The 122,199-nt window shown below is 38.5% G+C and overlaps 16 protein-coding genes across 16 annotated transcripts; 7 read left to right on the forward strand and 9 right to left on the reverse strand.

Moving 5' to 3' along the window:
- Positions 1-7,445: 7,445 nt before the first annotated feature.
- Positions 7,446-23,454, forward strand: LOTGIDRAFT_171821 (hypothetical protein; the record flags this gene model as incomplete). Its single annotated transcript, XM_009048393.1, has 38 exons — positions 7,446-7,503; positions 7,724-7,932; positions 8,200-8,289; positions 8,488-8,614; positions 8,916-9,012; positions 9,210-9,372; positions 9,497-9,689; positions 9,907-10,012; positions 10,404-10,565; positions 10,872-11,004; positions 11,121-11,216; positions 11,465-11,498; positions 11,765-11,953; positions 12,189-12,329; positions 12,662-12,853; positions 13,045-13,170; positions 13,488-13,676; positions 13,840-13,968; positions 14,177-14,368; positions 14,611-14,733; positions 14,901-15,092; positions 15,324-15,446; positions 15,636-15,827; positions 16,222-16,344; positions 16,831-17,007; positions 17,281-17,406; positions 17,799-17,978; positions 18,312-18,434; positions 18,723-18,899; positions 19,211-19,342; positions 19,621-19,794; positions 20,061-20,266; positions 20,522-20,933; positions 21,266-21,459; positions 21,666-22,095; positions 22,290-22,480; positions 22,604-23,009; positions 23,318-23,454. The coding sequence occupies 38 exons, from the start codon at positions 7,446-7,448 to the stop codon at positions 23,452-23,454; spliced, it is 6,444 nt and encodes a 2,147-aa protein (XP_009046641.1).
- An 848-nt stretch (positions 23,455-24,302) lies between these two features.
- On the reverse strand, positions 24,303-37,153 carry LOTGIDRAFT_171822 (hypothetical protein; the record flags this gene model as incomplete). Its single annotated transcript, XM_009048394.1, has 28 exons — positions 24,303-24,351; positions 24,984-25,096; positions 25,378-25,535; positions 25,808-25,936; positions 26,190-26,619; positions 26,889-27,082; positions 27,332-27,541; positions 27,720-27,851; positions 28,063-28,492; positions 28,685-28,881; positions 29,033-29,465; positions 29,671-29,785; positions 29,844-29,998; positions 30,205-30,392; positions 30,735-30,914; positions 31,113-31,140; positions 31,442-31,555; positions 31,861-31,993; positions 32,321-32,476; positions 32,684-32,848; positions 33,189-33,337; positions 33,545-33,628; positions 34,555-34,633; positions 34,822-34,906; positions 35,193-35,298; positions 35,539-35,622; positions 35,943-36,007; positions 37,087-37,153. The coding sequence occupies 28 exons, from the start codon at positions 37,151-37,153 to the stop codon at positions 24,303-24,305; spliced, it is 4,428 nt and encodes a 1,475-aa protein (XP_009046642.1).
- An 11,745-nt stretch (positions 37,154-48,898) lies between these two features.
- LOTGIDRAFT_237867 (hypothetical protein) lies at positions 48,899-57,993 on the reverse strand (the record flags this gene model as incomplete). The annotated part of the gene is made up of 19 exons (XM_009048395.1): positions 48,899-48,912; positions 49,059-49,480; positions 49,689-49,882; positions 50,675-50,806; positions 51,075-51,513; positions 51,852-52,045; positions 52,221-52,653; positions 53,028-53,221; positions 53,432-53,870; positions 54,038-54,234; positions 54,466-54,642; positions 54,789-54,816; positions 55,067-55,195; positions 55,502-55,634; positions 55,916-56,071; positions 56,334-56,478; positions 56,856-56,893; positions 57,166-57,314; positions 57,961-57,993. Coding segments are annotated over 19 exons (3,645 nt in total), but the record flags the coding sequence as incomplete, so codon positions are not given.
- Positions 57,994-58,382: 389 nt separating this feature from the next.
- LOTGIDRAFT_171824 (hypothetical protein) lies at positions 58,383-61,043 on the reverse strand (the record flags this gene model as incomplete). Its single annotated transcript, XM_009048396.1, has 5 exons — positions 58,383-58,486; positions 58,729-58,831; positions 59,003-59,086; positions 59,210-59,424; positions 60,986-61,043. 5 exons carry the CDS (start codon positions 61,041-61,043, stop codon positions 58,383-58,385), a joined length of 564 nt encoding a protein of 187 aa, XP_009046644.1.
- A 3,163-nt stretch (positions 61,044-64,206) lies between these two features.
- Positions 64,207-69,915, reverse strand: LOTGIDRAFT_237868 (hypothetical protein). The gene is made up of 12 exons (XM_009048397.1): positions 69,759-69,915; positions 69,210-69,363; positions 68,657-68,833; positions 68,362-68,493; positions 68,006-68,125; positions 67,538-67,717; positions 67,052-67,245; positions 66,643-66,890; positions 66,219-66,445; positions 65,435-65,822; positions 64,828-65,186; positions 64,207-64,606 (listed from the first exon to the last, which is right to left on the reverse strand). The coding sequence occupies exons 1-12, from the start codon at positions 69,813-69,815 to the stop codon at positions 64,536-64,538; spliced, it is 2,307 nt and encodes a 768-aa protein (XP_009046645.1). The 5' UTR covers positions 69,816-69,915; the 3' UTR covers positions 64,207-64,535.
- Positions 69,916-71,373: 1,458 nt separating this feature from the next.
- LOTGIDRAFT_171826 (hypothetical protein) lies at positions 71,374-76,977 on the reverse strand (the record flags this gene model as incomplete). Its single annotated transcript, XM_009048398.1, has 11 exons — positions 71,374-71,629; positions 71,859-72,267; positions 72,682-72,905; positions 73,103-73,350; positions 73,673-73,866; positions 74,159-74,338; positions 74,691-74,810; positions 75,042-75,173; positions 75,333-75,509; positions 76,004-76,157; positions 76,924-76,977. The coding sequence occupies 11 exons, from the start codon at positions 76,975-76,977 to the stop codon at positions 71,374-71,376; spliced, it is 2,148 nt and encodes a 715-aa protein (XP_009046646.1).
- A 1,024-nt stretch (positions 76,978-78,001) lies between these two features.
- LOTGIDRAFT_237869 (hypothetical protein) lies at positions 78,002-84,464 on the reverse strand. The gene is made up of 13 exons (XM_009048399.1): positions 84,318-84,464; positions 83,584-83,785; positions 82,901-83,371; positions 82,013-82,147; positions 81,535-81,666; positions 81,258-81,428; positions 80,773-80,948; positions 80,265-80,479; positions 79,787-80,014; positions 79,391-79,497; positions 78,827-79,202; positions 78,493-78,557; positions 78,002-78,331 (listed from the first exon to the last, which is right to left on the reverse strand). The coding sequence occupies exons 1-13, from the start codon at positions 84,378-84,380 to the stop codon at positions 78,270-78,272; spliced, it is 2,403 nt and encodes an 800-aa protein (XP_009046647.1). The 5' UTR covers positions 84,381-84,464; the 3' UTR covers positions 78,002-78,269.
- Positions 84,465-85,290: 826 nt separating this feature from the next.
- Positions 85,291-89,366, forward strand: LOTGIDRAFT_171828 (hypothetical protein; the record flags this gene model as incomplete). The annotated part of the gene is made up of 9 exons (XM_009048400.1): positions 85,291-85,344; positions 85,463-85,646; positions 85,867-86,040; positions 86,773-86,901; positions 87,022-87,183; positions 87,502-87,595; positions 87,780-88,645; positions 88,882-88,994; positions 89,316-89,366. The coding sequence occupies 9 exons, from the start codon at positions 85,291-85,293 to the stop codon at positions 89,364-89,366; spliced, it is 1,827 nt and encodes a 608-aa protein (XP_009046648.1).
- Positions 89,367-89,512: 146 nt separating this feature from the next.
- On the reverse strand, positions 89,513-95,737 carry LOTGIDRAFT_237870 (hypothetical protein). Its single transcript, XM_009048401.1, has 13 exons — positions 95,714-95,737; positions 95,083-95,218; positions 94,716-94,917; positions 94,273-94,440; positions 93,883-94,017; positions 93,457-93,600; positions 93,060-93,215; positions 92,661-92,845; positions 92,238-92,402; positions 91,868-92,072; positions 90,996-91,554; positions 90,623-90,690; positions 89,513-90,100 (listed from the first exon to the last, which is right to left on the reverse strand). Exons 2-13 carry the CDS (start codon positions 95,158-95,160, stop codon positions 90,009-90,011), a joined length of 2,157 nt encoding a protein of 718 aa, XP_009046649.1. The 5' UTR covers positions 95,161-95,218; positions 95,714-95,737; the 3' UTR covers positions 89,513-90,008.
- A 617-nt stretch (positions 95,738-96,354) lies between these two features.
- LOTGIDRAFT_237871 (hypothetical protein) lies at positions 96,355-101,433 on the forward strand. Its single transcript, XM_009048402.1, has 11 exons — positions 96,355-96,491; positions 96,745-96,973; positions 97,109-97,285; positions 97,661-97,789; positions 98,276-98,410; positions 98,712-98,882; positions 99,002-99,183; positions 99,489-99,819; positions 99,947-100,532; positions 100,770-100,834; positions 101,134-101,433. Exons 1-11 carry the CDS (start codon positions 96,429-96,431, stop codon positions 101,223-101,225), a joined length of 2,160 nt encoding a protein of 719 aa, XP_009046650.1. The 5' UTR covers positions 96,355-96,428; the 3' UTR covers positions 101,226-101,433.
- Positions 101,434-101,982: 549 nt separating this feature from the next.
- LOTGIDRAFT_171831 (hypothetical protein) lies at positions 101,983-102,513 on the forward strand (the record flags this gene model as incomplete). The annotated part of the gene is made up of 1 exon (XM_009048403.1): positions 101,983-102,513. The coding sequence occupies one exon, from the start codon at positions 101,983-101,985 to the stop codon at positions 102,511-102,513; it is 531 nt and encodes a 176-aa protein (XP_009046651.1).
- Positions 102,514-103,931: 1,418 nt separating this feature from the next.
- LOTGIDRAFT_171832 (hypothetical protein) lies at positions 103,932-104,645 on the forward strand (the record flags this gene model as incomplete). The annotated part of the gene is made up of 1 exon (XM_009048404.1): positions 103,932-104,645. One exon carries the CDS (start codon positions 103,932-103,934, stop codon positions 104,643-104,645), a length of 714 nt encoding a protein of 237 aa, XP_009046652.1.
- Positions 104,646-104,953: 308 nt separating this feature from the next.
- LOTGIDRAFT_171833 (hypothetical protein) lies at positions 104,954-106,537 on the reverse strand (the record flags this gene model as incomplete). Its single annotated transcript, XM_009048405.1, has 1 exon — positions 104,954-106,537. One exon carries the CDS (start codon positions 106,535-106,537, stop codon positions 104,954-104,956), a length of 1,584 nt encoding a protein of 527 aa, XP_009046653.1.
- A 2,194-nt stretch (positions 106,538-108,731) lies between these two features.
- Positions 108,732-110,168, forward strand: LOTGIDRAFT_237872 (hypothetical protein). Its single transcript, XM_009048406.1, has 4 exons — positions 108,732-108,852; positions 109,457-109,564; positions 109,817-109,889; positions 109,917-110,168. The coding sequence occupies exons 1-4, from the start codon at positions 108,846-108,848 to the stop codon at positions 110,059-110,061; spliced, it is 333 nt and encodes a 110-aa protein (XP_009046654.1). The 5' UTR covers positions 108,732-108,845; the 3' UTR covers positions 110,062-110,168.
- A 448-nt stretch (positions 110,169-110,616) lies between these two features.
- Positions 110,617-111,662, forward strand: LOTGIDRAFT_171835 (hypothetical protein; the record flags this gene model as incomplete). The annotated part of the gene is made up of 3 exons (XM_009048407.1): positions 110,617-110,620; positions 110,852-110,971; positions 111,331-111,662. 3 exons carry the CDS (start codon positions 110,617-110,619, stop codon positions 111,660-111,662), a joined length of 456 nt encoding a protein of 151 aa, XP_009046655.1.
- A 206-nt stretch (positions 111,663-111,868) lies between these two features.
- LOTGIDRAFT_138047 (hypothetical protein) lies at positions 111,869-112,464 on the reverse strand (the record flags this gene model as incomplete). Its single annotated transcript, XM_009048408.1, has 2 exons — positions 111,869-112,039; positions 112,279-112,464. 2 exons carry the CDS (start codon positions 112,462-112,464, stop codon positions 111,869-111,871), a joined length of 357 nt encoding a protein of 118 aa, XP_009046656.1.
- Positions 112,465-122,199: the final 9,735 nt, after the last annotated feature.

Below are 122,199 nucleotides of genomic sequence, written 5' to 3' on the forward strand. Positions count from 1 at the left end.
ACTAACATTGGTGGTATTTATTTCTCACGATTGATCAACCGAATACAGACATTCTTGTCCGTGGCGTAGATAAAATTACCACTAATTGTGCAAGTGATGGTATGAATGAGTTATAGAGGAGGCTGAAGTCAGCAAGGGATGAATTGAACTAGTTCACAAGCAGTCATGGATGGTTCCACATCCAACCGCCTAAAAGAAGCATAGAAACATACAGACCACGGAGCTTATAATTGATAAATACAAATGGAGCTCAAAGCAGCTCCAACAAAGACACAAAGTACTTAAATAAGGTTTCATGTAGTTGGGGAACTAGGGGAGGGCCTGTGGAGCGGTCAACGCTGAACATGGTGTGGCTGCTGCAAATGTAGGCTACCCAAATCCAATGACAAATGAATCTTGCCCTTGGTCCTCATCAACTTGCATCTCTGAAGTCTTGCTCCTTAACCACAAAAACCCCATGACCTCCGGATGATGATTATTGAGAGGACGACTCTATGCAGTGTGGAAAGAAACTTGCCCTTAGTCAACTGTATCTCTTAAAGTGTAGTTCCTTAACCGCCAAAAGAAACGTATGACCTCGGAAATGATCATTAAGTATTTCCGCATCGAGATATCTTAACTGCGCACTTTAATCCCAGCTAATAATTGATATTCACAGATATAAATACTTCATTCGGAACTCTTCATTAGAGGGAAAGAAGGAAATGTCACCGGAAGTACAAGATCGATAATTTGCGTTTGTTAGCAGACTTCAAAAGACGTCATCACATACAGAAACTGCGTTGGTGGACGATTTCAAGTTAGATGAAATTGATTTGAAATACGCCCTACTATGTTCCATCTGATTTTGGCAAGAATGTCGGCATGCCATGCAGACATTAGCAAGGAAGAGCAGTAGCTCTTTTTTACTGATGACATTAATATTGTGAAATTTGGCAAGGAATGCCTGCATTTTGTCTAAACAGTGCTCTGTAGGATCATTGACGATGAGGCACGAGTATCGCTTCTACCTGAAAGCACCAAAGCGTTACCCTCTCGACTGTGGAAACCAAATTGCGTTTTTAATAACTACGCATTTATATACAAAACAAAGCAAAAGTCGTGTTGATTAGGAAGACAATTTGACAAAATGTAGATAAGTTTTCATGAACCTGATTTAACACATAGCCTAAGGGAAATCACACTACAAAATATGCAACCAAGAAAAATACGCGACGCAGTTATTTGATAGTCGGGGGCTTGTAGCGGTGGGGCCATTCAGTGTGTTTGGTGACGAGAAATGGGGGAGAGGTCGTCAAAACGTTTTCAAAAGAGCCAGAGTACCGATTGCCCACTCATTTCTGTAATTCTTGGCCCGTTACAACATCCCCACCCCTAGGCCCTTTCATTTCAAAAATATTTTTAAAACATTTCACCGCAGGCACCAACACCCCCCCCCCCCCCTAAAAAAGCCGTAAAGTTTTCTTTTTCTGATCCATTGGTGACACTTTCGGCATTTTCATATGAAAGCTAACCATGCTCTGGGAAGATCCACCCACATTTTCCACACACAGCTTCGTCTCTCGGCTGTCAACATCTACATGTTTTTGAAGGATCGATGGACTGTCTATCTATTAGTCTATATTCGATATACGCGGAAATTGTTGACCCAAAAATAACATATAAACCACTCCGGAAGATATAAAACTACAATAGACAAAATGGAATGTGCGCCCAGGGCCAAATTATGAACATGGAGAAGTCTATTTTTGACAACAAGCGTGACTGAGGAAGGTCGAAATGGTGCATATTATTTTTATATATGTATAAGGAATAAATGTGGTTTTCTAGTTTTTTTTGTGTGTATCTAGGGCACTTAGGGCTCCATTATAATCTCCCGTCCGCCACAGTGTGGTTCCTGGCATTATATGAACAACTCGACCAGTCTATGACGTCACTGTCGCAAATATCAAGAAGCTTAAAGTATCAGGAACCATAAACATCGCGGAAGCATAGTGATTGTAGTGTAGTATAGCCCCTTGAAGTACTTGTGAGTATCCCTTGGGGACAAGGTACACCACTTTTTACTATTAATCAACAAGTAAAGGGATGGGGGGGGGGGGGGGATATCCAAAGCAATCCGTTTATAACTTTGAATCTTAAAATGGAATCAAATGTAAAGAGTATGTTTTAAACCACAATGTATATCCCCAAGGAAAAAACAATACAGTAATAACACTAACTGTGTGGACCCCTCCTTAGTTACTACGTGCCGCTCAACAGTCAACTATCGTGACAAATCTCTTTATATATATTAGCACCACCCTTACACTGTTGTATCTTAGCAACTTGTATTAAAGGGAGAGACCTTGGACTAGCTACGGGCCTGACTATATAGGTAAAAATGTAAGTGCTTCGATCCTGCACTTTATGCAATTTTAAAGAGTTTTCAATGAAATAATGCATATTTGGACAAATATTCTGTAGACACCCCCCTCCCCCTCTTGGTGCCGCCACTGTGATCAGCCGACATGCTGACGACAGCTATATAATAAATTACAAGGTACCAGCTTGCCCTGCAATTAACTCTTGACTGATATGGAAGGATTACGCCAGCAATTAGTTTAACATGGAATCAAAACAAACTGACCTTGACTCACACGGGAACCTTTTATATAACTGATTATGGACTTGTAGAATAACAAAATAAAGGCAATACATTCAGGCCCGTAGCTAGCCCAGGGGGTGGGGGCACATTTTTTGAAGGGGGCTCAACTACAGTGACTCAACAAGTCATTTAAATCATCTAAATTTTTCAGTAGGGGTCAAATTTATTTAGTTCCCCCTCCCTCTAGCTACAGGCCTGAATACGCTTGGTCGGCTCTCCTTTTGTAAACTGTTGTTTAGGATACACAATCCTCATCAGTGCAGCTAGTTTTAGAAATGTGGGTTAAGCTATTTTCATTTTGAAATAAAACTACACAATAGGCAACAAAAATCTTTTATTAACAACATGTAATCATATTTGTCGTGGTGATTGAAGGGAGGTAACTCATTATAAATTTCAGACAACAATAAAATTATCAATTTCCTTCCCACCACAGTTCGGTATTATTTGCAGGGAATATGTATCTCCCAGAATGTACAGGCTTTCACCCACCCACTGCCAAATCTCAAGATGTTCAGAAATTGTTTGTTGGAATTTAGAGGAAACGGATAACATACGTTGGTCCCACTTTCAAAACTGTGGAAAAGGGAAGGCGGGAGATATTTGTCCCAAAATGTACAGAGATAAAACCCTTTTCAGTTTAAAAGATAGAGGAGGGGGGCCAAATTTATTTTGTGTAGAATACGAGGGAAAAGAATGACATACGTTGGTCCCACTTTAAAAAAAAGTGTGGATAGGAAATGCAGGGGATATTTATCCCAAAATGTACAGATATCCAATGTAGCTTCATAAATATATTTCGTGTAGATAAAAACACACGAAAATACGACACGGCACATATTGTGATAAAGGCAGTGGGTATTAAATTGAGGGTGGGGCAATCAGCTCCCAAAATGTACAGAATTACGACATTATATACCCAAATTAAAAGGGAACAGGGGTGGGGCGATTAGATGGATTGGGAGAGACGAAAGACAGAGGGTAGGAGTATGGGCTTGATTATATCAATTATAGGCTATATATCCCTCATGTGTCTCTCCGTGAAAATTAACACCACGTGCTACACTTTATTAACCAGACCGCAACAGACATTAAAAGTGAATGGATACAAAAAGACTTGATGACTAAATCTATATGAACACTTGTCAGTACAAGGTGTATGTTTTGAAAATGAAATATTGATTCAAATTAAGACATTGAGAGCCGAATCAAATTGATTTCACTGGTATTATACATCAAATATGAATATATTACTGTAAAGAAGCAATTGCTGAACTTTAATTGACAACAGTACTTTATGTGCGTAACATCAGGTAACTAAAAGCAAAGGCTGAGGAAATATATAGCGTCGGAAACATAAGAAATTGGCATGTTATTTTGATGTAAACGTGTACAGTATACATAAAATATATAAGGGAAAGGGTGTAGGGAATATGGGACAGAAAAGTGGAAAGAAGAGAGATAGAAGGGGGTGGGGCTAGAAGCTGGGTCAGAGAGAGGGGGGTAGGGGGAGGGGTTGTTAATTTTGAAGGATATACGTCCCGTCCCACACAGCAGCACAAAAAATAAAAATATAAACTTACGTGACCCATACACTTTGACCCTTGAACCCCAAACTGTCACTGTTTTTCTCTGTTATTTTCTGTAATATTCAAAGTTTTTCATAATTCAACTAAAATTCACAAATGTTTTTCACATAATTCCAGTGAATGGTTTCTATTTGGGCGAAATGTAGTCATTTATTATACACAGTATGAAGAGTTCAAAAGTTTAAAAAATCCAAAATTGTTAATGCACAGTGTCGTTTTTCCACAGTTTGAAATTCAAGACACAGTTTGAAACGTTCAGAAAACACACAGTTCTCGTTCACAGTGAATTTCCCACATTTTTCAATGGTTAATCACATTTTTAGCATAAATATCCATCACAATAAGTCAGAAGTTTCCAAAATTTTGTCCCATTCGTGAATTTGCAAGCACACATATACACATGTATTCCGTAAACAGATTTCCAAATAACAGGCCTAATATTTTCCCGCACTTGAGAATCTAACCGCCCTACTTCGCAGAAGCTTCTAGAATGATCCAAATTGGAGGGAAACCCCCAACTTCATCGAATGTTTTGATTAAATTGCATGAGATTCACGTGTCAACGTCAACTTCGAGTCAAAACAAACCGCTGTCTGTCGATCTGAGTAGCGATTTCATTCTTTTAAAATGGGGGAGAGGGGGTAAACTTCTGCTAAACTACCCCTTCCCGATGTAAAAAGAGCACAAAATACATGTCTTTCCCAAAAAACCTTCAAAAAATCTATAAATTTAAACCATTTTTCAAAGCAGGCAAAGATATTATAGGCCTTCGGTTTGTTATTGTATTTTTCTATTACACACTGCTTGATACGGTCTAAGGGAAGCAACTCTTGTTATTAAAAATTTACTGTCGGACCACAGTTAATTTCTGCATATGCCAAATAGCAGTCGGTTATTAGGTTGATTTGAAGTCATTTTAAACTGATTTTTCCGGTCTTTTGTGAGATTACGACGCCGTGGGGAGGCATGGGAAGGAAGAGGGAGGGAGGGGTTAAATTACCGAATTGTTTAACCCCCGTGATAACGATTTTAACGTATTTTAAAGAGGTTTTATAGCCGTTTCTATGGGTATCGGGAACACGCAAAACTTGTTAGATTTACCGTCTTACTTTTGCGGATACTGTTATTCCAGAAAAACCTTTTGGTACATTTTGTAGCCTGATTACAATTCGTTAACCTAACCTGACAGCCCGAGTTTTACGCCTTTTAAGCCCTATTTAAATTGTTTCGGCACAGTTTAGCAGTTTTCAAATGACCCTTTTGCTTTGAAAAAAAAAATTCAAAAAAATATTATCAACTATGTGAACTCCTCAAGATGGATAGCAAGTTGATAAATCCAGTCGTAGATGGGCACCAAGCGCCTTGGCGAACATTCAGAAAAATTCTTTTTGGAAGCTCTCGCGTTTTATCGATTTAACGACAGCTAAGGTACAAAATAAATTAGGTCACTATATCATTTTAACGTTTACTCTAATTAAAAACCGATCAAATTAATAAACGAGTGAGGCGACTAACTCGAGGTCAGAGTTCAAATCCAAAGTTATTCTCAAACATTTATAGAACTGTGCTCACGTTCTGTTTCATTCATGTAAACTCTAATCCTGATTAAAATTCCGTAGCTACTGATTGGACGTGCTGGTTAATCAACCAATCAGATTTAATATCGAATCGGACAAAGTTTGGAATCAAACAGTTCCTGATGAACCCATTATTGCAGAAAGGGGTATTAATTGACAACTTTTCTCCACATGTTACATATTTTTCATATAAATTGGGTATTTATTGGGTCACTGCCATTCGCCATTACTCTAAGTGATCCCTCTGCAAGCTATTGATTTAAACTGTAATTTAACAATTGTACTAAAGGAGATGACTCTTCAAAACATGGGAAGTCTTTAAGCAGTCGCACTCGAGATATTTATTCAGACCAAGTATTTGTCTTACAATCTACAGTTTAATATGGCTTGTTTATTTTACTCATATTAACCTTGAGTTAAATACCTCTTATGTACGTGTCCATTATATAACATGTCTCGCTGAGAATTTTCGAAGTTAGCAGTCGTGCTTTTGATGCTAAATTCTGGCAATGATTGTTTTAAAATGAACAAACTTGGCTTATTCTTGAGCATCTTCACAATGTCAAGCTATAACGAACTGAGTCTAATGTCATAAATGCAGCGATTTAATTTATCGAATACAGCCAATCAGAGTCGTCGACAGACGGTAAACAGTTTGACTGTGCGTCTAATCGGGGGTTATGATTGGCTGTATTCGCTAGCGTACAATCCAATCCCTGATCTGTAGATGTCGCAACGTCCTTATTTTACTGTATGAAGTGCAATGCAGTCCAAGTCGCAAAGCAGCGTTCAATGCTTTGGAGGGCTGAGCATGACGTGCTCCGTGCAACACCATCCAAATATAGTTGAAAAACCCGAGCCTTGCCTGGATAAAAGCGGAAAAATTTCCATTGCTGCTCCACGTCTTCGTTGATGCAGAGAAATAGGACGTTGAACTCTCCATCATTCTTTTTTCAATTGCATATTTTTCAAGTGTTATGTAACCAAAGCTGAACTAAAAAACAAACCTTTCAAGTTTAATTTATTTTGCTGTGAAAAGCCAACCACAAATCAGAAAAATCTTGAAAAATCTTGAAAAAGTGTTGAAAAATCTTCACAATTACCGTTTCCTTTACTTGAAGAGACTAATATTTGATTTTATTCTATCAATTATTCATAAGTTGGTCATTATTCTTAGTAAATATTGGATTTAGACTGTCATTTTTTTCTAGCGGACTTCCTTGTTTACTTTAGAATAGATCTCTATAACAAAAGGGCGCCATTTTGAATTTCTAAATAATGAATGCTTGTATATGTTCTTGACTTTGTTATTGATTTTCGCGGTAGATATTAGTTTGGACTGATCTTTGGATGTATTCTGCGAAGATATTATAAGTTTATTTCGCATTACAGAATTCATAAGAGAAATAAAAAAAAAATGTCGCCACTTTGCGTTCGATTTCTCCAGCATTAGAAGCGGTCTTATACCCTAAGATAAACGTCTATTAAAAAACAAAATGGGGTCTCTTTGTGTCAGTAACATTAACTTAACCCCGATGTATCTATGTCAAGAATTTCTGAAGAGAATTGCGTCATTATAAATAAAGATGATTTTGGACTTTAAATCAAAGCCCTTTTAACCATCTAACAAAGATGGGACTGTATTTTATATCGTTGTTACTTTTTGGATTAGCGGCCTCTTCAATTGCAGGTAAAGTTTCCACTGTGTATTTACTAGTGTAAAGGGTTAAATACCTTGCTGGTGCTGTTGATAAATTTGTCCGCGAAACTTGCCGATCGTAGCTTTTACAAAAATTTGATATTTCTGAACGAAGCGAGAGGGATCACAAACGAAATTGAATTTGACAATGTTTCAGTTAACTGTTGCTAAGTTATTCCCCTTGTCTAATCAAAATAGTCTTCCTTTCCAGAGAAAGTCACCCTCACTCAGATCAACCTAGAAAAGAGTCACTATGCTGCAAGGGAGAAGAGGTCCGCGCGTTTCATGCAAAATAATATCTTCTATCGAATGGAAGACGAAAATGGTCTATACGTTGTGCTGAATTTGACTAAAATAGACCTTCCCGCTACCACGATCATTAAAGACGGCAAAAGTGTTAAGTCTTTTACTTCGGGGGAGGTAAGACCAGATTTTCTCTTTTTGCCGTAGTGGATAAGATTGACTGGTATTTGGTTAACGTAAGAGAAAGATGTGGGAAAACAGTGGCCATGTCATCAGAATTGAGGTCGATCAAACTTTTTAAGTTACTTTACCTCTCCGATTATAGGCATGCAATTTCGTCACTGTTTCATTTTCCGAAATTAAAATCTGTACATTTCTGTACACAGCAGCCCCATGTTTCGAATATGCACGTGTATGGAGCACTGATTTGACCTATTTTTTCAGGATGTTGCAACGTACGTCGACTTCAATCGAGATGGTGTATTCATGTTGGGTTTAAGGAGGGATTCTAAAGGATTCTTTCGCTATGATTTGGTAAGTGTTCTTATACTCTGTGAAGGCGTCATAGTCACAAGTCTCTCATACAGCGTCTGAAGGAGTTCTCCCAAGAAATTGTCGAAAAATTCAACTGATTTGGTTCATTCTAACACATATTTTGGGCAAAAAGCGTATAAAAATCATATTTGGCTCCGCCACTGTTACGAGGGCTTTCTAAGTACTCATTTATTTCAGATTGGTACGTTCCGATTCGGTAAACGTCGTGTAGCTATCAATCCAGATCCTATTATTAAAACATTGTATAATATCGTGGATGATGATGGCATTGTGGATTACAGAGGAGATAGTATTTATCCTCCAGGTTGGTATTCCCTTCTTCTAGACCGAAACAGGCCACCCCCACTATTGAGAAGTCCCACCCATATACATAGGACCCGCCCACTGTTCTTAGGACACTCGTCACACGTCGTTTACATAGGACACCCCCCTCAATTAATTGGTCACAGTGTGGCAACCAGGAAAAGATAGTAGCAACAAGGTCCAGAGGTAGAACAGAATTATGGCGTGATAAACCTTTCTAAAAATAGAAAACGTTGTACACTCTGTTCTAAATACACACGAATCCGAAAAAATCCTACACCAAAATTTTTGTTCGATTTCAGGGTATGTTCCAGTAATAAAGCCTACACGCCAATCCAGAGCATTAACCAATTACATCATCGAAGTTTGTTTTTTGGCTGATTACGCCATTTACCAGAAGTAAGTGGACATAACTCTCGTTTTTACGATGATACTTCAAATCTCGATTCGGATCTTACCTCAAAACTATTTAGACCCTGCATGCCCCATTGCTTGAGTTAATGCCATAAATGCCTGAAATATTTTAAAAGAAAATACCATCTTCCAAATATGTGGTAGCAGTATTGCTCGCTTTTACACAAAATGTCTTTTTTCAGGTTTTTGACTAAGAATGCCAATGATGCTGCTGCAACCCAGACCGAGATGTCCACATACTACGCTTTCCACGCCGAGCAGCTAAGAGTCCGATACAAGACGGTGCAAGAAATCGATCCTACCTTCTCCATCAGTATTGTCAACTCTGGACTGGTTATATTTACTGTGAGTATTTTGGCTTTACACGTTAGAAATCGCTAAACACATCCTAAAATAGTAGACTAATGTCCTGGAACTTTGTATTTTCCTAATTTAGTAAGAAGTAATACCCCACTTTCATTTTTTGTAGGACCCGGCAGATATTCCATTTGTTGAGACCAACAAAGTCGCAGATACGATCAACTCCTCGCTGATTTTATCTGAATTCAGAAACTACATCAACAATATTCCAGCAGGCATTACCATTCCTGATAGTGATCATTACATGCTGTTCTCTGGCTATGATCTGTTCTCTGCTAGTACTGGGAGCCTGTCCAATGCCGGTAAGATCCAGAGTGGGCTGATCATATGTGGTCAAATTTGAACCTCCATGTAGTCCAAACAGTCAAATATTTGCTCTGAACAAACCAAATGCACGCACTATAAGGAAATCAACGATTTGCTGAAAGCTGCTACTAAGTACCGCTAATACACGCTTACCTAAGGAGCTACAATTGTTAACCCCATGTGAAGCCAAAGCCATTCTATTTTTCATTTCAGGTTTGGCTTATACTGGAGTTCTCTGTACGACATACGCAATGTCGCTTGTGGAAGATAGACGCCGAGAACGATCTGCGATTACTGCTGCCCATGAACTGGCCCACGGGTATGATTCCGTTTTGTGCATCTGTTTACTCCGAACTATTGAAACGCGTTTAGATATACCCAATGTCATAGCGCAAGTTACAAGATTGAAATAAAATTTCAAGAGAATAATTGATTCAGTGGTTGATTTGATGGTCTTAGTTGTTGAGTACACTGTGGAAAAGTGCTCTGATTGGAATGAATTGAGGACCTAGATGTCATTTGTTTTCTCTTTTGTTCTTAACTGTGACGCTACATGCAACAAAACCCAAAAGGGAAAATGTCATCAGCGGTATATAAATATATATTCTTCAGTCGTAAGACACATGATACGTAACTACCCATAAAAACCAATAGCACTAAACTTGGCATAGTGAAAAACAATTGAAATGCCTTGCTCCCCTTTCTTTCAGAGTCGGTGCGGGACATGACAGTAATGAAGGGTGCGATAATGCTGACCAATACATTATGACCGCCGTTTCTAACATTGGTGCCATCACCAGCACAGAGATCGCAAAACGAAGATGGACCTTCTCATCTTGCTCCGTAGCTGCTTTTAAGCTAGATCTTGAAAGGTGAGAATACGTGCGCTGTCTTCGGAAACGACATAATGGGCCACTCAGTGGTACTATAGGGCACAATCAAGGCAAAAATGTAAGATATCCTCTGCCCCCACTAAAAAGTTCGACGTTACAATCCCATACCAGTCACCGTCGTATTAGGGCAACTGGGGCCCTGCAGTTTCCGAATGAAGTTCCGGGTGTTCATTGTCCAAGGCTATTAAATGTTCCAAAATAAGAGAAGTACCTATCGTCAAACCACCGTCAAACTTGATCGGCTCTCAAAATGATGTAATTTGTTACCATCTGTATCTGTTTCAGTACCGACTGTTTGTTCGATAACAGATACGGTGATGGTGAGCTATCAGCTAGTCCAAAACTTGGCCAGATCTACTCCAAAGATGACCAGTGTCGATTTGCTGTAGCTGACAACTCCTCGTATTATGGAGAAGACGTAAGTACATACAACTATTTAGTATAGTATAGTATAGTATGGTATGGTACACAATGAGTGTTCAATAAGGGACATTTTGAGAGAAGCATTGACGCAACTTGTCTTCTGTTTTCCAGCCTGGTGAAGAATGCTATAAAATGAAGTGTCTTGCAACTACAACAACTCTGCGATATGTTATACCACTTGACTACTCCGATTGCGGTACTGACAAGGTAAGTACTGTCCTGTGGGCGTATAGGTATACTCCAATTCCGTAGCCAGAGTAAATGAATGTTTGGAGTACACTTTTCTTTAAGGAAAACATTGACTGTGACCAGTTGGCAAGTGCTCTTTCATATCCTCAGTGTTTCTTCGTACCTGTAGGTGGTAGAGTTGACCAACTGGAGGCATCCTCACTTCTTGTTCATTTGGACGTTCCACATTGTTCTTTAAAAATAACTGTGTGAACTATTCATTTTAGTGGTGTGTTCATGGAGAATGTGTTGCTAAACCAGGTAAGTTCCATGGATGAATATGGACCTGTTGGTTTAAAGGGACTGACAAGGAAAATAGCGAGCAGTCCTTCTGATGGGGGAAATAAACCAATGTGGCATGCACTACTGGCTGTTCACAGTTTCATAGTCAATTGGTAATCCTGTTAAACCTCGATGGTACTTAAAATCATTCTAGGGATACCCCTCAAAATATTTATCATTTGCTTAACTAGGAGTAGATTAACTAGACGTAAAACTTCACAATTGATATCATTTCATTCACATAGCTTCCGAGCCACCAGTAAACCAAGCACCAACTATAAACAATCTTCCAACTACCCATGATGTGGCCGAAAACGAAAATGGCGTCGTGTTCTCTATTAGCAGTTCCGATCCAGAAAGCGATCCTATAGCTTACAGTTACAGATGGAACAGTCCAAACAATGCTGATACTTACTTCGATTTCAATACACAGAGTAAGTTACTGCTCCATCAAGTTTTCTGCCAGTCTTTTCTTCTGTCAACAGTTGGCTACCGATGCAATCCAGTCGAGTTGATGAAGATATTTGACATCATGTAGGCCTTCTCCTACCAGCGAGAAGGAGAGGGTCACCTTTTGCTTGTTGTGTGGCATAAAGGTCCTCCTCACTTCACAAGGATCTGAAATGTGGGACTCAAAACTTCTATCTATTTGACTTCAATATATTTCAGCTGGTGAAGTGTCTATCAAAGCAGGAGTAACATTAAATTACGCAGCCCTACAGAATATTGTATTCAATGTAACTGTAACGGCCACTGATGACCAAGGTGGAGCTTCGTCTTCGGAGAATTTGATCCTCAGAATCACCCAGGGTAAGGAGGATTTTATATCCTGGAACCACTGATAATTAATTCCTCTTAATTTATCCGTGTTAGTTATATAGGTCGGAGGAACAGATAAACCAAGATCCAATATGCCATTGGTTGTACATGGTATAGATCCATCCATGGTCATCGATAAAGGAGTCAACTTGACTCACAATGTGTAGAAAATTAGGACGTAAAACTCATTCAGTAACAAGATGACAATCCAATCAGTCATATTTCTTCGCCATCATGAATGCTTCAAAGACCTAACTGTTAGAGCACTCTTGACTTTTTGGCAGTTGGCATGATAATATATCATTGATTCTTTCATTTTTCAGCGGCAGCACCAAACAACGCACCAGTAATCACCAACACAGTCAACAATGTTCAAATTGTACAGAGTGTTCCCCCAACACAAACTATATTGGATGTTGATGCTACCGATGCCGATCCTGGAGATTCTCCCACATTTACTGCCAACTGGGTAAACCCTGCTAACGGTGGCAGCTACTTTGACTTCAATCCTACAAGTAAGGTTGCATTTCTGACAAAATCACACAATGAAACACGTGCGCTGTTCATGGCAGCTCAAACTAAGTATGTTTCAATCCACAAGTTTTCAAATTGTAAAGGGAACAATGGCGCTCGGTAACTCATTTCCACAGCTGGCCCAAGTGTTATTGCCGTTCGGACCATTAATAATGACGACATTAAATTCCAGCTGGAGTAATAACCAAGAAACCAGGAGCCACCCTTACTGCTGGACAAATTTATACTGTAGAGGTGACTGCCAGTGATGGCAAAGATACGTCCGCGACCAAAACTTTTAATATACGAGTTAATGCTGGTAAGGATTTTGATCAACAATTCTTGTTTCCAAATTAAAAAAAAACTGTCAAACCAGGTTGCATCCTATGGTCGAAATACCCAGCTTAGCCTTATCTTTTGTAAGACCCTGCATAAGGCGATGCGACTGATTAAGTTGAGGTTAAATTTGATAAAAGCTTTTAATAGGCTGAAGATCGAACACAAAAGTTGGGTCAAGTTAAGTTGAAAATCAAAGAGATGGTCTTTGTAAGTGAATGAAGAAATGATTTTATATCATTCTCCCAAGCTGAGCAGTCCAATTCAGTTGTTCAGTTGTTCATCAACTTCTGATTTCAGACCCCAATACACCACCAACCATCATCAACCCGAACTCCGGATCAGCAACAGTCACATTGAACTCGCTCACTCAAACTGGCCAGATCTTCGACTTCAATGCCGTGGACGACGAAAGTGATCCTTTTAGCTTTCAAGTGGTCAACTGGTCTCCAGCCAATGGTGGAACTTATTTTGACCTCAATCCATCAGGTGAGCAGTATCTTATCGAGGATCAACACGTCTGAGTTGCATTAGATGTTCTTGTTTCTTTAGTAAACCGTAAAGCTTCCTTTTGAATCGTAAGTACTGTTATCCTGGACCTGAAAGATGGCCAAAATGGCAGTTAGTTTTAATGGTTATGTCTTCGTTTCAGATGGTACAGTCTCTATCAAGTCGGGTGTAACTATACCACCAAGTTCCACATTTGCTCTCCAAGTGACGGCCACTGACAGTAAAGCAGCTTCCTCCCAACCTACTACTCTGATCATCAACACACCAGCAGGTAAGAAAAAGAATTATCTTTCACCTTGGAAGAAGGACATGACTGGTCATCTCCACAATATCAAGGTATAACTCCGTAAGACGGAGTTTACCCCATGCGTTAGACGCCAACCATCTATCATCTTCACCAATCAATGCTACTCGGTCGCTGTAGGATGTAAAACTCCATTGAAGATCTTACTGTATTGTTCTATTCCACTTCGTTCCAGCTGTAAATCTACCACCAATTCTGACCAAACCACCAAACTCTGGATCTGAAACTGTACAACTATTCAGTCTGGAACCAGCTGACCCTATCTATGATTTTGATGGAGTAGATCCTGAAGGAGCTCCAGTTCAGTATACAATCGACAGTTACGATCCCAATGATGCTTTACAGTACTTTGCTGTCGTGGCTTCAAGTTAGTGATTTTGGTCTACAGTGTGCTTTCCTTTAACAAAGGTTTATCAAGAAATTGCTACGTTGCATGTCCGTTACCAATTCTTAGACAAGGTTCTCACTTCTCTTACGAAATTGGATGCTAGTTTTGTGGGCAATGTCTTTCCTTAAGAATGTCCAATGAGGTCCATTCAATATTAGCTTCCCCTTCTTCACCTTGGACGTCTTTTCAATATTTCTGTACTCTGTGATTTGTCTTTGCAGCTGGAGCAGTTATAAGAACGGATGTACCCCTTCCTCCCGGAACAACCTTCATTCTGAATGTCAAGGTGTCTGACGGGACTCTGGATTCTTCTCCTGGAACAGTGATCATTAAAACCCCCGTTGGTGAGTCCTTAAGAATTTTCAAGAATCAAATTTTCATAGTCCATCTGATCTGTAGGGCGTAAAACTCCATTTCATTGAGTATATCCCCAACCAACTATCATTTCAGCAATCAGTCCAGCTATGTACCCGAAAATCTCAATATATTGTTTTATTTCAACTCCTTCCAGCTGTAAATCAACCACCAATTCTGACCAAACCACCAAACTCGGGAACAGAAACTGTACAACTATTCAGTCTGGAACCAGCTGACCCTATTTATGATTTTGATGGAGTAGATCCTGAAGGAGCTCCAGTTCAGTATACAATCGACAGTTACGATCCCAATGATGCTTTACAGTACTTTGCTGTCGTGGCTTCAAGTTAGTGATTTTGGTCTACAGTGTGTTTTTCTTTAACAAAGGTTTATCAAGAAATTGCTACGTTGCATGTCCGTTACCAATTCTTAGACAAGGTTCTCACTTCTTTTACGAAGTTTTGTGGGCAATGTCTTTCCTAAAGAATGTCCAATGAGATCCATTCAATATTAGCTTCCCCTTCTTCACCTTGGACGTCTTTTCAATATTTCTTTATTCTGTGATTTGTCTTTGCAGCTGGAGCAGTTATAAGAACGGATGTACCCCTTCCTCCCGGAACAACCTTCATTCTGAATGTCAAGGTGTCTGACGGGACTCTGGATTCTTCTCCTGGAACAGTGATCATTAAAACCCCCGTTGGTGAGTCCTTAAGAATTTTCAAGAATCAAATTTTCATAGTCCATCAGATCTGTAGAGCGTAAAACTCCATTTCATTGGAGAATATATCGCCAACCAACTATAATATATCAATCAACACAACTCTGTACCTGTAGGAGGTAATACTTCATTGAAAATCTCAATATATTTTTTTATTTCAACTCCTTTCAGCTGTAAATCAACCACCAATTCTGACCAAACCACCAAACTCTGGAACAGAAACTGTACAACTAACGAGTCTGGCACCAACTGGAACCATCTTTGATTTTAACGGCGAAGATCCCGAAGGAGCTACGATTAGGTTTATCGTAGACAGTGTCATTCCCAGTGATGCCTCGACATACTTTTTCGTCAACCCCCAAAGTAGGTGACTTTCTGTATTCTTGAACCGAGACTGTGCACGGTAAAGATCCTTCGACAGTTGGAAATCGGAAAAAGAGCACGCTTATGCCACTGTCCTGGCAAAATGTCCCTCAACGCACCTTGCATGGCGTTGCTCGTCTTCATTGGCCCAAATGGTGCAGTAATGTAGTACGTAAAACTCGATTCATTTCATATCATTGTTTCTGTATTCTTGTATTGTTACCGAGAACTAGCATAGTGCCAACATTTCCTGAACACCTTATGTCACTCTTAATGGCTACGTCAAGCCAGTATCGTCATACCTTTCAACAGTAAAAGGATCAGCATCACCGCCATCTTCGTCATTTTCAACTGTTTTACTTTTGTAAATCAAATCTGAGATGTTTCCTTGCAGCTGGAGAAGTTTCAAGAACAGATCGACCTTTACCTCCCTCAACAACGTTCACCCTGAATGTCAAGGTGTCTGACGGGACTCTGAATTCTGTTCCTGGTACTGTGATCATTAAAACTCCAGATGGTAGGTTTCAAATGTAGTTGAGTTCTCTTGGCACAATGTATCCTCTTCAGTTGCCCAACCAGGTGAGTCTGGTGCCTGTGGAATTGGTAGCTGAGCCACTATTCCTCTGTATTCTATTAACTGGTCCTTGACCAAACTTCTTGACATAGATCCTACCGAGACTATCCGTACATTTTTAAAACTAAGCTGACTGGAAATATGAATGAAGATTATTCAAGGTCGTTGTACTTCACGCGCCGACAGAGATTAGAAGCCACAACCACCATTTATTCGACGTTACAAGCGAATGATGTCATGTAAAAAATAACGGCTTAGCCGATTATGCGACATAACCTTACAAAAGCTAAGAAGTAGGACGTAAAACTCAATTTAATTTCAATCAAAAATTTAGTTATGTTATACCAATCTTCATTCTTGAGTACCAAAATCAAGAAGTCAAAAAACAACAAAGTCTTTTCATCTCCATTTTGTTTTGCATCTTAACAGCACCAAGCGGAGTACCAGTCATCATCGATCCAACTCAGACCGCTTCCATTCTAACTACGACAACAGGACTGATCGGTGGATTCGTTGCAATTGATCCAAACGGCGACCCCTTAACATATGAAGTAGACAGCTGGATTCCGTTATCGGGCAGCCAGTTATTCTACTTAAATCCACAGAGTAAGTGAACTTACCTTATATATGTATGTATTATCTCGAACGTCCAGCGGAAAGCAACAGGTCCCCCCCTTTACCTTACCATGCTAGGAATCCTAATTCCACTTCTAGACTGACAGAAAGAACACAATCTGGTCTTTTACCAGAGAAACCCTGTAATTGTGAATTGAATTAAATTTGGTACTCGCTGAAAATTCTAAAATCCTTTAGAATCCCGAACTTTTGATTGCGTGAAAGGTCTCTGCCTGACGTTTAGAATGATCTGTTTTTTTTTAGCTGGAGATATTACGGTCAAGCCTGGTGCGATCCTACCACCCGGTAGTACGTATACAGTGAACGTTAAAGCCTCTGATGGAACGTTAACCTCTAACATTGGAACGCTGGTAATCAACGTACAGCAACGTAAGTATAATATTCTTCATATGGAAGAGATGTGGACAACAAAGACCAAACTCTTGCTTATTTTTGAACAGGGTATCTTCGGGGTTTTGTGGAAACCGTCTAGTCAATCGCAAGTGACAGTGAACCTAGACATAGTATCCAACATGCAGTTTAAAAAAGGTAATGCCAGTGCCGCTAATGTGGTGCAATGGTCTCCAATTCACATTATATTTGAATAAGAGTGCCTTCGGGTTTTCGTGAAATCTTACTTGGAAAACTGTGTAGTAGTTCTGTTGGATAAGGCAAGATAAGGCAAATACCGCTATTGTGATGCACTGGTCCTCAATTAACATTATGTAACGTTGTCTGTATTGGCAAGAGGGCATAAAATTCCATTTAATTTCTCCTTCCAGCACCAAACGACCCCCCTGTATTCAACGTTGGGAATTATGCTGTGACCATTCCAGCGAGCAAAGTCGGTGACGTGATCACAGTGATAGCGAACGATCCCAATCCGGGCGATACTGTCACGTACAGTGTTAACAGTTGGAACCCCATTGATGGCAACAATTATTTTGTTATTAATCCTGCAAGTAAGTATTTATTGTGACACTTGCTACTACTTTTCATTATGAAATACTTACTCAATTATGATTGATATATTTCCTCTTGCGAATGGGTCATTAGCTGCTACTATTGTTTCGCCATTATGTTGGTGTTAGATTGGATTTTAAGTTTCGTTTTGCGGTTCGGATCGTCATTTCTTGGTATATTTACTATGTATTACCAAATAAGGTACTGCCAATTACTAAAGAATATAACTCCAATAAATTATCACAAAAATTATAGCACCAATTAATGTACATTACAAAAGAATGCCCCATTTTCGTTCTGTATTACTAAAGATAACGTGTTGTCTCTTCCAGCCGGTGTGATATCTGTAAGGCCTGGAGTCTCCTTACCACCAAACAGAGTCTTTGTGGCTGATGTCTCAGCCTCTGATGGAAGTCTTTCTGGTACAGCCAGGGTTACGATCACAATAGCTCCAGGTATGTTTGTGAATGTGGAGTAGAAGTGTGGCCTGTGTCTATAGGAAAGGGGAGGAGAACAGTTCGCTAGCCCACTAACCTAAGGTCCCCGATTCGATGCCGCCAAATGTCGGGTCAACCGATACTGGTCATAATACCAATAAACCAAAGAAAAATGTGCCAAAGTCTATGCATGTTAAAAATTTGGAAATGTTGATATCTCAGTATAATGCCCCTTATTTCACACTGTTTGTATTTCTTCCTCTTCCTCATCCTCGGACGTAAAAATTAATTCCATTTCTGTTTCAGACCTGAACACTGCTCCAGTAATCACCAATCTAAACGATGTCAAAGTAGTCACGACGTCGGACCAAGCCGGAGTAATCTTCACCGTTACCTCCCGAGACGACCAGAACGACTTGGTGACATATACAGGAACTTGGGACAATCAAATCGCCGGCAACATCTTCACGTTTAACTCCCAAAGTAGGTTTCGGATGTAGTTTTGATACTTTAATGGTTTTTCCAACAATAATATAGGATGTAGAGATCCTTACATATGTCTCACTGGATCACGCAGCCAAAACCCTATCAGCAGGTGGTTGGTAGATGACAAGTTAACGTTAACGTTAGTCGTAGTACTTGGTAGTTGGATTAAAAAAGAACCAACCAGGAAAGCTCATTAAATTAAAAACAGATCCCAAGCACAATTGCAGTCACTCGGGGCCAGAAGAGCCAGAAATGGAAATATTCACTGTGACCTTCCTACCTCTATGGACCCTCTTATTTTTTTGCAGCTGGTGAAGTAAGCCTAAAGTCAACACCATTCCTTCAGTTATACTTGAACAATCAGTTTACGCTGACTGTTTCTGCTTCTGATGGTCAACTTTCGTCAGTTCCAAAGACTCTTACAGTGCGAATCTCTCAAAGTAAGTTTACTAATAGGCCGATTTTCTTCTGTCCGTCTTTTGGGCAGTTCTGAAAACCTATTAAGTTCAATTCTACCAGTACCATGAGTTGTACAATGAATGTCACTCATAAGACAGCACAAGATGGCACTTCCGGATAGCTGTATCCACTCTGCGACTGGCTTGTCACCTCGTTACTCCATGCAAAAGTCCACAGAGCTAGTAGTTGCAACCATCTTGAGTTTCATCTGGTTGTTATGCCATTGCCCATAAAAAAAACTGGATGTCTTATTTTACAGATAATTCGCCACCAAAGATAACCAACCTTCCGGAAACAGTTACGGTTATGGAGAATCCGGCCGGTATGAAGTTCTTCACTGTACAGGCTACTGATCCAGAAAACGATAACATCGTCTTCTCTGAAACTTGGGAACCATCCTGGGCTCAGTACTACTTCTCCTTCGATAAAAACAGTAAGTATATTCGACATTCGAGATTGCTATAGTACTCTCATTACCTTGATTGGGTGGTTTCAGTTAGTGTCTGGTGTATGTCCTCTTTAAATTCTTATTTGAATTGTCCTTGATTTCAACGACACCTTTTGAACTGTTTGGCAGGGAATATCGTATTGCCAATATATACCACAGAATGAACGGATTGGGAGATTCTTCAACATTGGGAAATTGAACAGAAATTGGCATTCCGTTTTTACCAAAAAGGTTTTGAAATCTTTTTTTAGCTGGTGAAGTGGCATCTAAACCAAGCCCTTACCTAACTTACACCAACTTCATGGGCCAAGTTTTCAAACTAAGTGTAACAGCGGCAGACTTGTATGGAACTTCAAGCACAGAGACCTTAACCATCAGTGTAGGGCCAGCCACAGGAGAAAATCATCCTCCAAAGTTCTCATCCGCAAACTATTTCGCTACAGTTATGAACCGACAGGTAAGATCCCCGACGTAAAGACCCTTAACTGTTTGTACTGTCTTCTTCATTACTTATTGCCCTACAAATGCAATAAGCTGATGATTATGTAGCAACGTTTGGGCCCTTTAAATTGGGTACTGTAAAGCGTCTTACTGGCGATGACAGGTCATGTGTACTTGCCATAACACTTAAAGCGACATCCCGACTAATGATTTCTTTTTTGGAGAGTTCATTTTTATTAAAGAGTTTTATGATAACTCATTGTTGTTTCAGCCCGGAGGCCCAGTCTACGAAAACTTAGACGGTAAAGTAACCGACCAGGATGCAGGCGATACAAAATCATTCTCGCTCCAGAATAACATGTGGTCAAGCTACTTTAATATAAATCAGCTCACGGGAGCTATTACCTTTGCTTCCAACAAGAATCTTGCCAATCTCCCGAATCAACTGGTCCTAACTGTAGATGTAACGGATAGAGTCGGAGATAAGGACACTGCTTCTTTGTTGATAAATATTCAAGATCAGCCGCCTACGTTACCACGTATCCCCAATCTACCGGCCTCCGTCAATATTCCTGAAGAATCCAATGGTCGTTTCATCGTCCAGAAGCCACCTGTGAGTCAACAAGTGACGTTCTCGATGACATCTTCCCCTGCTAATGCTCCTTTTCAGATCAACCCTCAAAGTAAGTTAGTCCTTGAATAGGCTTGTCGGTCTAATCCAGCAAAATGGGATTCAGGCCATGGACCTGATATAAGTATTACAGTGAATCTTGCGCATGCGACTACCTATATTAATCAATCACCTTCAGCATGCGACCAAAATTAAGAACTTTTCAATATAATTCACGACTGCAGACGACCACTTTCGCGACCATTTCGCGACCAGCAAAGTAGTTTGTCGTCTTCGCAACTCTTCTGTAATTTCTTTCTTTCTTTGTGTTAATGTCGAGTCGAAGGGGTGTGGTTTAAATCAATCTAAAAGTTCAATTTATCACCAAATCATATTCTATTTCAGCTGGTGAAATTACCCAAACTACCCCACTTGATTATGAATCTCTCAGTAACAAAGTGTTCACATTGACTATCAAGGGAACGGACAGCACCGGCACATCTACGCCAGAGGAGACGCTTACCTTTACTGTTATCAATGTGAACGAAAGTCCAGTTTTCACGCAGCAAGTGTACCAGGTTACAGCCAATGCGGGGCAGGTGAGTTCATAAGCGAGTGTGGAAGGTTGGGAGAGACGGCAATGAAAGCACGATGTTACCTCGACCCTATACCTCCAGTGATCCCATTCAGATATGATGCGATGGTAAAAAAGTTTTAAACGGAAAACTCCACTTTATTAGCCTTCGTTGGAAAATTTATTGTAAGGTTCCTGTCTGATTAGGTTTTATGCTTGTATTTTTTTTAGGCCGGACAAGTCGTAGTAACTTCCCTTCTGTCATCCGTGAACGATCCAGACGCAAATGACTACATCCGATTCCAGATCCTCCCCGGAGCATATTCCAACTACTTTTCAATAAACCCTAACACAGGGGCGATAACTTACGCTACAAGTACACTAGGAGCTTCCCTGCCGAATCCAACTCGTTTGACGGTCCAGGCTACAGATAGCCGAGGTCTCTCCTCAACGGCTCAAATAGACGTCACCATCAAGGACATCAACAATGATCCACCAACGTTCCTAAACTTACCAGCAACTAAACAAGTTTCGAAGTCCCAACAATCAGGTGTAACAATTTTTGATGTGAACGCCCAAGATCCCGAAGGACAACCCTTGACGTATTCTATCACCAATTCGAATTCATTCCCACAGTTCTTGTTTCAAATCGATCCTTCAAGTAAGTTCGGATGATAATCCACCACTTTTTTCAGATCTTGTCCATTGATCTCTTTCCCGAAATCTAACTGCTCTGATGAGGATTGCGTATTAGTATCAGCTCTAATAAGTTTAATTCAGCGAATGTTGATAAAAGCTGAAAGCTGGTGAAAGCATACATGCAATTTTAACTGATATATTTTTTTAACAATTCAGGTGGTGTTGTATCTCTAGGAAATGGATACACTATTCAGTCGTTTTCTCCGCAAAACGTCGAATTAATGATCAGCGTCTCCGATGGGTCAAAATCCACAGAGAAATCCCTTACTTTGTCCATTGGTTCAACAAGGAACCAGCCACCAGTTTTCAATCCTGCATTCTTTACAGCTGCAGTTGACGAAGGTCCGGTGAGTTTAGAATTCATTTAATTTCATCTCGTTTTATTTCGTTTCATTTCATTTCAGTTTATTTGTTTGTTTGTCACTAAACTTTCTTTATAATCTGTCTATTTTTGCCATTTGTATTGTCAGGTCGGTACAGTTGTGTTTGATGCTGGTTTAGCGACCGATCCCAACGGAGATCCAATCACCTACCAACTGGAATTTCCTCCAGCGAACGGCTTCTCTATCGACCAGTCTACAGGAGTCATTAGATACAGTCAAGACTATTACCTTAGCTATGGGCTTCCAAGCAGAGTAATTCTGTCCGTCTCAGCTTACGACCCAAGTGGATTGAAGGCCGATGCGTTGGTGTTAGTAACGGTCCGAGAGAAATCAACTCCGTTACCGTTGAAAATTACTAATTTACCTGGATTCAAAATCCTGAACAGATTGGGAAACTATCCGCTCATATATAAAGTGGAAACTTCTGGTGGAAGTGATCCGAAGAATTTCCAACTCGAGAATGATGGTGGTGTCTTCAACATCAATTCCAACAGTGAGTACTGCTTCCTTTCTTTAACACTTTACCAATTTTCTTGGTCTGATACCATGCGAAAACAAATTTTCCCTTCGCTTTGGGTTTGTATACCATGTGGGCGTTTTGTTCTATTACTATTTGGGATTTGAATTAACCTTGTAATGAAGACCTCCGCCTTCCCTCTCTGAAACAAAGAGACTACGGCTCTGAAAAAGACAAATGTTGCGTTTGGGCAAAGAAAATCATTTGGACGTCCCCTGAGAGCGTTTATCACGGTATGGTCATTTAATTCCTCGAGTAATGGCTGTCTTTGAATTTTTTTTCAGCTGGTGAGATCACTCTAAAGTCTGGTATAAGTCTGAACCAATTCAGCCAAACAAATCACCAAACTAACCTCAGAGTTATCGTTACTGATTCTTCCAACCGAAGGGAAGAAGGACGATTGACTGTCGTAATATTTTAAATGAGTTCTCGCTTCTATTTCTTGCCATTTGGTCTTGAAGTTTACAGGGGTATATAAAGTGCTTCTTCTCCGAAGTTGCGAATATTACTGCAAAATTGAAAATGCCAAAAGGATTTATAAAAGCACCAAAGAAAACTTCATTGCTGTTTCTAAATATATTCCCCTTTAAACGGAATCCCACTCAAGAATTTAAAGTCGTTCTGTCTCTTAAAATCTGCGATTAGAATATATTAAAATGGTTTTGATAGCTTGATTTGCTTGTCACCAATAAGGTTTGATCCTTGGTCAAACGTCTTGGCATTGATCTTTCCCGGATTATCCATACCAATTTACAGCTGGGCCGAGTGGAATTATGAGAATACTATATAAGAGCTAGTCCGCGGCTAAACTAGTCTACACGTTGACCGAGATTAGAGATCACGACCACCAATTGTAGGCTAGTAAATGACGTTCCACAACTCTTAGCGATACAGTTACACTCTGCCCTCTACAAGCAATTTTACAAAAACAAGCTTTCGGAATTAAAAATACAGGCTTAGTTAAAATAATTTACTGTAAAAATATCAAATTCAATACAAAACAAAGTTCAGCAATAAAAGAAACTGTGCAACGTCAATGCAAATTTCCTCGTATAAAATCCTTTGGCACTAAAATATGAGTATACTATACTCTATCATCGCATTGCACTTTTCTCCTAATCTAATCCAGTTTATGGCTATTATCTGGTTATCATCTCGTTATTATCTAGCTACCATTTCGCTATAATCTGGATACCAAGTCATTGTTATTTGGCTAACAATTCGTTATTATTTAGCTACGAATTCGTTACTACCCAAATACCAATCCACCTAATACTCGACATCTTTTTCATAAAGATAATCACTATTTGTAAAATATCTGAAAGAAATATAATAATTGGGTTAAACCAACCCGATTACCATCCGTTTGATACTTGCGATTCGTTTGATACAGGCGTACAGAAATATCTCCAGTAGAACTAATAATACCCATTTCAAGGACATTTATAACTTCATAGAAGCGTCATGATAAGAACTGTCGCAGACAGTGCTGTGGATGAGTTCCACAACTGAGGTAAGTGTGCATTATCAGCAAATCTTCTCTCATTACACACTGCATGATTCTAGTTGTCAGTTTCAGTAAACAGTGTTTAGAACAGAAGAGTAGAATGTAGGACTTAAAACTCCATTTCTTATCGCCCTCAACTCTAAATACTTACTCTGGATGGTTGCGGGGTCTGATGACCTGAGACCTCATTGAAGTGCTGTATAGATCACCTTCGGATGATAGAGACCTGGAATGAAAACTTGAGAAATCGGAGTACGTCAAGAGGATTAATTGCATGAGCTGGGTTCTCAAATGGAGGACAAAGAGTCGTGCACAGTCCATAACGTATTAGTGAATGTCACAAAACCAGCTATAGATTGAGCTGAAGGTACCAATAGGTGTTATTTAGCCAACGAGTGCCCATTGTCTACTCAGACTCAGCCCCAGATCCTGGCCATACTTACATATTATCGCCTTGTTTGCTTCGTCGGTACATGATACAGACCACTAAAATGATCAACGTCGGGATGAGGATCCCTACCACTGACAGAACCACTATTACCCATGGTCTGTTGAACTGGAAGAAATAAATGGGATTTTGATCATAGGAGGAATGCCAATCAAAACTGCAATCGATCAGTCACTGATCGAAGGTGACAAACTATGGGGAAACTTGAGCTTGATATTCACTGAAGAACAAGCAATTAAAACGGCAGTATTCCTGACGTCGATGACCTCTTGCAACATATATTGTTTATCTAAGTGTATATCTAAGATCCCAAGACGATGGTTGGATAATAATAGTGGGATAATTCCACTTGTGTCCCTCATAACAGATCCAAGGTGACACAATCTTACCAGTGGTTCAGCTGGAGAGGTTGTTGAAGGAGTTGTTGACAAGGTGCTCCCAGTGCCTTGTGGTGTTTGACCATTCGGAACACCAGAGTCCTTGGTAGTCACTGGTAACTCAGATGCAGTAGTGACTGGTTTCTCTGATGTTGGTGTGGACGTTGGCACTGAAAAGGTTTGATCAAAATCTGGTTTGTTATATCGAGCTAAATGCATTTGAAAAGGATCTTGGCATAGATCAGAGACAGAATAACATAAAGGTGTAGAGATGATTTGTCCTCTTCTTGGTAAGCACCAGACGTGTCCATGGTAAATCGATTGCCAGACAATACATGTTGCAATTACAGCCAAAAGCCAAAATGTAGATAAGAAACCAGCAATTATTTAGGAATCAAGGAGATTCGGCCCGGTGTCGGCGTTCACCCCTCTAATACCATACCTGTTTTAACGATGTTGATAATAAGACTGCTCTCTATGGTATAGATACCGTCAGTTGCAGTGAAGTAAATCGTTGCTTTCATCCGGCTAGCATCTTGTACAGCTGTACCTTGAACACTAACAGTGTTCCCTACAACGATAAAAACATTTTATCTGTTGACGTGTTGACTCCTTGTTCGTAGTCGTCCAGAGATCGATCGAGAACTATATCTATCTTGCCCATCTTCCGGTGTTTCATTACTATTGGATGGTGTCGGGTATGTAGTTAGAGTCATGAATTAGATTCGTAGAAGCAAAATATTGTGCAAAGTGATTCTTGACGAAAAAACAAAGGGATTACTCTTCGCTGTAGTGACAATATGAATTAAACTCAGAAAACGTACCCTTGGTTGCGTCAAATATAACATCAAAAGTTGTAAAACCAACTGACGTATGTCTGTCTTCGATCACAGCAACAACATCTCCGACATTCGGATCTGTAACGGAGACTGTAAAGACTTCCACACCCACGGATGTTACTTCTGGTACGTCTATCGTTGTCGGAAGATTGCTGAACCTCGGTGGTTTATTGAAGGTAAATCGAACTTCAGCTGGCACGAAGCTAGACGTGGCATCCTTAACTGCTACGGTTAAGCTTACGACCGTAGATACGGTGTCTATGTCAAACGTGTTCAGAAGAGAAATGGCACCAGTAGATTCGTCGATAATGAAGTGCTTGGAATCGTTTCCGCTCCTGAGCACAAAGGTGTATGTATCAGTGTTGTCTGCATCCATCAGAAACGGTAAAAGGCTTTCAATAAGTGTCTGTCCAGCCTACAAAATAATATAGAAGAAAATGCATATTGACATCGATGGTAGCGTAGGTTCAAAGGAATTTTCCTACCTTTTTGGTTCTTGGTATAACCTATTGACATCGATGGAAGCAAAAGTTCTCGAGAATCTCTCTGCAAATTGGTCCTTGGTAAACCCCCTTTTCATTGTTTTTTCCTTGATTATCCTAACCCATTTTCAGTTGACTTGATTGGAATAATGAGGAACTTTTGGAAAATTATTTTTGTGGTGGATTGTCTTTATTGCCTTACCTGTGCCTTTTTGATGGCAAATCTATACGTAGTTTGATTAAAGGACACTGGTTCGTTCACATTCGTTATAGATATATTGAGGTATTCAGAAGACGACTTCAAGGTGCCTTCGTATGCAGTGACAAGTAGATACACCGTCGGTGGAAGAGTTTCAAAATCTAAAGCTGCTACATTTTTCACGAACACAGCTCCACCTGGAAGGCCAAAATGTATTTACTTTGTTACTTATACCAAATCATGATTAGTGAAAAAAGGCGAAATTCACTGTTTGATGCCACTCACTTTGCGACTGCGTATCAACACTATCCTGAAACTGATATGTGAGTGTTGCTTGCGTCCAACCGTAACTACTGATCAGTAAAGTTGTTTGATTTACTCAAATGCTTAAAATGAAATCCTCTTTTCAAGTCAACCCAAAGTATCGAATCCCCAACGTCTCTCACCGTTGCTGATCATGAACAGTTCAGGTAGTCCCGCTGGAAACTGCTCAAAGGTAAAGTTCAGTTTGGAAACATCAAGCGCGTTGGTTGTAACCGTATAAAATGATTCATTTCCAAAATTCTCTGAAATGATCACGGCGGCAGGCAGATCCAAAATAAAGAGTTGACGAATTGTTGTTGTTGGTGGAAAGGCCGTTGTTGTTATGGTAGTAACTGAAATAGAAAATCAAGAGGGTATTCAGATAATTGAATATTTGGATAGTCAATATTATCTGGAAGCATCTATAACCTAACCCTGCAAATGGATTTCAATATCTGCAGTTATGCGAATTTCGGATATCAAATTTGAGTAAACTATTGACACTTATCGATACGTTGAAAAGCGTCTTACCCTCTGGAAGAATGGTATATCGGATGGTAAGGTTGGCGGTAGCAGAGAGCTGCCCATCACTGATTGTGAACTTTATGACAAAGGTGATGTTAGTGGTGATACCAGCACTGTTGGTCAGTATGAGTGTTTTCGCTGAAAAGAGAACGACATGATGGTCAGGTACATGTATTTAAGGGTGATCAAGGGTCCACTCATTCCGTTTTGTGCTGCACAAAAGACATCGCATACAACATCACAAGAGATTTGCAACAGCCACGGACATTTCCGTTTTCAAGTATATTATTATGATATCACCAATAAACGACAGTAAGAAAATGAGCTGGCGAAACAGATAGATATATACCTGTTGCATTAAATGTGAAAAAAGGAGCTGTTTGTTGGAGATCAGCCTCAAGAGTCAGAACATCTGTGGAATCTTTATCGACGAATTTTACTGTGAAGATATCGATGCCGTCGGCTATGGGTGTCTGTAGCTCGATCGTGCGTGGTAGATTGGAGAATCGTGGTGCTTGGTTGACGTTGGTGATGTTGAAAATGAAGTCGGCTCTGTGTGACTGCAGGCCGTCGTCTCGGACCGCAACGTACATGTCCACTGTATTGGGCAGACGTTTAGGATCGGCATCATAGTCTCCGTTGAATGTGATGGAGCCGTTGTTCTTGTCCACCATAAAATGAAGGGAGTATACTGATTGTATTATACTGAAGTGAAGCGTATCACCAGCGTCTGGGTCGGTCACGAATGGCACCAAACTGTCTATGAGGACTTGGCCTCCCTGAAAATCGTGAGAATGAATATAGTCTGACATTCTTATGTTTATACTTCCGTCATATACCACAAGAATTGCAAATATCTGCATAGGTCCAGCCACCCACGGGCATGGGAAGCGGATCTTTGGTAAAGCCGAAGCATTTTAATTTTTCTTGAGCACCAGATAGACTCTTCCGCTTGGAATTGAAACACTCACCTTTCCCTCTGTCACGATGAAATTGTATGCGGTTTGATTAAAGCGGGGTGCTTCATTGACATCTGTAAGAGAGACAGTCAGCGTCCTTGGATCAGACGCTGCTCCTTGGCTGTCTGTCACGGTCACCTGAACGTAAATCTTCACGGGTGAAGTTTCGAAATCCAAGATAGCTCCTGTATTTACCCTGATGATTCCATCTGAAGTGAAACGTAAAGATCTTTTTAATATTGATCAAATGTGATGAGATAACGACATAGGGCGCTGGATATTCACCAAGTTAACCACCATGGAGAGGTAATAAAATCTGCTTACATGACCATTCTGTTATAAGACATACTTAACACTTACTATTGTCGATGGTGAAGGCATTTGCCATTTCAGCTGGGGTTGATAAAAGACTGAAGGTGTGGTTGTCCTCCAAATTCACATCAGTGAATGAGACGATGAACACTTCCAGTCCATCGGCAGAGTTCTCCTCAACTGAAGCAGCTTCGGGTAAATTAGAGATGACAGGCTTCTGATTTTGCGTGGTGATGGTGATAAGTAGAACAGCCGAGTCTCTAAGACCTTCTTCATCTGTCACCGATACGGTTAAGTTTACCTTTCGAGGGTAGATGGTTTTGTCGTAGCCGTAGTCTTCTGCAAACGTTATCTGACCATTGGACGCGTTTATCGCGAAGTAGAATGAATAATCGCTTGTTTCAATACGATACATCAATACATCGCCAACGTCAGGATCGATGATTAAATTGTTAAGGCCTTGAACGACTATAGACCCTTTCTGAAATTCAAAAGTATAACAAAAGGTTAAAGACAGTTTCCGGACCGCTTTCTGTCCATGATGGCTACATGTTATGTGGCATAACGGATGTGCGTATTTAATTCCGTAAATACGTCCTAAGGACGAAAACGAATGGAACAGTTTAAATGGGCTAAGCTAAGATCTTGGATTCTAAGTTTCAGGTTTGAGTTTAAAAGTAACTCACCGGGCCATTCATAACTTGTATGTTGTAAGTATCTTCCCTAAAAAATGGCTTTTCGTTCGTATTCACCAAGTTGATGGTCAACGTTCCTGTGACAGTGCCATGATTGGTAGAAACACTGATGGTTATATAGTATGTCTTTGGATTAGTCGCCTCATAGTCGAACTGTTGATCACCTAGGGTTGTCGTAATCGCGAGCGTACGTAATAATTCCCGTATCGTTTATATTGAAGTATGTGCTTGGGAATTGAGGACGGACCAACGAGAAGGTGAAGGCGGTGCTATCTGTATCCACTACCTTTTTACTGAGGTCGTACACCAGTGTTCCAGCCTGTAATACAACAATACTCTCTTTGTGATCTAATTCTGAAATTTTCATGGTTTAGCTTCAAGATATGACGCCAAACCCCGACCCCAATCCCCCCCCCCCCCTCCCTCTCCTCTTATCGGTGCAGAATAGAAGAAGATACATAGCGGTTCAGAACAAAGCAAGACAGGTACAGTTAGTTGTTTACAAAATGTGAAGTTAATACCTACTTTGCCCTCAGAAACTTGTCCTATGTATATCGTTTGGGTGAATCTTGGTGGGCTGTTAGCTGACTGTGTCACCACAAAGTCCACATTGACCGGAAGTGTGATCAGTAAACCGTCATCAACTGACATGATCAAGCTGAAGTTTTTTACGGACGCTAAACTTTTTCCAGGCTGAACAGACGCTTCCTTTTCTGAAAACAAAATTGTGGGAGGTGTAAGGATCTTCACAGTTTCCTTCCTTACAATATTATATGACAATAATAAAACGCAGGCTGACTTATATAGGTCGGGGGTCTGAAGATCGCATAGCGTGAAACTCTGAGTATGCGACGAAGGCTGATATAGATCAGTTGTCTGAAGATCGCATAACGTGAAACTTTTAGCTGCTACCAAAGCTTTGCCAATATGATGTTTTGGATTTAGGGTTTCGTTTTGCGGTTTGGATTGTTTGTACTTGGTTTGTTTATCCATGTCAAGTCGTGGAGATCCACGAAGAGGTATCAAAAACACAACTGGTGCTCATATGTACTTACTGGTAGCGTCAAATGCCACAATGTCCGCTATAGAAGGTGGATCCCAAGTGGTATGGAAAACCATGACATCGCCTTCATCGGGATCAAACGTCTGGACCTTCAAGATGACACCTTGAGCGGTTGGTGCTAAATTGACACTTCCGGTTGGCAAGTTGACAAATTCTGGTGCTGTATTGTTTGCTGAAAAGTGAGTGATTCATATTATCAAAAATGAAATGAATAATTAGATAATAATTAACATTGCCAGTATTCACAGCTTTTCCCATTGGATCTATAAATTAAGCATGCAAATATTGTGAATTCCCAGTTGAGTGGGCTGATGAGAATAAGTGGTATGTATTTTTGAATGGTCATGGAGTCCATAAAGTAGATCCTTACCCTTGATGCATAGTCCTCTGTGACACCACTGAAAAAAGAAAACAATCCCTTCGATCATTCATATAATCCAACTAGCACTTTCAATTTAAGGATATAACAGAGTTGATATATATTCTTTAACATGGTCAGTCTGTATTACTTTCCAATGTCTCGCCTGTTAGATTCCCAACTGTCGAGAGATCTTTCACATGCATAGCTTTAGCCTCCTTTGTGTTTAATTTTCAAATTTGTGACCGTATCCGGATGAATCGAAACTTCAACAATTACGAGCTACATTGTGGACAGAGGAAAACCGTGATGTCGACCAAAGAATTTTCTAAATGACTTACTTTATTTACGTCACATGTCGTGTATTCCATGACTCTGGCACTCAAGCAATTAGATTTCCCATCGAAGCAGTATAATATATAGCACAATTGATCTTTATCCGATGTGTAAGGGAACTATACATAAAAAAACTGTATGTATTATATACGGTTATACCGCCAACTTAACCAAAGTTAGTTACTTTGATTTATTTTTGAAAAATACATTAAACAATTAGTATTATTACAATTACGACATGGACGATTTTGATTTCAGGGAGGGGAGGTTTTGATTCTCCCAAATGTACAGTTTTACACTCCAGACACATATAATCCTTATTTAGGATTTGAGCAAGAAGGACAATTTGTACTTGTAGAACTGGACCAAATTCTGTAATCTTCTTATTTTGGTCTTCACAGCAAATGTTATATACTACACTTACGGAGCAAAATGTGAAGGATTCATTATACTTCATAGCACATTGTTCGTCTAGGTTGAAATACTGCCCTGGTCGCTCCGAGGAGGTAACTACTCCAGTGCCATATCGATTATCACCAAAACATTTTCCACCATCACTGAAAGCAAAGAAAGAATCATTTTTACAAGGATGATAACTAATTACATCCGTCCACAAGGATCCTGTCTAAAGGCTAGTCCTTGAACAAACCTCTTGATCTTTCCTTGATTGTTTATTAGAGCTGGTTAGAGTGAATAGTGAGGAGGTTAATGTCACAAATTGGACTTTGAAAATACCGCTTGGTTTTGATATTTTCCAGTACGCGGTGGCAGCATGATCGGTCGGATAATGAAGATCCTATCAACTGATCTATGGCCAAACCTCTTGCTATTGATCATTCCTGTTGACCAATCCCCTTGTGGATAAAATGAAGAAAGGAACATACCCAAGAATAAAGGTTTTCATATCTCTGACAGAACAGGTCGAGAACTGCCATGGTCTCTGGGCTTTACTGGAATCTAGAATCAGCACTGCCGTTCCTGCCATGATGTAGGAGTCCGAATCTTTACAACCAACGGCAGTGTCATGACTCATGTTCAAACTATAAGTAATACAGAAATGAAAATAGGCTTGTCCTATGATCTTTCATAGATAGATTATCAGTATCCATAGGTGGAATGATGACATGGATCTTTTCCAAATGTCTTTTGTGTTCTTCAATGATAGAATTATGTATGGATATAGACTTTGTTAGGCAAAGTTTGACAAACATCCTAGCATGTAACTTACAACATCAATGTGTACTTACGCATGACCAAGTTCATGAGAAGCTGTTACTCCAGTTTCGCCATCGCGATGATCTTCTACAACTGAGGTGCTCTTCACCAGATTGGAGTATTGACTCTCCACACAAGTGGCTGCTTTGTATGCCAGGCCAGCATTTCCCAGATTTTCAGCGTGGACAAGGTTGTATCTAAAAATATCTGGGGGGTCATTCAGGTCATTGCATGCTTATGAAGCTCACCAGCAATCACACAAAAGTGTGGTACTGAAAATATCCGAAAGGGTGGGTGGGGGGTTGGGTCGTAGATAATTGTACTGCTGCATAAGTTAATTCCAGAGGGGGTCCATAATTGTACTGCTGATAAAAACACCTAACTCTTAGCTTTATTTCATACTGCGGTGTAGTGCTGATAAATACACAATTCGAAACGAACCTCTTAGTTTTCAAACGGTTTACTACGCTTTAATTGGTCATTGCCTTTGATAGATGTGGCCTACCACCAAGTCCCACCTTTCGGTTATGTACCTACCCGGTAAAGAACATGTAGTGGTCTGCAGGTGGTAGTATTGTTCCATTGGGAGGGTTCAGAAACCAGTACTGCGAAGCGTTCAACATAGTCCTGGCCTCCACTGTTCTACTAACAACGTAGTTCTCGCTGAACGTACTTAGCTCACGTTCCTGCAAATAGGAAGCTTTATCAGTTATCAATTCAACCTGTACTCAATAACCGTCATCTATGTATCGTAGGACGATAGAGGATCAATCTTTTATTTTCTAGATTATTTTTCAAAAGACATTTGAATTTCATTTACTGGCAAGAAGCCTGTCTCAAATCATTCCTTAGTTGAAAAAAGAAAATCTCCAAAGGGATTTCATGGACATTACCTCGACTATTGTCAGACCGGCAGTAACGACATCTACGGCTATGGTGCCATCTACTTCGTTGATATGGTGGTATCGAACCTTCAGCTACAAAGGATCAAGTGCAATACATGAATAACGTGCTGGGTAATGTAGCCAGCGGGAGTATATGACAAACTAAAAACACCCGATTCCACTTTGCGATTTGGTGTCCAGGTCGATATGGATCATTATAGCATTAGGTCGCCTAATGCCGATTAATAATGTAGGGCCCCCATAAAGAGTGACTTGGTATATATTCACTCGTTCTTTGCCTTCGGTGTGACATTTTAACATGTTAAGTTTGTATCAACTGGACTCCATCAACAAAGATTAAAATATTGAAGGACGTGACATAGCTCTCTGATTTTGTTATCAACTTTTCTTTACATTTTACATGTTTATGCTTATACTTCCATTCAATGCACAAGTGTCATGTGTATAAGTAGTTCCCAATAATCTAACGCCATTCACAAAATATAAAAGATCTCATTATTTTCCCATTTGTACGTCTCGAAATTTCTCCATTGTGTTGTGCATTTATGATTTGTGAATGGAAATATGACATTTTTTGTTTACTATTATGTAGAGCTAAATATAGTGAGCAAGTTGGTGAGAAAATACACTGAACTTTTTGTAAAGGCCGGGGCAATGATCTCATTTCATAAATCCTTCACGTCTTATGCGTTCCTCGGCGCATATTTTAAGCTTGTGTCTGTTCTTTCAAAGTATGGGAACGGGCCAGCTTCCAAATGGTGAGGTAATTCTCGGTGCCACAACTTAAGAAAGGTCATAGGAACTATAAGCATTTACAACTGAATCAAAAACGTTTTACAAAGTGGCTCAACTAGATGATTGGGAACTCTTTCCCTGGGAATTAATTTTTAAAAACATATGCTTTTATTTCTGGGTTGGGCCACCCTAAGGGGTAGGAAGCGTGGGCTTGGTTCCAGTCCATTTGGTAGTTGAGCCACGGGTATTATATTCCTACATACCTTCTCAGCAATGAAAGCGAAATAATGCTTCATCTCCGTCTCGGCTATCTCTACATCCTCATTGCTCCGATTAAGAAAACTACAATCGAAGATACGTAAATGATTATATGTCGAAAACACACCCATGTACACACTAAAGATCTTTCTGTAGTTGGTAAGACTTATGCTTGAGCTATCTCTTTAAAGTTGGTAACCCCAAAATTAGGTCTGTGTTCTGGCAAACGTTGCCTCACACTGCATGACATTGCTAGTCTTCAAAATGCCCACCTTAGGTAGTTTTGGTAGTCTGCAACGAAACCTACTTCAATGGTAAAAACTCTCAACGATCTCTTTTGTCTGTGCCCAGTATAGTCTGAAATAAAGTATCTTCATTAGCATCGTAATCCGTAAAGGGATGTCAGTCAGTCACTAAGTCTCTTACACCTGAGCCTGAAGTCTTTTATTCATCTGGGAGTATTTTTGAAAACAATTAAATACGTCAAGACACAATTGCGCGAATGTGATTCAGAACACATTATCCAAACTTTATAATATATAATGATATATATGTAGCTAATTGGTCGAGTTCATTAGTGACGTAGTTAGAAACTTAAAGTCTAAAAGCGAGCTCACTAAATCAGAACATCATACCAACTTACCCTGAGGTTTGTAACGCAGTGTTTCCTGTCTGACTATGACGTGTTGACTTCCGCCAGAGTTGGGTTCGATATGAACCAACCTCATTCCAATCTGTAGATGACCCTCCTGAAGATCAATTTAATCAACACTATGATCAGAATTAATTCACAACTTATGATCTTAAGACATCGTTACTAACGAACAGTTCAACATACGTTTAAATACTCAACCAATCGACTTAACAGCGACAGTGACCACAGTCTCACGGGTCGTTACAGTCCGTCATTATATTGGATTGTTCATGTGATTGCACTAACATCAACAGGCCCACAATATGCATGTGCCTACAAATATCAAGGTACTTACGAGATTATAAAAGTTTTGGGAGTCCGGTCTCTTCGTGATGAAAATGACTGCTTTGGTGCTGTAGTCGACATAAGTGGCCATATCCTACAAATATGAACAATGATAAATATAATGAATGCTTAAATTACACTAATACGCAAACGAATTGCGTTAATGTAAAGGTCTGGTGGAGGGGGGCATAGCTCTCCAAATTGGCAGATGTCTAAATCTACATAAATCATGACAATTTATTCATTGTCCAAAATTGTCCAATGTTACCATACCTCTCTCGAACGGCGAAGAAAATGCTGTCCGTCAGCTCTCACAGCAGACGTTGGCAGAGGCGGTACTTTAGTTAACTGCAATATCGCCTTCTCTGTGTCCCTTGTCAATTTAAATACCAGCGATGGCGGCATTTGACCCACCTCTCTCTGCAATCGTGTACTGATCTCGCCTCCATTTTCTACGAGTAGTTCAACGTTGATGGTTTCTGAAAAAAAGCAAGCTGGACAAAGCTAAAAAAAAATTCAATCGAGTCTTTGGTTTTACTTCTTTCCTTGTCGATTAATTGGGTATGGATAATCCGGTAAAGGTCAATGCCAAGCCAAAGGCATCAAGCGTCTGCGGTCCCTGTAATTCAGAAGCCCTATAGTAAATACTGCTTGGCTTTAACGCTATTTGCCATATGAAGACGAAAGTGCAAAAAAGTAATTTCAAATCATCATTATTCCCATTTAGGATGGTGCTTTTCGGATTATTGTATTTTATTAAAAATTTTGGTTGTCTGAATCCTACACCCGTCAATCAAAACAAACTGCACGTGCTGTGTATCGTTTTTTTTTTTTACAGTGTAATTACTCTGTGTTATTTAGGCCATATTACGGTAAATTCCGACTTAAAAAGTGGGTTATGAGTACCTTGTAGTGTTGCAACTTATTGTGTGAAGTGCTACGGATATTGTTACTCGTTTTTGTGGTGGAAATAGAGAGGGATTTGACATTTATTTGGGATTTCCCCATGTTTTATAGTCAAGATTATTTTGTCGTTTGTTTCCCTTTATATAAATGATGAGGACTGGATGCCCGTGAACTTTGTGATAATAGAAATATTGTGTGTGTGTTTGCAGCCAGCATTTTTGGAAGAAAAACTGAAAATATGTAAGTTGTTATGATTTTAGTGTTTAAAAAAAGCTGCTGAAAAAAAAATCATGTCTGCCAGTCCTTGCCTTGGAAACTTTGTCTTCCCAACCACTGTTAAAAAATTGTAAATATGAATATAACTTTTAGAGAGGTCGTAGTCCTCCTCGTTGAATTTAAACCAGAGAAAAAGTTGAAAAAGGAATGTCTGTATATTTTGGGAGTATTCAAACCCTTCCTTGCTCAAAGAAGAAATTTGGATAAGTCTGTACATTCAGGGCTTCATGACCCCACATTATGTTCGCTCATCCACATGTAATATGGGCTTTTATCGCCCAAAATGCTTCATGACCCCACATTATGTTCGTCACTCTACATGGATGTCCGCTCATCCACATATAATATGGGATTTTATCGCCCAAAATTAACTTACCAATGTAACTACCATGTACCGTATAAAATACACATGCCAAGAGCAACAAACAGTTAGTAATCCACATTTTAAGTTTTATAATGGTTCTGAAACCAACGCAGACTTGTGAACATTTCCTTCGATTTTTCAAATTGATAACAGCCCAAAAGAGGTCTGCTGAATGTGCCTCTATATTCCTATGTTTTAAGGTCTCGATACTCCGATGACTGTTAGTTAGTACAGTTACTTGACAGTCCACAGGGAACTCCTTAAAATGCAACTAGATTTAATCTCCGATTTTAAAAATACCAATTACAAATTAAAGCTGCTAAAATTAGAAGTTCACAAGGGTCCACAATCCGAAAGGCGTCTCCTTAAGGTGAACCCAAATACCAGCCAGTTATTGCCCTACATTACTAACTTATTTGAAAATAACTATTACAAAGTATCGATTATATGGAGTCATATATTGTTAAAAAAATATTCGGTTGGTACACTTTGCCACATGCCATAATGAACTATTACAATCCTCCCCTGTGTTGTAAGCTTAGTCAATCATCACGGTTACATCCGGGTAACTTTGATACCAACATAAAAGAGGTCTTTCGTGTCCATAACGTAAATTCGATCATATGATTGTAGACAGTGTTCCTTAATCTTTAAAAAGTATATTCTCTACCAACTAAAATTAATGACGAGAATATGGGATAGTGGAAGCAACGGTTAGATGTGATAAACGTCGTACACCGTTACTGAAGGCACATATGTCCCCTGGATGCCTTGGTTCCTTTGATAAAGGCTTTGAGCATAATATGGTTGATAATTTCCCGATTTGTCTGAAGAGTTTCGGGCATGAAAGGTACAACATTCATACCGTGTTTATTGCTTTTCTATTGTCAAGTATATTGGAGAACATCCCCTGTTAAGTCATTGATATTTATATATTTTGGGTTTAGATTGTCCTGTGATAATACACATGTTTTGTGGACGAATATGTATTGAAAGTCTTTTTATCAGGCTTTTTATATCGACCTAATGACCCTAGATATGTTTTCGTATTGTAGAATATCCTTATTTTTGATTTGGCGACCCTTTTCAATGAAAAATTTTCCCTGATATTTCAAGTCAAATAATTAAGGAATTTATTTAAAATTTGTAAATTTATCATTTTTTCAAAATTCCCCTGATAGCACTTGTCAAATACTATAAGAATTTGTCAAAAGTTTGTGATTTTATTGAAAAATGGTCGCTAAACAATTCAAGATTAAATTATGGTAGAAACGTATAGCCAACGTATAATAACGGTTCGAGACTAAAAAATGTTTTTCATTTTTTCAAAATTCCCCTAATAGTACTTGTCAAATACTATAAGAATTCGTTAAAAGTTTGTGATTTTATTGAAAAATGGTCGCTAAACAATTCAAGATTAAATTATGGTAGAAACGTATAGCCAACGTATAATAACGGTTCGAGACTAAAATTTTTTTTTTTCATTTTTTCAAAATTCCCCTGATAGTGCTTTTCATATACTATAAGAATTCGTTAAAAGTTTGTGATTTTATTGAAAAATGGTCGCTAAACAATTCAGGATTAAATTATGGTAGAAACGTATAGCCAACCTATAATAACGGTTCGAGACTAAAAAATGTTTTTCATTTTTTCAAAATTCCCCTGATAGCACATGTCAAATACTATAAGAATTCGTTAAAAGTTTGTGATTTTATTGAAAAATGGTCGCTAAACAATTCAAGAATAAATTATGGTAGAAACGTATAGCCAACGTATAATAACGGTTCGAGACTAAAATTTTTTTTTTTCATTTTTTCAAAATTCCCCTGATAGTACTTGTCAAATACTATAAGAATTTGTTAAAAGTTTGTGATTTTATTGAAAAATGGTCGCTAAACAATTCAAGATTAAATCATGGTAGAAACGTATAGCCAACCTATAATAACGGTTCGAGACAAAAAAAATTTTTTTTCATTTTTTCAAAATTCCCCTAATAGTACTTGTCAAATACTATAAGAATTCGTTAAAAGTTTGTGATTTTATTGAAAAATGGTCGCTAAACAATTCAAGATTAAATTATGGTAGAAACGTATAGCCAACGTATAATAACGGTTCGAGACTAAAAAATGTTTTTCATTTTTTCAAAATTCCCCTGATAGCACATGTCAAATACTATAAGAATTCGTTAAAAGTTTGTGATTTTATTGAAAAATGGTCGCTAAACAATTCAAGATTAAATTATGGTAGAAACGTATAGCCAACGTATAATAACGGTTCGAGACTAAAAAATGTTTTTCATTTTTTCAAAATTCCCCTGATAGCACATGTCAAATACTATAAGAATTCGTTAAAAGTTTGTGATTTTATTGAAAAATGGTCGCTAAACAATTCAAGATTAAATTATGGTAGAAACGTATAGCCAACGTATAATAACGGTTCGAGACTAAAAATTTTTTTTTCATTTTTTCAAAATTCCCCTGATAGCACATGTCAAATACTATAAGAATTCGTTAAAAGTTTGTGATTTTATTGAAAAATGGTCGCTAAACAATTCAAGATTAAATTATGGTAGAAACGTATAGCCAACGTATAATAACGGTTCGAGACTAAATTTTTTTTTTCATTTTTTCTAAATTCCCCTGATAGCACATGTCAAATACTATAAGAATTCGTTAAAAGTTTGTGATTTTATTGAAAAATGGTCGCTAAACAATTCAAGAATAAATTATGGTAGAAACGTATAGCCAACGTATAATAACGGTTCGAGACTAAAATTTTTTTTTTTCATTTTTTCAAAATTCCCCTGATAGTGCTTTTCATATACTATAAGAATTCGTTAAAAGTTTGTGATTTTATTGAAAAATGGTCGCTAAACAATTCAGGATTAAATTATGGTAGAAACGTATAGCAAACGTATAATAACGGTTCGAGACGAAATTTTTTTTTTCATTTTTTCTAAATTCCCCTGATAGCACATGTCAAATACTATAAGAATTCGTTAAAAGTTTGTGATTTTATTGAAAAATGGTCGCTAAACAATTCAAGAATAAATTATGGTAGAAACGTATAGCCAACGTATAATAACGGTTCGAGACTAAAATTTTTTTTTTTCATTTTTTCAAAATTCCCCTGATAGTGCATGTCAAATACTATAAGAATTCGTTAAAAGTTTGTGATTTTATTGAAAAATGGTCGCTAAACAATTCAAGATTAAATTATGGTAGAAACGTATAGCCAACGTATAATAACGGTTCGAGATTAAATTTTTTTTTTTCATTTTTTCTAAATCCCGCTGATAGTACTTGTCAAATACTATAAGAATTTGTTAAAAGTTTGTGATTTTATTGAAAAATGGTCGCTAAACAATTCAAGATTAAATCATGGTAGAAACGTATAGCCAACGTATAATAACGGTTCGAGACAAAAAAATTTTTTTTTCATTTTTTCAAAATTCCCCTGATAGTACTTGTCAAATACTATAAGAATTCCCTAAAAGTTTGTGATTTTATTGCCAAATGGTCGCTAAACAATTCAAGATTAAATTATGGTAGAAACGTATAGCCAACCAAAATAAAGGTTCGAGACTAAATTTTTTTTTTCATTTTTTCAAAATTCCCCTGATAGTACTTGTCAAATACTATAAGAATTCGTTAAAAGTTTGTGATTTTATTGAAAAATGGTCGCTAAACAATTCAAGATTAAATTATGGTAGAAACGTAAAGCCAACGTATAATAACGGTTCGAGACTAAAATTTTTTTTTTTTCATTTTTTCAAAATTCCCCTGATAGTGCTTTTCAAATACTATAAGAATTCGTTAAAAGTTTGTGATTTTATTGAAAAATGGTCGCTAAACAATTCAAGATTAAATTATGGTAGAAACGTATAGCCAACCTATAATAACGGTTCGAGACTAAAATTTTTTTTTTTCATTTTTTCAAAATTCCCCTGATAGTGCTTTTCAAATACTATAAGAATTCGTTAAAAGTTTGTGATTTTATTGAAAAATGGTCGCTAAACAATTCAAGATTAAATTATGGTAGAAACGTATAGCCAACCTATAATAACGGTTCGAGACTAAAATTTTTTTTTTTCATTTTTTCAAAATTCCCCTGATAGTGCTTGTCAAATACTATAAGAATTCGTTAAAAGTTTGTGATTTTATTGAAAAATGGTCGCTAAACAATTCAAGATTAAATTATGGTAGAAACGTATAGCCAACGTATAATAACGGTTCGAGACTAAATTTTTTTTTTCATTTTTTCAAAATTCCCCTGATAGCACATGTCAAATACTATAAGAATTTGTTAAAAGTTTGTGATTTTATTGAAAAATGGTAGCTGAACAATTCAAGATTAAATTATGGTAGAAACGTATAGCCAACGTTTGACGAATAACGGTTTCTGTAGGCGTTATTGAAACATTTGTTTTCTTCGAGCAGATTGTAAATAGAGTTTTAACGATTTCATAGTCTTTGTTGATTTTTATTAGTCATTTTGGGTTAAATTATATTTTTTACATATGATTTGCTTCGTTGCACAAACGCCAAGGGAATTTTTTTTCAAGTCAATAATTGCTATTGTGGAGACTCCTTTCTCCACTGTTAGTGTTAGATTTTTTATTATACTTTCTTTTGGTTTATATTTTGATGAAATTAAAACACATAATTGACTTCCTTTGGAAAGGCATTTGCCTTATTTGCTTTAATTATCCTTCGACTGCGTCTTTTACTTTGCTGTTTTAAACTTGAAGCACCAGACAATGACGTTCTTTGCTTGGCGTCTTATCCATAAAATCTCGAAATATAGGTTATTGGTTTCATTGGATCATCTGGCCATAATCAAAGTCTCGTGCTTGATATATCATCCCTAAAACCATGTTTAGTATTTATTGTCCATAAATTCTCTCGCTTGGTGGCTCAGCCGTTAAAACCTCCCAAAATTTTGCTTGTATAAGCATAAACTGTCCATAAATCTTTTGCTTGGTGTTTCAGCCACAAAATCTCCCCAAATATCGCTTGTGGGAGGGTTATTTGTCCATAAACGCCTTTAACTGTATTGCACTAACTCGACTGTGTTGATTCCTTTGATCTTACACTAGACGACTGTTTAAAATAGTCAAAAGGGTAATGATGCGGTTTGACTCCAGACTCCCTCGGTCGCTCTGATTTGAAGCTATATCTGAAAAGACAGAATAAAGTGTACATTCTATGTCTACACCCCTCCCATTAGGTGAATTAGCAGGTGTTTTGTAATATCAAAATGTATATATGTAAAGTCTGTAACACACAGGACCTTAGTTCCTTAGATTTACTATTGCTATATCTGAAAAGCAAGTATACAGTTGAGTTTTACGTCCGTACCTGATTGGGTTGGTCAAGACGGGTAACTTCTGTACAATGACATGTAAATGACAGTTGTATTAACAATCTGTTTCAGTGTACAGTCTGCAAATTTGATTGGTCAAAATTGCTACTGAACTGACTTAACCCAGAAAGCTTAGTATTTTAATTTGTGATCTCCCAGGTAAAGTGTTTTTGACAACAGGTTCTCTGGACAACTTACTTGGGGTAATATGATATCGGAATGGATCTTGTACCAGTCGATCGAGTATCATAAATTTTTTCTGTTGATCTGAAACAAGAACCAGCAGTTTATCGAAATAGCAACTAGTCACACTTCGGGATTCTTGTCACATTGTGATGTTCATCACAGACAAAGATAGACGTACTGTTCGTCACATTTCGAAATTTATGTCACAGACGAACATGGGTTTCTTTTCTGGATGAATCTTGCGTCAAATCTCGAGACCTCTTCCTTGTCACAAATGTACTTTTGGCAATTTCTGTCACCGATGTTGATTTATCTTACGCATTCATTGCTTTTGCCCACAATGTGTTTTCAGTTGATACATCTTCTTCGAGGTATTATACGTACCCGTCTTTTGTTTTAGTCCTTCTACACACCAGTAATAATACTATTACAATAACCACTGGTACTAAAACAACCACTATGATGAGTGCTGATATAGCCCAAGGTTCGTTGAGCTGGAATTCAAGCAGCAGTTAATACATTAGATAGACGTGTGTTAGTTCTAATGTCAATGCTCAAAGTGTTGATATATGAAATCAAATCACCAAAAACTCGTTGTGACATTACTTGGGCCAGAGGGAATGTTCATGTAGTATGATTCTTCATGTGATTAACACTGGCCACTTTAAGATTGGGAACATCTAACTCACCAAGCTATCAGAGTCTGTGGATACACCTGGTGGCTTGGTAGATGGTTTCTCTGTAGCGGTAACTGGTGTGGTTAGCTCTGTAGAGTTAGTTAGTTCGGTTTTCTCCGTTGGCTGCTCTGTTGGTTTGGATGTCGGTTGTTCTGTTGGTTTGACTGTAGTTCCTGTAGAATACAGTCAAGTGTTCTTTAAGCGTAAGCCTTGGTTTGGCAGTCATGATTAATATTGTTCTATATCGATTGGAAGCCGTTTGGTCCCGAAGAGGAATGATAGAGTTACAGTTACAGCAAAATATGAGACTGAAAAACTGCATTACCTTCAGTAACGTTGACAAAAATGGTCAGTATTGCCGATGCCTGATCTTTTCCATCACTGACAGTGAATTCCAGAATGTACGTCTTTGAAGTCTTGAAAATAGCATTCGGCGTCACAGTAACTGCTTTAGCTAAAAGACAGAGGATTGAATCCTGAATCAAAATGTTCAAAACATGTGTTTTGACTTAAAATGACATGTTAAAGACAATTATTAAGGAGAAGAATTGACGCATAGGCGATGATATTATATTATCTAATATGATTTTGGTTGCAGTTTGGTCGAAAAGATCTCTTAGGATCCTTTTATGTAATATGAAATATGACCTAGCCGTTCTTATAGTAATAACGTACATGCAATTCAAACAAACTTACTTAATGGGTCATACGTAAACAGTGATTCTGATACTGATGAGATGTGTCGCATGCGGACTTCTAAGACATCATTGGTATCCTTGTCTGTGACCACGACGGTTAATACTCCCATTCCTGGACCTGAGCTTCCAGAAATTGTAACATTTCCTGGAAGGTTTTGGAACTCTGGTACATTGTTTTTTGGAACTATTATCAGATTGACAACAGCAGTTGTGAATTGAATGGAATTGGACGTGTCACTGACCAAGATGTTAAGATTAACGTTGCTAGGCAACTGAGTTAAATCGTAGTTCGATGCGAAGGTGATCTTCCCGGACGAGATGTCGATGTTGAATGCCTTGGAGTAAGCTGACGGGATGATAGAAAACTTGTAGTCTCTATTTTGGTTGGAATCCATCATAAATGGTCGAAAGCTTGGAATCACTACCTCTCCATTCTAAAATAACAATTTGTTATATATTAATGTGGAAGTTTTCTTGAATAACTTTTTAATAAATGAAATTAAGGTTTATTTCGTTAACGAACACATGTTATGGTTCTTGACGGACTTAAAAGCATTATCAACGAAAGAGAAACAGTTTGAGATGACCTAAACTATCAACCAATGATCGGCCCACAAGGATCCTTTCTACCAGCTTGTCCATGGCCAAACCGCCTTGCAAGGACCTTTTCCTGATTATCCGCACCCATTTACAGTTGGTTCGACTTTAATGGTTTTAAGGTGCTGGAAAGGAAATGTCGGAAGATTATGGGATAACCAATCTCCCAAACTTGAACGAGCTCGCCAATGGCAATAGATTGCAAAATAAAACATTATTCATACCTCGCCATCGGTTACATTGAAGCTATATCTACTTTGGTTAAAGGCTGGAGGTGATGGTTGCTCGGTTGTTGTTGCTTGCTCTGTTGTTGTTGCTTGCTCGGTAGTTGTTGCTTGCTCTGTTGTTGTTGCTTGCTCTGTTGTTGTTGCTTGCTCTGTAGTTGTTGCTTGCTCTGTTGTTGTTGCTTGCTCAGTAGTTGTTGCTGAAATTGAATGCGAATTATTGTTGTTAGCTTATCACATCACATACTGCATTTGATATTGAATCTCAATTTCCCAAATTCCAGAGGAATGCGAAGCATAATCCTACTCTTAGCCTTATTCCAGAGGACTGTCCCCTTGTTTCAAAGCAATATACATCAGTAATGGGAGTATTTCAGGACCTGTCTTCGTGCTACAAATAACTTACGGACTGGTATACCTAAGTTTTCGCCTCCGGAATCATTAAGTTGACCTACCTCGAGGCACGTAATTAACGGTGATGGTTAAGGTACTGTTAACAGTAAAACGTCTGTCAGTGGCAATGAACTGAATCCTAAACGAACTATCAGAGACTATATTTTCACCATTCTTAAATATAACACCGACTTCCTTTCCTAGAATATAAAAATGTAAATGAAGATTATTGTAGAAGGTATGATTTGGCAGTGGAATATACCGAAGTGATCACATTCTAATAAAGATCACAGATTTAGTGACTGGTCTGTTGACATTTAGTCACCGCCAGCATCCGGCAATTCTCGGTAGTTTCCGTAAGGGAAACGTTCACGATGACCCGTTTGTACTTCAGGCGCTATATAAAGTCTCAAGTCGTCATTGTTACTTACCCATTTTACTGAAGTTGAAAAACTGCGAAGCTGCAGGGGTCAGGACGTTTACGTCTACCGTTATGGTGTCCCACATATCTGTATCGGCTGCCTGTACTGTAAAGATCGTTTGGCCGTCGGTGGTCGTTGAAGGTATCGTTAGATTTTCGGGCAAATTCACAAATTTTGGAGCTTGGTTCACGAACTGTATTGTAAGTTGTATATAAGCCTCCGCGGACAACTTTCCGGAATCTGTCACTTTGACATTTAGACCTAAGCGGTCGTACATGCCGTTGAAAACGTCGTGTTCTTTGGCAAATACGAATCCACCGGTTGCCGGATCCATTGTAAAATCTTTATAAGTCCCAGTTGGCAGAAATTCAAATGTAAGTGTGTCACCTTTGTCTTCATCTCTAACAAATGGTAAAAGACTTGCCACGACAAGATCTCCAGCCTATAAAGAAATGAGATGAAATTGAGTTTTATGTTATACTTACGTATCGCTGACATGGGTGGAATTCTAAGTTACAATACACGTATGCCAAGATCAAAACTCTGATTTCCAGTTCGAGTCATTTTAATTCAAATTTGATTCTGAAGCTAGAGTTAACATTCTCACCTTGCCTTCATTGGTTGTAAAATAGAGATTAGTTTCGTTAAATCTTGGTGGTTCATTCACATTACGTAGCTGAATAGTCAAGGTTTCTTCGAGAGAAGATACCACGCCATTTGTGGCTGTAATCTTTAGCTGGTACACGCTTGGAGATTTCTCGAAATCCAGTATTACACCTGGCTTTACAGATACTGTTCCGTCTGAAACAATGAATATCAATGGGTTTAGAGATTCCCAGCTTTACATCAGACCCGTTGCATGAGCTTCGACAACTTGTGCGTCAATCAAATGGATGCTCGCAAATAAGCAACTGGTGGCAAAAATGAAGCTCTTGTTGCTTTTGGGATCCATAAAAGAACTAGTTACCTACCATCGCTGATGTTGAAGTAGGGAGAGCTCAGTGAAAACAAAAGGTTGGTGGAGGGTGGAGCGTCTGTTGTAACTACGAACACTCCATTCATAATATTTTCATCTACGTAAATTGAAGTTGGTAGGTTGGTAAGTCGTAACGGACGTGACGTAGTGGTTACTGGAAGAATCGTTGTTGTGTCTGGAAAACAATTATCTTGGGTAAAAGGTATAAAGATACAGTAGGCTTGTGGAGCAATGGCGTCGAGTACAAGACTCATAAACCAAAAGAACCCAACAGCAGTTGGATCTTAATGGAAAGGAGGCTACTTCCAATCAACTGGAACAGCTTTCGAATGTTAAGGCCCTGCAATTTCAGGGGAATATGTCGGGAAAAAAATCTAGAGTTTACCGGGTGAACTGTACACCAGAAAGGTCAAAGTTGATGACCTAGTTGTCTGTCCATCGTTGACAGTAAAGGTCAAAGTGTATGTTTGGTTGACTGATAAACCTCCATTCCTAGTGAATGATACATCTCCGCCTGAAACGAGTTCAGATAAATTTGGTATTATATAAACACTATTACCCTTATGGGCACTCCGAGGGTGGTATCGAGATGACAGTTATAGTCACATGGAGCATGGACATACCTAAACTATAAAAAGCCCCTAAAAGTTTAAAACCTAATCCCCAAATCTTCAACACAGGAGACACATCGCGCAACTTTAAAACTATAGGCGATAATCTATTCTCATAACTTACTGGCTTGGTTGAAGCTGAAGAAATCGGAATCTGTTGGATTGGCATAGCTAATCGTAACAACTATTGTATCGGAAGTATCTGGGTCTGTCGATTGAACTGAAAACACCACACCAGTTGCGACTGAGGCTTCTATTGTCCGAGTGGACGGTAAGTTTGTGAAAGATGGTGGCTGGTTGACATTGGTGAATCTAAATCGGATCCTTGATGTAGCCTCAATATTGCCTTTATCCAGAACTCGTACTGTTAACGTAACGTCAAACGGTAGTCTTTGCGGATCGGCGTCGTAGTCAGCGGCAAATGAAATACGGCCATTTGGTGGATCGATGAAAAAATACTGGGAATACGATGATGTCAGAAGGCTAAAAGTGAATCGTTCGTTGGCATCTTGGTCTGATACAGAAGTTGTTAAACTGGTGACCAGTATCTGTCCACGCTGCAAATAAAAAAAATGTGTTATCAACATAATCAATGGGAAGTTGTGGTTGGTCTTGAAGGAAATTGGGGACAACGTCGTGCGAGTGGCTCGTAAGTGCCCCACTCACTTCTTCTGGAGTACTATGCCACCAATAAACCCCACAATATCGAATAGTACCTACCTTCCCCTCAGATGCTGTAACGTTATACTGCTCTTGGGTAAACCGCGGAGGTTCATTCAAGTCCTGGACGAAAATGTTGAGAAAAGATGGATTTGACGTGACCTGTCCATCGGTACAAGTAATTTGTAAAGAAAAACCAGAAGTAAATCGCTCATAGTCTAAAATGACGCCTGAGAGAAGCGAAATTACCCCATCTGAAAAATACGGATATCCTTTATAGCCTTCACAAAGTTATTCTTGGAAAAATTAAAAGAAGACAATTAAGCACTGTTTTTTTTTTTATCCTAATCTCATCCATTGCATTCATGATTGTTCATAACGTTGAGTTGTGTCTTTATTCCCTTTCTCGTTCTTGGAAAGTATATTAGAACAGCAATGCTTTCCCTTGGAATACCCGAGAGCTAAATAAGTTGGTCAACTGGAAATCCCTTTGCGCAAAACCACTTAGGTTATTATGTCGACTAAACTGAAAATAGTACTTACTGTTATTAATCTGAAAGACACCAGCAGGCGACGATTGCATTTGGAATGTGAGTTTACTTATGTCCGGCTCGTTGGTGGTAACAGTAAACACTGGGTTGGTTGCTGTATTTTCTGGTACTGTTATAGTCTGTGGTAAATTGAGGAAGACCAACGGACGTATAGTTGTTGTTGGTACTGTCGATTAAGCAAAAATAGTAATTAAAATTATACACTTCGTTTAGTATGAGTTGGTCAATGATGGTGATGATGAAGAGTTCCAGCACGTAAGAGCATTGATTCATAAAAGATAAGATAATAAAAACGACGAAACAAACTGATATCTCTCTGATCTTGGATCAAAATGAAAATAGCAAACAAATACTAACCGTTTACTACCACAGTGACGGTTAAAATAGCTGAAGATGATAGTCGTCCATCAGTTACTCGGAATGTCAACTGGAAGCTTTGAGTTGATGATAAACTTTGGCGCCCAAGAAAACTTAGAGTATTAGCTGAAATTTTAAAAAGGAAGCACATATAAAAAGGAAACCGTGATGGCCAGCTGCGAAGGCTGTATACAAAACGCAAAAGGTAGCAATCAATGAACTTTTCAAATGAGGAAGTATATCAACTTATGAAATCAGGTGAAGCTACTTACCGCTTGGATCGAAAGAAAAATATGTTGAAGACTCCATAGAGACTGTTAAACCATCACCAGAATCCTTATCATTTGCTGATACAGTGAAAAATATTCCACTAGTAAAGGCAGCATTGATGGTACGGGACGTCGGTAGGTTGGTAAACACTGGTTGTTGGTTAATGTTTCTAATATTCAACCGTATGTTTCCTATATCTACTAATCCCGCAGCATCGGTTACTCGGATCGACAGCACAACTTGATTTGGTAACCTGCTTGGATCAGCGTCGTAATCTGCAGCATAAGCCAGTCTACCACTTGATGGGTCAATGTTGAAATAATTCGAATATTGAGACAGAACGATATTGAAGGTCAAAGAGTCGCCGGAGTCCTGGTCTGTAACGTATTGTAGAAGACTTGGGATCAACATGGCGTCTTTCTGAAAAAGGAAAGAATTAAGCTTTAGGTACATCAGTTTAGACTTGGACCACACGAAAGCTATCTATGTCATGGAGTTCTTAAGCCTTTGAGCTCCTGCTTCCACGGCTTTGTCTTATTGATAGAGTTCTACAAGACTTGTGATCTGTTGCTTGGGAGACCAACATTGCTAATAATGGTGTTAATATGAAATCAATATGTGTCCTCACCTGGCCTTCATCAACCGCAAAAGTATATTCTGATTGACCGAACTTTGGTGCTTCGTTCAAGTTTTGTATCACAATGTTCAAAGTCTTTGGACTGGTCTTGGTGGTACCCTCGGTGGCAGTTATGGACAAATCGATACTGTTTGGTAGAGTTTCAAAATCAATCGTGACACCTGCTCTAACAGACACTACACCGGCTGAAAGAGAAATAGAATGTGTCAGTACCAGTGGCGTATTAGGAAATGCCCCCAACCCCCTCAAGCCTGTGAAAGCTCTTATTTTGAAGTGAAAATTAAGCCCTCAAAATGTTCAAACTTCATCTCAGGCTATATGAAATCCGTTGACTTCTAAGGACCCCATACAGCCCCCATACACCTGGGATCAAGGCACTTAGCCTTAAATTTACAATTTCCCACCCTTACCATTATTGATTTGGAACAGCTGAGGAAGACTTGTGTCCATCTGAACTAGCTGGTACGTAATGAGTGTTCCCGCTGCCCTATTGATGTTCAGCATAAAGACAACTCCATTGATGTTCTCGTTGATAGAAATAAGTGTTGGTAGGTTGGTTATCTCTAGGGGCGGTTGAGACGTGGTAGGCGTATGTGTTGTTGCTGTAACGAAATGTATGAGCTTCGTAAATGATTCATAAACCTCACATGGAATATTAAAAATGGAATATGAGCTACGCCAATTGCTTTTAATGCTGCTGTAGGAGATTTATAACTTAGGTGGATTATCAGCGATGCCAAGCTTTAAGAACACGTGAACTATTAAATTGGACAGTGAATAGGAGTCATACCAATGACTATTAAAGATAACTCGACATAGTATAAACGAAACTGGCTGTTATCTACCCTACTATTTTGGACGATGTTAGTACGATGTAAGTAACTCAACATGAATGAGAATGGAACGAAATCGCGAAACATGTAGTTTGAATCAAATTTCAAGCTTTGTTCGCCGGTCTAAATCTGAAATGGACTTACTTGGTGTTGGTACAATAACGTCTATAGTGAGGACATCTGTGATGGTAGATTGACTGTCGGATACGACGAATTGGATGCTGAATGTTGAATTTGAGGTGAAGAAGGACCCATCTGTGAAAAGAACTGCTCGATCTAAAAAAAAAACGAACAGAATAGACTTGTCGCATCCTTATTAGTTCTGAAGACAAAGTCAAAACAATGAAAAAAGGGACCTTTACGCCATTTATAATGTTGTTTCCTTAATGTAGATAATTACAACATTTGGGTCTCTTGAACGATCGGGTCACAGCATTTGAAGACAAAGAACACCATGAAATGCGCAGTGAGGTTCATTTTCTTCATCATCATTACTAATCACATCCACAGCCTGTTCATTTCAGCACATTCTAGTCCCACTCACCGACTGATCTGTACGAGAAGAATCTGGAGGCGTCAGGAGTGAGGAATGTGGTTCCGATCGTAAGAGAATCCTGTGTGTCCGCATCAGTAGCTCCTACATTGAAAATAACGGAACCATCGGTAGTAGTTGCGGTATATACAGCAATCCGTTGTGGCAGATTGGTGAACAATGGCGACTGGTTAACGTTTCGAATTGTGAGAACAACGGTAGTACTGGCACTGTTTCCACCAGAGTCCGTTGCAGTTACGACAAGTTGAACCGTATTTGGTAGTCGCGCCGGATCAGTATCGTAGTTCAGCTGGTAAGATATCGCACCATTGATATCATTAATGAAGAAGTAACCGCCCAGATTGGTTTGTGTGATTGCGAAATTGAAGCTTTCGCTTCGGTCAGGATCTGTTATGTATGGAAGAAGGTTTGGGACTAGGAGCTGTCCTGCCTGAAGTAAAAGCAATGGCATCTCTTAGTTAATTGACAATTTAAGGGCTTAACAAAGTTCAGATATAGTGTGACCCTGTACATTTCCGAGAAGGAAATATTAGTCCATATTAGAAAGATAATTATAAACCAAAAAACGTTCACAGCAAAGGCATTTTTTTGATGGAAAAGCGGTCTCTGAGTCTTTGATTTTAAACAGTAGTCTACAGCCATTTGGTGGTATTCAAGAACAGAGTGAAGTCGGGTTCTCCAGAAAGGTGATCGATGCTTGCTAGTGACTTCCAGCATAGCAATGGTATATTGCCAACATACTGAATATCTAGAAAATATTAATTTTACCCGTCCTTCGTTGACACTAAAGCCAATTCTGGTTTGGGTAAAAGAAGGTGGTTCATTGACATTAGTGATCACCAAAGTCAGGTTTGCTGCTGGTGACGACGCTTTCCCATCAAATGCGGCAATGGTCAGGTACATCAGTTCTGGTAAACTTTCAAAATCAATTACCGCACCAGGTCGTACCGTGACTTCACCAGCTGCGTGAAAAGAAAAAAAGAAGTGTCGTGTACATTTACAAGTATTAGAAGTAGGGTACCTTTCATTCTATCAGCCTGATTGTTTTGTATATCATTCAAGTCATGCAAGGGGGTGGGGTGTCTCATACCACCTTTTGTTTGTGGTGCACCTTCGCTAATCTGATGAGTTTCTTACCCGAGGAAACGGTGAATTGATTTTGATTGACAGGAATTGATGTTTGTAGCAGGAAGGTGGTTGCGTCACCGTCAAGATCTTGGGCAAACACTTGGAAAATAGAAGTTCCTCCTGCTGTATTTTCCGAAACTGATTTGGTACTTGGTAGATTGGTTAATGTGGGCTTTCTGTTACCAATGTTGACCGTAATTGTATGAACTGCCGTTCCCTTTAAACCGGTCGTATCGGTAGCTGTAACGACCAACGCAACTTGACTTGGGTACACAGATCGGTCGACCCCATATTCCTGTGAGAACGTTATTCGACCATTTGTTGGATTAATATTAAAGAGGTAGACGTATTGACCGGGTTCAATACCAAACTGCGCGATCCTGTCTCCAAAATCCGGATCCGATACGACCCCAGTTAAGCTTTCTACTATCACTTGGTCTTTCTGAAATGAAATTATACCTTCTGTTGGAGCTGCCTTGGAACAAGTGTTAAGAGTTCTCCGAAAACACGTAATAAGGGAAATGCCGTAAGCTTGTTTAGGGTGGACAATCATGCTTGTAAACACATCCAAAGCGACGTGTCCATAAGAAATGCAATCCCTAGATCATTTAACTTTGGAAGGATCTTTGAATTTGTAGCTTGGATTTGCTTTGAAGAGATATTTCGATATAAAACAAAATATACTCAAAGAAACATTTTCTATGTGGATTCTCAGAGGGGCTTCGGCAGACCTAGTTGCAAACTAGAATTATATGCTCCGAAAGAGTGAGCATATCTTCCTTGCTAGCGAATCGTCATCATATCAGTGGAGCTTACCGGTCCTGTGGTCGTTGTAACTTCGTAGCTTGAGCGGGTAAATTTGGGAGGCTCGTTTTCATTGATAACAGCAATAGTCAGTATGGCATCCCGAGATGCTTGAGCGCTTAACACCCTGATTGGGATTTGAAAAGTGGTCATGGCGAGATTCTCGTAATTGAGGTTGGAACCAGCTTTAAATGTAATTGCCCCAGCTGAAAATATACGATGTATAATGAATATAAGAGAAAATCATCACCAGAATATGGGTTATTTTTGGAAGTCGTCTTGTTTTCCCTTAAGCATCGTGGACAATCTGGAATAAGTTCAAGGCTAATTTGGCGTTTCTCAAAACCTGGGTGCCAAGTTGTAGTCGGAACATGCAGATCTGTCAAAAAAGATTGAACCTATCTATATTGACTTACTATTGACGTTCAGATCTAAGTATGTGGAAATGAAAAAATTGCTGGTCGGGAAGAGGTACCGAATCGTGTCCGTCGAGTCGCTGTCGGTAGCCATTACGTCGTATATTAAAGTTCCTGGAGCAGTATTCTCTTGAAGGTTGATCGTAGTGGGCAAATTTTGAAAAACTGGTGGTTGATCGACGTTGAGGATTGTCAAAAATATTGTAGCCGTATCGGAGAATCCGGTTTGGTCTCGAACTTCAACAGATAGCTGCACATTGTTTGGTAAACGAATCGGATCGTAGTCGTAATCTTTGGCGTAGGTAATCCGACCTGATGAAGAATCGATCGTAAAATAGATTGAGTTGGTGGTAACCAGTTGAAGAATGAAGAAATATTGGGTATTCGCATCCGGATCCGTCACTCTATTGAGTAAAGTTGACACAACAACGTCCCCGGCCTGGAAAGAAAACGTACGAAACAATGCTTATGAAAATGGAATACACTTTAAAATGATAGTTTGTAGGCGATGCGCAACCGCAAAAAATTGAAACCGTGCTATAACAAATGGACAATAACCGCGATGGCTGAATTATCAAAAAATGTTTAAAATTAAAAGAAGCTTACTTTGCCTTCATTAACGGTGAAATTGTATGAAGACTGTGTGAAGGAGGGGGGTTGGTTGGTAATTGGGGCTGTGATCTGAAAATCCACGTTTACTGGTAGTGAAAGCAGTAGCCCGTCATCAACGGACATGATCAAACTGAAGTTGCTTATTTGAAGGTCAGCTAAATTGGATCCTGGACGAACTGAAAACCTCTTTGCTGAAAAGGAAATGTTGAAAACAATTATGATTCATTTGATATTTGAAATATTAACTTAATAGATTAATGGCGGGCATTCCTTCAGAGATTTCCATGGACCTTAAATACAGAGCAATAAATGAATAGCTGTAAATTTGTGTCCAACTTGGAAACTTTTCAAATCTTTCTAAACTGCTGGAGCAAAAATAGATAAATAACATCGTTCTGATGACTATGTAAATTGAAACTTACTATTGGTGTCGAAGGTGAGGTAGGACGAAACGCTTGACGGATCGTAGGTTATGTGTACAGTTAGCGTATCACCATCTGCGTCAAACGTTTGTACTGTATAGATAACACCTTGGGCATTAGATGCGACTTGTACCGGCGAAGTTGGTACGTTCACAAAGATCGGCGCTGCGTTGTTGGCTGAAAAAGTAGTTTGATATTCTATTAACTTCACTGTAATAAGCAGTGTGACTGGGAATCGTCTGGAGCACCTGCTACCGCCCCAGAATTCGTCATTATGAATGGAAGGATCTTGATTAAGAAGTATAAAGTGAAAGTAAACCTACCCTTGATACACAAGCCTTTATAACACCACTGAAATAAAAATGAATTGAATGGAGTTTTATTCCTATTTTCTGGACCTGATTGGGCTGATAAGGACGGGCAACGCCATGCCGTGTGAAATCCGGAAAATTTTATCAGGACATCGTCATTTTTGCATCCTAGTTCTTCGAAAAGCATCACTGAGAGAAATAGACGATCTAAAATCTATATCGTCGAATGCTCTTATCGCCCAGTTGAATGTTGGGATGTCCACAATAGATCAAGAAGTTCATCTACAGACCCTGTTAGTATCACATGTTGAATACTCCATTAAATTGGCTGTACCACAGCGAATTCCACCACTGGGTGTGGTTTCTGTCAAGCAATAGCCACGGTAACACATTTCGTCCTTGTTAACTGGAAAGAATTCCTGAAATGGTGAATGGAGAATTATGTGTTAAATATATTGTACACCTTGCTGATGAGATCATTCGAAAGGTCCCGACCTGTTGATAAGTGACTCTAGAGTTATACCATGCGAGATAAGGTACTCCTCAGAAACTCAGAAATACCATGCGGATAAGGCACTATACACTCACAACTTGCAGAGAATGCACATAATGTCGCGCCATGCCGTTAAGCTAGCCCAAAACACTCTAAAGTTGCACACACAGATGCTAAGATACCTAAATGATATTGGTTTTTAAATCCAAACATGTAGACCCTAATTACTTACGTTGCAAAATCTGGAATCTTCTCCTTCCAGCATTTTACATTGAGTGTCTTTATCGTAATACTGACCAGCTGTTTCAGTTGTTGTCACAACACCATCCCCATAGCGGTTATCATTTAGACAGTCTACATCGGTTCTGTAAGATTATGAATCAAGGGTTGGCTACAGTAGACTGCTGAAACCATCGATGTAAAAACATCCAGCAGGCAAGATGGCATGGAAATTACAAGTCAACCTTTTAATATTACGGATAACCTGACCTGGTTAGGTTGTGTACGATACCCCATTCGCTAGTCAATGAAAAATATCCACCTCATGCTGCCCATCCGTCCTTTGGAGACACATTCAGTAAAAGAACACCAAGCCTTTGTTGTGCGTGGTCCGTTTCGCTCTAGTACCTAACTAACTAATACCTACCTTTCCACAAAAGCCCTTATATCTCTAACAGAGCAGGTCGAAAATTGCCATGGATGCCTGGCTCTTGTTGCGTCATTAACCGGAAAACTCGATGTTGCCATGATGTACTGATCTGTATCATCGCATCCAACGTTACTGTCGTGTAAAGCTCTAAATCTACAAAATGAATTTCGAATAACAAAACTGACCGGACAAGACCAACAAGACATGGAATTGAGCTGCCAGGAGCTGGCAGAAAAGGACCTCGCTGGGGACCTACAGTCAGGAGAGCATCTGTGAGTATAAAATATAAAGTTATGAAATTTGACAATGTTAGCTAGCCATATTATTTTTTTCAAAATTTGAATGTAACATCATATTCCATGACAATCAAAAAGAGACAAAGAATAACGCTCCCACCAAAACCAAAAGCACTTACGCATGGCCCATTTCGTGGGCGGCTGTCGTGGCTGTCCCAGCTCCTTGCTTGTCTTCTACTATAGATGTACTTCCCTTAAGCCGAACACTAGTTCCCGAGATCACAAATGAATCGGCTATGCACATAACTCCTGTGTAAGCCTTCCCTGTAACAAATATATCACCATATAATATTTCGGGAAAGACTCGTTCCGGGATGAAGATGAAGGTGCCCAGACTCTTTCCTTTGTCTCTGATGAACAACTTTTGCAGAATGGAGGACACACTTAAACGGAACATGACTCATGGTCAATCATAATCATGGTCCTTTATATTCGCGAGCATGATTGTCCAATGCAACACTCATGGACAAAAGTCATTCGGATGGTACTAAATAACAGGCCCAGGCTCGCGTACTTCTGATACCACTGCCTTGGCACAATTGTACCCATTGCACTCTACGTGGCGTTTCATTTATTTAATTCCATACGACAGCACACACTAGGTGTATAAGAGCGTAACAGATGGAAATCTCAAACCCTACCTGCATTTCCATCGTTTCCATTGTTGACTAGGTTGTATCTGAAATTGAACACAATTATTATATTCTTGTTAACTTAAATAAGTTGGTGTAGATTGTCTCAAAGATGTGCAAGTTCATCTGCATGTTGCACTCTACGAAAGAGAAATTAGGCTGGCAAACTCAGTCGCAGAGTCCCCTTTGAAAAGAGATGGTCGGTGAGATTATGGACAGTTTGGTTAAACTTCAACACGGGACACCACAACTTGCCCGAAGAGTGTGCACTTCTGTCGCAATCTCTTTCCACAACGTTACAAACAGTACGATGACTTACCCAGTGAAGAACATGTAGTGGTCGCTTGGGGGAAGCACGATACCAGCTGGTGGTGATTCTAACCAAAATTGGGTTGCGTTGAGTGCTGAGTCAACCTCAACTTTATCACCCGTTTTAAAGGGTTCAGTGTACGAGGAGTCCGCTCTTGTCTGAAAAAGGACAATATATATCATTGCAGTTCCGGAGCACTTTTGGATTACAGGCTTTTATGTATTTGACCGATAATATTTTTGGGGTACTTGGATTTGTTGAGTCACCAAATAATAATAATTGAAAGCCTTTCATTGACTTTGTGGTGCTTTGCTCGTTGTCGTTGCTGTTGTGGCACAATTTACTCTATTGCATACTGCATGGTGTTGCATTGTCGGACGTTATGACATGTAGAATCTTAATTGTTACCTCTATAATGAAGAGACCGGAATAAACAATGTTAAAGGCAATGGTCCCTTCCACTTCATTGATATGGTGAAACCGAACTTTCATCTGCAGATAAACAAAAACGATAAGGGCAAAACTGGTAATTTGGACACAAGTGGTTATTGTGGACACAACTGGTAATTATGGATAACAATGCTAATTGTTGATGACGAAGATGGTGATTTAAATGATTAATCAGGAAAGAATGGTGAAGATTTTTTTGCAGCTAAACCAGATGACGATGATTCTGTTGATAAGAAGTTTCTGCTGCAGCAGATATTGATGATGATGCTGATGCTGATGATGATGATGATGATGATGATGATGGTGGTGCTATCGTCACGCTGTCGTCTTAAACAGCACGATGTATTCACGTACCTGCTCCGCAATGAAAGCATAGTAGTTCTTCATGTCGGCCTCAGCTTTAACCACATCGTTGTTATTCCTCCCCAAGAATCTAAAAAGCAATTAATTGGGTGACTGTGAACTAAGGCTCAGAGAAACCACGAAGCGAACCATCTTGATCTGCATTAGATTGTTCTGGCAATGGTGATGAAACGTTGGCTATTTGGCTGCTGGGATCCTTTTGGGCTAACCTTATGTATACTTTAATTAATGGATTGCTATTCAAAGCTATTTGCGGACTTTGAAGTCTGGAATGTTGATTTATGAATAGTGAATTTTATAGGCTTTGACTTATATATCGTCATAATGATTGGCTAATGGATTGTAATATGGACGGGTTTGCAGATTTAGCTTATAGATTGGATTGGATTTCTTCATGGGAAAATGAGTAATATTTACTTAGAAAAGGCCTGGTAATCCGCAATGAGACAAGTCTCCACAGTGTACGTCCTCAGTGATCTTTTGTACCTATGATGTGCGTTGTGTTCTTGTGACATATCTGGAAGAACAAAAACAATCGTATTTTTTAAGGATAACGTAAGTTATCAAGGATCCTGTCTATCATCTGCTCTCTGGCCATGACAGAAACAACCATACGTCCATTACTTTTTGGGTTCTCTGTCTTTCATCTGGTCATTGATCAAACCTCTGCAAAGATCTATCCCAGATGATATCCTCTCTGATCTTTAGGATGAATACAAAGGTTACTCTTACTCTTTTACTTATTGGGATTATTGTTACCTTGGAATCTTTGTACCAAAGTCTCTTGTCGAGTTATTTCATGGACTCCGTCAGAAGTAGGTTCTATGTGCACCAATCGCAAACCAATCTGAAAGTGCCCGTCCTGAAAAAGGGTCAGAAATGACTAATATTATAGATATAAAGGTCTATTTTGTGATCATTAAATTAAATGAAATTAAATGCTTGCGATATCGATGAAGAATATACCACGTTTCATCTTTCCTGGCGAAGCTTAGATAGACAAATAAAAAATGACAAGCGATGGTATACTCACCAAAGTGTATTTAGCGGACGAGGTTGGAGCTCTTGTAACTAAAAGAACAGCTTTGGTGCTGTAGTCAGCATAACTGGCTTTATCCTGAAAGGTAATGGATTTCGAATTTGAATTGTCTAGATGATCGCTAATAATCGGTTTTATACTTTGTGTGCGCATTATTTATAAGTGCGTGTTATAATCAGAATTATACGTTATATATCTTACCTCTCTGGTATGAGTTAAAGGGAAGCTTTCACCTTCTCTATAGGCTGTTGTTTTCAGAAGAGGTATCCTTCTTAAACGTAGAACTGCCACTTCATGGTCCCGTCGTACACGGAACACCAGATTACTCGGCATTTTGACCAGGTTAATCGACGAGGAATTTGTTGCTTCGGTGCCATCTTCGACGAGAAGTTTCAAAGTAACCTTTGGGGATGCCTCTGAAATGTAAATTGATAAACGTAAGATTCTACATAGATTTTTCAGTGACATTTACAAAGGTGATATTAAATTGAGAAGACTGGTTCAATAGATTCATTCATGTTCGTGTCCAATTTATTTAAATGTAGACCTTATTAAAATAGCTAATGACGAATGGTGACTCAGATCTTTTCGGAAAAAATCAAATTACTGTAAGAGGATTAAGTTGTCAAAACAAATTATTGATCCACATAGGTTACTCGAGTCCGTCGATATTCACCCCTTGCTTCATCAACAGAGTATTTTCGCCATCTTCGGCTAATAACGCCATACGTCATTATTCAATTCGACTCATTAGCCATCTTGCTTTATTAAGAGTATAAGCATAGCCATTAAAATCAGCGATCTGTTTGAAATGCACTGTAATGTGGGAAAATTTTGCAAGGGCACATACAGTAGCCTACATGTTAACCTTTGGGAGATCTTAAACATACCGACACTTAGATAATATTAGTATTTGGTCTGGTGTAATTTTACTTTAGCCCAATCTTTATAACATTATAATTTTGATAGAATTTTCATGACGAAAATGAAAACATAACATAATAGGGGGCTTTTAAGGATGAGTGCTTGACTTAGTTCGAGTAGACGTATTCTGTAAAGAACGAAATATTCTCAATAGTAAGCTATCTTCATCACGAGATTACAAAATCTGATATCCTGTTCGACCGGTTTACACGAAAACTGAACTGATATTGGCCAGCTACACATAGTTTGAATTTCAAAAACCTCGTTGGCTTCAAATAGGATTTGATTTGATTTGATTTGATTTGATTTGATTTGATTTGATTTGATTTGATTTGATTTGATTTGATTTTGATTTTGATTTTGATTTGATTTGATTTGATTTGATTTGGATTTTAATGATTTTAATTCTAATTTAATTCAATTTTAATATTTATTTAATTTAATTCAATTTAATTCAATTTTAATATTTATTTAATTTAATTCAATTTAATTCAATTTTAATATTTATTTAATTTAATTCAATTTAATTCAATTTTAATATTTATTTAGTTTGTTATTTATGTAAATATTCATTTAATATTAATATTATTAATAATATTATGTTATGTTATCTTTTACTTTTTTTTTAATTTTATGCACCATTTTAACACTTTAACTTGTATCTTTTATATGTTCATTTCTCTTCTCTGATATATAAACCTCTATTCAGTGTTAACCGCCGTTATTTCTTAAATGACATGCTTTCAATGAACCGTATCGCTAGGTTAATTGATCAGAATTATCTTGATCAAACATGATATGAATATATCTGTGTGAAATTGCTTATAATTATATATACACGAAGAAAATTGTGGATAATTTAACAACCGCTACGTGCTGTTATGCTTTTTATGCCCCCCCCCCCTCCAAAACGAGACTAGCCTAGCTCCCCTCCCCTCTCCTCTTTTAATTGTGTAATCCTCTTACACAGTGAAACAACTGCCTGTGCCCCTCCTCCCCCTTCTTGGTCTTGTGGTCTCACCCATCTTCATTTCATGTTCAACAAGGACTTACCTGCAGTCACCGTCAGAAATAAATATGCCAATAACATGCATCGTAATATCCAAACCATTTCTGAATTGTCCTTATCGATAAAGCGCTTAAAAACCACAGCAGAAGTAATTCCTCTGTATTTTTAAAAAAGAATTCTTATATTGTTCCTAAAATCGTCACAAAATTGAGCTCTAGTGGCTTGCACAATTTTGTAAATTAGACATTTCACTTTTTTTATCCATATAAAGTTATCGAATTTCGATATTCTTTATTTATTATTTATTTTCACATCTTCCCTGCAGAACACGCCTCTAGCCCTTTTAAAACAACTGGTTGATTTTCCCACGACTGTTTATTTCGTTATATTATTTTGAAAAATTTTTCAACACGTAATAGGGCAAGGGATCTGTGTTGTATATTGCGTCTCCGAGTTGGATGCTTTAGTGGATCGGTCTTCTTATAACTAAAGAACACCTGATGATGCCCCTTCTTAGTCTTGATGTTCTTTTATGTTCTTCTTTTTATGCAGTATGAAGTATACAATGTGAAAACATGATAATGCTCAGTAATGCTTTATGTTCATTATGTTTTATGCTCTGATGCCCTTCTTACACATAGATGAGTGTCGTACGTGCATCTAATATGGGCGTCACATGCTCTAAAGTTTTCGTACGTGCATCATATATGACAGTGATAGGTTCTCAAAAATACTCCGAGAAGTCGCGCAAAGAATATCCGATGTCCTTCATACAGTTGCTGGTCTCGTACGTGGAACAAACCAACGTAATGCTCCGAGCTCCGATTGTTTACTCTCAACGCTTTTTATAAAGATGATCCTGTCAAATTGTTTGAGTATTTTCTTGTGGTATTGCTACTATAAGGTAATCCAAACACATAAAGTATCTGTAGTAGGAGTTGTTCTATTCCAATTGGCAATCCTTACACTCAAGACGTACGTTCGTCTCCTCGTTCCTTGGTTTTGTTATATATACTTAAAGAAATGCGTCTGTTTACCAGCCATACTCCTTTATATAACACGAAAAACAAAAAAGTGACTCAAATTTATTTTAAGTCATCCATCGCAAATAGAATTTTTTTTAATGAGATTGTGAACGTGTAATCCCTGCCCCTTTTAAAAGGGGTTAAAAATTGTCCCAAATATAAAATTCCGTCACAGGTTAGAACCCAAGCGTGTCCATTTCTGACTATGGTAATAATAATACGGTACAGCAATAAACTACAGGATATATACATGTAGGTATATGTATATATGGACCGTTTGTGTTAATGGGGTTATTTCTTCAATGCACTATTATTGGGAATGCGGATTTTTTTTTTGTATAATGAGGGTGTGGCTATGCGTATATCGGTTTAATTTTCAAGAATAATATTGAGCAGAGAGATGAAAAACATATTAGACTGGCAAGGTCCAAGACTTTAGAACCTAAACACAAGTCGTAATAATAATTAGCTGGTGCAGAGCGGATGGATTGGTAAGGTTTAAAAAAAAGTGTGACGAACAACACACAATGATATTAATTAGGGGACGGAAAACCTTTATACCAGTAAGGTCCAAAACAATTGGACAACAAAACACATAATAATAATTAGGGGATGAGTAGTTTGACTTTAAAACCCATTAGAGTGGTAAGGTGCAAAATAAAGTAAGACAAAAAAAAATGTTATAATAAATAAGGTCAAGAGTGGTAGGACATAAAAAACACACCAGAGCAATAAAGTGCACGGATGTAGGACACCATTAAGGTGCAGAACAGGATTTGAAACCCATAAATTATATTTTTGGACGGGGAACTTCACTTAAATTCAATGATATACTTTCTCCGTTTTAGAGTATTTCAATTTATTTCAACCGTGATCAAGGTGAAATGAAAAGGTCTTTATTTTGTATGGGAAATAATGTCCCTTACCTAATGGATATAGTGTAGGTTTTTACCGTAGTCTATGTAATAAATCTGTATGTGTCGTGGGTGCGCTAGTAAGACGAGACAACCTTTGATACTATAACTCGATTTTTGTTGGTAGGACTTTATAACACCCATTGGTTATCATACTACGGGGGTAGCGTATCTTGCCTCTGTAATACTGATTTAAGAAATCTATCTGGTAGCATGGACTTATCAAAATCTGTGACAGGTCCTTCAAAGGTTTAATAACACAAACTCGCTCGTAGACATTTGTTAAATCAAGTCTATATCATTTGGTAATGGTAACATGTCCCCTGTACCGTGTAAACTGTTTACAATAGTGTACTGTAATTTGATCTTCGAGACATGAAAAGGCGGTAATGATATGGGCGCGGTCATCACGGACTGTGATCACCTATCACTAGTTTAAGATATGGTATATGACATAAAGGTCCTGACAAGTTGGTCGAAAGCTAGCGAGCATCAAAAGTATTCTGACCTAAGTTCCGTTATTGCACGGGCTATGTTTTTTGTTACTTCGTTCCAATGCGGTACGAGTTTAGGAGGTTTTATATTAAGTTACTAAAAAAAATAGTACCTAGAAAGCTAATTTAATTTTATTAGATCAAGTACAGTACGCACTATGGAGGCCAATATAGTACATGTATATGATAAAGACATTTAATAAAATATGTTTTCTACGGTGGAAAAATAAGAACGTGTACATAAAGGGCCTTTGAATGGGGTATACAAAACTCGTGCTTTGACAGCATTTACCCTTCATGACACTCGTGAACCCTCGTCGTTCATCCATGCGTTATTAGCCCACGTGACATGGATATAATCAACCGGATTATATTAGTGGACAATATGTTCTTACCATGTGATATACATGTATTGGAATTGACCAAAGTCAATCAATTCGACCCCTACTTTAATTATTGAGCTGAGTTCAGTTATTGATTAGAAAAGAGTTCATGTCTACTTTTAAAAGGTTGACGACGTATTACCTACTCAAAGCCGCGAAAAGACGATGTACGGTGCAGGATACTCGATACAAAAGAAAAAAAAGAGAAGTGAATACATGTGTTACGGGTTCGGACACGGTGCGAACACCATTCGCTTGACTATTTTCTACTGTACTTATAATCCCGTACCGTACCTCGTCTATTCGCAGCTTTAGTCCACACGATTGTCCATATCAAAGACGATCTTAACGTTGAACTGGGTTAGGTGAAATAATGAGGATAAAGTCTACTTGGCAATGATTTCTTCTTGAGTCATCCTTTTTATAGCTGGAATAATGACTGAGCTAATTTTGTACAATTTAATTGAATATTTATTTAAGTTGAATAATTATGAACATTAAAGAAAATTATATAATACATAGAAATATCACAGTTGGTTGGATAAAACAGGATTGGTATCAAAAGCTAATTATGGTAAAGGAAACATGGTGTGGACGTTCTCCATTTTTATCAAACACACAGGTTCGGTTGTTCGTCGAATGGAAAGCAATACTAAAAGAAATGACAATTTGGGCTCATGTCTTTACTTTTATTTAGATCGATTTGTGTTGTTGGTTGTTGGCTTTTAATATCGATGTTAATATATTGGTCTGTCTTCTGCGTCTTCAGCATCTTCATCTAGGATTTCCCTACTGTTGCAGGCAATGCGTTTCTACTTGGTAGGTCTTTAAGGCCTTTATCTTGATAATCTGAAAGTTAGGGACAATGGATAAGTGAGAATCACAAAGACAACATATTAATTGTTAACTGGGATTAGTGTCCTCAAATCTTTGACATGCAGGACAATTGAAAGACAATTCGAGAATCACCAAGACACATATTCCTGAATTTGGGACGATGTCTGTGATTTCTTCAAGGACTTTAATCAAAAATCCAGTAAAAATCGAAGAATAGTGTTACAATTACTTACGTTCTTTCCAATAACCGTCGTTTGTTTTTCCTCCTTCTGCATCTCCGACCACGACTCCTTCACCACCACCATAACCACTTTCCCCGTAGCCGTAGCCGCTTTCTCCGTAACCACCTCCCCCATAGCCTGAGGAATATCCACCACCACCACCTCCACCAGCTTCAGCATAAGAGTATCCATATTCATCCACGTATCCACCATAGCGGATGATCTTGCCACCGACCAAAGCTGATTTCTTGCTTGCCACGACCTCTCCTTCTTCGGCTTCTGACCTTCCTTCTTCCGGTTTTTTCTTTTCAGCTTTACCTTTACCGTCTCCACTAAGTTTATTGGGTTTGATCTTGTTGGTTTTCAAAGGTCTGGAATAAAAAAAAAGGGGGCATAAACACACTGAGTGGCCGGAGTACAGAATTAAAACATGACTTGTTGGAAATCACCTAATTAGATTGTCATGGCGATGATCACGGATTTCGCCAGATACATTTCAAGATTTAGACTGGGAAAAACCTAAAAAAATTGGTAATGTATACGAACTCTTGTAATGGGTAGATAATTCCTTAATAGACAAATTATTCGGGGATTGGAATATCTACTTTAAAATACTTACGGATTTCGGCAATTGTAGCAAGCATTGCTACACCACGGACCACAAAATCTGTAGCATAAGTACAGAAGTAGAGGCAGCAACAGCAGGCCCAGTAATCCAGCCAAGGCAATCAAAGCAATGTTCCATGGATTGTCGAAGAAGCCAGTTGCCACGGGTGCCACGGTAGCTACAATACTTGTTACTCCATTGTTATTGTTATTGTTATTCCCGTTGTTATTATTGTTATTATTATTATTGTTGTTATTATCGTTATTGTCATCTGGTTGGTTAACTACAGCTCGTGGTGTTGTTGGACACGGGAAGCCCCTGATCGAGATGGTCTCTGTTTCACTCAATAGTGGTGGTTCTCCTTTGTCTATTGCTTGGATGGTTAAAATGTCCACCTGACCTGCAATAATGGATTGGATTTGTGAATTTAAAGGCACATAGTCAAAAATTGAATCATCTGCTGATAGATTTAAATATTACGATTCTGCTGAATTGCAGGTGGTACCATGAATAGCTAGAAATAAGCTCCATCATTCTAGAGTAAATATTAAAACGGCTTTACCCCATTAAGAATCTTTGTGATAATGAGAGTTATGTCCCTTTGTATATATCAACAGTAAATTTGGTCATGAAAGCAATTTTAAGTATTTTCTGTGCTAGAACCATCAGTTATGACCACGGATTTTGTATCTGGAACTATGCAATGACGTTAAACCTTACAGCCATGTCACTAACATAAGCGAGTCACACTTTGTTATCGTTTTATGGTCAAGTCTCATAAGATTGCACCACGCACCTGCTATAGGAGGCTTGGTCAGTCGAACAATTCCATCTTTCGAGATTGAAAGACTTCCAGATGAAGCTTCTACGAATTCAACTGCTTTGTTTGTGGTTAACTCGCAGTCATCATCCGTTACGTCGTCCGACAAGTCAACTAGCGTGAACGGCTGAATACAATCTGCGTACACGGAAGGAGTTGGATCAAATCGTCGTGTGAACCGTGGTCTGTGATCATTGACGTCTCTGAAATGAAATACAAAACACTATAAGAGTTGCGTGTAACTCTCTTAAAAAGGTGCACAGTTGACAAAATCAATATATATGTTTCCTCTGACAGGTTTTGCAAGTTAAGGCATTCAGAAATAAGGTTTCACCACAAATGTTCATCAGGTTTTGGAACTTAAGCACCCCAATTCTCCAAAAGCTACATTTTTGCTTACGTTAGATTCAGCTTGACTTTAACAGGTGGTTCCGAGAAATTCCCATTTTGATCTGTGACCTGCACGTCAAATATAAACCCGTCTTTATCATCTTCACAATTCATCTCATAGTATTTTGGTGTGTATATTCGACCAGTGTCCGGGTCGATCTTAAAATTTGGATTCACGTTATCGGGGTCTACAAAGGAATAGACGTGCTTATCCGGGTTGTCGTCATCCTTGATCTCATACTCTGGTTCGATCTCAATCTAGAAAGAGAAGACAGTTGAGCAATGTAAACACAGAAAACACGAGTGTGATCAGCAGATGAAATGATAGAAAATTCACTGAAAGAACCTCTATGCTGGCTCAAGGGTCTAAGATCCAAATTGGCTTGCGACTCTTAATGTTATCAAATACTGGTACTTACAAATCCTTCTTTTGTTATGAAGTCCATTTTATCCAGAGTTAGTGTCGGGGGTTCGGGAACGTCAGTCCATTGTAAGTACAGCCATCTTGCATCTGACGGACAATTTCCATTGTCAAGTACCAAGGAAATGTTAACGGGTGGATGGACTTCGAAGTTAAATTTCTCGCCTCCAGCTGGTGTAATTATTCTGGAAGCTGTAATAGACGGTAAGAACCAAACACTTAGTACATGTGGTGTTCACCGAAAGCACCCATAGAATACGATATTATCGCCGAGCTAACAGATTGAGCTTGGTATACTGACAGTTTTATGTGAGCAATATAGACCAATATGATGATGATCGAGTGTCCGCTGGTGTCTTCTTGTGGTTGTTCATTTGCTGTATCTTATTTTTGAAGAGGATGTACGATATAGTAGTTTCCAAGAGTACTGCAACAGTCCTGTCTAGAAGAGGTACCAGAGATCCAAGATGAAAGTCCAACTTACCAGCACCTTGTGGACACCGCGACGTAGAATCGAAATAGGCGGAGTATTCTGGTGGATTGACAGTAAGAATACAACTACCATCAGTACCAAGATTGTCAGTTATGGGTAATTCCAGTTCTGTGTTTTCAGGAATGGTCATGACTCGATTCCAATCTTTTAAAGTTGGTTTGGTGTTTCCTCCTAAAATTATATTGTGTAGGTTCGGTATTAAGTGGCTTGTGTTGCTGCATCTCATGCAACTTATGTCATTGATGATGATGCCTTATGCCATTGATTATGATGACTTATGCCATTGATGATGATGCCTTATGCCATTGATGATAGTGACTTATGCCATTGATAATAATGCCTTATGCCATTGATGATGATGCCTTATGCCATTGATGATGATGCCTTATGCCTTTGATGATGATGGCTTATGCCATTGATGATGAGGATTTCCACTGACGATGATTATAATGAATTTACCTGGATCCATAGTAATTGTTTTGATTACTGGCGGATTCGACCCATCCTCCATTCTTATTGTTAAAGTCTCCTGGCTGCAGAAGGTGTTCAGGCTCTTCTTGGCACGAACTACTCCATTCGCTGAAAGACATATTTGAAATCAAAATATTAAATTCTGAGATATTGCTGCTTTTGTGTGGAGATGCTCGTAGTACCACAATCCGCTGCTTTTTTTTTTTGTAATCTCTACAGTATGCTCTCTCTTTCCCACTTTCGCTTTCTTGCTTTCTTCTCATATTTGTTTGTTTTGTTTTTTGTTGTTGTTTTTTTTTTGGGGGGGGGGGGGGCTGTATACAAAGATAAGCATTCATGTTTACCGTCAATTTGGAAAAATCCATTATTTGGACTTTCCTCGAGAGAAAAGGTAAGTTGATCATTCTCTTCGTCTTGCGGTTTAGGATCATAAACCTGTCCACCTGCTGTCGTGGCTGACGACACTGTTATGATACCTGAAACGAACACATCCTTGATGAAAACAAAACATTTTCACTGAAAACTTCACCTCTTAAAAACAATTATTATATTTATCGATTATTATTAAGCTCAAGTTCATTCACTGCCTCCTCTGACAATGAAGTCAGCTTTATCAAAAATATAAAAAATACAACTCACTTGAGGTATCTTGGAAGGTTGGTGGGAAGTTGGGAATAACATTCAGGACCACATTTCCGGTAGTTGGGTCTGTTGTCCCGTCATCGCAGCTCATGCTGAAGGTGTAGAGGTTGGCGGTGTCGTAGTTCAGAGAAGCTCCATTTCGTGCTGCGTAGAACAAAGAATACGTACCGGTGCCTGAAAAAAAAGGATGCACCAAATCAATTCAATTTTATCGGAAATTTTCTGTGAGAATTTTTTAAATTCAGCCCCAATAGTTGTTCACCCAATGAGTCAGTCTGTCCCCTATTTGTACTCCCAGTATCGGAGGCTGGCCAATAACCAATAATATTGTTATAACTGGTGGACTGTGAACGAGTACGATTATCTGTTGGTAGTATCCTGGTACAATTTCCTTCCTTCACGCTGTATTCCATGGTATGTTTTCTTTAGTCCAGTAAATTACTAATATATGACATAAATCTACTGTGAATTCAAATTTGGATCATGTTCATGTAACCATAAGGTAAACCACCCCACTTCTTTCTCACCAACTAAAATCTAAAATCCTTACCTGCCGGAATGATGCCGAAGCAGTTGGAACAGTATGATGGAGATGTGCTAACTATCTTGAGGGTTCCTGAACAATCAATGGACAGTTTTGATATCCCAGTCACTGATTCTGGTAATGACCAAGGTATAGGTTGGTTTTTGCTTAGAATAGCCGCCTAAAAGATTAATGTGACCATACATAAATGTATTGAATTCGTTTGTATCTTTACCTTGCTACAAATCTCCATTGACAAATGATGTTGTCAGCGACTAATGTAGCTTTTACAAAATCAATATAAGAACTAACAATGTTATTAAAAAAATTCCGCTTTACATGGAAGCTAATGATGTATCTGAAAAACCAGCAATTCCCGTTGTCAAGAAATAGGAAATGTTAACGAGAGGATAGACTTCGAAGTTAAATGTCTCGCCTCCAGTTGGTGTTTTTATTCTGGAAGCTGTAATATTTAGATGTGGTGTTCATAGAAAGCACCCATATAATTCGAAACGATTCGTAGTTGATTGTTTGTCTTGATAAAGACGCTATTGTCGCTACTAAAGAACTACTTACCTGAGTGGTAAATCCACACGACAGCAGTATCACTGTTTTTAAGATAAACTTCCACATTTTGGATGTATTTTACGCATTAAAGTCTAGTTTTACATTTTAAATAAACGTTTCAACCTAATGAACCAAATTTTGTTGGTTGTTGTCGATGAAATATGTCAGTTGTTGTCCAAGGTGTATAGAAAGTATTATTTCAAGCCTAAATGGGATCGAACACTTATTCAACGATTTGTATTCTTTATAGGTCTTTTGTTACTTGTTATTGTCATCATTATTGTAAACAGATCATTATTCCGGAATGTGTTAACTAATTTTTGATTGGTTGATTGAATTCAGTCAACCAATCAATAGACAGATTGTGTCAACCAAGTGACCAATTGTAGCTATTTTTAGATCTTTGTTGTGCAGCTATTCCTAGATCAAGTTTGTGGTCCTTCGATTGGCGCCTTATAAGCGTTCAGCCAATCACTTCAACAGAATCTCATTCTTATTTAAGAATTACAGATTTATGTATCCATTTTGTTACTTCATGTCAGGTGAAATGTCTACATTCGTCATACATCAACCCATATTGCTAAGGGTTTGGAAATCTTTAATAACAATGCGTTGTTTACAAGGGATTTGAATTGTTGTTTTTTTAAGTTTTTTTTGTATTTATGTTTTATATTTGAAGAAAGTGTGACAACAAGTAATTGTTGATTGAAAAGAAATCGGGACTCTTCGTGTGGCGAAACCTTAAATATCAAACATAACATAATCAATCCTAAAAATGGATCCTCTTTACGACCAAAGACAGTTGTAGTTCCAGAGAGCACAGTGGTGCAAATAAGATGGGGGTTGGTTGAACCAAGTCAGCGCGTGCCCCACCCCAAGAAAAATATATATTTTAAAACAATTTCCAAGGAGAGGGATCCCAGTCCAAGACATTCAATAAAATTTGCTTTCTACGGTGCAAAAATAAGAACGTGTTCATAAAGGGCCTTTGAATGGGGTATACAAAACTCGTGCTTTGACAGCATTTACCCTTCATGACACTCGTGAACCCTCGTCGTTCATTTTAATTTTTAAAACTAAATTTTAATAATGAAATTATAATATAATGATGGTTAAAACAGGATTGGTATCAAAAGCCAAAGACCTAACTAAATATGGTGAAGACGTTCTCCATTTGTTTAATTAAATTCGCAGATTCGGTTCCTTGCGAAACTACACATGGTTCCTACAAGAAGATAACTACAAATAAGAGCCATGCATAGTTTGGTATGATACGGCCTATCAAATGAAACTACATAATATAAAAATGACCCTTTTGTTTACTTTGGTTTGCATCGATTTGTGTGGTTGGCTGTTGGCTTTTAATATCGATGTTATATTGGCATTTATCTTGAAAATCTGAAAGTTAGGGACAATGGATAAGTGAGAATCACAAAGACAACATATTAATTGTTAACTGGGATTAATGTCCTCAAATCTTTGTCTTGGAATTCTGACATGCAGTACAATTGGAAGACCATTCGCGAATCACCAAGACAGACATATTCCTGAATTTGGGACGATATCCTTGATTTCTTCCAGTAAAAATCGAAGAATAGTGTTACAATTACTTACGTTCTTTCCATTAACCGTCGTTGGTTTTTCCTCCTTCAGCATCTCCGACCACGACTCCTTCACCTCCCCCATTTTCTGAGGAATACCCACCACCACCACTTCCACCAGCTTCAGCATTAGAGTACCCATTTTCAACCAAAGCTGATTTCTTGCTAGTCACAACCTCTCCTTCTTCGGCCATTCCTTCTTCCGGTTTTTTCTTTTCAGCTTTACCTTTACCGTCTCCACTAAGTTTATTGGGTTTGATCTTGTTGGTTTTCAAAGGTCTGGAATACAAAAAGGGGAACAAACCACTAAGTGGCCGGAGTACAGAATTAAGATACGACTTGTTGGAAATCACCTAATAAGATTGTCATAGCGAAGATCACAGCTTTCGCCAGATACATTTCAAGATTTTGGACTTAAGACATGAAAGAGGTAGTTTAACTCTTGTAAAGCTAATTCCATAATAGACAAATTATTCGGGGATTGGAATATCTACTTTAAGATACTTACGGATTTCGGCAATTGTAGCAAGCATTGCCACAAAATCTGCAGCATAAGTACAGAAGTAGAGGCAGCAACAGCAGGCCCAGTATTGCAGCCAAAACAATCGAAGCAACGTTCCCCGGATAGTCGAAGAAGCAAGTTGCCACAGGTGCCACGGGTGCCACGGTAGCTACAATACTTGTTACTCCATTGTTATTGTTATTCCCATTGTTGTAATTGTCATTATTATTATTGTTATTATCAATGTTATTGTTATTCCCGTTGTTGTTATTATTGTGAGTGTGGTCTGGTTCGTAAACTACAGGTCGTGGTGTTGTTGGACACGGGTAGCCCAGGATCGAGATGGTCTCTGTTTCACTCAATAGTGGTGGTTCTCCTTTGTCTATGGCTAGGATGGTTAAAATGTCTACCCGACCTGCAAAAATGGATTGGATTTGTGAATAAGTAAAGGCTTATTGACGATAACTTGCTGATAGGTTTAAATATTACAATTTTGCTGAATTGCAGGTACATGGTACCATGAATTGTTAGAAATAAGCTCCATCATCCCAGAGTAAGTATTACAACGGTTTGACCCCATTAAGTACCTTTGTGACAAATATTTCCGATGCTTGATAATAAGAGTTATGTCCCTTTGTATATATCAACAGTAAATTTGGTCATGAAAGCAATTTTAAGTATTTTCTGTGCTAGAACCATCAGTTATGACCACGGATTTTGTATCTGGAACTATGCAATGACGTTAAACCTTACAGTCATGTCACTAACATAAGCGAGTCACACTTTGTTATCGTTCTATGGTTAAGTTTCATAAAATTGCACCACACACCTGCTATGGGAGGCTTGGTAATTCGAACAATTCCATATTTCGAGATTGAAAGACTTCCAGATGAAATTTCTACGAATTCAACTGCTCTGTTTGTTATCTCACAGTCATCATCCGTTACGTCGTCCGACAGGTCAACTAGTATGAACGGCTGAATACAATCTGCGTACACGGAAGGAGTTATATCAAATCGTCGTGTGAACCGTGGTCTGTGATCATTGACGTCTCTGAAATGAAATACAAAACGCTGTAAGAGTTGCGTGTAACTCTCTTAAAAAGGTGCACAGTTGACAAAATCAATAAATATGTTTCCTCTGACAGGTTCTGCAAGTTAGGGCATTCAGAAATAACGTTTCACCACAAATGTTCATCAGGTTTTGGAACTTAAGCACCCCAATTCTCCAAAAGCTACATTTTTGCTTACGTTAGATTCAGCTTGACTTTAACAGGTGGTTCCGATACATTTCCATTTTGATCTGTGACCTGCACTTCAAATATAAACCCGTCTTTATCTTTGTCACAATTCATCTCATAGTATTTTGGAGTGTATATTCGACCAGTGTCCGGGTCGATCTTAAAATTTGGATTCGATTTATCGGGGTCTACAAAGGAATAGACGTGCTTATCCAGGTTGTCATCATCCTTGATCTCATACTCTGGTTCGATCTCAATCTAAAAAGCGAAGACAGTTGATTGAGCAGTGTAAACGAAACTTTGTCCTTTGATTCACTTGTGTTAGCATATTTTGATGTTCCCCCATATTTGTCAATAACATTCGACTTTGATTGTGACCAATGCTAAGGAATTTTTTATTGGCTATTCTTTTACAGTTGGGTTCGTTATTACCTTATTAGATTGTATTAACACAGGATACACGAGTGTGATCAGCAGATGAAATGACAGAAAATTCACTGAAAGAACCACTCTACTGGCTCTAAGGGTCTAAGGTCCAAATTGGCTTGCGACTCTAATGTTATCAAATACTGGTACTTACAAGTCCTTCTTTTGTTAAGAAGTCCATTCTATTCAGAGTTAGTGTCGGGGGGTCGGGAACGTCAGTCCATTTTAAGTACACCCATATTGCATCTGCCGGACAATTTCCATTGTCAAGTACCAAGGAAATGTTAACGGGTGGATGGACTTCGAAGTTAAATGTCTCGCCTCCAGCTGGTGTAATTATTCTGGAAGCTGTAATAGACGGCAAGAACCAAACACTTATTACATGTGGTGTTCACCGAAAGCACCCACAGAATACGAATATATCGCCGAGCTGACAGATTGAGCTTGGTATACTGACAGTTTTATGTGAGCAATATAGACCAATATGATGATGATCGAGTTTCCACTGGTGTCTTCTTGTGGTTGTTCATTTGCTGTATATTGTTCTTGAAGAGGATGTACGATATAGTAGTCTCCAAGAGCACTGCAACAGTCCTGCCTAGAAGAGGTACCAGAGATCCAAGATGAAATCCCAACTTACCAGCACCTTGTGGACACCGCGACGTAGAATCGAAATAGGCGGAGTATTCTGGTGGGTTGACCGTAAGAATACAACTACCATCAGTACCAAGATTGTCAGTTATGGGTAATTCCAGTACTGTGTTTTCAGGAATGGTCATGACTCGATTCCAATCTCTTAAAGTTGGTTTGGTGTTTCCTCCTAAAATTATATTGTGTAGGTTCGGTATTAAGTGGCTTGCGTTGCTGCATCTCATGCAACTTATGCCATTGATGATGATGCCTTATGCCATTGATGATGATGATGACTTATGCCATTGATAATGATGACTTATGCCATTGATGAGGATGCCTTATGCCATTGATGATGATGCCTTATGCCATTGATAATGATGACTTATGCCATTGATGATGATGACTTATGCCATTGATGATGATATGCCATTGATGATGATGCCTTATGCCATTGATGATGATGACTTATGCCATTGATGATGCTGACTTATGCCATTGATGATGAGGACTTCCACTGACGATGATTATAATGAATTTACCTGGATCCATAGTTATTGTTTTGTTTACTGGTGGATTCGACCCATCCTCCATTGTTATCATTAAAGTCTCCTGACTGCAGAAGGTGTTCAGGCTCTTCTTGGCACGAACTACTCCATTCGCTGAAAGACACATTTGAAATATATTCTAAGTGAGATATTGCTGCTTTTGTGTGAAGATGCTCGTAGTACCACAATCCGCTGCTTTTTGTTTTTGAAACAACTTACTTCAAATCAGAGTGGCGTACTTCCTTTGTCTCTACAGTATGCTCTCTCTCGCTTTCACTTTCTTGGGGCCTATTCGTTTGTTTTCGGGGGGTGGGGTATTTGCAAAAAAGATGCCTTAATGTTTACCGTCAATTTGGAAAAATCCATTATTTGGACTTTCCTCGAGAGAAAAGGTAAGTTGATCATTCTCTTCATCTTGCGGTTTGGGATCATAAACCTGTCCACCTGCTGTCGTGGCTGACGACACTGTCATGATACCTGAAACGAACACATCCTTGATGAAAACAAAACATTTTCACTGAAAACTTCACCTCTTTAAAACAATATACGCGTTCGATTATAATTAAGCTCAAGTTCATTCACTGCCTCCTCTGACAATGAAGTCAGCTTTATCAAACATATAAAAATACAACTCACTTGAGGTATCTTGGAAGGATGGTGGGAAGTTGGGAATAACATGCAGGATCACATCTCCGGTAGTAGGGTCTGTTGTCCCGTCATCGCAGCTCATGCTGAAGGTGTAGAGGTTGACGGTGTCGTAGTCCAGTGAAGCTCCATTTCGTGCAGCGTAGAACAAAGAATACGTACCTGTACCTGAAAATATAAGGGCCAATTTTAAAGGGCCAGCTTCGTTTTTGACCAATCATACTAAGCCAATCAGTAATAGTATTCACAGCTTACCGTCGAAATATGAGCCTTCAAATCAATGTGTGTCCAGAATTATTCGCGATTGAATGTTAAAATGACGACTCGTCAATTTAAGATACTCGGTGATATAGAGAAAAGACATATAGAAATAGTGAGTAAAATTCCTAGTTCAAAGTATTTTTATAGGAATTATGTGATTTTCGTACATTTCTGGTAATTCTGAATACTATTTACATATATTGAGGCTAAAATCAACCCCCCAAAATGGTGCCTCTGTCCCTTTCAGAGTACACTCCTCCTTTAACATCCCCTAACTAGTACTAATGTCGAACCCAGTGGACTGTGAACGAGTACCATTACCTTCATTCACGCTACATTCCGTGGTATGTTTTCTTAGCCCAGTAAATTATTAATGTTAGACAGAAATCCAAAATCCTTACCTGCCGGAATGACGCCGAAGCAGTGGGAACAGTGTGATGGAGATGTGCTAACTTTATAGAGTCTTCCCGAACAATCAATGGACAGTTTTGATATCCCAGTCACTGATTCTGGTAATGACCAAGGTATGGGTTTGTTTTTGCTTAGAATAGCCGCCTAAAATGGAAAATATGATACATATATGTATTGAATTTGGATCTTTACCTTGCTACAAATCTCAATTGACTAATGAAGATCCCAACGACCAATATAAAAGACAATTTAAGAATTTACAACGTTATTTAAAATGTTCCTGTTTGTATGGAAGCTAATAACGTTTCTGAAGAACTACATAGTACAATCTGTGATTTAAAAACTAATGATCTGATAACAAAACACAAGACAATATTATGGAATATAACACACTGCCATTAGATCTGATGACGACACGTGTATGTTGTGTTGAAACGTTATGTGCGTAACCTTATTAAAGAAGTGTGTTATATTCCATAATATTGTCTTGTGTTTTTGTTATATGTGCTCCTCGCTTCTATATGTCGTTCAAATCTTATAATGATCTGAAGACTAGTAACAATCAACTTTTTTAAACCCACGCTTCAAACAACAAGCTCTCACATTAAGAAAGTTCTTTGTACAAGGGGTTTTCAACACAAAGGCATATTTTTGAAATTTTTAGGGAGTAATGAAACAGTAATTCAAGTGGTTTTATTTATCCAGGCTATAGAAAACAACATGAAAAAAATTTGAGGGAAAAGCTAGGAGAACATCACGAAATGGTATGGATTTATTGGAGGAAGGGTGATAATGCAGTCGACCAAGGATCCCGAAAGAGGTAATAGAAAGAAAAATGATTGAAAACCCCTGCCTTGGTAGATGATAAGCTTCATAAGAAGGCATTTGACGATACTAATGATCTACCTACCTGGGTGAATCCACACGACAGCAGTATCACTGTTTTTAAGATAAACTTCCACATCTTGGAAGTATTTTACGCCTTAAAGTCTAGTTTTACATTTTAAATAAACCTTTAGTTTCAACCTAATGAACCAAATTTTGTTGATTGTTGTGCATGAAATATGTCACTTGTGCAAGGTGAATTAATTTTCAAGCTTATTCAACTATTTGTATTCTCTACAGGTCTTTTGTTACTTGTTATTGTTATCATTATTGTAACGAATCATTATTCGGGAATTCAGGAACTAATTTCTGATTGGTTGTTTGAATTCAGTCAACCAATCAACTACGTGACCATTTGTAGCTATTTTTAGATCTTTGTCATGCACCTCTTCCTAGATCAAGTTTTTGGTCCTTCGATTGGTCGCCTTATAAGCTTTCAGCCAATCACTTCAACAAAATCTCATTCTTATTTAAGAATTAAAGATTTATGTATCCATTTTGTTACTTCATGTCAGGTGAAATGCCTACGATTGCTCTGTGCGTTTGTTATACACCAACCCATATTGCTAAGGAGAGAATTTTTAATAACAATACGTTGTTTACAATGGATTTGAATTTTTTTTTTTTTTTTTTTTTTGGATTTATGTTTTATATTTGAAGAAAGTGTGACAACATGTAATTGTTGATTGAAAAGAAATCGGGACTCTTCGTGTGGCGAAACCTTAAATATCAAACATAACATAATCAATCCTAAAAATGGATCCTCTTTACGATCAAAGACAGTTGTAGTTCCACAGAGCACAGTGGTGCAAATAAGATGGGGGGTGGTTGAACCAAGTCCACGGTACCCACCCTTAGTGGGCGCCAACCAAATAAAAAATATATATTAAAACAATATTTCCAAGGGAGGGACCCTTAAGTCCACGCTCCCACCCCCACCAACTAATTTAATTGAGCATACTTTCCAGATACCTTGATAGGGAGGCAGTCAAAACAAAGCAACGAAATTGAATACAAAAAAATGGGAATACATCCAGCTGCCTAAAGTGTTGGAGGTCAGACGCCATGGAATGTTAACGTGTTGAAGCTAAATGAGAATTTTTAATAATTATTTATTTGGCACATTAGAATATCACGGCAAAATATTAAGATTATATTATATGAAGGGTCATGCTTAAAACCTCAGGCAATGAACATCACTTTGGATGATGAGGTCCTTATGCTCAACTAGTTATCTTCATCAAGTGTTCATACGTCCAGGATCTACGTACTTTACAGCTACTTGTACTTGTATTACTTTGTGTCTATTTATTTACAATTTCACAAGTCTGCGATCATGGTGTCGACCACGGAATTTAGCTAAGCTATAGTCTAATAATACTGGAAAGGAGCTGGTCGATTAGATCGATTGGTTATATTTCCTGATTTGTAATCTGCAAAAAAAGAAAAAAAAAGAAACTTATAGAATGATCTTCGCATAATAATCTGAAATTTCCATTAGTCTTGTATTATTCGGAAAGGTGACGAAAGATGATGGGGGTGATAACCTTATGCTTCCGTACGTTTAGTGCGTCTAAAGATCAAGTCTGCTTACCTTCCCCTCTCCAAAAGTCGTAGCTATCTCCTGGTCTTCCTCTTGGACGTACATAGTTGGATTTTCTGGAAGAAATGACACCAAAATGAATTTAGCCAGGAACAAGAAGCTTACAACGTGATTTATAAGCCTGAATTCCTGAACGGAAAGTCTACATAGCTGATGACCTAACTTGGCATTTTATAAAATAATATGTGCCCACCATGGTGTATAGTATTTGGTTGGAAAAATCTGAATTCAACGAATATAGTAAAAGTGGACAAGTTTTCAAGACTGGTCTTTTACGGAATATGAGCAGAAGTTGTAACCCACAAGACAAAATCAAATCACTTACTGTGGGCAGCATCGTTCACTACAGTTGGATAAAGAGTATGACAAACTGTCATATGCACCAGGACAGAACCTAGGAAGGACAAATTTCCACAGGAGGTAGGCTAAGGCAGCCAACAACAGAAGACCAAACAGGATACCGAGAACGATACCAGCTGTGTCGTCTGATCCATCATCCGTGGTTGCTGCAGCTGATCCGGAAGTTCCGTCTGTGTTGCTGTTTGAATTTGAGTTGCTGTTGGAATTGGAGCTCGAACTGGATCCGGTTTTGGAGATTGAGATGGATCCACCACTTCCTGTTCCCGTACCAGTACCACTTGCGGGAGCTGGAGTTGTCGCAACAGCAGCTGCTGGGGTTGGTGCTGGTGTACAGGGTATACCTGTTGAATTCAAGATAAAAGGATAAAGGTTCTTTCAAGCTCTAAATGAATGCTGTTGTAGAAGAAGAATCTATATTTGGTATTGGGGCGTAATATGTTTAAACGATTGCTCAGGGGTCTAGGACAGGACAAGCTTGAGAACCACTGTTCTTAGTTATGTTTCGCATGGGTGAGAAAACAGTACGTACCTATCAGTGTTATTGTGACAGGAACGATTCCAGTTAAAGAACCAGGATTCGTGCCATGATCTCTAACGTAAGCCTGAACAAAGTAAGTTTCTCCTGGAACAACATTTCTAAAAAACACAGAGGGAGTAAACTTCAAAAAATCCAAATAGATTAGCTTGTAGACTCTCCAAAATAGACGAAAAGATAATCTGTGTAACAGGGAGTCACAGGTAACAAGTGCAGGGTGCATCATAGTATATTACTTTGTCCTCACAGTACTTATTAAAGTGGATTTGAATTTAGAGAAAGTCTTGAAGCTTTCAGTAATATTTGAATGACTATTCGGATAGTTAAGGCCCACGAGCGGAGTCCTTTGCGTGTCTAAATGTAAGGAAGGATAAGTTAAATCATACTTACGTAGTTTGATAAACAGCTCCATCTGGTGTAACAGACAAAGGACCAGAACTAATAGGAATGATGGACCAATCGGAATTGCCATCTTGTGATGAATCTTGGTCGGATACTTCTAATTTTATATCCAATCGTTTCGGCAGAGCACAAGACATTACTCTCTCTGTGAAGGACCTGACCAAGAATTCCGGAGCGTGGTTGTTGATATCTTGAATCAGAAACTTCACCAAAACTCTGAATTAAGTAAAGATTAAAAAATGTAGTATACTGGTAGTTCGTGATTCGTGAAAATATTTTGCTTCCTGATGCTGTAGGCCTGTGGGTGGCGTTGTTAGGGGTCTGAATGAGTATTCTTTCCGAGAACAACATTTCTGGATTAAATTGTAATAATAATGATGATGATGATGATGATGATGATTGTGCTGCTGCAGCTACAGATACTGCTCCTGCTAATGATAACGATGATGACGGTGTGTTTACTTACTTATTTGAAGTGGCTGGTCCATTCTCATCTGTGACAGCTACCTCGAAAGTGACGTCCTGTTCCACGGTTTTGTCAATGATGACGCCTGTGGGATGGGATATGGCTCCAGTTATTGGATCGATGTTGTAGCCTCGACTCCTGTCTCGATAGAAATGGTATGTATGACGATCATTAAAGTCGGAATCGGTGATTGTGTAGCTGGGCTGAGCAAACACCTGGAAGAGCAAAAGATTCTTGGATTAATTCTTAAAGAAGGTATTGGAAAACTGGATGAAGCCTTAATTTACTTCTTAATTACTTGGCTGCTGGTGGTATTTATGTTTCTGTGGATAATACAACTATCTTGCTGGAATGCAATCTGGACGAACACCTATATAGCCTTCAATAATCACATGAAATAACCACGATCCCAAAATACCAGTCTCCGTAATATTGCTTGGTGTTACTAACGTTCTCGGATTTTTTTTTAAAACTGAAGAATCATATCCCGTTCATTTGAATGCCTTACCTTCCCCTCGTCGACCTTGATGCTCTGTTCGGGTGGTGTTAGGACTGGTACATCATTGATGTTTCCTATGGTTATCAGGAGATAGTACTTGGATTCACAGTTATCGTTACTGAAGGTGAAGGTTATGTTGATCTTCGGGAACCTTTCGTGGTCCATTTTAGCTGCTGTTCTTATGGCTGAAAGGAAAAAATCACAAATGTATTTCTAAACCGACTGTCAAACAAAATGCAGAGGAATATATGGCAAAATATTTTTAGCGTTTAGCTGCTGTTTATAAGGCTGAATACGTAAGGCTGAATCGACTGTAATTCGAAACCGACAGGCAAAAACAACCTGTTAATACCCTGGACCAAATTTTTGAAGGCGGAGGGACTCAAAGCACATACTTAACTTGTTGTGATTTCCATTGACAATCAATTCCATCTCAAGTAACAATTAGTAACAAATTCCATAAAAAGCACGGGCCAAGGTCTTGAAATACTTACTTGTACCAACGACCCTAAAGAGCGTCCTAGCGCTGGCGGGTTTAAATTTCATGACGGTTTTCTTGGTGTCGCTGCTGACAGTCCATCTGGTGATAAAGGTAGGTACTCTGGTGTCTTCTTTGAAGAAGAATTGTTGGTTGAGTCTTGTAGCTGTTGGAGCTGTGCTTGTTCCTGAAATATAACCATGGTTACAGATCCGATCCTCAATTTACAACATTTTGCACACTTTGTTCCCCTTTGAAAAAGACAAATATTAAAACAGCTTTGACGGTGTTACCTGTAAGATGAACGGTGACCAAGTGCGGACCGACCGGATCGTGTTTGTTGTCCGTAGCCGTTATGGTGAAAGCGTAGGATGCGGCTGAACATTCAGATCTCAGCGTCTTAGCAGCTCGTATATTCCCTTCACCTGAAATGAGCCAAAACTGTTGAGTACGTAATCTTCGATGATAGTGCTATCTGTTAAAGCAGTTTATGGTGGTGCGTCACTGCGTCTACTGAGGATACTGCGTCGTTTTGATAAAATGTTGAACTAGAGTTGAGATTGGGTATTCAAAAACGATGAACGGATAACGATAAACAAATGTAATGCACAACTTCTTTGAAAATGGAATGATTGGCGTCTAGAGATGTTGGAAAGAATCAACTTGATTGCAATGTGACCCTACAATAATCCAGAGTCGTCTTATCGACTTAAGGATTTAAGGATTATATTAGGTGTTGCATGAGGAATGCATCTTCTATTGAATGCTTACCGTCAATGTAAAAGTTAGAATTAAGAGGATCAACAGACATGGTGTAAAATATTGGATCACCATCAGGATCAATGGCATCTACTTTATACACTACTCCACCATCGTTGACGGATACTGCATTCTTGGATACGGTTACTGAAAAATCATGAATTTGGAAAATAAACGCCGTTATGAGGGCCATTGGATAATTGCACACGAAGGCCCATAGCCAGACTTATCAATGTAATTATGCCTGTACGTGCATGTACACCAATTTATATCAGTACATCAATGTATACATGTACCTCATTTGATGCTTCCATCTGTCTATATTGGTATACGATCTCTTACCCGATGGCTGAACGAAGTATGGCGGCTGGTTAGCGACAACTCTGACTTGAATTGTTCCCTCGGCTGAGAGAAACTGTGGTCTAGGTGTCGTGGTTGTAAGGACAGTGGTGGTTGTTGTAGGAATTGTGGTAGTCTCAGTTGTGACCTCGGTCGTAGTGACAGTTTCTGTTGTACTTGAAAATGCCGAAGGGGACGCGTCGGTTGATCCAGTTGAACCTTCTGTAGTCGATTCAGTTGTACCTTCTGTAGTCGATTCAGTTGTACCTTCTGTAGTCGATTCAGTTGTACCTTCTGTAGTCGATCCAGTTGTACCTTCTGTAGTCGATTCAGTTGTACCTTCTGTAGTCGATTCAGTTGTACCTTCTGTAGTTGATTCAGTTGTACCTTCTGTAGTCGATTCAGTTGTACCTTCTGTAGTCGATTCAGTTGTACCTTCTGTAGTGGAGGGGTCGACGCTTGTTGTAGAGTTTACGGTTTCTGTTGTTGATGCATCTTCGGTCGTTGTGGTAGGTGTGTCCGACGTTGTATTCGTTGTAGTTGTCTCCGTTGTATCTGTACTGTTTTCTGCTGTTGTCTTCGACGTGTCAACAGTGGTCCCCGTTGTCGTTTCAACAACCGTTGTATTGTCCGTTGTTGTTGCAGCAGTCGCTGTATCTGTAGTGGTTTCCGCTGCAGCAGTCCCTACAACTGTGGGTCCTTCGGAAGTGGTTGTAGTAGTGTCTGACGTAGTCGTTGTTACACCAGGAGTTGTCGCCACTACCGATGTAGTTCCAGTCTCTGAAGTAGTAGCCGTATCAGCAGATGTTGTGGCTGCTGTGGAAGCCACTGTTGGAGCTACAGTTACGACCGTAGTCAACGTAGCTGTAGATTGGGTGGTTGTTGTTTGCGTAGTCGTTGTAGTTGTTGGAATTGTAGTCGTGGCTGTATTCTCTACAACGCACCTTACAGTCATGTCGAATACGGGACCGCGTCTGTAGGTGACTGGTGTCGTACCGGGGATGAAAAATAAACAGAAATTGGGTTTGGAATCTGAAATAAAATGAAATGATTTGGAGTTTTACTTCCAACTTTTTTGTATAAATGTCTTAAATAAATTACTTGGAATGGGGGAGCCATGGTGTTGGAAGAGGAGCTATTTGTTGGTCTCGGTTGGCTGGATAAGTTCCATCTGTTTGGTACCCATCTTTTCTGCACCGTCATTATGTAATGAAGTCAATTTAGTCAGTAAAGAATAAACTTACTAGGTAGTGGGTTGGTGGCATTGAGTATAGTGAAGCATCCTCTACAATATGTGGGGAAGTTGACCCGAACCAAGTCGATGACATAGTGCTGCATCTCTTCACCGTCGCACATGCAACTAAAACACGTAATCTCTTTCATGGACGATTGTCCTTCATTTAAAGTAGCTACTGAGTACGGGTTGACCAATGTGGGTTTCTGGTACTGGAAAGAGAAATATTACAAATGGAGTTTTACGTCCGGAGTGATTTTAATTGGACCAATGAAGTATAACCACTGGTGAAATGGAATTTTACGTTATGTCTTACATTACTATTATTCGTATAATAAAATGAGGAATTAAAATGGACTTTTACGCCATTCTTACGAGTAGGAACACGACAGACAATGGCCTTTCGTGTGAAATGTGAGAGTACCAGTAAGTGTAGTCTTTTTGAGATATAATTATTAAGTAATCTATAATTTTTACACCTGTACCAAAACTACATGACATTTTTAAACCACTGGAAGCCCAATATCAACTACCAAATCAACCGCGAGATCAGCATCCGTTGGAAGCGAACGTTAACTTGTCATCTACCAACCAGCCAACCCAATATAGATTCTTTAATTTAACACCCTTAACAAAAACTACCATGATCTTTCTTGTTCTACCCGAAACACAATTTAAATCTAAGCTAAGGTATATGAAATGGAATAACGAAATGATAAGGGATAAAGGATAAACAAAACTTACACATTGTGGGTTCACAATTTCTATCAACACCAAAACTAAAATCAGACGATGTAAGGCGGCCATTTTTTCAAAGTAATTCGCTCAGGTAATCATAAAAATTCACATATTTGCGTTGTTTTACTACGAAAAGTTATATTTCCTCGTAAGTTGAAACTACTTTATTTTTAATTTGTGGTATATAAGAACACAACTTTCTATGACGTAGTCCACATAAATTGCGTCCATTATAACGCAAAGTACAGTGAATGACGTTATGTATTTCGTCTTTTGACAGGTCCTTTGTCAATTCACAATAACCTTCGTCTTTAACGACCACTATTGGCCAGTTGCTTCGGCTATGGAATGCATTAGGGACAATGGTGTTTTTACCTTCGCCAAAGTCTATTTTGGTGTTTATATTCGAACAATAGTCATGTTTACATGACAAATCGGCCGATGATTTTAGTTTTTACTCTACGACGTTCAATGATCCATTGCCTTGCATAATAATATACAACCTAGATTGGGGTTTGAAAGTATACTTCATCTTAAAAGTAGTTATGTCCCTTGAGTTTAGTCTGGATTACGAAGTCTTGTATCATAAATAATTTGATAGAGTTGTCCAAAGGTTGTCGAGTCTGTTTGACATGAAACCCTTGATACAGCTATCGATATACTCCCCATTCTTCATAACTGTTATTACAATTAGGGAACCTCATAAGAAAAACTGTGCCAATGAAATTGATCTTCTTCTCTAACAATGTGGTGGATAATATTCTATTGTATAAAAGGGATCAAATGCCGTCTGACTCAACACCCTTCATGAATCAAGCTGGTGTGGGAATGTTCCACATTATAAATTGCCTATAAACGAAGAGCTTTAAGAACAATGGCCAACTTGTTCTTCCTAATTCCGATTAATAGCTATTAAATTCCTTCTATGATATTCGCCCATTTCTTCACTGGACATTTGTCTCGCTCAGAACGTTGTGAAATGTGGAGACCTCTCTTAATATTGATGCTGTTGATGCCTCTGGCTGCTTCACAGGTAGGAGTATTTGCTTTTGTGGGGATCTAGGATTAACTGAAGTGTAATTTATTCCCACGGCAATAAGAGCTTCCTAAACGCCCCATATCTACATGACGCACCCTATTCTTGATTTTAGGACCCAAGGCTAGAATTCGTACCACTGGATGGGTACATTCCCGAGGGAATCCGATCCATGACCACCATTAAATGTTTGACGTGTACCGGAAATGCGACTTATACCATACGGCTGGTGAGTGTATCACCAGTAACCAACTGCCTGAATTGTTTCACCATCCTGGATGACACTCCTAATGATGTCGGTAGGTTAGCTTGCTTGCTTTGACCTTGTTCCTTACACTTTGAAAATTAAACATGCATGTACATATCTCTCAAAGAAGTTTTGATCTCAGCCCTTGTGCTTCTTTAAGAATGGTAAAAAAGTATCGATGTCATCCGCTAAAGTCAAAGAAGTGGAAGAGGAAGAAGCATTATCTTTCTCATAATGAGCACCCATTATTTTCCCCACGTTTTATATTGTAGCTCCAAATTACTGCCTGAAGTATGTCCCCGGTGCCACTCCACTGCGGTATGCCCAAGCATCAATGTACACTCTCACAGTAGAATGTATTGATTCAGCTGGTAACAGGAATTCTGGTACGGTACACGTCCGGGTTCTTCCAAACGCACCACCAGTTATCTCCTCGCCGTCTACGGGTAGGTTGTTCGCTTCTGATTTTCTGACCAGTCCAAAAATCCAATCCTTTCGAGGTCTTCTCAACGATAGTGTTCTAAAAGTAGCATCATCAACGAAGCGGGTAAATATTTCTATCTTGCCTGATATCCTTGAGTCCGAATTCTAAAGATTTATTACTCAACTAAGCTCCTCTAAAATTGTTATTGTTGTAGGCATGACATATTTATCCTTCTGGATCAACTGAAGCCACTCTGCACTTGGGCTTATCAAGTTACTATCTATCGGAGAGACTACGGAGCCTTTATTGAATATGTGGTATTATTCTTGCAGTGTCGGTATCATTAACGAAGAAGGCAGTTGGTACACTAGTTTACCGTGTGTTGGCTAGTGATTCCAATGATGACTTACTTGTGTACAGTTTATCTGATGAACAAGGCAACACGCCACGAAGCTTTCAAATCGACAGTAAATTTATCATTTTATAACCATTGCCCAATCAACTTCCAATCAGCTTCTTGTACATCTACGTAATAGTATTCTACTCGTTCGGTGGGACAATTCCTAGACCCTATTAAACAGGAGACTCATGTCCTTGCAAAATTAACTCTTATTTCTCCTCTTTACGGAAAATAGGGCGGATATCTTGTGTATGTCCGTGTATAGCTTCCTTGAGCTCACGCAGCTTCCATGGTCTTGAGATTTGCCTCCTGTTCTGTGTCAGGATTATAAGACTCGTTCTCCACTCGTTTCAGATCAAGGTCGGATATCTGTGAAAGAGAACCTCAACACAACTTGTGATACGTCATACACATTAAATGCCTACGTCACAGATAGGTTCAATGTTAGACAGGGACCAGTGCAAGTGAATGTCCAAGTGGAAAGTAAGTATCAGTTGTGCTGTCCGCTCATTTCTTTTATATTCACTTATACAAGACGTCAATGGTTTTCTTTTGGACAAATGCATCTGCACATTGTTGATATTTTCGGTGTGAACCTTTCAGATCCTAGAATCCCTCCAACGACTAACGTTTTAAACAAGGAGGTCTACGTTGATGAGAAAAAAACCCGAGGAACCAGGATTTTGAATATTGGGAAAATCTCTTCTTCTGCCTACATAACGTCCGTTTCACCTATTAGCATGGACAAACATTTCACCCTCGACAGTAAGTGTTTGATTTACCGTTTCAATTCTGATTCATCCACTGAAGTGATATGTCGAGGCTTCTAAGGCATCAAGGGTTACCTCCTTTTGGGTCAATGGAAGTAAATCGGTACATCTGACTTGGAGAACCATTTAATCTTAGGTAGGATGGCAATTGGGAAACAAGCCGCTCTATCTCGAGTAAAAGGTATTCATGGCATGGATGGTTTGACTTCGCTGAAATATACAAGTCTTCTGCTTCACCTTAGGCGAGTACACGTCCAAGAGTATCTTCATCTGGCTTCATCTCTATCGATCGAATGCTCTGGTTCTTCTTCAGACGGAGTACTGTCAGTAAACAATCCTTTAAACTACGAAGTGGATAACCAGGCAAATATCAGCTTCGCGTTCTCTGATGCTTATTGCGAATCAAGGTACTGGTTAGTCGTGAATGTAAATGACGTCAACGACGAGCCAGAACTCCTTCCCAAGACGCAGTATGGAACAGTCAAAGAAGGACATGTATGAAACTCTTTCTAAAGCCTTTTGTCGCTTATCTAGTATATATGGAGTTTTACGCCATATCTTTCTGTATATTATATAAGAAATTCTTTGCAGGTGCATAACTTCTAATTTAACACTGGCTTTTCGCAAAAGCTGTCAGTTCATGCCCAGCCGTATGGTTTCACTTATCGTTATGATATTCCCTATGTATATTTTCACTAATTTCAATTCCGGGCGTACAGCATATAACCTTCGCCCCTTTCAGATATTTTTCAATCCAAGGTTTACCGTAAACGATGAAGACTTTAAGGACAGCCATAGGTTTGAACTGGATTCGCCACAAGGTGATGCTGCAAAATTCTCTATCAACCCATATAGTGGAGCAATCACTTCCAACGGCGACTTTGATTTAGATGCTGAAGGTCTTTCCCAGAAGGTGGTTGTATTGCCGGTCAAAGTAACAGACTCCAAAGGAAAAGCTGTTGATACGTCTACGGTAACGTTGACTGTTACAGAATCGAATGATAACGATCCAGAGATTACGTCTGAGCTTCATAGACATTTGCCAGTTATGGATTGCTACGATGCACAACGCGTGCTTACTAGTGAAGCGACCGACAAAGACTTCGGACGCAACGGAGAGGTCATGTTTACCTACACAGCATCTCCGAATACTCCGTTTATCGTCACCCCATCCGGTATAATGTATCAAACTGGACCGATAACCGTTGGTGATACGTTTATCGTTACGATTAAAGCAGTAGACAGGGGGGAACCAGCACGTACTAGCGCCGTGCCCGTAACGGTAGTTATCAACGGAATACCGTGTTCAACTTCAACGTTGCCTCCGACCACGCCACTGGTAGTTGAAACGCAGACTGTAGTGGAGATTGCGACACCTGTTATAATTACGGAACGACCAGCAGTAGTACTCACGACTTTGTTTATCGAAACTGAGAAAGATTTCTTCAGCGAACCAGGTAAGAAACATGTAATATTTGACACTTCTCAAATTATACGGGCATGAACTCTTTTCTTGGGTCTGGCCCATAAACCGTTTACTCATATTTTAACCCTATTTTGGCAATGTCGTTTTCTGGTTGTTCAGCAAAAGCAATTAAGGAAATGAGGGTTCACAGTTTGTACCCATTGGAATACCAACCGCCTGATCTATCCGTAACTACCCAAAGCAACATCGTTACTTTTAATTTTTTAGCTAATATATTTGCAACAGTCTTGGCATCAATTATTGGACTGGCTCTGTTGGCTCTGTTAGGATACCTCTTCTGGAAGCTGTGCTGTCCGACCTGCTGTGGGCTGTGCTATCCAGTACGTCCACTGAGAAGCGACCGAGTATTCACCAACGGACCCTGCCAATGTGATCAAGATTGCTGTAGATGCTGTAGAGTGAGGTCTGCTAATTGCTGTGGAAGGTTCGGATTTCTTTACCTTTTCGTGAATTGCCTCGCCATGAGACAACGACTATCATTGATGCATGTTGACATGGAAAAGGAGTATATGCTCAACATGAGACAATTAAATGGGACAATGCGTCTTATTCCGCTGGTTCAAAGTTCCTTGATGACTAGAAATCCGAATCGTTGGCTCATAAGGAACTGCAAAGTAAGGCGTTTCTTTTCGATATTGTAGAAACAGCAACAGTGTAACCCCGACCGCTTACCGGAAGGACGAGGATTTTGATGAAAATGGATTCAATTTTTGGAAAGAACGTGAGTATGGTCTAATTTATGTTTGGACGCCTCAAGTGGTGGCACCGATAAAGTCCATTTTCACTGAATTGCGTTTTCTCGTAAGCAACAAAATTTACATGAATAAAGATTCTCATATTTACATCTTAAACGTCTTTACTTTTTTCTGAAAACCTGTGCCTATTGACAGGGTATTAGTAGGATTATAGTGTTATTTGTCTTAGGCTAAACCAATATGAATGAGAGCCTAATAATAACCAGAGCATGTTGGTTTTATTGTAGATTATAGTGACGGTACCTACAACACCACCGAACATAGAGTACAAGCACCAAGAGTTAATTGAACGAAGATATCAGCGAACAGTTTATAAAGAATTTATACACACAAAAGAAAAACAATTTGGCACAAAATAAAACATCACATATTGTCTTAAAAAATAGTCCATAGTTATAGTTTGAAAATAAACTTCTTCGTGGGTCTTCGACAAAGATTTTCTTGCTTGTAAACATATATACAGAAAAAATATTTGGCACACAGTGATAAAACACGATGTACTGTCTTGCGAACAAGTCCGATTATTGTGCTATTATGAAAACTTCCTTGTGGATCTTCAAGATCTTAGTGGCTATGATCTTATCTTGGGTTGAGATAACCGTCCTCGTGGTATCCACTGTGAGGAACTTTAGTTCTATGGGAGGTATCATTATAATCCATTTCTTGATAATCTGGAATAGAAGCAATACAAATGAAATGAAATGAAAGTTTCCGTCCCATTTGTCGTAATTATACGACCTTCATTTCCGCATCTTATTGGGAAAATGCGACAGGTCAAATGCTTACATGGATTTCGCATTTCGTAAGAAGCTCCTTACAGATGGTTGGTGCCTTGCAATATATTTTGAGATAGTGGACACCATGCATATCGTAACGTGTTTAATTAGTCATGGGAGTTGCATCTGGTTGGTTGGTAAATGACAAGTTAACGTTCGCTTCCAGCGGATACTGATATCGCAAACTAGGTAATTGTTGGTAGATGACAAGTTAACGTTCGCTTTCAGCGGATACTGATATCGCAAACTAGGTAGTTGTTGGTAGATGACAAGTTAACGTTCGCTTCCAGCGGATGCTGATATCGCAAACTAGGTAATTGTTGGGGAGTGGCATCTTATACTCTTCCCACTTTATCTTTTATTTGGGAAACTCAAAGCACAGACAAACCTCCGAGGTACAAATATGGGTAAACTTACGTTCTTGCCAGAAATCTTTCACCTTGCCCTCGGGATAATGTTCTTGATGCGTCGGTCCCACAGGTTTGCTGAAAATAAAAAATAATGCTCAGTAACTTATAAAGCTATTAATATGAAACTGACAGTTCGGTTCAGCCATCCGGCCCAGTTACTTTGTATCTTAGATAATGTGCTATACAACTTGGTTTATCTTCTCCAATGGATTTCGTTTAGTCATCCAAAAAGACTCATTCGGACAAATATTGATATGTTGTAATTTATTTTTAGTTTTTTTTTGCGGCTGTTTCGTATGGTATTTTTTCACAATGCTTATACTTATGAAGTGAGTGTCCCATTGTATGGTAATTTGGACGAAGACTTTTCATCAACTTACTTCGCTCTTCCGCAGCATCCGGTGCTTCCTGTATTTCTACCCAGAGCATTGGGATCTCGTGAACCACAGAACCCTGGACAGCAACGTGGGAAGCAGAACCTCCATAATAACCAAGCTAACAGGGCCAACAGCAATAGGCCAAGCAAACCCAGAAAGATGATCCAGATGAGGTTGGTGTCATCGTCGAATAGGCTAGTTGAATTGTTAGTCTGACCTGTCGTCGCTGCGTTATTATTATTATCATTATTACCGTTATTATTACCGTTATTATTATTATTATCGTTGTTATTATCGTTATTATTGTTGTTATTGTTGTTGTTGTCGACAGTTACAATTACGACGGTTGTCGGCGGTGGTAAGGTGGTACAAGCTTGTCCGATAACGGTAATGGTGACGGGCTTTACACTGGCTAGAGACGGGTTACCTAGATCTTCAGCTACGACGTTCAGTTCGTAGATGGTACCAGCTGTAACTTGGGACGTCAGAAATACAGCTCCGTCTGCGTTGACGGAAAGAATTCCAGAACCACTTCCCTTGAATTGAACCTTTCCATTGTCACCTGAAAGACAAAATATACAGAGTTATTGCTGATAAATGTAAACAAAATCATCACTTCCAGGCCATTAACGATCAGGGGCAGTTATCACTGATGACGTCAATTGGTAATATCTCAAAAAGTTCATGTGATTTTACCTTCTGACATATGTGTTTGATGAATTGCTTGAGAATCAGACGTCAGATTTAATTTCTTAAATAACTCTACGTATAGCCGAAATAGAGTTCTGTGAAGCAATCTTTTCGACTGATAGGTCCCCCAACGGAAGATCCACCTATCTCCCCATTTCTCTCAATATTAACAAAGATGTGCTTACCTGTGTCTTCATCAACAGCGCTGATGGTAGCTATCTCCTGAACTGGATCACAGTCCATAATGTTTTCGATCTTTATGGAGGAGGTCGTTATGACAGGAGGATTGTCGTTGACGTTTTCCACGATCAGGGTCACGTCGCTTTCGTCAAAGCCACCATCTTTATCTGTAGCTCTGATCGTAAACAGGATTGTCTCCTTTTCGGAACCCTAGGGTAAAAAGACAAAACTCTATTAGATAAACATTAGCTTTGTGGAATTTTCGAGGAGGAGACGAGGTCGTAGACCTGGTCGGCAACGAGGGATGAATTGCAAATGAAGATTAAAAGTCGCCATAGGTCTGACATATGTTTTCAGTTTTGAATAAAGTCTTACCCTTGAATCAAGATCGAAGTCAAAGTTGGAGGTGATGACGCCATTTTTGTCTATCTGGAAATCACTGGTAAGATCTCGCGTTCCTGATATAGCACGTTCTATGGTGAAGACTTTGGTGTCGGAAAAATCCTGGTCGGTGACTTTAAAAGATGGATCGTATGAAATCTGAAATTTAGAAAGTCCCTTTATGGTTTCAAGTAACAGTTACAAAAATGATGTACTGTAGTCACTTCCGTTGGCAATTTGCCATTTTATTGCCTAAAGGTGTCAAGGATAGCTGATAATAAATAGTACTGGAATCAGTTGTTCCTTTATGGCGTGCAACCAAGGTACTGTGCTGTAACATGGACATGGCCATTTCTACATCGAAGGTCGTGAAGAAGAGAAGGCATCTTGTGAAGAATTTCGTTTCCATTTACTTACCTGACCCTCGGACACGAATGCGCTGATGGTTTCTGGGGTCAAAACTGGAAGATCATTCATGTTTTGAACTCGAATCAGTAACCAGAATTTCGCTTCACAAGTACCACTTTTCACCTGCAGCGTAACATTGGCGGTGTTGAATTCTTCAAAATCAAACTGTTCGTTCACCTTTAGTATGTTACCACCTGCAAAAGACGGAGGTCCATCTTGATCTCGACATAAGTTGGAGATAGGAGAAGAGAAGACACCAAAGCCTAAAGGTTCCACTCTTCAGCGAGATCGTCCATAAGGAGGGCACTAGAAGTAACAGAAGCCAAGAGATTTCCAAGATATTTTAAATGGTACAGGGTTATCTGTTGTTTGCGACTAAAACTGTTTGAAAATGTTGACCGTACTTACCAAACATTTTGACTTTGTTCCTCATGATGCTAGGCTGGACAGAGTCTATCGATATAGTTCCTGACACTCCATTGAAGATATGGATATTCTTCTCCACGTTCTCTTCAATGATGACCTCTCTGTTTGCGTTGCCGATTGATGGTGGTGATGGGTATTCTGAAAGGAGAGAGTTAGGTGCGTCTTCATGATCTTCGTCCGTAATATATCATAAGACAAGAGATCAAGAGCATAGCAAATCTGAATTCCAAGCATACGTCTTAAGAAAAACAGTTTTATCAATTTGCTTAAACCAATTCATATTGATAGTGTTTGTTTTCTCTGGGAATAAAGGGTTCTCAACCACGAAAATGGAAGGACGTAAACTTACATTTCTTTCAGCAAAAGCGAGAAAACTTACCAATGTTCAGGATTATGGATTCAGGATCTGAGAACTCATGGAAGGCGTCTTTAACCCTAACTAGAAATTCGAAGCTGGAGGGTCCAGAACATAGTCCTTCGAACCCATTCACTGTGTAGATTTCTCCATTCTTTTCTCCATTCCCTTTATAAAAGAAACAAGATTTTTCAAGTTGGACACACCTAGCCCTTGATACAACAGTCTTATAGGAGTGCTCTGTACAACAAAGTAATTCTGTCATAAGGGCGTATATGGCTGTGGTCCATTATCTTTATGTTTCCTATTGTCCTATCTTTAACGAGCTTGTTCTGTAACACATGAAGCCATGGTTGTTCTTTTCCTTCGAACAACCATCCCCTCAAGAGTTTCTGCATCTACCTTATTACTGATTTGCCCTCCAAAAAGCAAGAAACCAAGAAAACTTACTGCGGATGGCGAAATTAGAGGATGTAGGCAAGGTATCAAGCTGGTACTCCAGATTATCGTTCTCGGAGTCTGAAGCCAGAACCTCGTGGATGAGTGCACCTGGTCCCAAATTTATTGCTTGCTTGACAATTCGTGCTGGAAAAGATAGAATATAATGCGTTCGATTGGCAGTAGAATATAATGCGTTCGATTGCTAGTATATGAAATTTAGTGCATTCAAGTTGACCTGTTCCAAGTCATAAAACATGTGAGTATATTTATGGTTGTCAGTATGGTGCAGACGTGACCTAAACTTTGACCTTGGTCTGACCTGATCCAGTGGCTGTGTCACAACTGGACAACCTGAGCTAAGCATCTGTCCTTGGTATCGAAAATAGGCTAATAACTCACATCGAGGAAGGTTTCCAAAAGTAGGTCTTGCATTTGGTAGTACTCTGACCTCTACAGAGTCTTCGGAAGTGATTCCATTGGCATCTTCACATTGGACGTTAATAGTATAGGTGTTTTCCACGTCATAGTCCAACTTCTGAGAACCGGGGACGTAGCGTAGGAAATATTCTGAAAATTATGGAAGAATTATCAATTTTCTGATTACTGTCTGTGGAAAAAACTGCTACGACGATCTTAACAATCCTTAACTTTCAGGAGAGCTGGTCGACGACATAGTATTTTGAAAGTACTGGAGATACCTGGTATAGAGCTCTCTTCCAGCACATATTTTGATGGTTTTATCTCTAGGAAGGGTTGTATCAAATCTGGAATGAGTGAATCAACCCACAGAAAATAAATGTCACCAAATGCTATTAGCTTGATCTGTATTTGATTATACATACGTCCAGAGTCCGGCCAAACATTGAAGCAGTTGGCACAGTTTGTGGTTGGATCTGTGCTGACGTAGTTGACTTTGGAACGTACAATTGGTCCTGTTGCGTTTTCACCGGCATCGATGCAGATTAGTTGATTCTCGTCGAATCTTAACGGAGTTTTCTGCCCTTCAAACAACGTGAATACTATGGGCTTGTTATCAAGTTTCATCTGAAATTAAATTAAATTTGAATTGATTTGATTTGATTTGATTTGATTTGATTTGATTTGATTTGATTTGATTTGATTTGATTTGAATTGAATTGAATTGAATTGATTTGAATTGATTTGATTTGATTTGATTTGATTTGATTTGATTAAATTAAAGGATCTTACAGTATCTTGTTGGACAGATTGTGTGATCAGGGTGAACAAGATGAAGATCACCAAGCTGTAAACTCTCCATCCTTCCATTCTGTGATTTTCGCTTTGCTTTATCTGTATCTTGTGCTGTATCTTGTGTTCACATTTTCTAGAACAAAATACCAACTTATCAAATTAAGACCAGTCATATTTGAAGAAAATAAAAAGACGACAATAAGATCTCAAATTGTTTAAGATCATCCTTGATGGTCCAAGTAAATTCCTAAAGCCACAATCAGTACATTTTCTCTGTTTTATCTGTATCCTGTCCTGTATTTTGTGGTCCTTGAGTTCACATTTCTGGACCACAATATCAAAATAAAAATCAAGACCAAACACCTGAACAGAAAACATCATCAAAATCTTAGATGTCTTTGAGTCTTCATGATTAAATACTAGAACCTCTAACTCCTGATCGATGTAAAGCTTCCACTGACACAGTGGGTTCTTTTGGTGGACGATGGGTAAGAAGTAATGGAATACAAATGAGACCTGGTACGAGGAGTCCAAATGGTGAACCTAGGATCTGAAGCTATGTTCTGGCTCAGCATTCACAAATAACTTTAATAGTATGTTTCAAAGTAAAATATTAAAAGTAACTTACCTAATGTTTACAAGTTCGATCGCAATTACTTTTTTAAATAAATACACAAATTTTGTCGACGTCAGATATCTGACTTATTTTTTCTAGTCGGACCTACCTAAAGTTTGGTTATTGTTATTCGATTATTCGTATTAAGGTCCACAGTCATATTGGTTATAGCTCGTACCTGTACCATTCATAATACATTGTAGTGTGTTTTTATTGTTCCTAAGCAGTATAGTTTAGTCTGATGGAATTCTTTGAGAGCTTATACATTGACAATAGTCAATTGTTACAAATAGTCGCAATTTGTCAATTGTATGGATCAACTAAGGTGTACAATCGAAGCAAAGAGTCAGGCATTTGTCGGAAATTAACTCGGATAGATTTTAAATTGCAGTATAAATTTGTCATATTTGGGAATACATGAAAACGTTGTGCTAATTAATAACTAGGATATCGATTACCATTCTGTCTCGAAACCGATTGAAAACTGTTCGAAAATGAAGATTAACATTTCATATTGCTTAATCTCTTTCGTTAAAATTTTCACAAAGTTTCGATTGGTCTTCTAACGATACAATGAAAAAGGACACAATGATACAAAATGGACACATACGTCATCGAAACGTGCGTACTTATTTAATTGCATTGCCAAGTGAAAAGAATGCAAACAAAATGGCGTAAAGGTAAATAAATATCCGAATGAAAAAGTGACAGATATATTTCGGAAAAAATGAGGAGATTGTTATTCCTTTCTGTTCTGTTGTCGACTTTGGTATTTTTTGGAAACGCGCAGGTAAGTGATTTCGTTCTTTTCAGACTAGAGTACCATTACTAAAATAGAATTTATTTAACCATGGTGAGTGATTATATTAGATTTATTTCGTTTCTTTTCGTATGTTATTTTATGTTTTGTGGTTTTTTTTGATTTGATATAATTTATTTTGATTTAATTCGATTTAATTTAATATAATTCTTTTTATTACTATTTTTTTTACATTTTAATTTAATTAATTTTATTCATTTTTATTTATTTATTTTTTTTTAAGAATCTGTATTTTAAAAATGGACCAGTGGTAGTGAACGTAGATGAAGGTCTAGAAATCGAAAGTAAACTGGGCTTGGTGGAATGTGCCCTCAACACGACTGGTGTGAATCCATTTACAACGGAAGTACCCTTTAAATATAAGATCACGCTGGTCAAAGTGAATGAAAATGACCTATGCGGTGGGGATGGACAATGTTTTAGTATTAGATCTCAAGATGACAGTGCTGCACGTAAGTTGTTCTTTTAGGGTATTCCAGAAATTCGAATGCTAATGCATTGTATCGAAAGGTTTCCCTCTTAGCACAATGCACAAGGTTGCCAGTCGTTACAGAAAAGTAGGATGTTAAACGCCATTTCATTTTCAGAACCTTTGTACTTCATCTACCACTATCCGTTCAACACACAGAGGCTGATGTACGCCGTACGTAATACCTACACATTAGACATAACCTGCGAAGATAATCTCAGTAATACTTTGAAAGGACAGGCAGAAGTGCGAGTGATTCCAAACATGCCGCCTGTTTTTGTGACCAAAAGTGGAGGTAAATTAACTCAATTGATAATCAAACCCGAATCTCCTCACCGAAAACGTAATTACTGGACTGAATGAGTCTTAATTGCTGGATGATACTATATCGAATCCATATTTTGGAAATATACTGAGTTTTCGCATTACATTGAAACTTCTTTTTCACACAGCTCTCTTAATGAGGAATGTATATCCTAAACACGTGTACAAAAACCAGTTAGCTCTTTTTGAACAGACAATTAAGGTGCAAAAAAAGATGGATCTTCCACTCCAATTCATCTCAATTCCTTTCGGCAGATGGGTTGAGCCTCCTCACTTCGAATGAATGGACCCACGTGAGATGCCTATGGTTTTCTAAAGTGAATACGCTACTTATTGTCCATTTCAGAGTCCGTAACATTTTCTGCAGCAGATCTTACAGCTGGGACCTTAGTGTTTACTGTATCGGCAAATGACCCAGAGAATAATCCACTGGAATATAGTCTCACCGACGGGAGCGGCAAGTTTGCGATAGATGGTAAGTAGCGTCATCAGCATCACTTTGAATCTTCAAAATGTTCGAATAAGACTTCACGAGCTGCAGCATTGGTACGGTTTGTGGACAGTTCAAAAGAAGATGTAAGTGCAGATTCCCAAGAGTCTTTCCTTGAACCTCCAAAATCTACGAATAAGACATCATAAGTATTGTTTGTCATCAGCATCTTTTTGAACCTTCACAGTTTAGGACCTACAAATTGCGGACAATGTCAAAAGAAGATTTATGTTCAGATTCCTGCAGAGTCTTTCCGAATCTTCTTCAGCTGTGCTGCAGGATGGAGACGTTTTAAGACGCTGGGGATTATGATGAGTTTACATCAGAGTCTTGATGCTCATCAGCCAGTGTACAATTATGAATTCCAATTGCGGTTGGATTTAACAATGTATGGTGTTACTAGCCTCGATTGGGTAGATACTAATTTATTCAGATTGGGTTTGGGACAGATTGTGTACGACTATTTTTCAGAACAAACGGGGCAGATTCGAGTACTTGAAGGCTTTGAAGGCCTCTGTAACGGAACCTCGAAGTTCACCTTCCAAGTAACAGTAAAGGACCCATACCATATGAATTTGATACCCATCAACATAGATCTCAACATTGGTGAGTGATTGCTCCACATAGTTGAACTTGTGCTCTCTCCAACAGAAGTTAACTAGCCAGTTCTTTTGCAAGTGGATTCTACAAAGAGATACGAACAAACTAAACGTCTAGCTCACAATAAAACGTGATCCCATGCGCCACAGGCTGTACGTGAGCCTACTGTTGGAAATCGAAAAGGATTAAGCTGATACCGGTGTTCTAGCTATCTGTATTCCATTGACACGGCAACCAGCTTTCTGATTTCATAAGCCAAAACTATAACAGAGAAAGAGGTGGGGCGTAACACTACGTTTCATTTCAGATTACCCAAATCAACCAAGTCTTATAGGAGCAAACCAAGAAATCACTGTTTCAGAAACCGATCCTGTGGGCATGTACTTTCATTCATTTAATGTATTCGATGGTACTCTAGCAATTGACGTGGAAAACCCCATCACTCCAGCCAGTATTGCCAGTAAATTTGTCTTGCAAAGTAAGTAATGGAGTTATTTCCCTTTATAACAATCTTAACTATGATGCAAGTGAAGGCTTTCATTGATACTCCTGCCTTGCCCATACATCTTCTTGTTGTGACAAAATTTCGTATTTAAGGTGATGTTATGCGGATCACCGAGCAGTTTAATTTTGAAGAAGCTTCTTCGGGCAACATCTCCCTCGTGGTGACCAACGGAGTGTGTAAGAAGCTATACTTTTTGGTCATTAAAGTGAAGGATGAGAACGACCCTCCCACACTCTTTCCTAAGATACAGACTGGTATTGTGGAAGAAGGTCTTGTAAGTTAAATCTTGATACATCTCCTATCCAATGAGAAGACCTAGACTGCTCGCTTACCTGGAGGTCTGGGTTTGATGCAGACATATTCTTTGGAATATCCAGTCTAGGTTTTCAATGGCAGTAATGCAAGGGTAGAAAAAGGGTGGTATGAAAAAGATCTAGTTATTGACATGGGACAATAACCCCTGTTTGTGGCCTGAAAAAGCCAATGCAGCTATCCGGGCAGTCTTTAACTCATTGTTCAGTCGTCGCTATCATCATCCAAATCAAAAGCAAAAGAACAGGATTATTATTTTCGTTCCAGATTCAGTATGACATGCAATCCTTTGTGGACGATGAAGACGTTTCGGACAGCCACACCTACAGAATCCTCAAAGCGACTGAAGGCACGGTAGTCATCACAGACAAGTTCACCATCGATAACAATGGTCTGATCACCTCCAGAGGAGATTTTGATCTGGACAGCTTGAATCTTAACTCTCGTACAGTGGTCTTTGATGTGGAGGTCATGGATCCCGGAGGACTCACGGATACTGGTCAGGTGACCCTGATCATCAACAACGCCAACGACAATAACCCCATCATATCGACCACTACCATTTACAACGATCAGATTATGGACTGCTCGGGACCGAGTAAGCCATATTTTTAGTTTGGTAACTTTTAAGCTTTTTCCGTTAGCGAATAGATCTGTGATATCGGTACTTCGAGAATTTGGTCAAAAGAAGCCTCACGACAAATCTTTTTCTTCTCATTTTTCAGTGCAAATTGGAAGCATTGCTGCAACAGACGCAGACTTTGGCACCAACGGTGATATCATCTACACTGCGACTTCAAGCGGTCCACTGTCAGTAACTGCCGATGGAAGCATTTTCGTGACATCTGCAATTGCTGCAGGATCAACCCATCAGCTGACAGTCAATGCAGAGGATCTGGGAAATCCTCCACGGGAAAGCAGCGTACCAGTAACCATTACCGTAGTCGGACAACCATGTACAACTACGACCACGACACTCGCACCAACTGTTAACATCAACGTTAGCATCAGTACTAACAACTCCAATAACAACAATAATAACAACAATAACAATAATCAAAATACCGTTGTGGCAAGTGTCACAACGCCAGCCACTGTGGCCACCCCCACACTTTTGGACAATTCTCTGAACCTTATTTGGATAGTATTGCTAGCAGTGCTTGGACTCTTGTTACTTCTATTGTTGCTGTACCTCCTGTGGAAGTTCTGCTTCCCGCTATGTTGTCCTGGTGTTTGTGGCGTGGGTGAAGCCCAAGCTGGTGGTCCATGTGGAACGGATAGTTTCTGTGGACGATGTTGTAGCTGTTGTAGGTGGGTATTACTTTTAATTGACTCTGTAGATATTGACTCTGTCAGTTGGACATGACTTCTCCGGGTCATTCCTACACCTATTGGCCCTAAACATAATGTTGAATTTTAGACTTGAGCTCCATTGAGTATCTCATTTGAAAGATCAGCAGCAAACTACTGTCAAAAAACCCAAAGAGCTCCCATAAATTGTTGAGTTATTGATATTGAATAGATTTTGATTTTCTTTTTCTTCTGCAGGCAAGAGCCTCCCAGGGCACCAAGAGTACGAGGTGAAGGTGACATCCATGATTTCTGGCAAGAACGTAAGTAGCATCGTGATCCAACCCTAGTTTCTTGGGCACCTATTCAGACCGAAGTTACCGTTTTTGGAACGACGTCTTGCTTTTAATGAAGGTGGCCTTTTATTCGCCTTCATTGGCCCAATTGAGAAATTACAAGTAGAAGATTCAATTCCCTTACATTATGTCCTAGTCCAAAAAGATTGGGAACCTGTGGAACCTGTGCATTAGTGGTTAAGACAGGTTTCTGGGGCTACTTTGGAATGATCAGTGCTAGTAGCATCTGGTATTTCTGTAACTAAACCAGATCCTTTCCGTTTCAGATTACCAAGAACAAGATTATCAAACGACTTACCACAGAGGTGAAGTTCCAAAACCAGCACCCCATGAACTGGGATATCTGAGATACAATTAACTTATGCCTCTTCATGAGTTCTCTTGACCCATTGGCAAACTTAAAAGATATGGTATATCTGGATATATACCTATCCATAGGGCCAATAAGCTGGAATTGGGATTATCAGCTAGTTCAAATACCTAGGCAACAGTATATCTTTAAATAAGACATTTGTGATAACGTTTATGTGATAAAATTTTTACCAAATAAATCAAATTGTTTTCTTAATGTTAGTTGAATATTTTTTCCATATCATTGTTTCGCACAAGTAGCTGCCTGAAAAGGTTGCCAGGATAAGGCCCCTCCATTTGCCCCGATAAATAGTTGCCCGAAAGTATTGATTTGCTGGGTTAGAGGCCCATGACCATGCCCCTCCCCTGCAAACAATGACGTAGATACCCCTTCCATAGAACTGCCTGTGATATGCCAGTCAAGAGTTGTACGGTGTAGTATACTCATATTAATAACACCTATTAAACACGGCCTTAACAATAGACGAGTGTCGTATTCACTATTTATTGCTTTTGAATAAAGACTTAATTGAAAGCCCCAATTCAAAAGCTTATGGTACAATGGCTTTTATGACTTTACGGGTCATTGGTGTGAAAATGGAGTTTTTGAACGTTTTGAATAGTCAATACAAATGATTGACTTACAAAGAATAAATATAACTTATTTTAAGACGAATTTTGGGACAATTTCGTACGAAAACAATCATGGGATATGGTCATTTCGACTTTCGGCAAATGAAATATTAGCTATCTACGTTTCTGGTATGGCACCCACTACAATAACCGATCATCCGGACGTCTGGAACACATCAACATCAACGTCTGCAGCATCAATACAAACAACGGTGTCTTCCGGTGTCGCGTACGACCATGAAGGAGCGATGAAGTTCATCATCGTTACCATATTGGTCTATTCTCTTTTTGGAATCGTTTCCGTGCTTCTACTGCGGATTAGAGCCAAGGCTCGAAAAGCTGCTCATAAAAGTCCGGACTTCTCCGAAAGTGCCGTACACGCCTATATCAAGAAGCGGGGATCGTTAGAGGTGGAAAGCTATCGGTATCGACTGCGATGTGAACAGAAGAAGTGTCTTGGTGATTACATGTATTTCGGTCGAGGCTATCCTCCAAAAGAAGCAGCGTCTTCAGAATCTTCCGAACCTATCGAGTTGATGCCGCTGATGAAAAGAACTCCATCCGACAGACGTTTTCAACATCCATTGAAGATGACTGGAAGAGGGCCCGGAATTGCTCAAAAAGTCCACAATGAAGAAACTGCAGCCACAACGACTCTCTGAAGATTAACATGGAGCCAATTTTGTGGATTAAGTCTCCTCAGCAGAAACAGTAAGTGCTTACTCTTCGGTGGTCGCCTGGCTTTGTCATTGGAAACTTGGTGGTTTTACTGGTATTCACTGTGAAATGGTAATGAACGCTTGTGGACTAAACATGAGACTAGGATGGTCTCGATTTTTGTTGAACGGCTAAGGAGTAGTTAGATGTAACTCATTTTAGGAAAGGTACTTTGCTTTGCATTTTATGAATCAACCATTGTGTTTGCATGGACAATAGCAGAATGGATTTGAACGTGACCAAAACAAATAAACGACGTACTCTTTAACGAGATATGTTCTAAAGAGTGAGTTGTCTGTATAGAAAAACATGTGTATGTTGCTCAAATGGACAATAAGTCATAAAATTTGGATTAGGGGCAAAAAGTCCACAATGGCCATAACTCATATGAAACAATATGTTTATTTGTTCATCAAATGGTCTTTCGGGTTTAGTCATGGAATGGCAGGTGCAGCCATCACGCTAGATGATTTTCCCAGGAAAATGTTGTGCTAGTTCTTGGTGAAACCAGTTTTATTTGTAATAGCATTGCTTTAGGATGTTGGATGGCTTATCTCTCTAGTCTGTATGGGCAAATTTTGCTATGGTATGTGAATTTTTAGTGAAACTTAAATATTACTTTCAGGAGCGTTACAGTTGGATCTTTGTTATCGTTCAATATCATATTTTCATGCGTAGACAATTTTTCATATTGACCGTTAAACCTGGCGTATATCGGCTTTGATTCTATATTCATAATTGATGGATTTAACCTCTGATTAGGTTATGGTGTTAGATTGAATATGGACTGAGAAGCAATTAGTTCAACTCCTTGATTAAACCTGATGTAATTTCAATTAACTTTTCATTGTGGTGATTTCCTGTAAGTGTTATAAGAGGTTTCTCATTCGTTAATTGGTGCTTTATTTTGTGAATACTGCTCGGGACATCTACTCATATTCATGTATTCTCAGTCAACATGACTGGGTAGCAATATTCGTATTTTGTGAGTACTTCTCATGATATCTATTCATACTTGTGTCTCGTAATTCAACTTTGCTGGAGAGCTGTATTCTCATTTTGTGAACACTATGAAACAGTCTCGGATATTTACTGATACATCCCTTCTTGAGGTTTCCTAAAATCATTTGAATATTGCGTGTGTTTGGATTTATGGATTTCTAAACGGCGTAAATTCTCATTTGCCTCGTAATATAGAGGTATACATCTATCAGATATCTACACATATCAGACTATGTAAGTAAATACTTCAAGTGTGACGGGTGTTATATCCAGTGTAATGGTTGTGACATTTAACGCGACAGTTGTGACATTCTAATTGCATTTAACTGCACAGTGCATCTATCAGAGTACAATTATCAAGATGTTTCTGAAACTGAATGGCTCAAGCGTGACGGGTGTGACATCCAGTGTGACGGTTATGACATTGGCGAATGTGACAACGAATGGAACTATACTAAGTGAAAATAATTCCGAACTTCTCAGACAAACCTATGACAGCTATGGAGCTATGCTGTTTATTGCTGTGGTCATCTGCTTCTATGCGTCCAGTATATTGCTGTTTATATGCTGGAATCAGCGATGGAACGAAGCCCACGACGATGATAGGCAAATTTCCCAATATCTTAAATCTGCGAAGGCTTTGGAGACCAAAATTGCGAAGGATTACGTCTTAAAATTCCGTTCTATGCTATTGGCTAGTTCTGTGATTGCTCACGGAAATCGGATGATGGGCTCGCGTAATTGCCGCCTCATAAAGCCTCTATTGGGGCCCCGTGAAAGTGATGTTGGTCTTCATGATACTGGAGAGGCCGAAGATGCTGAAGACGCTACACATAACGCGTCTGATCATCTGTATAACAGTAATTGTAATGCGGACCCCTGTGATGTTGACGACCACCAATGCATCCTTCATTGTTATCATCAAGATATTAACAGCCAAAGCCACGATATTGTTTGTGATTATGTGAGCGATAATGATAGAGACGATAGTGATGATGACGATAATAATGAAGATAAACATCATGGCCTTGATGATGAATTAGAAAATGAAGTGGGACATCGAATGGATAATTGATGTTAAGTAATTAACATTTTAATATTAAAAAAATGGACGGTTGTTAAATGACACATACACATGGAATTCCAAAGCACAAAAATAGTTATTAAAAGTCCTTCATTGTGTTGTTCGTTTATTTAACTCCATTTTCCCAATGCCAGAGTTCCTCATATCCACATGTCTATCAGCTTCAGAGTCATTCCATATCATGGAACTGGGAACATGGGGCTTGACCACTCTTATAATCAGCTGGTGCAACTCCACTTTACTGGCTTTCAACACTGCACCCCCTCCACACGGTTTAAAGCAGTCATTTGCTTTAGGTATCACCGTCTATATTGTACGTTTATCACCCCAGACCTTCTGCTTTTGGACGATCTTTTTAAAGTCAAAGGATCAGGTAAAATTGAAGGTTCCAAAGGGACCTCCTGATCAGAAACTAGAGGTACAAGTTCTTCACGATTTACACTTTTCAGAAGATCATTCTCCTTTGTAGAATTGCTTGGATGAACTAGATCCTCCTCCAAAGAAGATGTAGATTCGTCATTAGAATTAACAGAGATCCGGTTGTTCATGATTTGAGCAAAATCTATTGCAGATCCGTTATAGTTAGACACAGCACTCGAGCGTCTGGAGAATTCTTCCATCACGTCTTGAACAAAGTCACTATGGTCCGTATCCTCGGAGCTGCTCTCATTCAGTTTTTCTTGCGGAAGAGTTATTGCGGGTAGTATGATATCATTGCTCGAGTCGCTGTCGCTGTTATGGGGCGAGCAAATGACAGAGATGCGACTTTGACGATCATGTCGACGACAGTTCAAGCTACGTGCAAATTCATTGTCTTGGAAAGCTAGTCTTTCATTGGATCGTTGTAAGGATCCAGGAAGTTCGAGAGAATTTTTGCGTCTTACTGATCGTTTACGATCATGGAATCGGAACGATTGGGCTCTTCTGGTTAGTCTTGGTCTTGGAGTCTCGCCGGAGATTCGTTGCCCTTTGCCTGCGTGCGTTGATTTTTGATAATGACCACCATTGGGTGGTTTAAGGAGTTGATCGTCTCCTATGACAAAGTTTACTGGTGTGGTAGGAGCTGATGAAGGGGCTGATGATCCCGTAACAGATAATTCAAGAAGATCGAGTTTCGGAGGCATATATCCAGATCGCTTGCGTCTCCTAGCACGAATAGTTTCCAATTCACTCTGGCTTAGTTCCTTGTTCCCTTCAAAAGCGTCATCTTTCAGCGACTCTATTATTTTGAGACTTGCTACTTGAGGCAAAGGCTTCGCCGGTGAAGTAACTTTTGCATTAGGTACGCTACCTGATCGCTTTGAAGTCGATTTGCTTTTCGTTAAGTTTCTTTCGGGAATGTCATCCATTGTTGAGAGTAAAGAGTTCTCGTTATAGTCACTCTTGTTGTTCTTGGACAAGAACAGATCTGTTTTGTTCTGGGTCGTGGGTTCTGTGCCACCTTCACCATTGGACCTTGAAAGATTTCCGGACGAAGAGGGAATTGTTACTAAGTCTTCATCGAGGGCCTGCATGATATTTTCGGTTGACAACTGTCGCGGCCACGTTTCACTGCTATAGGAATCGACTCTCAGGCACATGGAAATGCTCTTGTTGCGTCTTTCCTTCAATTTAGTGATTTTTCCGTTCACCTTTGTGCTGCTCTTGGGCTGTGGCTGCGATTCAGTAACTTGCTCGCCTAAAATTGACATGAACAGCAGCTTTGCTCGTATCCTCTGCTCATCATCTTTGATTGCCTCGCTTGGGACCTGTCGATACGTCTTAAGATAGCTCCAAATCTGCTTCTCCTCCTCGCGATCAGTACGAGTTTTGTTGATGCTCAGCATGATGAAGAAGATAATGCTCATACCAAAGACCATAATGACTGCGATGGAAAAGGCCATAGCTCCTTCGCCGTTAGCGTACCATGGTAAGGTGGAATTGTCCGTCGCATTGGTGGTCGTCAACGTCAAGTTATTGATTGATGTAACGTTGTAAATGATCATAATGAACACATCTCATATTCTGAAGCGTAACTTCGGACGTAGGGTCACTTCCGTTGCGCACTGGGATCACTATGGTCACCTCTACCTCAAAAGATACTTTAGGAACACTCGAGTTCAGCACTACAGCACTTTTTTGCCCTATTTATATTTAGGTCATTCGTAAGCAAGTATTAAATTAGTACCCACGTATCCCCTTGTGCTGGTGTATGCCTGTATACCACTTTTGTGTGCACTTTACGTATATGCCAGTATTCATTGGTATGGCTATGGTATATATTCACGCATATATCCGTATATCACTTCCCTATGCACTTTACGTAAACGCTAGTATTCATTGGAATCCTATGGTATGTATTTACGCATACGCCCGTATACCAATTCCATGTGCATCCGCTCTCCGTTTAAACAGGTATTCCATTAGTATCTTCCACAGTTTATTATCACTGACATAAGTACCTGTATCCATGTATCTTATGGTATGTATTCATGCATACCTCAGTCAACCACTTTCACTCGTCTGTCGTCAAATCTGAAAAATAAACCAGCTGTAAACATTAAATATAGGCCAATAACAGTAAATATACAACAGAATCAATAATGTCTATCGATTTTACATCTTTAATATAGATATAGCACATTAAAATACTTCTAATTATGGTCTGCTGCTTTTTAATGTTCGCCATTGCCACCTGGTGCGTTAAAGTGTCGCTTCCCGACGAATTAGACGCCTTATCTCATATGAAAGTCACCTCTTGTTGAAGGTTAACGGTATGCAGAATAGAGATCACGTCAAGGGTGGTATTCCTTTTGCGTACTGGATATCAAAGCGTACGTACCTAAATGTACCGAAGTTGCCAACGAGCCATTTTCTTTTCACTAACTCAGCACTTCCTTCTATAGACACTATATCCTTTTGACACATTAGTTTTCAGCTTTTGGTTTCACCTACATGTGCTCTTTAGGGCGAATTGTACAAATTTTCTGCAATTCAGAACCAATTTTTGGGAATTTTACTCCACTTTCTCGCGTTTTTCATTCACCACCTTTTGAGTCAATACTTCTATTAAGGATATGGAGAAAATTATGTTATATGTACGCTCAGTTTAAGAAATAAAAAAGGGGGTACTGAATATAAGAGTATATTTTGTCATACATTAAATCAGTTTTGGTCTGAAAAGCCCTACTGTACGCATGATGCCCTATTTCTCCTTTGCTATACATGTACATACATACATTAACTTTAGATGATCTCGACATAATGTGCAATTTCTCTTAGCATACACCTTGATGCGCGTTTAAAGTTTGCTTTCGTCGTTTAATTCTTACAGAGCTTTAAGGGGAGGTCGGGGGTCATTCGATTTCGATACTTGGGCATTTTCCACTCACCGTCACATTAATGCACGACCAGGCGTTTGAATAGAAACGATATTTTGATTATTACGCACTATTATGTGATCATAATAGAAACCTGGGGATTAATATTTATATCTATAAGGGAAAGTTACAATAGTTCCCTTTCAAATAGCCTGATATGAACCAACACGTGGAGGATTCTCGAAAGCATGCCCTGACAGTGAAAGCATATACTATCAATGAAAGCATGAAACATCCAACAAAGCATCCCCTACTAAAGGAAGCATAAATATGTCAATGAAAGCATGAACCTACCAAAGAAAGCATGAACCTAATTGAAGAATGGACCAAACAATGAAAGCATACCCAGGCAAAGAAAGCATGAATCTACCAAAGGAAGCATGAACCATCCAAAGAAAGCATCCAATGCAGCATCAATGAAAGCATGCTCTGACGATGGTAGCATGTAACGTTGATGACAGCGTGGCATGTGTTTATATCGACGTACTTTTTGTTTCCATAGTCTTTCAGTAGTATATACCTTACATGGTGTTTTGTAAGGGTCAAATGCGGATTAACCTAATTAGGGTGGATTATGAGATTAATCGATGCAATCAATTGCGTCGATTAGTTTTAAAGCCCAATCAACCGTTTCGTCCATAGTTACCCGATAGGCTACTGTTATATTTTTTAAGCCAAACACCTCGGATATTGAACGACTCTCAAATTGAAAATTGGATACGGCGAAGAGAATTTTAAAGAATCGATTTATCTGCAGTTAGGACGTTTTCTTGGATACAGGTAGTAGATCGATACAGGACATTCTGAGGGCGATTTCAAACAACGATCAACAATGGCATGTAAGTTATCCGTCAAGTTATCTGTCAAGTAATTCGCCAAGTTATCTACCAAGTTCTCTGTCAAATTATTTGTCAGTTATCTGTAAAGTTACCCACTCAGTTATCCATCAAACTATCCGTCAAGTTATCCATAACGTTATCTGTTAAGTTATCCGTCAAGTTATCTACCAAGTTCTCTGTCAAATTTTTTGTCAGTTATCCGTCAAGTTATCCGTCAAGTTATCTGTCAAGTTATCTTTAAAGTTATTTGTTAAGTTAGCCGTCAAATTATCTGTTTAGTTATTCGTCAAGTTATTCACCAAGTTATTCACAAAGTTCGCCGTCAATTTATCTTTAAAGTTATTTGTTAAGTTAGCCGTCAAATTATCTGTTAAGTTATTCGCCAAGTTATTCACCAAGTTCGCCGTCAATTTATCCGGTAAGATATTTTGTTAACTTACCTGTTAAGTTATCTAATAAAACATCTGTCGAGTTATCCGCAAAATTATCAGTTTAAGTTGAAATTCGAAACATGGTGTGGCATGTGTGGAGTTTTTGGACGATCACAACCCCTAATACCTAAACTAAGCTAAGGTAAGGTCACCAAACTATATTTTTGTTTCAGATTTTCCTCTTTGGTACATAGTTTGGGTCGTCATTGGTGCAGTTACCTTGGTCATGTTGGCTCTGTCTATTTATAAAGCCCAAATGAGATACAAAAATCGAATATCTGGTAAGTTTCCATAACAGCAAAAGGATCTAGGGATGCTAGCTTAAAAGCTCAATTTAAGCTACATGTATATCCTATGCTGTAGCAGTTTCATCTTGACCTTGAGCCTAATCTTCCGAGCGAATGGTTGGGCCATCGACAATATATATTTTGACCATGAGCTTAGTCTGACAATGACATGTTGGGCCAAAATCTGGTCCACATAATTAGCTTGTGGCATATCTTTTAATTCATGGTAATACTTTTCACTTTCAGTGGTGCATACGACTCAGAGAGCACCTATACAAGTTACTGCTACCAGCACTTCGAACGCACCCTTACCACCACCGTTGTCGAACCCAGCTTATCCACCACCGTATCCACCGATGTATCCACCACCGTCATACAACGAAGCTCTGAACCAATCACAGTATCCGCCTGTGGCCTCGCCCTTTCGGCCTGGTCAAATGACGCAAGGACAACCAACGATCGAATATGGCCCTGGAGCATACCATAAATAATTCCAAAGATTCTTTTAATCCCGTAAAAAAGCAGCTGAATTCATCAACAGTAACAATAAGTGTTATATTATTTTTTCCTGCCAATGTAAATATTAAAGTGCTTTTGTTAATTCGATTGTTTGTTTTCTATTATTGAATGATGGTGTATGTTCTGTGGCAGAGAACACCCGTGACCACTTAGTAACTGAGCGTTTCACCTCATCCCCCCCCCCCCGCCCTTCCCCTTCATCACAAACGACACCACCCTGCTTTGAGTAATTACCAGCAAAGTTAAGGCTCCAGAACGGATTGAAACTTGGACTCGGAGGAGGTAGGACTCTCCCAAATGTTTCTGTAAAATTGACGTCACGTTAGCAATACGTCATTTGCCAACGTAGAGGAACACAAAATGGCGAACGGGGACGTAACGTGGTCCTCTAAATCGTTTTTCACAATAATGTAGGGCTTATTTCCGAGCTGATTGACGGCCAGATTTTATGGTGTCCGGAACATCAACTAGGACAACTGTCCAACAGCACAAATAACCCTCCCTTGGGATAACTAGCTACTAGCCTAATGGGTAAGTCTTTAGGTTAGAATGACAACCGTCCAAGGATTGATCAGCTACTGAAGGATAAGTCTTTAGTATCAGCAATTGCAACTTGTTAGTGGGGTGGGGCTAACAGCCAATGGCTATAACACCAGAGGTTAACTGCCTAACAGATTAAAACCAGGAAAAGATCTGATAGAAGAACTTGACGGAGCATAACTTTCCGACGCCAAATTAATAGTGTTTTCTTTTCTTTTTCAGATTTTCCTGTATTTGTCTATGTGTTAATTGGCGTGTTTTGTATGTTTTTCACGTGTACATTCGGTTTGATTTTTTGTCAACTTTGTAAATCATACAATGGGTACGGTAATAGAATTACAGGTAGGTCCATATTGCATCATCAAGTCCCTACGTTGCTTCTGCAAGTCCCTGTGTTTTTCTGAAGCTTTATTATAAGGTGTTGGTGTCTTTATATAAATTGCAACCTAATAATTCATATAAATGTAACGAACATATTTCCGACCACTGAAGAGTTCGAATCAATTTTTTCTAAGCTCTACGGAATCAAATCCTATTCATGCAGAAGGAAATGGGTTAGTCCGAAACATGGTGACAATTAACAGCCTCTGACAGATACCAATGACGCCTTTCATCAATCAGATTATCCATCAGATGCTGATTATAGCCGAGCAAGGTTCGGACAAGTTGATTATTCATAAAGATGTTTTCCTTTATTGCAGTTGGGTATCCGACCATGACTTCTCAAACCTCACCAGGATTTGCAGGCCTATCAACAACAGTGCAGTATTCATCAGGAACGGCACCATCGGCTTTCAGTCAAGGGATTACCCCTTCAGCACCCCCACCACCATATGCGGCGTCAAGTCAACACCCCACATACAACCAGTCAACCGACTACAACCAACTACCAACATACAATCAATCACAGTATCCACCAGTTGGGAATTTCGGCGCCGGATTGCCAATCCCTCAACATGCGCCCTGGCAGCCTGGTCAAATGATGCGAGGTCAACCAACGATTGCGTATGCCTCTGGAACATATCGTAAATGATCTCAAGGGTTTTCTTAATTTGTGAGCATAAGTAACCAAGCTTTGGACAGAATGCTAAAATGAGTGAGCTAAAGTCTACCTCAATCAGATGCCGGCCCCCCTCGAATCTCAAGCTTCGACTCCAGTTGAGCTCCTTCAAGAACATATTTTTCGTCCCAAAAATAAAACGAGTAATGCAATAAATAAACTTTTTTTTATAATATACATCATTTGAATAACTTAAAGCCTTTAAAAAACTGCTGAATCTTGTCTTTCTGGTCGGGTTTGGCTGCGATACAAGTGGGGATATTTTCCGGCTGTTCGATCCATAGTTTGTGGTCTATTTTATTCTCGGTCAGCGTTTCCGAAAGTTTCCTAAGACTTTCTTCATCTTTGGCCTGTAATGAAATAAATTGTGTGTATATAGATATTTGGATCTGGATCCCCACCCTCGTCTTATATATACAACCCTAAACTGAAACGTGCTGACTCCAAACTTGTCTCCAGGAAGCCTTCATGGCTCACTCATGGACATCTTACGGCTGACCCTATCAAAGTTTCCGGATGCAAAGGACAACAACTTGGTTTTGCAATTTTACAAAAATAGCTAAAGAGGTCTAAAGACAAAGACTATTACCGCTAAGACTACTTTGTGCATTCTGTCTAAATCTGCAAGATATGTCTGTGTACTGCTGTCGTTGTAAAATTGGTGCATTACGGCAGTGCAAGCGTGGCAAGCCTGGGCGATTAACGCCCCCGTCGGCCATTTTAGAGAGCTCACAAGGTCACTTCTCACAACAACATATTGCACAATATTTGACATGTTTATAAACACAAATATATACAGAGAAAACAAGTATTTATCACTTTAAAACGAGAAAGTACTCCACTGTTTACATTGATTTGTTTACAACGTGGAGGCTGACATGTTTCTGTCCCGCAGAAAATCAAAATCTCGCACATCTATTGGTCAAAAATCATTGCCTTTAAACTACCGAAACAGATTAAGAGTACCGAACAGCAGGTAATTGTTTTGAAATGTTTTTGTGGCTTTGTCAGTTGAAAACGATAACATTAAAGGGTTTTAGAGTGCAAGATTTAGCTAATTTTTGACGAAATCAGTAGTTACCTTTGTTTAATCCGAAACAAGGTCAGATTTTACCGCTTGTGGTGATAAAATGATATGTCGGTAGTTAAAAGTCTACACATACATTGATGACGTTTTATGCATAGCAAGATAGGAGAAATGGCAAAATAATGAAAATCGATGATGACAGCTGTGGAAAATCGTAGTTATTTTCCGTGTAAGTGATTGTATACATTGATGCATAATTCAGATTAGATGTTTGAAGTATTTTGAGGCGTGAAGGACCGGATTTATTGCGATCGCAAAGTCTTTTCGTTGATTTAAGGGTATGTAAACAATGGATTTTTTAACAACGTAATGTCGTGTCTCCGTGTGATCATTTTCGTGTGACACTTGCTGAACTGATTAAATCTCTGATTTCAATGCCAATTCATCTACCGGCCTGAAAGTTAACTGGAGATTATAACAAGTAGTTAGACAATCTACTCAATAAATTTTTTAAGTCATATGATAGAACATTGAGCCATTGACATTGTCGTAGGAAAGTAGGTCAAATCAAGATTTTGAATCACAATGTCTTTGATAAAGCGAAAGTAAAATGATAAATTTAGGCATGATAAGATCACATTAAAGTAGCAACCCCATCATAAATGTAAATATCAGTCTACTGTCAAAGTAAAGTGGTTAGATCAAATTGAGCATAAAGTGATGTAGTCAAAATCGTAGACATACTGTCTACCTGGCCTTCAAGGCCTTTAACGTCGATGGGTTTGTTGACAAGATTTATGAGAATTGTAATTTTTGGATCAAATGTGGACTTCACGCATAGAACAACATATCCACACTAAAGTCCATCAATGTCAACGCCTTGTAATGTTTATTCATTACAAACTTTAAATCAATCAGCGAGGAGTTGAAATTAAAAAACTTTCTCTGTCATTTCCGAAGGCCATCAATGATTTGATTGGCTGTTAAGTTGTCATGTCAAGGTCAATAATGCGCTGTTTGAAGGCGATTGACATCCAATAACTTGGATGGGTCATAATCTGTAAGTAATTCTTCTGAATCAGTGATAAACTAAAATTAATTTATCTTACATTTGAGTATGATAAGATCATAATACCAACTAGACAATTGTTATTCCCAAGGGCAAAGTTAACAAATTTTATTGGGGTTAAATGTTGCAATGTTTTCTGATTGAAATCACTACAGTAAAAAGATAAATACAGTAGTATTAATAGTGTGGTAATTTTCTAGATGAAAGAGTTTGAATACAGGAAAGAGTATTTATAAATAAACTATAATATAATGTAACTAGAGAGCTGATATTATATGAAATACATCTCGTTATTTACCCTATAGTTGAACTGTCATTTATCCATGCATTAAATGATAATAGAAGTTGTTGTAAAGATATTTATTCAACTTGATATACATTGATGTGATTCAACACACAAGCAGTACAGTGTAAACAAATTAGTGTACAACCGATACTATTCAAAACAGCTATTCAAAACAGAAGCAGTTCACTTTATATTGAGGAAGTTTTTGCAGTATTACTATTCAGTTCTATAGCTATATACTTGTTTATGTCAAGTGAAGGGTGGCTGTGGGTTTGGATCTAGATTGACTTGTGATAATCTGATGACCATGAATAAGTCATCTTCTCTCATTATTCCAGTCGACCCAGCTATAAATGGGTAAGGATAATCTGGGAAAGATCAATGCCAAGAGGTTTGACCAAGGATCAGCTGGTAGAAAGGATCCTTAATTATGAACCTAAGTTATTATCCTTGTCAAATATAGTTATTTGTTTCTTTCTTTTTTTTCACTTGAATTTTTTCAATTGCTCGTGGTTTGTTTTAATTCCTACCTGGATATGCAAAATATTTCTGCTCGACTAAGCTCAAAACCAATAATTGGTGTCATGAGGATTTTTTAACCAAAACTCTTTATTGACAGCATGCGATGAACTCTTATCAATAAAATGACATAATAGAAGATGTTGAACTGTGAAGAAATTCAAGATACACATTTAAACCACACCATATTATTCCATTAGGAAGTTAACTCAATAAAGTTTTTTTAGTGATGACATAAAATCCATTTCCATCTCGTTATTTTCACACATCATAAGATTCCATTTCAATTTTATTGACAGAACTTTTGTCATTTCTGCATTTTAAGTTTTTTTAATTGAATTATTGGCATGTGATTAAATTGAGAGGTTCTGTACTAGGTAGCCATTCAGAGCTGGGTGAACTGGAATAATGAGGATCCTTTCTACCAGCCGGTTGTTCGTCAAACCTGGTTTTTTGTAAAAAATCTTAGCAGTGATCTTTCCTAGATTATCTGTACTCATTTACAACTAGGTAGACTAGAATAATGAGGATCTTGTCTGCCAGCTGCCCAAACCTCTTGGCAGTGATCATTTCGAAATTATCTAGGTACTCATTTACAACTAGGTGGACTGGAATAATGAGGATTCTTTCTACACGCTTGCCTTCGGCAAACTCTTTGGACAATTTTCTTTATTTTAAGAATTGCTTTAACTTTTTGCAGATGATGAGAGTGATGGTAAAATGAACTAAAATCGGAAAAAGAGTTCTTTGAAGTTGAAAATGGTGTATTTGAGAAGCATCAACTTTTGTTTTTTTATGATTTTTCTTTTGATACCAGGTAAGTCAGCCATATTTTGAATCAAAATGGACGCTTTGAAAGGAAAGTATGTCATGGTATTGTCAGCAATTTTACTGTAATAAAGTCTGGGATAGACGTAAGGTGCACATTCTATTTGCTTAGGTAACAAATATTTGAAGCAATCGTCTATTCTTGTCATGATTTGTACTTATGATGTCATAATTCAGTTTGACCAATCAGCAACCATGTTACATATGAGGCTATGGTAGAGAGTTCAATTTTTGATGAATCAATTTGAGTAACTTGGCATCAATTTTTTTTTCCAGAAACTTACTCAGTTTCTAACATTTGTAATGGAGACACATCAGACATTAACGAGGATATCAAGATTGGATCCATTCCGAAAGCTGGGAAAGCAGCAGGAGTGTTCCTGAAGGTCAAGTCTGCCAGTGACTTCGCTTCATGTATAGAGAAGTGTTGCCGCACAACCTTGAATGACTGTGACGTTGTATTTTACCATGGCAACGTCTGTTACTGGATCAAATGTGATGTGTTGGTGCCAGACGGATGCTCTCCAATCACACCAAAGGGAGATAAATTTAATCAAACCATGTTTTTGACTGTCAATCATGTTGGTAAGTATTTTTGATATTTTTGTAGACCTTAGAGTTAACTTGTGGTAGAGTATGCCACTTAGGTGTTTAGAAGTCATAATTCTTGTTCGACTTAGCAGGCACTGTACCTTTAATGGTAAAGGAATCATCCCTTTAAATTCCTTTTACACACTGAATGATTGATGCATTTTAAATTTTTAAAACAAATCTGTCAATAGCATATTTATTTTATCTTCGATTCCTGAAATTAAATTGATAAAAATGATTCCTGGAGATATCTTGGAGAATTTAATTGACAGGTGCCTAATGGCAAAGGAAATGAAACTTCAGCTCTTATTTCCGTTTAAGTCTCATTCCAATTTGCTTGGTAATTGTTCTTTTGAATCAATAATGTTTAAAATTCACCATGAATTGAAATTGAGAGGGAAAATTGAGTTAGATGAAAATTTTAGTGATTGATTGTGAGACAGGTTAGTTTTACCCTACTGGAACTCTTTATGAACGTCCGTCTGATCGGTCTTTGTAATTTATCAGGAATTTGTAAATGATCAGGGATTTGTAACTGATCAGCCATTTGTAATTGATCAGTCATTTGTAATTGTAACTGATCAGTCATTTGTAATTGATCAGGGATTTGTAACTGATCAGTCATTTGTAATTGATCAGTCATTTGTAATTGTAACTGATCAGTCATTTGTAGTTGATCAGTCATTTGTAACTGATCAGTCATTTGTAATTGATCAGGAATTTATAACTGATCAGTCATTTGTAATTGATCAGTCATTTGTAACTGAACAGTCATTTGTAATTGATCAGTAATTGGTCATTGTAACTGATCAGGAATATATAATGAATCAGTCATTTGTAATTGTAATTGATCAGTCATTTGTAGTTGATCAGTCATTTGTAACTGATCAGTCATTTGTAATTGATCAGGAATTTTTAATTAATCAGGAATTTGTTATTGATCAGGATTTTTTAATTGATCAGGAATTTGTAATTGATCAGAAATTTTGAGAACCAGTCAGATATGACTGGCAAATACAAGTTGCGGGCACTTATTTTTCAACAGGGGAATAAAATTGAAACATTGTGGAACATTGAACTCCATGCAGTGTACAATAAAGGGAACTTTAGCTAAGTCTAGAACATTATACATACTGCATTCATTCTATATTTGAATAATTGATTCTGAAGTAAAGCTTATATCTGTTGTCATGTAAAACATTTTAGACTACAAATCTTTGTTAACCAATAATCAATTTGTTTACACAGACATATGTTACCTCCACTGTTGAAGAGTCTTTAATTTCATGTTTATGTATTGTTCACATATAGGTTTCGACCTTCACAGAAACATTTTGCTGTTAAAGGTACCCACTTGCCAAATATGACTGAAATTCAAATTGTTTTGGAGAGGATTTCCTCTGCAGTTGACTCCATTTGCTATCCATGATCTGAATAAATTGTTCTGCATCTCCTGTTCTAGGTCATTAAATATTCAACCAATCAAATGATCTCTTAAATAAAAGCAAAAGCAAGAACATTTCAAGAGGATTTCAATCAGATCGTGGATGACTTGTGTAATAACTTAAAAAAAACTTGAAACAAACCACCTTTATTCATGCATCTATCCATTCATTCATTCATTAATCCATTCTTTCATTGGTTAATTCATTAATTCCTCCATTCACACTCATTAATCCATTAATAAATCCCTAATCCATTCCTTCATTCATTCCTTTATTCATTTATTTATTCAATAAAATCTAACAGGCAGAAGACAAAGAGTAAACAATATAAATTGTAATAAATCAATAAGTCTCGGTAGTTTTAATGTTGATTGTATTGATTGGTTTAGACAATTACCTCCACTATATCATCAGTCATGTGACTTCCTTCCGTACATTATCTCTGCCATTTTTATTACCTCCTAATTGAAAACTATTCCTAATTTATGCCAGATCATACAAATCACACGACAGTATAAAAATACTGAAATACTTTACTCAGATACTGAAATATTATAAATATATACTAAAATACTGAAATTCCTTACTCAGATACTGAAATACAATGTTCAGTTTCTGAAATACCAAAATATACTATACAAATACTGAAATACGAAGTATACTATACAAATACTGACAAAATATCCCTCATTGCACACTTCATAGTATTGAGATTATTAAGAAGTGATAATTACACAATATAAGAGGCAGGCAAACTTGAAAATACAGAATGAGGTTTTTGCATAATATTTTGTTTCAATGAATCTAATTGGCCAAAAAGCAAATCCTTAACCAATCGAAATTGATCATCATTTCAGTCTACGACAAAGCAGCATCCAAAACTGGGACAGATTTGACAGAGACCCCTAGTGTGAAGGAGTGTGAATATGGACTCCAACAATGCCCCAAGAAAGAAGTTTGTACCCTCCAAGAGGAATCAATGTCCAGGATAGGAACGTGTCAATGTGAACCCAATCTGGTGCGAGATGGTACTGGTACATGTTCAGCTCCACCAGCTCCACCAACCACAAGTAAGTAGAATTCCCTTTCTATGTAAGCAGACCCATAGCTCTTGGGTAACAGGTCCGCCCTTAAAAAGTTTTTAAATGGAGCGATTTGATTGGATTGTACACTAGGTCAAAAAACTGACTTGCAAGCTCTTTCAGTTAATATACTATTGTCTGTTGTTAAGCATGAAAAATTCTGCATCATTTACTGTAGTTGTCTCCCTTGGACTAAGAGGAAAAATATTTTGTAGATTCATAATGTTTCTGTATTTAATTGACTCAGGGTTGTAAAAACCGTGAAGACGTCAGCCTCCAGTAATCAGCTGTAAAGTAATGTCAAGTTAAACAAAGCCACCCTACGTACATGACAACAGCTTGGTGTCTGTGGGCTGTCGTTGTTTCTGCTTTATGATTTATGAAATTATTTATTGATTGAAGGTGATAAAACATCATTGTGGGTAATCTTTCAACAAGTTATTAAAAATTCAGAAACTATTTCTGACTCTATTATCGTGGCAGGTAATCCTGGAATAAATGCAAAAAAAAAACCATATATTAAAACTGCTCCATCATGGCAGGTAATCCTGGAACAAATGCTTAAAAATTTAGAAATATTTACTGCTCTAGCTTGTATTGCTTCATTGACAACATGGCAACATGATGCAGTGTATAATGAGGGAAATTTTGTCAAGGCAGTGACATTGACATACCCTTTTTTGGATTCCATCTCTTTAGGGAATTGAAAGTAGCTCACAGGACCTCAGTTAATTGCCTATTTGAACAGTTTGATGCTTTTTCTGTTTCAGTCTCTCCAATTGTATTTATTAAAGGGAAATTTAGGGGGGTTTAAGCCTGCTGAATTTAATAATCCACCTCTCTTTGTATAGTTTTGCGATTTATTATTAGATCAAATTCTCACAGGTTTGGTTTCTCATTTACATCTTATCTGAAAGTCAATAAGGAAAGAAAACTGAAACCCAAACCCATACTTGAGTGATACAATGATAAAGATTTTTCTTCAGTTTTGATGTTTGTAACATTTTGAAAAGTTAAACTATGGTGCAAATTTATGATTGTTTTTAAAGTAGCGGTTTAGTTTTGATAAAATTTGTGTGAATTTTTCAACTTGGAATCACAAACTAGCTAAGGATCTATTGGTTTAAATTTTTTTTTGGAGAAATTACAGTTTTGAAAATTGTAATATAATGATCTCGTAGCTAATTAAAAGATTTAATATTGTAATAAAATGGTGGATAAGTTTTTTGAAAAAGGGAACCATACCTTTAAGGTTTTACCATTTAGTGGTTGAAATGTTTGCTTTGCATTTATGTTTTGTTGACAAAGGAAGAGGTTCAATTTTCACCTTAAAAACCAAGGATGTGCATGTGTGAGGATATTTCAGGAATTAAATGAGTCTTTTTTTCATTGAATTGATATTTGTTTGGTGATGATCTTTCAGTTTATGGTGGTTTGTAGGTGGTCTATTTTGAAAAGCAAGATGATGTATTTGAACAAAAGCTGAAATTATAAGAGATATATATGTAAGCATAGACAATACTTTAATATGTCAAAGAAAGTATGAACAAGACAGAAAGTATTAAAGATGGGCCAATGATTGAACAAGACAATACTTTAATGCATCAATTGAAGGCTTGAAGTTATTGGATAATGAGACAAGCTAATAACAGGTGAAATTATTATGATAAGTCTCTCTAGAAATGATTTATATCTAATGTTGTTCTATAAACACCTGTGACAACTAGTCATCTTCTAAAATATTCTGGTATTTAATGTTGATTCGTCTCGCATAGAGTTGTTATGTTCAGTTGGAGTGATGTTCTAAAGTTATCAAGTGATGTTCTTAATATCAAAGGTGTTGACCGAGGGAATGTTCACTGAATGTTATTGTGTTTATCAGGAGTGGTATTCGTAATGTTTCATTGTTGAAGTGATGTTCTTTATTGTTATAGTGATGTTCTTTATTGTTGAAGTGATGTTCTTTATTGTTGAAGTGATGTTCTAAGTTGTCATAATGTTCTAAATAGTTGATTGTTTAACCTAGGTGATGTTCACTGAATATTATTGTGTTCATTTGGAATGATGTTCTAAATTCTAAAGTGATGTTCTTAATTGTGTTGAAATGATGTTCTCCATATAAATATTATCATAATGATATTAATTAATTATCTTATACTTGATGGTAATTCATTCATCCATTCATTCATACATTAATCAAGTCATTCATTCATTCATTCATTTAACGAATCATTCATTCATTCACTGACAGCTGTTCTCCTCCACACCACTGTGACTCTATTCATGAAAACAATAACGTTTAATTATGGTCTTGCTTCAACTCTGTTTTATTTTATTGTCTAAACCAGTGTATATAATGTATATGTAAATTTTGCATGCCTGTACTTAGTAATAAAAATTATTATAATGCACTGGTGGTGAAATTCTCTTTTGAATTGTTAGATTCTATGAAATTGTGTTGATTTTGAAATGAAGATTCATTGTGTGCTGATTTTGATTGCTCTTGGCGATTGGGTCTTTCAATGTAAGATTTGTGAAAATAAGATATTATCTTGCCAACATTTTGATATTTTGATTTGCTGATTCAATGCTTTGGTTTGACTATATTGTGTTTGATAGCAGTTCTCTTGCTTTATTAGTTTGACAAGTAAAAAAAAGTGATTAACCTTTATAATATACCAGGGATATAATATTCTTCATAGGAGGTCTATTATATTAACTGAGGTAGAGATAAATGTTTAATCCTATGATGGGTTTCTGGATTAGGAATTTGGTTTAGGTGTGAAACATATTGCCCATTGAGAGAAATGAATAACTTATGAAATTTTTGTTTTTTTATGGTCACTGGGATAACATTTTGCTGGTGAAGCTCATGTGAGCACTGTGCAACACAAACAAAATTCATTGCCTGTTCTCTCAACTTTGTTTTTGACTTTTGACTTAGTTTTTCAGTTTAGTTATTAGTTTTTAAGTTGAAGAATTCATTTCAATTTTAAGCCTCAGTTGATAATTTTTATTGAATATTATGTTCAGTATATTAGTGTCATGAGTTAGCAGTTTTCATCGGCTGTGGCTTAGGATTTATAACACCACAGATGTTCTGTGCATTAGACCTTTAATGCTTGGAGAAATTGTGCCTTAATATTTATAACTCAAAATAAATTGTGCCTCGGATTAATATCAGCAATTCATTTTTGTTTCAGTAGTTTTAACTGTGCCTACAAACTTTTTCTTAGAGATATTAGTTGGTTGTGCCTCAGAATTTATTATTGACTAAACTAATTGTGCCTCAGAATTTATAAGTGACTAAATTAACTGTGCCTCAGAATTTATAAGTGACTAAGTTAACTGTGCCTCAGAATTTATAAGTGACTAAATTAACTGTGCCTCAGAATTTATAACTGACTAAACAAACTGTGCCTCAGAATTTATAACTGACTAAACAAACTGTGCCTCAGAATTTATAATTTAGACTGTTTCTCAGAATTTTGACAATAGTATAACTCATTGTGCCTCATAGTTTATAAGTGCCTAAACTTATTGTGCTAAGTATTTATAAGTATACAAACTAACTGTGCCTCAGAACCTATAAGTACCAAAGTAAACTGTGCCTCTTAAAATAAAGTGTGCCTTACAACTGCCTTTTCTTATAACTGCCTAACT

The sequence above is a fragment of the Lottia gigantea genome (assembly GCF_000327385.1).
Source record: "Lottia gigantea unplaced genomic scaffold LOTGIsca_121, whole genome shotgun sequence".
Lineage (NCBI taxonomy): Eukaryota > Metazoa > Mollusca > Gastropoda > Lottiidae > Lottia > Lottia gigantea.

Excerpts from the sequence above, each read along its gene's own strand:
- LOTGIDRAFT_237870 (XM_009048401.1), bottom strand. The coding sequence starts at position 95,160 with ATGGAAGGATGGAGAGTTTACAGCTTGGTGATCTTCATCTTGTTCACC. Across the intron at positions 94,018-94,272 it reads TTTTGGAAACCTTCCTCGAT|CACGAATTGTCAAGCAAGCA; the intron begins GTGAGTTATTAG and ends TATCTTTTCCAG. Across the intron at positions 90,691-90,995 it reads GGATGCTGCGGAAGAGCGAA|CAAACCTGTGGGACCGACGC; the intron begins GTAAGTTGATGA and ends TTTTATTTTCAG.
- LOTGIDRAFT_237871 (XM_009048402.1), top strand. The coding sequence starts at position 96,429 with ATGAGGAGATTGTTATTCCTTTCTGTTCTGTTGTCGACTTTGGTATTT. Across the intron at positions 96,492-96,744 it reads TATTTTTTGGAAACGCGCAG|AATCTGTATTTTAAAAATGG; the intron begins GTAAGTGATTTC and ends TTTTTTTTTAAG. Across the intron at positions 99,184-99,488 it reads GTATTGTGGAAGAAGGTCTT|ATTCAGTATGACATGCAATC; the intron begins GTAAGTTAAATC and ends TTTTCGTTCCAG.
- LOTGIDRAFT_237869 (XM_009048399.1), bottom strand. The coding sequence starts at position 84,380 with ATGGCCGCCTTACATCGTCTGATTTTAGTTTTGGTGTTGATAGAAATT. Across the intron at positions 79,203-79,390 it reads TGTCACAATAACACTGATAG|GTATACCCTGTACACCAGCA; the intron begins GTACGTACTGTT and ends TGAATTCAACAG. Across the intron at positions 78,332-78,492 it reads CGACTTTTGGAGAGGGGAAG|ATTACAAATCAGGAAATATA; the intron begins GTAAGCAGACTT and ends CTTTTTTTGCAG.
- LOTGIDRAFT_237872 (XM_009048406.1), top strand. Across the intron at positions 109,565-109,816 it reads ATACAAAAATCGAATATCTG|TGGTGCATACGACTCAGAGA; the intron begins GTAAGTTTCCAT and ends TTTCACTTTCAG. Across the intron at positions 109,890-109,916 it reads AACGCACCCTTACCACCACC|GTATCCACCGATGTATCCAC; the intron begins GTTGTCGAACCC and ends TTATCCACCACC.
- LOTGIDRAFT_237868 (XM_009048397.1), bottom strand. The coding sequence starts at position 69,815 with ATGTGGAAGTTTATCTTAAAAACAGTGATACTGCTGTCGTGTGGATTT. Across the intron at positions 68,126-68,361 it reads TGGATTTTTCCAAATTGACG|CGAATGGAGTAGTTCGTGCC; the intron begins GTAAACATGAAT and ends TATGTCTTTCAG. Across the intron at positions 67,246-67,537 it reads GCGGTGTCCACAAGGTGCTG|CTTCCAGAATAATTACACCA; the intron begins GTAAGTTGGACT and ends CGTCTATTACAG.